The sequence below is a fragment of the Mastigoproctus giganteus genome, chromosome 8 (assembly GCF_048544385.1).
Source record: "Mastigoproctus giganteus isolate SK-2022 chromosome 8, ASM4854438v1, whole genome shotgun sequence".
Classification (NCBI taxonomy): Eukaryota; Metazoa; Arthropoda; class Arachnida; order Uropygi; family Thelyphonidae; genus Mastigoproctus; species Mastigoproctus giganteus.
Window position 1 is genome coordinate 193,840,505 of NC_143582.1, and position 121,896 is coordinate 193,962,400.

The window sequence follows — 121,896 nt, forward strand, 5'->3', positions numbered from 1 at the left end:
CATAAGTTGTTCTAAGTTTAATATTACCCAAATTTAAACCTTACGTTGGGCAGCATTAAAATGTAACTGCCAATCCCCATCATCTATTAGCCTATCCAAATCATTCTGTAGAAGTTGAGCCCGACTTGCATCGTTAAGCACCTTCTCAACTTTCTTAACCTCAGAAAAATCAACGTCATACCATTTATTCTCTAATCGATATCATTAAAGGAGATTAAAAAAAAATAATAAAGGCCCTCGCACTAAACCCTCAGGAAACCCTTCTTATAATCCCAGTCAGCTCTGAAGGATGACAGAGCCGCCCTTCATTTAAAAACATCTTCCTCGTAACCCCAGTGACCTCCAGTTTGTACAGCAATCCCTCGTGCGGAACCGTGCCATTTCTTAAGTTCAAGAGTGCAACTTAAAAATGTTTCTTCCATCCAACTGCTGTGAGACTACATCATATTGATCAAACAAAATTATGACTCAAAATGAACTTGTACAGCACATTTGACCATAAACACCGATATATATAGATAACCACCCCTTCTTTTCCCGTCCCCTATCTTTGTATATTGGGTTCAACTTGTCTGCAGTTCAAACTGCTTACCTTTCCCATTCTGTCTATAAGCGGTCTCAGTGGTGCAGATTTTGCGTGCACTCGTGTCATCCTGCAGATCACTTCTTTTGCGCTAAAGACGAAATTCCCCACGGACAGTGGACAGACAATCTGCCTAGCAATAACTTATTTTTTATTCAGTTTTGTTTGATGAAAACTTTCCTTTTAGAAGAGTTCAAAGAGAGGAATGATTATGGCTTAAGAGATCATGTTACGGCTGATAGTCATTGCTCTCCCCGAAATTTGTATTTCAAGAACAGGCTTCGGAAACCGAAAAATTATCTGGCTTTTTGTTTACAGTTCTGGCACATAATGGAAATGTTGAAATAATAGTTTCGTTAATTCATTAATCGTTATTCAAAATTATTATAATTAGCCACACATCGGTCTGCCATACTGGAATCGAGTTCCCAAATTATTTTCGGAAAAAATTCTACTCAATTGAAGAAGCAGTAATAAGTCGATCAATAATTAATGTCAACGTGTATAACTAGATGGGCCGCTGTCCACTAATGTAAACCAAGAAAATAAATGCAAACGAGAACTTTTAAAGTTTGTGAGTTAATTTCTGATGCCACTTGTACGATAATTTATCGTTATTAACGTTTGTGGTGTATGAAAAAAAAAAATTACTCAGTGACGTCACGAGTGAGCTTGTATAAATAGATAAATGACATTATTGATATTGCCGGGATCATTTATAAAAGCTAACCTTATGTACTAATTTTGAAAAAGTTCCTCAATTGATCGTAAGAATAGCTTAACGTTCCACGTCTGATGGCTTTCTAACAACGTATCCGGAGCCTGTGTGCCGGCTGCATTGTCAGAAACAACAATTTGTTATGTCCCCAGAATTGTGCCCTTATTTCATGAATATACCAATATATGAATTTGGCAGAACACGCGGCTCTTAAATTCTAAGAATTTATAATTTATATGGCGAAATTCTCCACTGTCATAAATTGTCCACTGTTTGTGTAATTCGGTAACCTGGTGTGCTGCCATCTATTGGCATAGTTCAACATTGGACAGTTTGAAGGATAAAAATTTTTCTTTCCTCAAAATAGGTAATTATTTAATACCTGAGTATAAATTTAAAAATTCTACTTAAAATCTACGTAAAATTCGTATATAAAGTCTGTTTAGTTTACTGAAATAGCTTTTTAGTAAAAACATGGAAACAGACAAAATTCTTAATTTTGTAAGTGTGTACTTAGGACCCTGGATGTATACGGAATAAAAGTCTGTTCATTCTAAAACACAAAAGGCATTTTCGTTACGGGAAAAAAAAAAAAAATAATAAATATACAAACAAATCTGTAAGAAGGTAAGAATGTGTCGGAGTATCAGTCTCGCCTCATTGTCTCTCACTTCGTGCGCATTCGATTTCCAAAATTTCTTTTAAGCCCCGTGTTTATTACGAGTATGGATTTTTCCTTAAGGCCTTTCGCTTCCATTAGTTGAATACAAGTTTGTGTTCATTGTTGTACAGCTTTAGATTCGATCTTCGTATTTGAAACAAACATAATTTATGTGTTATCGTGTAATGTTTTTTCTTTTTTTCTTTTCTTTTTTTTCTTTTTTTTCTGTTCCTTACATCTTCGATAGCTTCTGTGATGCCATTTTCTCTTCCTTAACGTTCTATTTACATGCCTTAGCGTAGTATTTATTTTCTTTCTCGACTTTGTCGTCATGCGACACTTCTTATCTTTTGGGCGAAGAAAAAAATAAGAACATATTTGATTTTGAAGAAAGATTTGTTTCTAGTAGAAACTGAGTGATTTTCCTTGCGTCGCTCCAATTCTGTTTCCCCCTCCTCTTTTTTTTATTCTTGTTGTAAAATAACTTTTTTTTTTTTTTTTTCATGGAAGGTGGAAGGTTATATAAAGTTTCCTGCAGTTTTGAAAGTTAACTTTTTTTTTTTCCTTTGGTAAGAAGACAACTGTCATTATTTGATGGGATACATTTACTTTAAGTTCCATTCTGAAAACAAGCGCTGGTCGTATAACTAAAAGTACATTCGAATTTACTGATTTCTGATAAAGGTACTTGAGTAAGACTTACCCAACGAAGCAGTTATAGAATTGGCATTCCATAAAGGAGAAAGAAAAGAAAAAGAACCTACTTGTGCTTGGATTTTCCACAGTGGCAAAGAAATCCAGTCTGACTGGATTATAGGGAGAATTTCTAAAGTATGTACATAAAAAACAGGTACGTTGTATGAATAAACAGTTTACTAGGTATATTTTTTGCTTATTCTTATTTATTATTATTTTTCATTACTCTTTAAATTCATGAAATTTTCTTTATGTATTTTTATAAGTATCTGAATGGACCTTGCGGACAATTTTAGATGCTTTTTAGTAACTGCCGATCAAATTAAAGTTAGAGCAGCTCCCTCTGTTAAGAACTGAAACCAATTAAAGCGTATGTTGCGATAAGGTCCCAATATACCGACTACAACAGCCTAATCAACAATAATAAATACAAAGTAAAACTAAATCAACTATAATGGAGAAAAACTCTATAGACGGGTTCTCAATTCAAGCTAGTTTCACCTCTTCTCATCAGCAAACAGTTGGTCGAAAAAACGTACTGCTTACGTAAACACTCAATGCCACGAATTATGTGGGTAAAAGGTATAGGTAATGAGGCAAAAGACGGACGCTAGTAAGTGACCTTGAACCGCCTCTGGGATTTCTCTCGATTAGTGAATCCAATCTCCATTGATGCCATCACATCATTTCGATAGTTAAAATCGGTATCATACTAATTGTAGCTTAACTGTTCAAGTTCAGGCTTTATTGTTACTGTAGCTTCGAAATTTAGCTTATGCAGCTCTGTTTAGCCTCTGTATTAAATACCTTTATTTATACAAGCTTGTTATCCTCCAATAGGCCTCATGAAGTTATTGAGTTGAGTATTAAAACGTTGCCTTGGTGTTAAGTACTGTACTTGTACTGCAGTGGTGCTTTAGTTTTCTTGTAACTGTTTCCATAAATTTACTTAATAATTGTACGATGTGTGATAGTTAGTTGGTTGTTTAGGGTTTTAGGCGCATCGGCAACTTAGGCCATATTGCGCCGTATATAATGTCTATAAATTGCATGTGCTGTGTGGTATTTGCTGGTTGCTGAATGAAAAACAGGAATTTCAGGGAGAAAAAAACCATGCTACCTACCCCTGAGACCAACTAACTCAGCCACGTTGTGAAAAAGGCACATAAAAATTCCTTGCATCATCGACGGGATTCTAATTCAGGTCTTTTCCATCCGGTGTGAGGAGGATGGCAATTATACCAACTGTACTACCCACAAGAACACGTGTAATACTCCAATAGAACACCATTAATTCCCCCCACATAATATCAGACTATCCATATACCGTACGTTGTAGCTGAAGCCCCACTAGATATTCAGTTGATTGCCACGTACTGGTTGGAGTGGGGGAGGGTTGGACAATATGGTGGATTGCACAGAAGCGAAATGGTCTTAGACCGCGCATAAAATTCGTTGCCTTTTTTTTCTTTTTTGTTATAAATCATGAATAGTTATTAATGCTAACGGGCCTGAAATGTAAAGTACTGTGTTCATTAACTAACTTGTATTTATTAATATTTAGTTCCCCCACCCTCTCATGGTTACTTTTTTTTGTATTGATTTTTTGATTTGTTATTTTTCTCATTTTCTCTTATTTTTTTGGCTCATCTTTGCAGTCTTATATTGTTAACATTTAGGCTTGCTAACAACTGTACGCCATATGAAATCGTAGAAGAGGTACCTTCTTCGAACAATGGGAACATATTCATAGGGAACAGGATGGGTCGTTATAGGGGACTAATTGAATTGCGTCCTAACCCTTTCTTTACTTGATAAAAACCTGAGGATGTCAGATAACATACTGGCTGGGTATATTTTATTAAAAAAACTTGTACCGAAAGGGAACCCATTAACATTTGAAGATTAAATTATCCCGCATGCCATTGGTCCACTTGGGAAAGAAATGGAGATTTTTTTTTTTTTTTTTTTGATTTGGTTGTTGTTGGCGCATCGGCTTCTGTGGCCATATTGCACCTCCCAAGGTTTTTGCAGTACTTTGATCCAAGCCCGAGGCGGGAATCGAACCCGCGACCTTTGGGTTGCCGGGAAGAAATGGAGAGGGAAGACGAATAGATCAATTATACATGCCGAATGAGGTAGAAAACTATTCACATAATTAACATTAGGGCCATTCCTGGTCTGAGAGTGATGGAGGACCAGCGAACCCAGGCAGGGAAAGCCTGCTTCAGGCCGCTAGCCATCTGGCAGTCTCCCGGACTTAGGTCTACATTGAACGAGATCGATATATGAGATGGGGTCTTTGGAGAGCTCTGGTCTCTCTCCCAAAACACACGCTACTGTCTCCAATTAACATACGATTACCTTTCTCTCATGTCTATTAACTGGGTCAGCGACCTGCTAATAGATATGAGAAAAAAATATATGAGGCAATTATTAGATATTTAATGGCTAATGAATTTTTTTTTAACTGACAAAGCCCTTTTCATTCTTCAAAAATAGCTTTCTTTTCTTCTGCCGTTCCATTTTTCCTTACAGTCCTATCTTTGCTACTCTCGTGTTTAATCATAGGCCTGAGGAGAAGCGTAGAATTTGTACCCTCAAATCAAGTCTATTCATATCAGCTTAATATCTGATACGCGGACCATCGGGACTCAAGATATAAAACTAATTTTGAGAAGGCGGCGAAGTGCTTGGAGCTTGCTCCACTTTTTCCACGAGTTTCCTGGTATAGCATGACATCCTCGGTTAGCCCAATCCCCTCGGGAACAATTATTAATCCCAAGATAATTGAACACATTACATTTGTTTTGCATGTTAGTTTTATGTGCATCTTTATAAATGGGGAAGTCTGCCCATTTTCTCTTGTTTTCGGGAGCATTCGAGTTTCTGGGGAACTTGGACACAGGATCCCTAGAAACGAGCAACCTTTTCGAGATCTCGAAATCCAGACTTTGAGAAACGGTAACTTTTCAAGAATAATTAGCCTGCCGTTTCATTTTTGTCCATATAACGAAACATTTCACTCAAAACTATATGGCTTCTCACTGCTAACTTCACACCTCTATGTCCTTTCATATGTTTTTGCATCCAGCAGGTTTTAATGGTTCCGATCTTAATGCTCACAGCAGAAAAAACTTTGTTTTCATAATAATGAGTTTCCGTGGTATTTCACAACTCTCACAAGTGGCATCAGAAAAAAGGGGCCTTAACCTTGGGAGACAAGGGATTAGCATGAGACACTTACCATTAAAACAAATAGATGACAAGTTAATCTTTTAAATACACGAAAGAATAACCTTTTGGGATATCATTTGTTTACAATTATGCCATGTTATTGTTTTTATTTCATACATTTTTTGTAATGTCTAATTATTAAACTTATACTCTCTTCGCGACTAGGTAGGTTGACCTTTTTAAAAATGTCTCGGAGCTTATGTACTGCATTGATCTATTTGGATACCTGTTTCGGGGGTATACCGAATAATAACATAGCGGATCATGGAACTTTCTGCGTATATATCACCAAAGAAGTTAAGTATCTCATGATATTTAAATTTCCATTCAGCAATCTGATCTGATACGTACGTTATCGTAATTTTTGACTCCATCAGTGCGTCCTACTGAAGTATGAAGCGAAATTGTTTTATTATTTTGTACACCTGCTTAATGAATAGTTACTGTATTGATGTATTTAAAACGATCCTTCCCCGAAAGAGTACTGTATTCTACCCAACTACACTGTCTGCACGACTTTGGGTGATATTACATGTAAAAGGTGGCAAGGATAAAAGAATCAAAGATTGTAAATCCCTGTGATCGGCTGAATTTTTCTCATTTCACTTCCCGCACGTTTTCTTCGTTTCAGTTTTCCATACGTGTATATATCTTTATTATTTCTTTGTCCTTCGAAGGGCATTCATCAAGGTAACCTAACAACAGAAGATCCCACCACAAACTACATATAGTACAGATACATATATAATAAAAAGGTTATAAAATTTATTGTTTATAGGCTGCGATCAAGTCGTCTTGTTTGCGGTATACAAACGAAGAATTAGTCACAAGTAGACCCTTTCTGTGAAAAAAAAAACAAATAAAGGTAACCTGAAAACCATAAGGCGAAATTGCCGACGATTGAAATAGTGGCTGCAGTACACTCCTCTCTCTGTCCAGACATTGTTTAGCCCTTTCTCTGAAAGCCTTGGAACACTATTTACAAGTAGCCTCTCTCTCACTAAGGAACCAATTCAGGCGAACCTATTTACGGCCTGCGATCCAGTCGTTGTCTTTTGTTTAGATCGTTTGTGTGAAACTAAAGGAAACCTGAAAAACCATAAAACGAAAATGCCGACACTTGAAATAGTCACTTTTAGTTACAATTTGCGCAGCCAGAAATATTTCCCATTTTAATTATTTTGAAAATTTCCTGTCTTTTGAATTTTAGTGATTTATATTCCGGTACTGCTGCATACTACTGGTGCTACGAGTACCACACTTTGGGAAACACTGCTTTAGTTGATGCGATTTCTTGTGTTGTGTCCATGTGACATAAATTTATTGAATTCGTGTATTATAATTACAGCGTAGTGTAAACTGATAATATGCCCTAAGGAAAATGTGACGAAAATTTCGACCTCCGATGTCTTGGAACGAATATTAAAAATAAAAATTACTATTTTTCGCCGGGGGGATTTTATTCCACCGAGGATGAAACTCATTCCCCTGGATGCAACAGTTGGGAAGCTATTGTTACAGGTGGATACCTGTAACAATAGGCATCCACCTTGTTACCTAGTGGATAAAAGGGTGGTTGAGTGGCAGAAGATACAGAGTGGTAATCAATGGACGCTGCTCTTCGTGGACTAATGTTATTAGTGGAGTCTCACAGGGTTCGGTGTTGGGCCCATTGTTGTTTTGTATTTTTATCAATGATATTGATGAAGGTGTATCAGGCTTAGTGTCGAAGTTTGCAGATGATACAAAGGTTGGCAGGGATGTTAATTAGTATTAGTATTAATAATGGTCACATGGTGCAAGGAAACCTATGCTGCTCCAGCCAAAAAAAAAAAAATAATAATAATATAATAATAAAATAATAAGAATAAAAACAAATTAATAATAATAAGAAGAAAAATTAAAAAAAATAATAATAATAATTAATAAGAGAAAAGGAAAATGGACAACCTAAGCATTTCCCTCCTCCCTTAGGTAATTATCCAGCTGATCTCTGAATTTCCCCAGACTGTCAGCCTCTACCACCCATGTAAAGAGTACTTTAAGTAAAAATCTGGCGCCTCCGTAGTCAGGTGGGAAGAAGCAGCAGTTCGTAGCACACGCTTCTTGATTAGACTGGGGTTCGAGCCCGTCACCACCAAATACGGCGGATGCGGAAAGGTTAGGGAATGACCACCGCATATCCCTGAGCAATATGGCCTTAGTTGCTAATGCTCCTAAAAACCCAATAACAAACAAACAAGTAAAGATCTTGTGGTTGTAACCTTTAGAAATAGTATTGGTTCTTAAGTTTTGCACACCAGTGTACTACTACTACTATGAGGATGAAACATTACACCTTTTCAAATTACGTAAAGCAGTCTGAACGACCTCATATTCAGTTTTGGAAATTTTAATGACAAAGCATTATGTCGATCATCAACGTTACTGCAAAGTTTGAATCATCGAAATCTTTCTGAAAAAACTAACAGACATAAAGATAATCTCGTTTTATCTAAACTTGAACTTGGATCCTTTGTGGAATGACATTCACTTGTTTAAATATGTGACAAAAACAGAAAACCAATTTAACAAAAGTCATACGTTCAATTTTGGAATCAAATATTGGATGTGCAGATTACAGATTAGTTTAGGGCTAAAGCCTCAGGTTACGTATGGAGTTAACTGACATACAAGTTAGTGCAATTTCATCATTTCTGTACGTAGCCAACTACTTAAGTAGTTATAAATTGTGAAGGTATTCACAATATGAGATATACTTAATGATGCCAATTTATAACTACTTAAGTAGTTGGCTACGTACGGAAATGATGCAATTGCACTAACTTGTACGTCATATTGGATATGTTGAGCTAAAGACATTATGTATAAAACTATGCTGTGTTCTTGTTCCAACTGCTAGTGCTGAACGTTCTTTCAGCACAACGAATCGATTGACGACAAAATTAAGATTGATGACTATAATACTTGAATGATTTTTTTGCGAATTTTAATGGGCGATTTTCATATTATTAAACTGTGATTATTGTCATTAATGTGGTTTTGGTGAACTGACTATTAGTATTTAGATGTTAAATAATAAATATTTCCTTTTTTCATATTTTGTTTTCTTATATTCTCTTATTATGACATTCATTCCCAAGGGGCTCACATCTGGTGAGTATGGGTTTGGCACACCCAGGGGTCCCGAGCTGGGTATCATCATTCTTCTCTTTCTTGGTGATTCCCTTCTACTTCTCTCTCTCTCTCTCAGGGGTAATTTTTTTTTTGGCTAGTGTAGCATAAGCCTCAGGCTTCCTTGCACCATATGGCTAATAATAATAATAATAATAATAATAATAAATATACAATTTGTTTGTAACATATATAGTTCTACATTTCCCCTCGAAATTTACAACCCCCCCCACCGGTGCAAACGCTCTAGATTCAACACTGAGCTTCCCTCATCAGTAGGGAAGTACAAGTTTAGTGAAATTCATATTGCTATAACAGAATTGCAAAGGGAAAGGAACGCAACAGCATTTAGTGGCTTGGAAAAATTTTAATTCTATTGGATTTAATATATAGAAATATATATTAAATCCTATATATAGACAATATTCTGAAATATATAGACAATATTCGCAAATACCATTATGCTTTACTTTAAGTATTTGCTTAAAGGTGTTTGGAGCGCCTCCATAGCCAGGTGGGCAGGAGCAGCAGTATATAGCACACGCTTCTTGATTAGACCTGGGTTCGAGTCCGTACCCACCAAATTCGGAGGATGCGGAAAGGTCAGGGAATGACCACCGCATATCCCCGGAGCAATATGGCCTAAGTTGCTAATGTCCCTAAAAACCAAATAACTAAAGGCGTTTGAAACTACAGAAGAAGCTGTTTGCAAAACTATCTTACCCTTTTGACTGTAAAAGAAAATACGGGGTACTTCTGTTTTGTTACGATGTTTACCGAATCTGGCCTGTAGATGGCGCTAATTGACGGACCACCCGACGTGCATACAGACACCGTTTACGAAGATATTAATAACAGTCTTCTGTTCTTCAAGAAAAAAAATATAAAAAAACACAAGAAACGACGTTATTTGAGAGAACTTATTGAAAATTAGGGCGCTTTTATGTCAATCGGTGCTTACTAAAACGGGGAACTAAAACGGGGAATAATTTATTTGGGCAGACAGTTGTAGTATCGACCTTTCATAAGCTAAAAGGCCTTTTAGCTAAGATCAAAATTTCCAGAACTTTTGGGAGAATGAGAGGGAATTTTTCTACAGTTTACTCCAGCTATGCGAAACAAGCAGTTAATTATAGGGTTTTTAATTAATGAGTTAAGATTTCAGATTTGGAATGTCAGGAAAAATAAAATATTCGGAAATACGAATTTCACAGTTCAGGATATTTGCAGGATCTCATATGCATCTACACCGATGAGCCAAAATATTATGACCAGCGAGTCGTTATGCAAATCGAAGCAACTGCAGGTGAACTACAGTGTATAGTGTGCATAGTGTGCATAGTATTAGGGTCAGGCGCCACCTGTGGTTTCCCACATCTGCGCCATATGTTCGCTGTGAAGGAATACAATACTACTGTAAATGCCAGAAAAGTGTTGTGTGTTGTATATGACATTGCGTTAGGTTCTGTTGTGTGTCCTGGCATTTGGCCGCAGGGCCCCTGGTGGGACTCCACGTTGCCCGCACACACCACTAGGAGGTAGCCAGTCTGCCCATTATTCTCTGGCTTGTCTCCGCCAGGGTCGCCAGAGCTTCCTGGACGGAGACAAAAAAAAAAAAAAAAAATGGTAGAGTCGGGGAAGTACAGCGTGTACGCAAGAAAGGAGGGTATAGCTAGAAATATGGAGGATGTAGGCGAAGGTATCCTCCAGGTTATCAATGGAGCAATAAGCGCCATCAGTTGAAAGGGGAACCCGGGAAGGACGATAAATAAGACAGCAAGGGAGCCGTGTGCAAGTTGCCACTGAAGAATGAGGTGGCCCATACGCCAGTTGATCCTATCCAGGTTAAGATCGGTTGGTCAGTTAGGTAAGGATCAGATGTTTGGGTTGTTACTATTTTGTGTTGGCAATAGGGTGCTCCGTCTTGTGAAGAGGTTTTGTGCAAACTTGGTAAACTCATAGTAGTAGTTTTCTTCTGTGATGAATAAGTGTTCATTTCCTTGAGGGTTATCTTGTATACGAGTAAACAGGATGCTGCGGAGGTCCTCATAGTGTTGACAGGTATATACTAGATGGTTCCAGTCTTCTATTTCACCACATGCACAGTAGGGGTTGTCAATGATTCCCATGGATGTTAATTTATGGTTTATTGATCCGTGTCCAGTAATGAGGTAGGTGGTATAAAGACCAGGAGAAAACCAATTTGGAGATTTACGAAATACGGCATTCACATACCGTATAAATTTCTTGGTGATTGGGCCCTTGTCGGTAGCAGTCCATCTGTCCTGCCAGGTCTGAAGTAGTAGGATGGCAATTTTTTTCTTTTCCTGCCTGATTTCATTCAGGTTATTGATCGAGTGTCCAAGGATAGTTGCTGGTATACCCCTGGATAGACAGTAGTGGAGGCCCCTTCGAATAACCTCCAGATCAAGCGGAACTACGGTGTATGCGCGGGTCGGGACACGGTTTAAAAAACACCTGATACTGAGTTCCGTTAATCAGCGTTACTCTTGTTCTTCAGATGGGAAAGGCAGCGGACTTAAGCGAGTTTCACAAAGGCCAAATTGTAATGGCCAGACTACTGGGTCAGAGCATATCCAAAAAAACCCAACCAAACTATTATTTTTAGGCCACCCGAATAATTAAATTCATCTACCGTGCTGTGTGTCATATGTCTGTTAATTGCATGTGTTCTATGGTCGATTTGTCTGTTTTGCTGGACGAAAAACCCCAGATTCTGGAGGATAAACCTTGCTATCTACGCCTGAGACCGACTAACTCAGACACGGAGTCAAAAAAGTCCATCAAAGTTTCTCGCGTCATCGACGGGATTCGAACCCGAGCCTTTTCCACCCGGTGTGGGGAGGAATGTGACGATACCACTGTGTTACCCATGCAGACAGAGCATGTCCGAACTGGCACGGCTGGTGAGATGCTCACGGTCAGCCGTGGTTGGTACCTACCGAAAGTCGTCCGAGGGGGACCCCGGAACCGCCGGCGATGTGTTGGACGACTAGGCTCATCAATGCTCGAGGTGAGCGAAGGCTCTCCCGGATGGTACGTGGCAACAGAAGGGCGACTGTGGCGCAACTTGCCGGTATTTGGAATGCTGGTGACGGGAGTAATGTGTCACAACACACAGTACGTCGAATCCTGCTGAAAATGGGGCTGCGTAGCCGCAAGCCGCTCCGACTGCCCATGCTAACCATGGTTCACCGGCGAGAGCGCCTACAATGGGCACACAAGCATTGAAACTGGACCTTGATGATTGGAAGATCGTCATCTGGTCAGATGAATCACGTTTCCTGTTGTACCATGTGGATGGGCGGGACGTGTGTGTCGTTTACCTTGGGAAGTGATGGAGCCTGGATGCACGGTGGGAAAACAACAAGCCCGTGGGGGAGGTGTCATGTTTTGGACAATGTTCTGGGTCTAGTCATCCATGTGCCGGGCACTCTGGCGTTTACCACCTATTTAAATATCACTGCTGTCCAGGTACACCCTTTCATGACAACAGTCTTCCCCTCTGGTGGTGCCATCTTTCAGCAGATAATGCGCCATGCCACACCGAACAGATTGTTCAAGACTGGTTCGCGGAACATGAGGAAGACTTCTAGGTATTGCCCTGGGCTCCAAATTCCCCAGACATCAATCCCATCCAGCATCTGTGGTTTCTGTTGGAACAGCAACTCCGATCTGCGGCATCTCAACCATGGACCCTTTTTTTTTTTTTTATGTAGATCCCAAACATGAGAGGTATTAGAACCTATAGTACTTAATGCCGTGCTTGGATTGGAAAGACGAAAGAAGATATTTGTTGACATTGGACTTGAACTTCTGTAGACTGTAATTTTCAGGAAATACGTATGAAGGAAGGTTCCAGAAAACGGCAGGTGAATGAATAAATGAGGAAGATGAAAAGTTGATTCTGTGAGTTTGAAATTGGACAGTAAATGTATGCTTATAGGTGGCGGCACTTGTTCGGACTGTTTGAAAGAGAGAGCGGGAATTCTAGAAGCCAATTCAGAAGAACAGTGCCCATGGAAATATCTGTAGAAAAAGCATGTAGCAGAAACAGTACGTCTATGAGACAGCGAGTAGAGAGACTCTCTTAGAGAAGAATCATTAATTAACCTAACTGCCCTCTTCTGAATGGAATCAAGAAGCCTGAGAAAGGTTTTGGGGGCACCACCCCAGATGTGGGAACAATATTCTATGGTAGGGCGGATTTGCGATTTGTACAGAGTGAGCAGCTGTTTGGAAGAAAAGTAACGCCGAGAGCGAAAGAGAAAACCAAGTTTTTTAGATGCAAAGGAAGCAATATTTGTAATGTGCTTGTGCCAAGAGAGATTAGAAGTCAGGCTAATCCCCAAAAGAGATATATCATTTTGCCTAGAAATCGGAGTGTCACCAAAGATAGGCATAGGAGCAGAAGAATCCTTTTTGCGAGATACAAGACAAGGCTGAGTTTTAGAAGGATTGAAATCAACTAAGTTGTTTTTGCCCCACTGGAGAATTATCTGAAGATCGGCATTTAAGGAACTGGTAGCAGATTTTCAAGTAATTGAAGCTGATTGAGCAGGGCAAGGTTTCTCAAAATCGAAATGCAATGTGCTATCATCGGCAAAACTATGGCTAGGATTTCCAGTCAATGGAAGAATTGATATACATTGATATACAAGAGGGAAAGAGTGGGGGAAAAAACTAAACCTTCGGGGACACTGGCATTAGTGGAGAAGTTAGAAGACAGAGAGCCATCTACCATCACCCTCAGTGAGCGATCTGAATGAAAACTGGATAACCAATTGCAAAAAAAAAGTTGGCAAACCATAAGATGGAAGCTTGTTTAGAAGACCTTTATGCCAAACACGATCGAAAGCCTTTGAGATGTCTAGAGCAACTACTTCTATTTCACTGAACTTTTCCATTGAATTAGTCCATAAATGGGTAACATAAGCCAGAATATCACCAGTGGATCGACACTGGCGGAATCCATACTGGCGATCGTTGATCAGATGGAAGATTTCTAGGTAGTTTAAGAGTAGGCGGTTAATTTATTTCTCCATTACTTTAGAAAGAGTAGAAGTAATTGCAATGGGACGATAATTGGATGGGAGGGATTTGTCACCCTTTTTAGGAACTGGCTGGATATGACAAATTTCCAAGCAGAAAGAAAAACACCTTTGGAATAAGAAAGTGAAAAAAGACGAGAAAGAATAGGAGTAAGTTCAGGAACACAGGTTTTGAGAACAAGTGGAGAAATACCATCAGGACCTGTAGCTTTCTTAGCATCAAGATCCGTCAAAAGGATTTTGACGGAAGACCACAGGAGGCATTGAATGGAGCGTGTTGGGAATGGTGGGAGGTGTTTTACCAGATCATTAATACATGAGTTGGAAGAAAAATGGGATGCTAGCAAGTCAGCTTTATCCTTGGCTGAAGTGACAACAGAACCATCTGGTTTGGACAGAGGTGGGAGCAGAGATGGGCAAAAGTTGCGGCCAATAGCTTTGGCAAGAGACCAGAATGCTCAACTACCATTAGAGCAAGAAGCAAGTTTTCTACTCTTAGCCTGTTCAAACTGTAGTTTGGACTGATTAATAACTGCTTTACAATTGTTGCGAGCTTTGGTGTAGGCAGAAAATGAAACTGAAGAATTAGAAACTAGCAAATTACGATATGCAACGTTCTTCTCTTGAACAGCCTTAGCATATTTATTCGAAAACCAAGGTTTAGATAAAGGACGAGATTTTAAAGTCGAGTGTGGGATAAAGGATTCCATTCCTGCAAAAATAATTTCATGGACATGATCTGAGCAACAGAAGTTTTGAAACAGTAATCCGACCAAGGAAAAGAAGAAAAGAAATCTCGCAGGTCATATCATTTTGCATTCTTGTAATGCCAAACAATACGAGGTTGGGAATAGCTATGAGATAAAAGCCTCCATTTGAGAAGAGACAATTACCAAGTTGTGATCTGAGGTGCCTAAAGGACCTCTCACTTCGACCGTGTACTTAGAAGGGTTGTTTGTGAGAAAAAGATCAAGCGTGTTGGCTGTATGATTAGGATTGCCCGGTATTCTTGTAGGTAAATGAACAATCTGTGCAAGGTCATTAGTAATTGCAAAAGTCGCAGCATCTCGCCCAGCTGGGTTAGTGTGACTAGAAAACGGAAGCCAGCTGGAGTTATGAACATTAAAATCACCAAAGAAAATTGCCTCACTGTTAGGAAAGTTGGACTTTAGAAAGTCAAGTTGCAAAGAGAGGAAGTCAAAGATCTCCAAGTGATTATTGGAGTTGGGAGAATGGTAGAGACAACAGAATGAAGTAGAGAGATTTTAAGCCAGAGAAGATCGAAAAGAGGAGATTCCAAATTACCAAGTCTTTGACAGAGAATATCAGAACGGACACATGCACAAGGCCGACCGGGCTAGCCGAGTGGGTAAAGTGCCTGCCTGGCAACCCAAAGGTCGCGGGTTCGATTCCCGCCTCGGGCTTGGATCAATGTACTGCAAAAACCTTGGGAGGTGCAATATGGCCACAGAAGCCGATGCGCCAACAACTACCAAATCAAAAAAAAAAAAAAAAAACATGCACAAGTACCACCTTTGAGGCGAAAGGAATCATACAGTGAATAATTTGGGCAACTGAGATGAGCAGTAGTTGAATCAACTGATAACTGAGATTCTGTCAGAAAAAGTACATGGGGTTTGGAAGACTGCAAGTGGAAATGGACATCGTTGAGATTAGAATTGAGACCATATATATATATATATACAGGGTGTTTCAGTTAAACGTTTCAGAACTTTTAAGAGGGGTAGGGTACATCCTGACAACTCGAAATCATATAGCAATGTGGGGTCGGAAATGCTTTCCTGAAGCGGTGTTGTACACAGAAGCACCATAAAGAAAAGAGACCGTAAGTGAGAAATCGTTTTAATAATACATGAAAAGAAGCAAAAGGTACATGGATTAAAGTAAGTGTTCGAAGTTTCTTCCACGGGCTACAATGCACGCCTCACATCTCCGACGCATGGACATCCGAACATTCTGGAATACTCCAGGCGAATTTCGAATTTCTTCGGCAGCTATTGCGATTCTTGCAACCAGCTCCTCAGCATTGTCAACAGGGGTGTCATAAACTAGCAATTTCATATGACCCCAGAAATAAAAATCAAGATATGATAGGTCGGGTGACCGAGCAGGCCAACGCACGGGACCACCACGTCCGATCCACTGTTGACCAAATGTGACATCCAGGTAGTTACGAACATCTCCGCTATAATGGGCAGGGGCCGTCGATGCAGAAATCTGTTCATCTCTCAAAAGTTGTGGCAATACTTGCTGCAGAAAGATCAAGTAGATAGGTCCAGTTAGACGACACGGTAACAGGTAAGGTCCGATGAGATGATCTCCCATAATACCGGCCCATACATTGACCGAAAATCGAATCTGTGCTGCACAACGTCGTATTGCATGCGGGTTCTCGACCGCCCAGATATGGTCGTTATGCGTGTTGAAAATTCCTTCCCTTGTGAAGGAATTTTCACGGTCATATGAAATCGCTAGTTTATGACACCCCTGTTGACAATGCTGAGGAGCTGGTTGCAAGAATCGCAGTAGCTGCCGAAGAAATTCGAAATTCGCCTGGAGTATTCCAGAATGTTCGGATGTCCATGCGTCGGAGATGTGAGGCGCGCATTGTAGCCCGTGGAAGAAACTTCGAACACTTACTTTAATCCATGTACCTTTTGCTTCTTTTCATGTATTATTAAAACGATTTCTCACTTACGGTCTCTTTTCTTTATGGTGCTTCTGTGTACAACACCGCTTCAGGAAAGCATTTCCGACCCCACATTGCTATATGATTTCGAGTTGTCAGGATGTACCCTACCCCTCTTAGAAGTTCTGAAACGTTTAACTGAAACACCCTGTATATGTGAAATGAATTAGGAAGTGTTTGCGAGGTTTAGATCTTTTTGCAGATAAGCTTACTCTATTAGTTTGACAATTTACGGTGTATTCAATAGTTAGAAAAAGGGGATGGGATATGCTGTATGAAGTAATGAAATTTTTGGATTTGGCGTACACATGGTAAGAATATACCCAGATCCTTGACATACCGTGGCCTCGACAATGCCCTCCGCATACACACTACTCAGAATCCCTCCAGTCACTATCTGGCAGAGTATAGGTAGCAAGATTATACACTAGCTGATTCGGAAGCTTCCAAGAGAGTTACCAATAGGTTTGGTCCGGTGTACTAACTAGCAGCCTGCCTGCGAACACCGTTATAGAGCTGTACCCTCGAAATGTAAGGAATATTGGATCTCGCCATGATGTTCATCATAACCTCAAAAGTCATCAATTATACTGCATTATGGAAGAGATGGGGAAGGGTTGACCAGAACTTAGCTCTGGAGACAAAACATGGGTTCCACCACTTGAAGCCTACAATAAGCAAAGTAGTGGTATTGCACCTGTAAAAAAAAAATCCCTCACAGCTGTAAGAGAAAATCTAAGATGAATCATAAACACAAGATAATAAAACAAGAAAAGTTTATACCAGAAACTCAAAAAAGCTACTTAATTGAATAAACAAATCTTAGTTAATAATTAAGTAATTCCAAATGTTACTTGTTGGTACCAGATACCACAAGACACATTTAGAAATCTTGTAGCATCCATGCCACACCGGGTATGAGCTGTTTTGGCTGCTTGTGGAGGACCAACATCATATTAGGTAGGTGGTCATGTTTTGGCTCATTGGTGTATGAGGTATTACTGCACTGGTGAGTCTTAAAACATGGTTGGGTTTTGTTTGTAAGTAACATTTGGAATCACTTAATTATTAACTAAGATTTGTTTATTCAATTAAGTAGCTTTTTTGAGTTTCCAGTATAAACTTTTCTTGTTTTATTATCTTGTATTTATGATTCATCTTAGATTTTCTGTTATAGCTGTGAGGGATTTTTTTTTTTTTTTTTTTTTTTTTATGAAAACCATTTCACCCATCCATTCGCTCCAAATGTTTGTCTAGTTCTGCCTTGAATTTATTTAAGTTGTCAACTTCCACAATGACAGATGGAAGTTTGTTCTGGCAACCAACCACCCTTTGGCTAAAGGCAAATTTCCACACATCTATTCTAATGCAGACTTGTCACGCTGTGATAAGTGTTAACTATATACACAGGGTGTCTGAGCACCTCCCAGCAATTATCTTCCAAAGGTAATGGATAACAGCCATAAGCTATGGTCAAGACATCAAAGGCAGATATTGTTGGGATATCAGAAACATGATGTCACACAGATATTAGGAATGCAGAATTTGAATTTGGGGAGTACAATGTGTACAGAAAGGATAGACAGGATAGGAAGGGAGGTGTTATGCTGCTAATTAAGAAAAACATAAAATCAAAAGAAGTGCATCCAGTTGATATAGATGAACAGTGCACTGTTGAGTCAGTTTGGTGTGACATAAGCACTGTGAAATCAAAAATAAGAGTAGGAGTGTGTTATAGGCCTAATGAGTCAGTTTGGTGTGACGTAAGCACTGCGAAAGCAAAAATAAGAGGCGTGTGTTATAGGCCTACAATGGATAAAAGGATGGTTGAGTGGGAGAAGACAGAGGGTGGTACTCAATGGGTGCTGTTTTTTGGGGACTAGTGTTATTAGTGGAGTCCCACAGGATTCGGTGTTGGGTCCACTGTTGTTTTGTATATTTATCAATGATATTGATGAAGGTATATCAGGCTTAGTGTCGAAGTATGCAGATGATACAAAGGTTGGCAAGGTTGTTAATGACAGTAATGGCAGTGTGCTACTGCAACAGGATCTAGAAAATTTGGGAAGATGTGCTGAGAAGTGGCAACTGAAGTTTAACATTGACAGCAAAGTACGGCATATGGGTTGAAGTAACCCCAGAGCAATGTACAACTCTGTGGTACTACACTTAAGGTGGTAGAAAATGAAAAAGACCTGAGAGTAATTGTGCAGTCATATATGAAGTTTTCTGAGCAATGCAGACAGGCTGCCAGGGCAGGTCATGGGGTTTTGTCAATGATATACAGGAATTTTGCTAGCAGGGAAAAGGAGGTGATTGTCTCTTTGTATAAGGCAATGGTCAGACCACACTTGGAGTACTGTGTACAGGTCTGGAGGCCTCATTTTAGGAAGGATGTAGACTTGCTTGAGCGTGTACAGAGAAGGGCAACAAGATTGGTGAGGGGAATGAAGAGATCCTCTTACCAAGAGAGGCTTAAGTTCTGCAAATTGCAACGGCTGGAGACTAGGCACCTGCGAGATGATCTGATTGAGGTGTATAAGGCCTTGAATGGGTTGAGCACGCTGAATTCTGATGGGATTCTTCCACTTGTTCAGATTACGAACCTAAGGGGGCATAAATTCAAATTGAGGAAAGATAGATGTAGAATAGATGTGCGAAAATTTTCCTTTAGCCAGCGGGTGGTTAATTGCTGGAACAAACTTCCTTCTGTCGTTGTGGAAGTTGATAATTTAAATAAATTTAAGGAGGACAAACATTTAGAGGGAATTGTTTTGTAAATTTTTTTTTTTTTTTTTTTTGGCTGATGCTGCATAAGTTCATAACACTTGCTTTCTTGCATCACTTGCCACTACTACTACTATAAGCAGAGAAACACCCAATAAGACAGTGGAGAAAAAAAAAAAAAGGACTGTCTAAAGTCTGTAAGTGGAGAATACAAAAGCTACTCAATTGTGACAAATAGGCCTGGAGTACTGGGGTCCATAGTTTAACAGATATTTATTTAAAGTATACCCAGTAAAATAAAATAAAATAAAATATTTCCAGAAGCTTTCGGAACTCGTGTCCCTTTCTCAACTGACAGAATTTTTGAATACATTACAAGCAAAGTGTGGCACGTTACTCATTCGTCATTGTTGTAGCACGGACGTGTGCTGCCTTGCGCCAGTGATCATCCATCAATAAAACGGTTGTCTCCAGGATTGGATGTATACGCATGCCTTTCTGGCGATTTAATGCCTTAGGGTTGTTCATTATGTTTAGTGACTCTAGCCATAGGCGGTGGCGAAAGTGTCGCGCGTGGTCCACTATCTCAAAGTCGCGCTTGGGGTCAAGATCGTGGTTGGTAGCCCAAAAATGTTCTGCAAGCGCGGACTGGTCAGTTTCGGCAAGCCGGATTGCTCTGTCGTGTTCCGTGAGGCGATCCTGGAGACGTCTCGATGTCTCACCTACGTAGCAACTGTTACAGGCCCTACAGGTGATACGGTACACTACATTGCTGCGTAAGACAGGTGTGACAGGGGTCTTCACACTGGAGACAAGTGAACGTAGGTTCCTACCTGGTAATTGTACACATTTTATGTTGTAACTTCTCAGGATCTTCGAGATACGTCCTGACACTCCTGGATAGTACGGAATGTAGGCGGATGATATGCCGACTTGCTTCGGAGGTCTTGGGTTGGAAGTAAGTTCTTGTGCCTGTAACAAGCATCTGTTTAGTACATGGGATGGATAACCGCATCTGGTTAAGTCCGCCTTCACACGGGAGATCTCGTTGCGTCTAATTGTGTCGGTGCTGGAATGGCTCCAGGCCCTGGAGAACAGGGTGCGGGCAGTGCTATTGAGATGGCTTGGAGCGTGGCCGGACCCGTAGTTGGTGAATTGACCGCACCACATGGGTTTGCGGTATACTGAGGTCTCTAGATGTGGGCCTACGCGATGCACTAGCACGTCCAGAAACGGGAGCGAACCGTCCACCTCTGATTCTACGGTAAACTTGATGAAATTGGATAGAGAGTTGAGGTATTCTAGTAGTACCGTTTCAGAACCACGTGGTATTATGGTAAAAATATCGTCGACATATCTACACCACGTTGTAATAGGTGTAGGTGGGTTCTGGTGTATCTGCTTCTCCAGATCTTCCATGGCGATGTTAGCTACTACGGAACTGACAGGGGCACCCATAGCAGTGCCATGTACTTGTTTGTAGAGTGAGTCTTCAAAGGTGAAGATGCTGCTAGAGAGGCATAGGTTGAGGGCGGTACAGATGTCATCAGTGGATAGTGACGTCCTAGATTGGAGGCTTAAGTCGCTCTCAAGGAGCCTTTTGGCGCAGTGCACGGCCTGTTGGACGGGAATCGAGGTGAATAAAGAAACCACGTCAAATGATGCCATGACAGAGTTATCAGGGATTGAAATGTCCTTAATGGTGTTAATGAATTCACTGCTGTTTTTAACGGTGTGAGATGTATTACCTATAAGAGGCGAGAGGAGGCTCGCGATGTGTTTGGACAGTTCATACGTTGGGGCACTGCAGCAAGACACTATAGGTCTGAGAGGAATACCCGGTTTATGGATCTTTGGTAATCCGTAGAATTGTGGTAGTTGGCAGCCAGTAGCACGCAGAAGATGGTGAGTCGCGGTCGGGATCTTCTTATCTTTAAGCCATGCGTGGACAAGTTTATTAACATTTGCTTCCAGACGTTTCAAGACTTTAACGGGAGGATCAGGTAGAGGTTCATATACGTTAGGATCGAGTAATAGGGCCAAGGCTTTCTCTCGGTAGGCTGATCGGTCCAGCACAACAGTCCGGCGCCCTTTATCCGCAGGAAGTACAACGATGGAGTTGTCTTTTCTTATAGATGACAGGGTGGCACGTTGGCGGTGGTTGAGGTTTGAGCACGTTTTTCGAGTGTTGCGGAGGACTGCGGCAGTCTTGAATCGGATCTCGTTGGCAGTTTCTTCGGGAAGGTTGGTAATACTGGCTTCTATGCCCATAGCGAGCTGTGTGATGGGAGGTTTCGATGGTATAACGGCGAATTTCATACCGTTTGATAAAACACTCAGCTGCTCGTTGGACAGTTGTTTGTTACTTAGATTCAAGACGAAAGAAGTCGTGTCGTCTGAACGAGTGTTCGTCTTTAAGGAGTTAGTTTCTATGCTCAAGTTTATGAACTTGCGCTGTTGGCGTAAACGGTAGGTATCCGAGGTCTGACTAGCCCGATGGCAGATGGTATGTATAAGGTTTGTAAATACAATAGGGGAGACCTTACCTTGTATATGTTGTAACAGTCTGGACTTGTTGTAGTCAGCGTTCCTGATTTCACGGTGGAGATGGGATATCCATAAATTTAACGTACGCAGGCTGAAGTTAAAGCAGGCACGATCCATATGAGAGTTGTGGAACGGGGCTTTGTATCGGAACCCTTTAGGTATAATTCGATTGCTTTTGCATCTGTGGGCGAAGCGTAAATGTTGCCTGTAGCGAGCTATTGAGAGGAAGCACTTTTGCAACTGTGCACAATCGTTGTAGGTATTATGGCCATAAAGTGATCGAATAGTGACAAATGGGCCTGGAGTACTGGGGTCCATAGTTTAACAGATATTTATTTAAAGTATACCCAGTAAAATAAAATAAAATAAAATATTTCCAGAAGCTTTCGGAACTCGTGTCCCTTTCTCAACTGACAGAATTTTTGAATACATTACAAGCAAAGTGTGGCACGTTACTCATTCGTCATTGTTGTAGCACGGACGTGTGCTGCCTTGTGCCAGTGATCATCCATCAATAAAACGGTTGTCTCCAGGATTGGATGTATACGCATGCCTTTCTGGCGATTTAATGCCTTAGGGTTGTTCATTATGTTTAGTGACTCTAGCCATAGGCGGTGGCGAAAGTGTCGCGCGTGGTCCACTATCTCAAAGTCGCGCTTGGGGTCAAGATCGTGGTTGGTAGCCCAAAAATGTTCTGCAAGCGCGGACTGGTCAGTTTCGGCAAGCCGGATTGCTCTGTCGTGTTCCGTGAGGCGATCCTGGAGACGTCTCGATGTCTCACCTACGTAGCAACTGTTACAGGCCCTACAGGTGATACGGTACACTACATTGCTGCGTAAGACAGGTGTGACAGGGGTCTTCACACTGGAGACAAGTGAACGTAGGTTCCTACCTGGTAATTGTACACATTTTATGTTGTAACTTCTCAGGATCTTCGAGATACGTCCTGACACTCCTGGATAGTACGGAATGTAGGCGGATGATATGCCGACTTGCTTCGGAGGTCTTGGGTTGGAAGTAAGTTCTTGTGCCTGTAACAAGCATCTGTTTAGTACATGGGATGGATAACCGCATCTGGTTAAGTCCGCCTTCACACGGGAGATCTCGTTGCGTCTAATTGTGTCGGTGCTGGAATGGCTCCAGGCCCTGGAGAACAGGGTGCGGGCAGTGCTATTGAGATGGCTTGGAGAAGCAGATACACCAGAACCCACCTACACCTATTACAACGTGGTGTAGATATGTCGACGATATTTTTACCATAATACCACGTGGTTCTGAAACGGTACTACTAGAATACCTCAACTCTCTATCCAATTTCATCAAGTTTACCGTAGAATCAGAGGTGGACGGTTCGCTCCCGATTCTGGACGTGCTAGTGCATCGCGTAGGCCCACATCTAGAGACCTCAGTATACCGCAAACCCATGTGGTGCGGTCAATTCACCAACTACGGGTCCGGCCACGCTCCAAGCCATCTCAATAGCACTGCCCGCACCCTGTTCTCCAGGGCCTGGAGCCATTCCAGCACCGACACAATTAGACGCAACGAGATCTCCCGTGTGAAGGCGGACTTAACCAGATGCGGTTATCCATCCCATGTACTAAACAGATGCTTGTTACAGGCACAAGAACTTACTTCCAACCCAAGACCTCCGAAGCAAGTCGGCATATCATCCGCCTACATTCCGTACTATCCAGGAGTGTCAGGACGTATCTCGAAGATCCTGAGAAGTTACAACATAAAATGTGTACAATTACCAGGTAGGAACCTACGTTCACTTGTCTCCAGTGTGAAGACCCCTGTCACACCTGTCTTACGCAGCAATGTAGTGTACCGTATCACCTGTAGGGCCTGTAACAGTTGCTACGTTAGGTGAGACATCGAGACGTCTCCAGGATCGCCTCACGGAACACGACAGAGCAATCCGGCTTGCCGAAACTGACCAGTCCGCGCTTGCAGAACATTTTTGGGCTACCAACCACGATCTTGACCCCAAGCGCGACTTTGAGATAGTGGACCACGCGCGACACTTTCGCCACCGCCTATGGCTAGAGTCACTAAACATAATGAACAACCCTAAGGCATTAAATCGCCAGAAAGGCATGCGTATACATCCAATCCTGGAGACAACCGTTTTATTGATGGATGATCACTGGCGCAAGGCAGCACACGTCCGTGCTACAACAATGACGAATGAGTAACGTGCCACACTTTGCTTGTAATGTATTCAAAAATTCTGTCAGTTGAGAAAGGGACACGAGTTCCGAAAGCTTCTGGAAATATTTTATTTTATTTTATTTTACTGGGTATACTTTAAATAAATATCTGTTAAACTATGGACCCCAGTACTCCAGGCCCATTTGTCACTATTCGATCACTTTATGGCCATAATACCTACAACGATTGTGCACAGTTGCAAAAGTGCTTCCTCTCAATAGCTCGCTACAGGCAACATTTACGCTTCGCCCACAGATGCAAAAGCAATCGAATTATACCTAAAGGGTTCCGATACAAAGCCCCGTTCCACAACTCTCATATGGATCGTGCCTGCTTTAACTTCAGCCTGCGCACGTTAAATTTATGGATATCCCATCTCCACCGTGAAATCAGGAACGCTGACTACAACAAGTCCAGACTGTTACAACATATACAAGGTAAGGTCTCGCCTATTGTATTTACAAACCTTATACATACCATCTGCCATCGGGCTAGTCAGACCTCGGATACCTACCGTTTACGCCAACAGCTCAAGTTCATAAACTTGAGCATAGAAACTAACTCCTTAAAGACGAACACTCGTTCAGACGACACGACTTCTTTCGTCTTGAATCTAAGTAACAAACAACTGTCCAACGAGCAGCTGAGTGTTTTATCAAACGGTATGAAATTCGCCGTTATACCATCGAAACCTCCCATCACACAGCTCGCTATGGGCATAGAAGCCAGTATTACCAACCTTCCCGAAGAAACTGCCAACGAGATCCGATTCAAGACTGCCGCAGTCCTCCGCAACACTCGAAAAACGTGCTCAAACCTCAACCACCGCCAACGTGCCGCCCTGTCATCTATAAGAAAAGACAACTCCATCGTTGTACTTCCTGCGGATAAAGGGCGCCGGACTGTTGTGCTGGACCGATCAGCCTACCGAGAGAAAGCCTTGGTCCTATTACTCGATCCTAACGTATATGAACCTCTACCTGATCCTCCCGTTAAAGTCTTGAAACGTCTGGAAGCAAATGTTAATAAACTTGTCCACGCATGGCTTAAAGATAAGAAGATCCCGACCGCGACTCACCATCTTCTGCGTGCTACTGGCTGCCAACTACCTCAATTCTACGGATTACCAAAGATCCATAAACCGGGTATTCCTCTCAGACCTATAGTGTCTTGCTGCAGTGCCCCAACGTATGAACTGTCCAAACACATCGCGAGCCTCCTCTCGCCTCTTATAGGTAATACATCTCACACCGTTAAAAACAGCAGTGAATTCATTAACACCATTAAGGACATTTCAATCCCTGATAACTCTGTCATGGCATCATTTGACGTGGTTTCTTTATTCACCTCGATTCCCGTCCAACAGGCCGTGCACTGCGCCAAAAGGCTCCTTGAGAGCGACTTAAGCCTCCAATCTAGGACGTCACTATCCACTGATGACATCTGTACCGCCCTCAACCTATGCCTCTCTAGCAGCATCTTCACCTTTGAAGACTCACTCTACAAACAAGTACATGGCACTGCTATGGGTGCCCCTGTCAGTTCCGTAGTAGCTAACATCGCCATGGAAGATCTGGAGAAGCAGATACACCAGAACCCACCTACACCTATTACAACGTGGTGTAGATATGTCGACGATATTTTTACCATAATACCACGTGGTTCTGAAACGGTACTACTAGAATACCTCAACTCTCTATCCAATTTCATCAAGTTTACCGTAGAATCAGAGGTGGACGGTTCGCTCCCGTTTCTGGACGTGCTAGTGCATCGCGTAGGCCCACATCTAGAGACCTCAGTATACCGCAAACCCATGTGGTGCGGTCAATTCACCAACTACGGGTCCAGCCACGCTCCAAGCCATCTCAATAGCACTGCCCGCACCCTGTTCTCCAGGGCCTGGAGCCACTCCAGCACCGACACAATTAGACGCAACGAGATCTCCCGTGTGAAGGCGGACTTAACCAGATGCGGTTATCCATCCCATGTACTAAACAGATGCTTGTTACAGGCACAAGAACTTACTTCCAACCCAAGACCTCCGAAGCAAGTCGGCATATCATCCGCCTACATTCCGTACTATCCAGGAGTGTCAGGACGTATCTCGAAGATCCTGAGAAGTTACAACATAAAATGTGTACAATTACCAGGTAGGAACCTACGTTCACTTGTCTCCAGTGTGAAGACCCCTGTCACACCTGTCTTACGCAGCAATGTAGTGTACCGTATCACCTGTAGGGCCTGTAACAGTTGCTACGTAGGTGAGACATCGAGACGTCTCCAGGATCGCCTCACGGAACACGACAGAGCAATCCGGCTTGCCGAAACTGACCAGTCCGCGCTTGCAGAACATTTTTGGGCTACCAACCACGATCTTGACCCCAAGCGCGACTTTGAGATAGTGGACCACGCGCGACACTTTCGCCACCGCCTATGGCTAGAGTCACTAAACATAATGAACAACCCTAAGGCATTAAATCGCCAGAAAGGCATGCGTATACATCCAATCCTGGAGACAACCGTTTTATTGATGGATGATCACTGGCGCAAGGCAGCACACGTCCGTGCTACAACAATGACGAATGAGTAACGTGCCACACTTTGCTTGTAATGTATTCAAAAATTCTGTCAGTTGAGAAAGGGACACGAGTTCCGAAAGCTTCTGGAAATATTTTATTTTATTTTATTTTACTGGGTATACTTTAAATAAATATCTGTTAAACTACTCAATTGTGTTAAGATTAAAATTATTCAGAAGCATGTATGAAGGTACATCAAAGAGTAATTTTTAACAACTAATAGATGTAGATCGTAGATATAGCTTAGCTTAATTGCTTAATATCATTAGTCAACTAATAGATCTTAATGAAAAAATATAATTGTTTTAATTATAAGAATTGTTCAACAGAATATCTTTATATCTTTCAGACATAATAATTCTTACCAATGTTTTTGTTCCATTTAAGAAGTCAGTAATTCACTTAAACATTTTAATGCATTCAGGGATATCCCTAGGGTATGTTGTACCCTGGTGCCAACTAAAATTTGGCATCCCCCTTTAAAATTTTTTTCGTACGTGTGTGTAAATTTCAGCTTTTCAGGTGAAATGCACCCCTTGCACCATTGGGACAGCTTGCCCCTGAATGCATTTGTTAACTAGAGTAATGAAACCCTGAGGATACTTCATAGTCTTAATACAAAACAACTGAAAAAAATTTTCTAAAATATTAATTTTGTTATATTTTATTTTTTTGTCTTTTATCACTTATTTTATATTACAGATTTATTATATATTACATAATTAGTAACATTACAACAGTAAAAATAAATAATAAAGGAATATATTCTGAAACTGAGGCAGAAGGAATTTAGGATCTCTATTCTAATGAATGTGTGATTCAGTAACTAATAAGATCCATAAATTACCACAAACATAAGTTCTTCCACAGACTCACTAACCTTTCTTTACTAGTTATTTTGAAAATTGTATGCATTTCTGCATTCAGTTTCTGTCTCTGGAGACACTTTATTTTCAGCCTTCAAGGCTTGGGTTTACACTATCATTAGGAGCAACGCTATTATCCACAAGTCAACCTAAATTTCTAAATCACTTTAACATAAATAACCTCACCAAAAAAAGATGAATCTGTTATTTATTCAATCCTTCTATCTGGTGAGAGACCAAAAAAGTCTCAAAGCAGCTGTCATGAATTATAAATAAAAAGCAGATTCACCCTTTTTGGTGGTTATTTTTAAGTATTAATAGCCAATTTAGTTGACTCATACAAAATGGTGTTATCTCTAATGCAAGAATAAGTCCCAACCCCCTCCTTAAAGGCCAAAAATGTGTCTGGAGGGTTTAAAGTTCAAGAGGCAGATTTTGAAAGCAAAAGTGCATTAAGATTTTGAAATTATTTCAACATCTGCATTAAATAATTTTAAAACTATACACAACCTTTATCAAACAAAATGAAATGCAAGCAAAATGTCTTTTTGTGTTATCCTTTTCTTTTTTTAGTGCAATGTATTGACAAAAAAAGAGCCTACAACAATATATAGTTGAAATGCACTGTAATGTACATGTCCACCTCATTAATGAGAATAGGGTAAGTAAGGCAGTCACCAGAAATCCTGCTGTTTGTTTATTGTAGTTCTATGGTGTATTAACAGTTTTTGCCCCAGTGTGCCGGGAACTCTACACTTTAAATAAACTGCAGCATGAAGCATCTTTAAATTTATTAAAAAAAATTTTTTTTTTATTGGTAGTAATTACATTTGTATCCTCTAAATGTTTTTATACATTTTGTATAGTTTTGTAATGTAATACACGGTTTCAAAAAAAAAAAAAAAAATTGTAAACTAAAATGAATAAGTTTACATTTATACTCTGGCTGGTTGGCTAATGCCAGAAGTGCTGGCAACTTCATTGTAATTGTTTTATTAAAGCTGATTTATCAGTGCACAAGCTAAAAATGCATTATGCATTTTTTTATGGCAGTGCATGGACTCAATCTCAGAATTTGCATCCTGAAACCTTTTTACAGTGCAATTTTAGATGATGTGCAAGTTTACATAGGAACCTATCTATTTTAGCATTAGTAGTAGCATATAAAAAAAAAATTCCCATTTTGTGTTAAGTGAGAAGAAAGTGGAAGAGAAATTGTTGAAGTTAACCATAAGGCACCTGGCATGGATGGGATCTATCCAGTTATATTAAGGGAGGCAGCAAAGGGACTAAGCAAATAGTTAGCCATAATTATGAGGTTATCCTTGGATCAGGGAAGGTCCCCACAGACTGGAGACGTGTGAATGCGTCTCCAATTTGCAAAGAGGATCAATGGGTGACAAGTAATTACAGACATGTTAGTTTAACTTCTGTTCCAGGGAAAATAATGGAGTCACTGGTTAAAGAAGCATGTAGGATCATGTAGACAAGGTCGCAATTATACTTCAGATACAGCATGGTTTTGTTAAGGGAAAATCTTATTTTGGCCAATTTGATTGGATACTACAAGGTGGTCACAAAGGAACCAGATGCAAAAAATAATTTTGGTATCACATACTTGGATTTCAAGAAAGCCTTTAATACTGCTGCACATAAAAGACTGCTATACAAATTGGAGTAGTGTGGCATTAAGGGCAAGTTGCTGCTATGGATAAAGGGATGGCTGAGTGGGAGAAGGCAGAGTGGTAATCAATGGACACTGCTCTTTGTGAACTAATGTTATTAGTGTAGTTCCCCAGGGTTCGATATTGGGCCCATTGTTCTTTTCTATATTTATCAATGATATTGATGAAGGCATATCACATTTTGTACTAACATGTGTCCTTAATATGCTGTCGCACCAAAATTTTCTCCCCCCCATTCGCTATTATCAGAAGACAGAATCAACTTATGGAAATGGATTGCTTCTCATCCTCTGTGCTCTGATCCTACCCACATCTGTTACAGCCCTCACTGATTTCCCCAGTTGAAAACTTTCTAACCATGGATTACTACTAATATTAGTAGTGGCAAATGATGCAAGAAAGCAAGCTTATAAAGCATCAGCAAAAAAAAAAAACCTTCCCCATCACCTGTCCATCCCATCCAATAATTTGTCTGTTCTTCCTGAATTTATTCAAACTATACTTCCACAGCAAGAAGTTTGTTTCAACAATCAGCCACCTGCTGACTGAAGGTAACATCACTTCACGTGCAAGAAGTTTTATACTATGATTGTAAAAAAAAATCCCAATTAAATTAATTTGATTTAATTGTGAAGTTTAATTGAATTCTAATTAAGTTGTGGGAGAGTATCATTATAGGTGCTTTGTGAAGGAAAGAAATGAAGGATTCTAAGGGAATTTACTCAATTCAATAGAAGGATCTCAGCATCTTATGTAATCATATCATTAAATGATACCAGTAATGACTCAGAGGATGCCCAATTGCATGTAGATCCCCTAAATGTGGAGGATGTATTATCAAAGTTATCATGTAAAATTCACTTGTTAGATATTTTAACTGAGATAGTACTAGGACTTTAGTTAGTGCATTTGTATTATTATTACATAGTTTAATTTTTTTGAAAAACTGAAGTTTGTACATTGGCATCATTATTGTAGCATCTCATATTGTAAAATTCTTCATAATGAGAGTTGCCCTCCTTATACTTGAAATAAGTAACACTTCCCCACTAGAGAAGACTATTGTTACTTATTTTCAGTTGAGTAGCACCAGGACTATTTTGAAGTTTTGATTTCTTAAGTAAAGAAATCAAAGATCACATTTATTTGCACATCCCAGAGTCCTAAACAAGTATGGGGAAAGACACATTGAACATCATCAGCGAGTTTATAGAAAAAGTCTATTTTCAAATAAGGAAAGGGACATCCAGTATCTAAAATGAAAATACTAATAAGGAAATACCTATTTATAATGTGTCAATTGATTAACTATTATAAAATAAAAAGATTCTTACTCTCTGTTATTCAAGGTGAATAATTTTTTTTTTCTTTTTTGTAAAAATGTGCGCTTCTTTTCCCACTTCTTTTTACTCGAGGAAGAAGCAAAGTGAAATAAAAGTGATGAAACATGTAATAACTGCACTTATTAGTAAGGAATTATAATTTCCTTAACAAGTCTTCTTGTACAAGTATTGAAGGATAAAAAAAAAAAAAAAAATAGATTGTATTGTTATTATTATATTATTTCACCTTGATGGGGGTTCCACCCCTGATGGGTACTGGTACCAAGTGCACATGGTGGCTATATCGAGTGTTACTGTTCATTGAGGAACTCTGACTATCCTACAGCTGTTCAGGATTGTGACTTTCTGGAATTCCTTGTTAGGTGTCCTCTGGGAAACCTATTGCTGCTAGGCTGTTATGTAGAGTCTTTGGCACTATACCAGTGGTTGACACAATGATCAAGATGGTTGTTACTTGTTGCATATGCCACATCTCTTTGATCTCATATATCTTAAGTCTGTGTACTTCCTGATCTTTTCCTTGCAGGTTTTCTGGAGGTTGCCAGTGTGGGACATCGCTATGTTGGTCAGATAGATAGGTAGCCCTTTTCTTCTTGTCAAAAAAGGTTGCTGTCTGGTCTGTTGAGTGGGATTGTCTTGTCCATTATTATGGCGTGGTCCCAGTACAGCTTGTGGGTTGGAGTCTCTAGTACAGCCTGGGGTTCATACTTGTAATATATGGTACACTCGTTGATCAACTGGAATTTCCTCAGTAGCTTCTGATGTATTATCCTGGCTACCTGGTCATGTGTACAAGTGTACTCATGTCTGGGTGATTACCCTGCATCCTGCCATGATGTGTTGGATTGTTTCTGAGGTGAGGTGGCATTGTTGACATGTGCCATCTGTCACTGGACTCCTTGGCAATGTATTTTCTATAGCATCATCATCATCATCATTATTATTATTATTATAATGTTTTCTTCATAATTATTTACGTTTGCTATTGCTTATATCTTCTACAATTAATCCTTTTGACTATTGCTGAATAAGGTAGGTTTTGGAGTATTACCTCTCTTGTAATATTTTCCTTGCCAATAAACTTATATTTAGATGAGAAAAGGCAGTATTGACATAGTCGATCAAATGTGTCACATTTTTAGTATTACCCTTTACTGGGAGATGGCCAATGTTGTTCTTATTTTTGATGTTGAATGTGGTGAGCAGAAATGCATAAATACTGTATTGTGCCAACCAAAACAATGAAAAAAAACTTCAAGAGTGTTCCTTAAATTTGTCTCTGGGACTAACAAAGGCATATTTTAAAAGCATATACCTCAAGATGTGTTCTCTGAATTTTGTATACTAGAAACCAAAATGTAGTGATCACAGTAAAATGTAGTATGTGTGAAAAATTTGCATGCAAGAAACATTTCAAAACAACCATCACCTCTGATGCATGTTTTTACTGATTCTGAATAAGTTTGATAAATTTTATTTTAAAAAATAAGCTATATAATATGTATTATAAAATTTTATTTTCTAAAAGTTATTGTAAATCTTATTACTGATAAAATAGTTTCAAAAGCATCTGTGCATGTAATATATATGAACTATGTTTACACTTTGTTTGGTGGGAAATTTAAAAATATATATTTCTTTTAAATATGTTATTATTATTCTTTATAATGTAAAATAAAGAATGACATTAAAAAGTGTACAATTGTGTTTACTCCAAAAAAAATTATACACCACATATCTACCTTTGTAACATTTTTTGTGCACCTGCTGATGGGTTAATTAAGATATTTTATTACGGGATAATCTTGAAATAATGAGCAGAATAAGCAATCTCTGATGTTTTCTTCTAGTCAGATACAAAGGGATTAAGAGTGTTGTTGTCAATGTTATTTACAAACATAAAATTAATTAAAGTAATAAATATATAAACACAATTAGTAAAATAAATTAAAAATCAAAGTTGTTTACTGTTTGATGAATACATTACATCGGCCGTATGTTTCATATATGAATCACAGAATGAGGAACCGAGTTCTATATGCTAATTATCAGTGATGATCTTTAATCTTTTTCACAGATAGCAGTAATCCCAGGACCGTTAACAAATTTCCCCATATAGTTGGAGTGCAATAAAAACCTATCTCTACCATCCAAAATCAGCTCTGACGCACTGCTTGGGTAAATGGCCAACACAGGAATTAATTAATTTTTAGCCATTTGCTAGATTTGTCTTTCCTAAATTCTAGAAAATATTGCAAATTTGGAGGTATAGCAGTATTATAAAAATCTAATTTTACAAGCAATAGCAGTATTTGCTATCTTCACTATTGTTTCAATGACAGAAGACTATATACATTTAGTACAGTGAAAGAAAATAAATAAAATTAAATTAATAAAAATAGTATATTTATTCCATCACAGGACTTCAGGCAAAGTTACAATATGACTAAGAATAAAAAAATAAAAACTTTTTCATTGTTACTTTTACATTATATACTTTACATTTTGACTAGGTAAAAATTTCAATATAAAAATAGTTAACAATTTTATTAGAAAAAAATATACAGTGAAATCCCTATTTAGTTTATCTATGAGAAGGGATGGCTGTTTTTTAAACTAAATTAAAATTTAATGGAGTTTAAACAAAATTACATATTCTTATATGTAGTTCCAATAAAATCATTTATTTATATAAATAATTAAAGAAACTGTTCTTATACAAACAAACATAATTAGATAATCAATAACAGAATATTTTTGTAAGTCCATGATGCTTCTTAAACCTGTCCAACCATCGGCTGAAAGATTTAAAACTATCAATCACAAAATTTCAGTGCACTGTAATAGCTTGTCACTTGTTAAATAAACCAGATTAATATAAAAGGAACATAATACACTGTTTATATTTAGCTTTGGCTGGAATACAAAAAAAATATTTGTTAAATATTGGATTTTAATGATAAAAATAGCCACTAAATTCAGGTACATTAAATCTGGATTTCACTGTATATATACGAGGGGGTATCAAAAAGTTCGTACCCTAACCTAGATAAAACATCAGTAGGAAGATGCTGTTTTTAATATAAATTGTCTACATATTCAATAACTAACATGTGAAATTTCATTCCCATAGATGATCGTACACCAGAGGTGGAGCCCAGAATCTGAGGAAGGATGGTATGGCTGACAAAGTGGAGTAGAGCAGTGATCAAGTTCCTGCATTTGCAGGCAAGAAAGCTCGGGAAATTGACAAAGAAACAAAAGCTGTGTATGGACAGAATTTTCCATCCTATGGCACTGTAAAAAAGTGGAAACAGGAGTTCCAGTGTGTCGTACAAGTGTCTTTGGCAAGCCAAGACAGAGAAGGCCATGTTATGTTATGTTATTTGGTTTTTAGGAGCATTAGCAACTAAGGCCATATTGCTCCGGGATATGCGGTGGTCATTCCCTGACCTTTCCGCATCCTCCGTATTTGGTGGTGACGGGCTCGAACCCCCGGTCTAATCAAGAAGCGTGTGCTACGCACTGCTGCTCCTTCCCACCTGGCTACGGAGGCGCCGAGAAGGCCATCAATATCCACAGGCAGTGAGACGGTTGCAAAGGTTGAGCAGCTGGTGCTGAGTGACAGACACGTGACAAGTCATTTCATTGCAAGTGCAGTGGGAATTTGTTATGGATCTGCCCACAGCATTTTATATTACCATCTGTCTAAGGTCTCTGCACAATGGGTTCCAAGATTGCTGACACCTTTGCAAGAAGCAATGCCAAATGCAATGTTCTCGCCAACTGTTGGATTTGTGTAATGCAGATGTTGAGAACTTTTTTGATTGGTTGGTGACAAATTATGAATGCTGGGTGTACCACTATAATCTGGAGACTAAAGACATGCCAAAGCAGTGGCTTTGATTCTTCTCAGGAAGTCAACAGTGAAGTGGAATCGTGGTTTCAGGCAAAAAGTGCGGACTTATATGATCAAGGCATTAGACAACTGATCCAAAGATGGGAGAAATTTGTTACTATACATGGAGAATACATAGAAAAGGATTAAGGTTCCTGCGAAGTTTCACCTTTCTAGGGCTATTATTTCTAGGTAAGGGTACAAACTTTTTGATGCCCCCTCATATATATGAATTTATACACACATATAGCACTACTGATAAAGCCCATCACCAAAACTGAAACCATTTAATCTTCTCTATACATATCATCAGCACGATAGGGTCACAAAATATCTTCTGTTAAAAAAAAAAAAAAAGAACATACTGTTATTACAGGTAATTAATATACAATTAATAGTATTTAACAACAGTAATCAGTCTAATTGAGTTATATGAGAAAATAATCTCAATTTCTCTAATTATGACTTTAAATGAGTTGTTACTTTCATGGGTTAATTCCATTAAGATATAACTACAATTAAAAAACATCGTTACTCTGCAATATTTATCTGTATAAAGAGCATCATATTCAGGACCTATAACAATCCCTTGATCACATGCATATTCCTATGAGTAGTCAGGATGTCAGGAAAGTATAAAAGGGGAGAAAATGTCACAAGTCTGTGTGTTTTTCTCCAATTGGTAATCTCTCTGGCTTTCTGACACTGATAGATCATCTGGAATCAAACTGTTTATGCATGCACGTCATGTTTGATGCAATGAGCACTTCCTTTACTGATGTTCTCTCCTTGAATAGAAGTGTAGGCTGAAGAGCAGTTTTAAATTAACATTTGCTCACCTACAGGTACCTACAGGTTTGAAGGTAGTTTTAATTTTCAAAAATTAATAAAAAATGTTTTTAATAAAGAACATGAATTTTTTTACAGAAAACATTGAAAAGAAAAGCGTTTGGAAAAGACTGACAAATTCAGGTGGCATTAAAAAAAAAATGAAAAATTTTGAATTTTTTTTGTTGATTTTTCAAATTTTCATTCACACATCAGCAGGCACAAGATAATTTGGAATTTTATGATACCTGCTGATGGGTTACAGATTATTTCTCTTATATTCATATTTGCATTTTGTAGCCTGTTAAAAAAAAAAAAAAATAATGGAAAATTAACTCAAAAAACAAAATAACAAAAAAAGAAAGAAGGGAAAAGCCCATATTTTTTATCATATAAATTTATATTCTGTCGTTGAAAACTTGCATCCAAAATGTATCTATATCCCTCCCCATGCTTATGTACATAGCTTCTTTAATTTTTCTTTCAGTAAAATCACTCCTCCCCCTACAAATTCAAAATTGTTTACATTAAAAGCATAGGAACAACTATAAGCGTGTTCTACAATCTCCAATTTCCTGGCACAGGCACTCCCTGGCTTACGTAATACTTGACTTACGGAAATTTAACTTTACGTTAGTTTTTGCTAGTCAATGAAAACTTAAAAAAATTGTGGAAACGTATTTTGCATCCCGTAGGAATAAATGGAGGTATTGTGAAAATATTGCAATGTAAACCCAATGACACATTGTTTTTTTGGTAATTCGTTCCAAGACCTTGGAAGTTGAAATTTTTGCTATATAACTAAGCTATTTATCTCTCCACATGGTCATTTTTATAATGAAAATTGCACTACACTTTCATCAGTATCATATGTTCCTCTATACTGTTTATGCTGACAATTGTAATATATCAATTGTAAAATTGATATATGTACTTTTGCATTTTATATTGCTTTTATATTGCATGTGTTTCTCCATCGATTAATAAGGATGGATTAGATTGTTACACGCCGACTTTTACAATAAGTATGTTTCCAGTTTAGTTGGTGAATGATAGAACATATTTCTGAGAAATTGACTTCTGTTTGAGACCAGTTAATCTCTTTAAAAGTAGCTTGAAATTATTGTTCAACTGTATTTACTATTATCAGTTAATATCTTGAATTCATTCCCATAATTCATAGCCCTGAAGTTTGTTTCAGTGTTTCCCTAAAGCTCTGTTTCCATTTATTTTTGCATAAGTATTAATTCTTTGTGAATCGTGCACAGAACGTTACAAAAAAAAAAAAAAAAAAAAAATTATTATTATTATTTGGGATGGGAAAAAAAAGTGGAAGGTAAGATTGTTTATGGTAAAATTTAATAAGGCACCTGTGGCTGGTAGAATCTAGCTAGAAGCAGCAAAGGCGCTAAGCAAACCTTTAGTCATGAGAGCATCCTTTGATTCATATTACCTATGGATTAGAAATGTGTGAATTGTCTCCACTATTCACAGAGGAAGTGAGAACTTAAAAGCTTGCAAGTTGATTTTAGTGCCAGATGAAATAATGGAATAATAATCATTGCTGATTTGTTAAGGGCAGTTCTTAGCATTAGCATTAGTAGAGGCACATGATGCAAGAAAGCAAGCTTATGCAGTATCAGCCAAAAAAAAAAAAAAAAAAAAAAAAAAAAAACCTCCCATTTCACCCCTCTGTTCATTCCAAATACCTGTCCAGCCCAACCTTAAATTTATTTAGGCTGCAAACTTCTGCACATTTATTCTAACATCTGTCTTTCTTCAATTTGAATTTATGCCCTCTCAAGTGATTATTCTGAGCAAGAGGAAGAATCCCAACAGCATTGAGCATGCTCAAAGCATTCAAGGCTTTATACACCTCAATCAGATTACCTCTTAGGTGCATAGTCTCCAGACACTGTAATTTGCAAAACTTAAGCCTTTCTTTGTAAGAGCAACCCTTTGTTCCATTCACTAATCTTGTTGCCCTTCTCTATACTCGTTCCAATAGCTCTATATCCTTCTTAAAATGAGGCCTCCAGACCTGTATACAGTACTCAAGGTGTGGCCTGACCATTGCCTTATACAAGGGGATAATCACCTCCTTATCCCTGCTAGAAAAATTAATGTATATCATTGACAAGACACCATGAGATACTCTTGCAGACCATCTGCACTGCTCAGAAAACTTCATATCTGCATGCACAATTACCCCCAGGTCCTTTTCGTTCTCTACCACTGTCAGGGTAGTACCACACAGTTGATACGTTACTCTGGGGTTACTGCTTCCCATATGTAGTACTTTACATTTGTCAATGTTAAACTTCATTTGCCACCTCTCAGCCCATCTGCTCAACTTTTCTAGATCCTGTTGCATGAGCATACTGTCATTAGTGTCCTTAACAACCCTGCCAACCTTCGTGTCGTCTGCAAACTTGGACATTAAGCTTGATATACCATCATCAATATCATTTATAAATAAGAAAACAACAATGAACCCAACACTGAACCCTGAGGGACTCCACACTAATAACATTAGTCCACGATGAGCAGTGACCATTGATTACCACTCTCTATCTTCTACCTTTATCCATAAAAGCAATTTGCCTCCAATGCCACACTGCTCCAGTTTGTTCAGCAGTCTTCCATGTGCAACTGGTCAAAAGCCTTTCTAAGATCCAAATATATGATATCAAAGTTATTCTCTGCATCCAGTTCCACATCATAGTATCCAATCAAATTGGTCAGGCAAGACTTTTCCTTAACTCCAGGGGCTCATATCTGGTGAGTATGGGCTTGGCACACCCAGGATCCTGAGCTGGATATTTTTTTTTGTCTGGTGCAGCATAAGCCTCAGGCTTCCTTGCACCATATAGCTAATAATAATAATAATAAAACCATGCTGTGTCTGAGCTATATCTTGTCTGATCATGATTGGTGCTATGAGGTAGTCAAATAGAAATTGGATCAAGAAAGTAATTTTGACACAAAAAATAGTTACCCGTGTAACTTTTCGAATAGTAATGAGTAACCACTGCTTTAGCACGAATAACTTCATGAATTATCACTGACAGGGATTTAACTGGTGCAGCATAAGCCTCAGGCTTCCTTTCACTATATGGATAATAATAACTGGACCTCCTTAATCTTAAAGTAGTCATTCCAATGATTGTTACACAAGTAGGGATGTGATTATTCCCTTGTATAAGGCATTGGTCAGGCCACACCTTGAGTACTGTATACAGGTCTGGAGGCCTCATTTCAAGAAGGATGTAGAGTACAGAGAAGGGCAACAAGATTAGTGAATGGAACAAAGGGTTTCTCTTACGAAGAAAGGCTTAAGTTTTGCAAATTACAGAGTCTGGAGACTAGGCATCGGCGAGGTGATCTGATAGAGGTGTATAAGGCTTTGAATGGCTTGAGCATGCTCAATGCCGATGGGATTCTTCCTCTTGCTCAGAATAATCACCTCAGAGGGCATAAATTCAAATTGAGGAAGGACGGATGTCGGATAGATGTGCGGAAATTTGCCTTTAGCCAGCGGGCAGTTGGTTTGTGGAATAGACTTCCATCACTTGTTGTTGAAGTTGATAGCCTAAACAAATTTAAGGCTCAGCTGGACAGGTATTTTGAACGAACGGAGGGGTGAAATGGGAGTAGTGGTTGTGTGTTTTTTTTTTTTTTTTTGGCTGATGCTGAATAAGCTTGCTTTCTTGCATCATATGCCTCTACTAATGCTAAAATGCTAAGTACACTGGGTTGAAAGGAGACACAGGGAAAATCAATAGCAAGCTGCCATTTATGAAACTTTCCCAGTTTTTCCCCTAATTATTTGGCTTTGCTAACTAGATAGTATTAATTAGGAAAAAAAATTGCCAAAAATTTTTTTAATTTTGGCAATTTTGGTAATAATTGGAGTAGTTATTTAAAAAAAAATTGCCTTCATTCAATTTCTTTTTTTGTGAAATTGTTTTCTAATTCTGTAGTTGGGAATTACTTAGCAAGTGTATTAGGTAACTGAGCTGCAGTATTCCCACAGGGGATCATTCAACCACCTTTTCACAAAGTTTCCATAAAAAAAAAAAAAAAACCTGCAGATTTGGGCAATCCTGCAGTTTGATGTTGGGAGTCACAGTCAGCTTGCAGGTCATCGGCGGCTCCAACCTTTAGTGAATCATATTCTGACTGAGCATGCATGACACTCTGTATCTGCTGGTCTATATACTGGCAACAGCATACTACATATTTGCAGTAATTTTTATTTATTTATTTATTTTCTCTTGTTTGTATTCTGGGAGGATAGCTGTTTCAGTGTGTTTTCAGAAATAAAAAACAATTTCCTGACTACATAAGAATTTGATTGTGAAAATGGAAGTGGATAATTAATTACAGGAACAATAATGAAAATAGGTAGTTATTATTAATTTTTAGTTAATTGTAACACCGACATTTTGTATTACCTAAAAATAATAATAATATGACTATATTTTGTGATTAATTCTAAATATTTGTATACATCGCACATTGGTCCTGAGCTGAATATCATCATTCTTCTCTTTCCTAGTGATTCTACTTCTGACTCACACACACTCTCTCTCTCTCTCTCTCTCTCTCTCTCTCTCTCTCTCTCTCTCTCTCTCTCAGGGTAACTCAGAAATTTTTTTTTGGCTGGTGCAGCATAAGCCTCAGGCTTTCTTGTACTATACGTCTAGTAGTAATAATAATAATAATAATAATAATAAAAGAATCAATTTTGAATGCCTTTGTGATATTTTTCTAAAACACATTAATGGAGGTTACTACCACAAAACAATAAAAACAATTTGCACTTTCCAGTTTATTGGAACGGGTTTAAACGGGTAGTAAACTCGATCTTATTGCATTACAATAACTGGAATTCTGTGGTTTTCACGTTACGGTAAAATGTGTTCCCCTTTAATCATAAAAAATAATAAATAAATTTTCAGAATCTTCTCTTCATTCCTATTTACTTATTACAATGGTGAAGGGAAAGCGACCAATGGAAAGTGCAAGTGGTGGGAGGGCTAGGAAATTAAACAAAATTGATTTAGAAATGAAGATTATTAAGTAGTACGAAGCAGGACAAAGTTTGTCATCTATTACACAGGAATTAGGGCTCACTGCTTCAAAATTGAATACTATTTACATGTTAAAGGATCAATGCATTTAAGGTCAAGAGTGATCACAAGCAATGTTCAGGTGCCATATCAAAGATGGAAAAGATATTAATAATATGGATGGAAAATCAGATTTAGAAGCAAGTGCCTGAGTCCAATGGCCATTCAAGCAAAAGCAAGAAGTATTTATAAAGATATTAAGGATAAGCACAGAGAACCCTAAGCCAAATTTGTGGCAAGCAACAAGTGGTTTAATAGGTTCAAGCATCACGCTGGTTTCCAAAACATTAAAGTATGCAGTGAAGTCACCAGTGTCGATTCTGCAGCTGCAGAGAAATTTTGTGATGTTTTGGAAAAAAACCCGTGTAAATCTCCACAGCCCTCAACTTCCACAGTGGCATACTTATCAGCTGGAGAGTTAATTCTGGCAATGATGCTCGATAGGTAAAACTTGCTGACTTTATACCTGTCTCCTCTCTCTTTTTGTAATTTTATAATTTTGAAATTTTTCCTGTGCATGAGATAAAAAAAAAATGAATAAATAATACTATTTACATGTTCACTGAACATTTCTTTTTTGCTTCAATCAAATTCATCACACATAGTTGCGAGTACTGCATAAGCATTTTAGGGAAATTCCGACTTACATAGAGTTCTGCGGAATGCAACCCTTATGTAAGTCGGGGAGTGGCTGTATTTCCCTCTGCTATATGCTTACAATGCTCTCCCCCCCCTCCCCGTATCAAAATTTTCCACATCACTTTTTTTAAATAGCTTATCTGCATCTCACTGGGGAAATTGTTCCTCAGAAAATTACCTATTTTGTTTATTGGTGTGAAAATCACATCTAGTCCATATTTTTTGCATATTCTCATGGTTTTCTCTCCTATTCCTTTTATGTAAGGAACTGTAGCAGCTTTTTTAAATTTGTCCCTGTTCTATATTTTATTATTATAAAATTAAATAAGTTTGCTTTCCTGAAATTTCTTTTATAGTTTGTGTATGGTTTTGTCAACCAATCCCTATGGAAACCCATTGTTAGAAAGGGAAAGAGATATTAAGTTCCTCATCTAATTTTTCCTGATCACAAATCCTTAATGCTCTACATGTTAATATCTTAATAATACTATTTTTAATATTCATCAAATGATTCAACATGAAATTAACATTCAGAGTCCATCTTTTTTCTCTGAACCTGAGTGATAATCAAATTTTGTTCTCTTTTCACCAAGACATCCAAAAATGGCAGATTCCCATCCATCCTCTTTTCTTATTTTCTTCTTCTTCTTCTTCCATTGGCGCCTCCGTAGCCAGGTGGGAAGGAGCAGCAGTGCGTAGCACACGCTTCTTGATTAGACCGGGGTTCGAGCCCGTCACCACCAAATACGGAGGATGCGGAAAGGTCAGGGAATGACCACCGCATATCCCGGAGCAATATGGCCTTAGTTGCTAATGCTCCTAAAAAAAAAAAAAAAAAAAAAAAAAAAAAAAAAAGCAAATAACAATCTTCTTCCTCCATGTCTATTGTTCATATATTCATGAAATTGTTTTAACTGTGTCTTCCCATGTTCCCATGTCAAAAAAATATCATCTACATATATCTAATCCATATCAAGGGTCTTCAAGTAACCAGAGCAATAGCTCTCTCTTCCAAGCCCTCCAAAAAGATGTCTGCCATGAGTGGTGGGAGAGGGTTCCCCTAACTTAATCCGTAATTTAATCTTAATCCCCTAACTCTCACTGGAATGTTCATGAACATTCCAAACTTGCCATGACAGTGTTGTTATTATTTAAAAGGTTTTTTTCTTTATGATGTTGATGAAATCAGTCGAATTTTTAATGTTTTTGAGTGGACTTATAACAGGAACTTAAATTTACATAAATTTTGACCTTAGCTGTATTTACTGCTAAAAGTGGGCCTAATGGGGTTCCCTTCTTTGTGAATTTTAATGTTACCAAATAATATAGCTTCATTTTTGATAAGTCTGATGAAATTGTATGTCCTTTTATTGATTGTCTCTTTGTCTAATAAGTCTTTAGTAGCCTTCCTGATTTTTTTTTTCTCTGCTAGCTGTGGGATCTTTTTTTAATATTCTGGTATACTCTTATGATTGAAGTTATTTAACTTATTAATATAATGGGCTTTACTCAATACCAGTGTTGTATTGTTTTCTACTTAAAAGAAAGCAATGCTTTCCAAAATCATAAGACAAGATTAGCACAGTGAATTTCAATAAATGGAAGTAAAACTGATTGGTGTCAGTCTACAGCCTAGACTCAACCATCAAAGAGTTTTTGTACAGCTTCTGGGACATCCTGGGAAAATAACCAAAACATTTCTTTATCCCAGCTTCTCTTTCATATAATATGGCAGCAACTAACTACTGAATGCATAACACAGATGTCTGTTATAAAAAATACTGTGATTATGATTGTTGGATGTTTGTATACAAATTAAGGTACTAATATTTTGGCCAATCCTTCCACACTCATGACAGAGATCTAAAAAAGAATTCCATATTTTGTTTTACAAACAGCGGTTTACAAGTAGATGTTGGTTTCACTTCCTACACATAGGAAGTGTGGCTTCACTTTCATATAAACATTAGAATAATATTAAAATATATAACATACACTAAGTGGCCAGTTTATTAAACCTATCCATATCATCCAAGGAAACTGACTGCTCCATCAGAGCCATTATGTGTCTACATCAAACTATATAAAGTAGGTAGGTCATGAAGGATAACGTGCCTACATGTGCAATTTGGCAAGAGAATGAATCAACCTAAGTGATTTTGAGTATAATATAATAGTTGCCACTACACATGCCAGTCAAGTATCACAAATGCTGCCACCCTGCTGGGGTGGTCACACAAAACAGTTTAAGTTAAACTAAGAATAGTCCTGCATCCAGAACACATTTAGAAAATGACAGTACAGCAGCCAAAGAGCTTGTTGATGTGAGAGGACTATAGAGAGTGAAAATAATTGTGCAATCGAACAGATGGCTACAATCAATCAAATGGCAGTGCTACCCCATCCATGAATGGATCTGATAAAAAGTGCATCAGACTGTGTCACAGATGGGGTATAGTAGTAGCAGTAACAGATAAGTTCAAAGGGCTACAATCTTGTCAGCTAAAAACACGCAGCTACAGATACAGTGGATATAGGAAAACAGATGTTGGATATTTGAGAAGTGGGAAAAAAAGGCACTTTGTATGATAAATCATGGTTCCAGCTGTCCCATGGGGAGGAAGAAAATTTCTTCCACTTTTTAAGCAAGAAAAAATGTGGTGACAGCAGCACAAGTTAATAGACCAGTTATGTCAGGTGCCAAAGCTGACAACTAGTGGTGGAAGTGCAGTGGTCTAGACCAAACCAACCAACCAAATTATGATATTAGGGTTCCCTGTAAATGATTACATCTACCCATATATTTATTTTGTGTGTAAATTGTGTGTTCTCTGGTCGATTTGCCTGTTTGCTGGACGAAAAACCCCAGTTTCTGGGGGGAAAACCTTGCTATCTATGCCCGAGACCTACTAACTCAGCCACGGAGTGAAAAAAGAGTGCAGTGGTGTAGAGTGTTTTCATGATGCACGTTAGGTTTGTTGTTTGTTTGTTTGTTTGTTTGACTGAGGATTTTTTTTTTTTGTATCAGCATCTTGGCTATAGTGTGCCATACATATGGTAAGTATTAGATAGTATGAATCAGAGCTGTAATACTCAATATGTTCTACGTTGATAATAATATTAGTAAATTAATAAGAGGAGTTTACCTCAATATAGTACGTGGAACACTTCCGTATGATACCCTCCAGAAATTAAAACGGAAAAAACGAAAAAATCGACAACTTACCGGTCCATTAAAGTAAAATATAAATAATTAAAGTAAAATATAAATAATTAAATAATCAATTTAACACAATTCAAAATCAATTCAAAACAATTAAAATTCAAATTAACGCAATTAAAAGAATAACGAAAATATTCAAAACGATCTTCCTTCCTGAAGCTGACAATGCTTTTCGACCGACTGTCGTGATCACAGGAATGAAAATCACCGAATCAGGCAAAACCTGCAACTTAAATAGTGATTATGTGTCTTCGCGCATGCGCGTAAAGGTCCACGCATCGGAGATCAAATATGGCCGCCGAACATTAACAGAATTCTCGTGTAATTTAATTTCAATGGTTTCTGCAATTAATAGTCGCGTATAATTACGTTGAACGTTAAGTATTTTGGCCTCGTTAAATAAAAAAGTATGTTTTTCGTTAATGGCATGAAAGGCTAATTCTGACGCTGCTGAACGAGAAGCACGAACTGAGGCTTCGTGTTGATTTACACGAATATTAAGAGAAAACCGCGTCGAACCCTGATAAGACGAGTCGCAATCACCGCAAGAAATGTTGTATACTAGATCATTAATTTGTGTTGCGAACGCGGAAAGAACCGAGCGATTGTTCAGTATAGTGTGTAACTTCCGTATAGGCCTAGCTATAATTTTAAATTCGGTATCTTTAAAGAATCTGTTAAGCTGTTTGTGCCACTGTTCAACGTATGGGACAGAAATAAAGTATTTTTTGATATTACTATTGTTGATTGGTGCAGTATTTTGTATCCTATCCTTAGCTTGTACCCTAATTCGATTTATTGTGTTAATGGGATAACCCCTGTTCAAGAATCTGCTAGTTAATATTTGTATTTCTGAGTCCAAAGCAGAATCGGTCGTTGAATATTTATAGGCATTTAGAAATTGATTAAAGATAATCGATCTTTTGTAGGTGAACGGGTGGTAGCTATTATAATGTAGAAGCATACCGGTGTTTGTGGGTTTTCGATAGATGCTAAATTGTATTTTGTTCGAGTCCCGGGTAAGCGTGAAATTTAGAAAGTTTAATGATTTAGTATCCGTATCTTCCCTTTCCAATGTAAATTTGAGTCTAGAATGAATATTATTAAACGAATGTAAAATGTCTTGGATAGTACTACTATCGGTAATAACTAGAACATCGTCTAAATACCTCCCATAGTATGTGATACGGGGACGAAAAGGTGTCAAATGTATCTGCTCAATCGTTGAGAGATAGATCTCTGACATTAAGCCACTCAGGCTCAAACCCATTGGTAATCCAAAAATTTGTTTGTACACCTTGTCTCGAAAGGTGATGTAGTTAGCCTCAACTAATAGTTTAATTAAGTGAAAAATTTCCTTAATAGGCAGCTTCGTATAATTAGTCGGTGTCAAGTTTTTATTTAACATATCCCAAATAATATCTAATGTGTATTCAACGTTTACATTCGTATATAATGATGTAACATCTAATGAGAATAAATTGTCATTGTCGCCGAGTCTACAGTCTTTAAGATTATTAAATAATGTATCGTAATTCTTAATCCCAAATTGTATAACCTGTCTAAAAGGTTTTATAATGTTATATACATATGTGGCTAAGGCTGAAAATGCCGAGTTCCTGTAGGAAACAATAGGTCGAATCGGAAATCCAGGCTTGTGTAATTTTACCTGACCAAAAAGTGCAGGAATATTGTATGTTCTGGACTTCAATTCCTTCAACTGAACCATAGTAATGTAGTCGTTTTTACGATATGTGGTTAACGTTTTATTGTATTGATTTACCAAATTGGTAAACAGTGTCGGGTCCACTTCACGATAAGTGGAGGTATCAGACACAACTGAATCTAACTTATTAATATAATCATGTTTATCTAGTATTACCACTGTGTCTCCTTTATCTGCCCTCTGTATAATAATGTCCTTATTTTCTCGAAGTTCTCGTAAAGCTGAACTGTCATGTGTATTCAATTTAGGAAGTCGCGTTTCTTTTATGTTATTCACTACTTGGTTAACTTGTTGAATAAATACATCTTTTTGTGGAACACTACGAAGTCCAAATTCAATATCAATTACGCATTGTTTTTTTGGCAGCTTTCGAGGTGGTAAATTATAATTTAATCCTTTGGATAAAAGTGAAATCTGGTCCTGCGATAGTGTACACGAGGAAAGATTTGTAACCTGTTGATATGTTGGTTCGTTGGATACTGGGTGAGGGGGTGTTCGTGAACTAGCCGACATATTCTGTGGTAGTGCGTTATGTGTCTGTGGGGGGGATGTCACCCAACTCGTGTGAACTTGGTCGCAAGCTCGCGACAATGTGTTAGAATTCGCATGAACGTGTCTTGAACTATTCGATAATGTTTGCAACTTATTAACGTGTCTGTTTTTTATCTCTGAGGCTTGTGCTTCCCGTCGCAAATCTATGGAGGTCTTCAATACAGACCAATCGTTCGGATGTAGATAATTTTTTAATTTATCGCGAAGCTTCCTAACCTGGGAAAGGTATTTTTGTTTATCCGAATATCGAGATTTTAAGGCAAGCTTAACAATATTACGTGATGTCGCCAGTGATAATTGTTTTATGCCTGAAATTTTTTGATTTAAATTCACCCTGGCAAACTTCGGAACGATGTTGTTTTGAAGGCAATATTTTAGGAAAGAAATATGGTAACTTTGGGCCGAGTACCTTAGTGTAGATTTAATGTAATTTTGTACCAAGCCATTCAAAAAATCTCCCATAATTGTGTGTATCGATTGTATACTACTGGAGAGACAGGAAGAGAATGGAATAGTCAATAAGAGTTTGGAAATTCTTCGTATAATTAGTCGACACCGACTAATTATACGAAGCTGCCTATTAAGGAAATTTTTCACTTAATTAAACTATTAGTTGAGGCTAACTACATCACCTTTCGAGACAAGGTGTACAAACAAATTTTTGGATTACCAATGGGTTTGAGCCTGAGTGGCTTAATGTCAGAGATCTATCTCTCAACGATTGAGCAGATACATTTGACACCTTTTCGTCCCCGTATCACATACTATGGGAGGTATTTAGACGATGTTCTAGTTATTACCGATAGTAGTACTATCCAAGACATTTTACATTCGTTTAATAATATTCATTCTAGACTCAAATTTACATTGGAAAGGGAAGATACGGATACTAAATCATTAAACTTTCTAAATTTCACGCTTACCCGGGACTCGAACAAAATACAATTTAGCATCTATCGAAAACCCACAAACACCGGTATGCTTCTACATTATAATAGCTACCACCCGTTCACCTACAAAAGATCGATTATCTTTAATCAATTTCTAAATGCCTATAAATATTCAACGACCGATTCTGCTTTGGACTCAGAAATACAAATATTAACTAGCAGATTCTTGAACAGGGGTTATCCCATTAACACAATAAATCGAATTAGGGTACAAGCTAAGGATAGGATACAAAATACTGCACCAATCAACAATAGTAATATCAAAAAATACTTTATTTCTGTCCCATACGTTGAACAGTGGCACAAACAGCTTAACAGATTCTTTAAAGATACCGAATTTAAAATTATAGCTAGGCCTATACGGAAGTTACACACTATACTGAACAATCGCTCGGTTCTTTCCGCGTTCGCAACACAAATTAATGATCTAGTATACAACATTTCTTGCGGTGATTGCGACTCGTCTTATCAGGGTTCGACGCGGTTTTCTCTTAATATTCGTGTAAATCAACACGAAGCCTCAGTTCGTGCTTCTCGTTCAGCAGCGTCAGAATTAGCCTTTCATGCCATTAACGAAAAACATACTTTTTTATTTAACGAGGCCAAAATACTTAACGTTCAACGTAATTATACGCGACTATTAATTGCAGAAACCATTGAAATTAAATTACACGAGAATTCTGTTAATGTTCGGCGGCCATATTTGATCTCCGATGCGTGGACCTTTACGCGCATGCGCGAAGACACATAATCACTATTTAAGTTGCAGGTTTTGCCTGATTCGGTGATTTTCATTCCTGTGATCACGACAGTCGGTCGAAAAGCATTGTCAGCTTCAGGAAGGAAGATCGTTTTGAATATTTTCGTTATTCTTTTAATTGCGTTAATTTGAATTTTAATTGTTTTGAATTGATTTTGAATTGTGTTAAATTGATTATTTAATTATTTATATTTTACTTTAATTATTTATATTTTACTTTAATGGACCGGTAAGTTGTCGATTTTTTCGTTTTTTCCGTTTTAATTTCTGGAGGGTATCATACGGAAGTGTTCCACGTACTATATTGAGGTAAACTCCTCTTATTAATTTACTAATATGGTAAGTATGAATGTTATTTCTTGCAGATAGGGATAATTTCATTAGGAATAATAAGTCCAACTAGGACTACAAAATTATTATTTTTTTCTAGTTAAAGGAGGTGATATATGTTAATTATCTTGAGAAAAGTAATGACGTTTGAGACATTTATTCTATTACCTAAGATTGAAGCAACTGCAAGAGAATCTTTTGTTATGTCCAGAGTTAAAAAGTTCTGGCGTTCTCTTGCATATTTTGTGCATTCAACAAGGATATGTATCACTGAAAGTGTAGTGTTACAGTGAAGACACTGAAGGGGAAGGGGGGTCTCCCCTCTTAAGAGATAACAACGAGTAATGTTAGTGTGGCCTAGTCTCAAATGAGCTAATGTTACCTCCTGCTGTTGGATTGAACTGAAGCTTGAAGGCCATCATTCAAGATTTGGTTTAATACTTCGAAGCTTATTTTTAAGCTGTTGTTGCCATGATAACTCCCACTGGTACATGCATTTTCCCTGGATTACTGGTCTATAGTCTTGATGAGGGACTTTCCACTTGTTGTTGAGTGGTAGGTTAACTGATTTGGCAGCATTGCCGTATGTCATGGGACCCAGCAGAAATGTATGTTTCTCCCAAGTTCTGATAAGGTATGCAAAGAGGTGATTATTTCTTTTGCAATTGGATGTGTGATGATTTTTAGTGCTTGAAGTGCACTTAAAGAATCTGAGAAAATTATGCTGTTTTTAATACTGGAGGATTCAATGTACTTCAGCGAAATCTGAATTGCTATTAGTTCAGTAGAGAATATACTGAACTCACATGACAATTTATAGGCTAATGTGATGTTTGGGAAAATTGCGGAAATTCCAACGTGGGTATTGTTCTTTGATCCATCAGTATGTATTGTGACAAGCTGGGAAACTGGTCCACTACTGCATGGTATAGTTGTAAGAAATTTTCTCTAGCAAAAATTTTTCTCTCATAAATTTATTCCATTTATGAAGGTATAAATCGCATGAAGGTGAAGTGATGCTCCAAGGAGCAAGGGAGAGTGGAAAGGTATTTGCGATATTGTCTAAGGTTACATTGAGTTCTAAAAGGTGCTTTATTCACATACCCAAAGGATGGTTAGCAGTAGGGCGGTTTTGGTATAACCTGCAGTGCTGGGGTGTGAAAAGTATCGGCCAGTTTGGGTGCTCTGGCATAGATCTAATTTTATATGCATAGCATAGTATAAGTTGGTGTCTTCTGATTGAGAGAGCCAGTTCATGCGCTTCGGTATATAAACTATGTATTGGAGATGTGCAGTATGCTCCCAGGGCAATGCATATTGCACTATGGTGGATAGGGTCAGACCAGCTAAGGACACTAGGTCTTGCTGAGCTATATACTGGTGATCAGCTCCCCACTTAGTTGCTGAGAGAACCTGAATGATATTTTGCTTTTGCTGATAAGATGTTCTTAGTATTTTAATATGCTCTAAAAAGGTAAGTTTATTATCTAATATGATTCCTAAGAACCGTATGGTGGAGTGAACTGCTATTGGTTGGCCATTCAGTTGTAGTTCAGGATTTTTGAGGATTTTATGTTGGCGGCAATATGGATGCACAACGTCTTTTGGGGGAAAAGTTGAAAGTCATTAATTTGTGTCCATGAACTGATCTTATTTATTGCCTCTTGTAACTGTTTCTCAATAGTATTCATGTTTTTCACATGACACGAAATGCTAAGGTCATCTACAAACAGTGCTGTATCAATAGTGTTTTGGAAGATGTTCGACAATGGAGTTAATTGCAATTTTTATAATTGCAATTAACTCCATTAACTCCATTAACGCAAGGCTTTATACTCAGTGCTACTCTTTTTATAAGAGTAGCACTGAGTATAAAGCCTTGGAGGGCTCCTTCTTCTTGCAAGAATACTTGGGATAACGAAGTTATGAATCTAACCTGAGAAGTACGTTTACAGGAAGTTTTGTATGAAAATTGGGAGATGACCCTGAAGTCCATGTTGATATAATTTGCAGAGTATTCCATACTTCCACGTGGAATCGTAAGCCTTACTGATATCAAAGCATACCATGACATGATGTTCCAATCTAAGGAATGCATTTCAGATGGAGTTCAAGTCATACTAGTATATCTAATGTTGATCTGTTTTGTTGGATATCAAATTGTGCAGCATGTATGAGATTAAAATTTTCTAGGTACCATATCAGTCGATGGTTTACTACCTTTTCAAGAATTTTGCAGAGGCAACTGGTCAAGGCAATGGGTCTACAGCAAGTGGGGTTTTTTTGGATCTCTACCTGGTTTAAGGAAGGCAAGGACTGTAGCATGATGCCATTGTTTATGGAATGTATCCTCTAGGCACAGGATATTGAACAGATCAAGGAGTGACTGCAATGATTCAGCACTTAGTTCTTGTATCATTGAATAGTGAATATTATCTGGTCCTACCATGCTGTGTCTAGATGTTGACAGAGCTCTATGCAGTTCACAGATAGTAAATGGTAGGTTATATTGTTCATTCCCTTTTGATGAAAAGTTTAATTTTTGTTTTTCTTCATTTGTTTTAAATCTTCTGTAGGTTGGGTGTAATTTTCTGTTGCTGATGTTTTGGCAAAGATTTCCCCTAAGATATTGGCAATTTTAACAGGGTCAGAAACATTCTGTTCCCTCCATTCTATTATAGGCAAAGGAATTGTCTGATATTTACCATTCATTGTTTAAAATTATTTTTCAGATTTTATGTGTAGAAGTTTCTTGATTGATGGTCAAAGTAAAGCGAATCTAAGCTGTCTTTTTATTACAGCAGCTAACATACCGTGCTCTTGCTCGCACATGTTGGGTCCCTTGATGCTGATTTCACTAGAACTAATGAAGAACATTACAGATGTGGATACAGTGGAAAAAGGTTGAATATTTCTCATTAAAACAATAAAATACACCAGATTTATTCATCAATGCAGATTATTATTATTTCTTTAATTTGACTTGTACACAACTCATTACTCTGGCATTCAATCACTTACTGGGATCGATCAATGATGGAAACTAATGTTTAATCTTACCTTTTGGAATTAATGTTAGAAAAATTAATTTAACACACACAGTTTTCCATTTCCATAAGCAATTTGTCATTTTCCAAAAAAGGTAAAAATATGAAGAATTTTAAATTCCATAACTAAAAAAAAGCACTGGGAAAATTATTTTCCTAAAATAAAATTACCAAATGGGACTTACCAGACTCTTTAATTGCCTGCTTCCACAGATCAGAAAGTTTGGCACTTTGGTTTCCTTTAAGTATCTTTTCGAACTCCATATATCTGAAGTATTCTAACCTATGACTGAAAGAAAGAAAAGAAATTATAAATATATATATTTTAAATATCAAACTGTCACGTGAATACTTAAAAATTTTCTTAAGAAGAATGAGGATTTATTGTGCTGATATGAAGAAATGGAAAAAAGAAGAACACAACAGGAATATCCAATTAACATCCCTGAACTGTAATGAGAAAGTAATATATATTGCCAATTTTGTTATTTTTGGATTAACTACATAGTATGTGAAGCCTATATTACTGTTTGTTAAACTTTTTAACATGAAATGTCAATTGAAGTGTCAGAGAAGACATCTTCATTGAAATATTAAGTGTCTATAAATTATTCACCTGATTATGAAGTTTGATTTTTATAATACATTACAATAAAATTTTATTGTAATAGGTATTATAAAATGATTTGCTTCACTTAATAAAGCAACTCAAAGAATTTCTTATCACACAACTGCACTTCAGTAAACCTCCACATGGGCACCTTTGGTAGCATGTAAAATGTAAAGGTGAAAGCTGATTTCATTCCAAGAATTTTGAAGCATCTCATGAAAATTGAGTCTCTGGCTGTTCAAATCCAATCTTTTAATTCTGCGATGCTGTTAACTTTTTTTTGCGTACCTTGCCCTTTACTTGGAAATTCATAGGTGTGATATTCAGGGAATGAGAAGGCTGTGAAATGGGACCATCGCAGCAGATCCATTGGTTAGGAAATTTTTTATTGAGAAAATTCTCACATACAAGCTCCAGTGTGGTTGTGGCCCATCTTGCTGATAGAACACATGCACGGCATATTTTTCAGCTGAGGTGCAGCATACAATTCAAACATATCTAGGTAATTTGCAGAATGCACAGTGTTTTCATGGAGGAAAAATGGCCCAATTGTCTGGCCGAAGGACAGTGTGCACTGCACATTTACCTTAGGACTATCACATTTTGTTCATAAACTGAGTAGGGATTTTCAGATTTACATATTGTGTCCGTTAACTTTACCAGGCAAATGGAATGTTGCCTCATCACCAAAAACGACATTTTCTAGAAAGTGCTGATCTTCGTCTATATGTTGAGAATGTGAAACAGTGAATTCCTCTCATTGTGGTTTATTGTGAGGATTAATTTCCTGCACAATTTGCACTTTGTAAGCATAAAGTTTCAATCTTTTGCAAACAACCCTGTGTAATGTTGATCACTGTATTTGCAATTGCAGCTTGCCTGGCAGATAGATTTTTGTAAGACTTTGGGTAAACACTTCCTGAATTTCCAAAACATTATCTATAGATAACTAGGCCCACCTGTTCCTTTCTGGTGTAGCACACTGCTAGTTTCTTGAAACTGTTTCAGCCATTGCACCATTGATTGTTCCATAGGTGGATCTTTCTGGAATTCCTCATGAAATCTCGCTTTGCAGTGAGATTTAGTATCTCACAACCACAACATGCACACTGCTTTCTCCTGCACTGTTGCAATTTTAATGCTGTACTGATGCAATGCAATGCTTGCTAGGATCAAGGCTGCCAATAACATGAGAAAAAACTCATTGATAACTATAGCAAACCATTTTAAGATACTTATTACAATAAAATTTTAATTGAGATTCATAATCAGGTGAACTATTTTTGGCACCCTGTATAAAATGAAAGAAGAAATGAATGACAGTGGTGAAAACTGAAAGACATTTATTATTTTAATTGCATGTCTATATTTTTTATTTTCAAATCTAGGCTAAAATGTTAAGAAATAGATTAAAAGGTTGATTATAAATTTAAATACTTTAATGAATAATTCATATTGATTATTGTTAACTAACACGGAGTCAAACGAAAACAAAAGTTATAAGCAAACTTAATGTGTCCGAGCAAAGGACCACATGTAGACCACAGCTACTAAGAAAACAGAAATGTGGAGCCAACATGCAATAGTGACCTCTAGGAAAATTTTTTTGAAGAATGGCAATTGCTATGTTAGACATATTAAAATAAGTGATACCATGCCTGAATATATCCAAGTATGTAATGAATTAAGTTCGGCCATGATGAAACTTAGTGATAGTATAGTGGTAAAATGGATGTGGAATATGAAAAAAAAGAACCTAAACTCAATAAAGCTTAAAATTCTTGTTTCTTTCAGATATTCTTTGTCCATCACTATATAATCAAAAAAGTAAATAAATAAATATGTTTTTGGTTTTTAGATTTTTATTTAGTTTATACGGAAGGAACTTTCAATAGCAAAAATTATGTAAAACTAAACATTTGTCAGGGTAACTAAGAGTAAGAACAGGTGCATGTAAAAAAATGCTAGGAGCATAGTAAATAAATTTGATGAAATTGAAGAGATAGAGTCAAGACATCAAATGTGAGCACTGTTGGGATATCAGATACATGGTGCCACACAGATATAAGGAATGCAGAATTTGAATATGGGGTGTGCAGCGTGTTTAGAAATAACAAACAAGATAAGAAGGGAGGAGGGGTTATGCTGTTAGTTAAGAAACACATAAAACCTTATGTGTTTACCTCAGGCAGTGTATTCAGTTCACATGGGTGGCCAGTGCAATGCTGAGTCAATTTCGTGTGAAACACTGGGAAAGCAAAAATGAGAGCAGGAGTGTGTTATAGGCGACTGATGAGTACAACTGTACGGAGAAAAAGAGTGGGCCACTAAATCAGAAAGGTCTTATAATGGGAGTTTAACTTTCCAGATACTGACTGGAATTTGCGGTTGATCACTTGTACTCTACCAAGACTTTTGTGGATTTATTGGATGACTGTTTTCTACAGAAGCATGTTCTAGAGGCAACAAGAGGGAGTAATACTCTTGACTTGATTATCAGCAGTGATTATTCATGCATTAAGAATCTGCAGATAAAGGAACCACTAGGTGGCAGTTATCATAGTGTATTGATTTAGGATTTACTTAAAGATGTAACTACCATTGGGGGTAAACAGAAGGGTTTTTGCTTTCGTAAAGGTGACTACAGTGGTCTCAGACAGTTTTTAAATTCTATACAATGGAACCAACTGATGTTACCAACAGCAAATTCTAAATGGGAAGCATTCAAGGAATTAATCATGGAAGCTACTAGGATTTTCATACCTACTAAGGAATATTGTTCAATGTTTAGGTCTAAGTGGATGTCATATGAAATAATGAGACATGTGGCAGAGAAGAAAAATGCAAGGGATGCATATAAATTATCAGGCGACACATGCCTATGGTGGTTAAAAGCTAGAATTTAATCAAGTCACAAAGGAGGTCAGGCAAGCAAAGGCAGATTATGAGAAATCTTCAGCAAAGGATGCAAAGAAAAGCAACAAAGACTTCTTTACTTATGTAAACACTAGAAGGAAAGGGATGAATCAAATTGGTCCAACTCAATATCAGTGGTTTGACTGTTGATTATCCTACTCAGGTTACTGACAAACTGAATGAATATATTGCATCTACATTCGCACATGAGGAATTATTTACTGAAGGGGATGCTGGAAGTTTATCAAACTCTAACAGGGAACTAAGTGATTTTGTAATAACTGAGAGGAAAGTAGAAGAGAAATTGTTGATGTTAAACATAAGAAAGGCACTTGGGGTGGTGGGATCTATCCAATTATATTAAGGGAGGTAGTGAAGGAATTAAGCAAACCCTTGACCATAATTATGAGAGCATCCTTGGATTCAGTGGAGGTCACCATGGAGTGGAGTTGTGAGAATGTATCCCCAATTCACAAAGGGAGATCAAAGGGTGACACGCGTAATTACAGACCTGTTAGTTTAACTTCTGTTCCAGGGAAAATAATGGGTTGGGTTGGGTTAGTTTTGATTTTATTGGCACATTAGCTTCTAAGGCTATAATGTGCCAAGACCAGGAAAATAATGGAGTCACTGGTTAAAGATGTAATGCAGAATCATCTAGACAAAACTGCAGTTATAGTTAAGAACAGAATGGATTTCTTAAGGGGAAAACTTGTCTGACCAAATTGATTGGATATCACGATGTGGTCAGAAAGGAATTGGATGCAAAAAATAAATTTTAAAGTATGGAATGATGTCCAATAGGTTCAAAAGTGTTTACAAGATAAACTTTAATGATATCACTGTATTTTATGACATCGCATAGATTCAAACAAACAGTGTACATGTGTGCGTATGTAAATTAGACTCAATCTGACAACTTGCTTACAGTTACGCCTTTTGATGATTCAACAGGATAGGTTATCATTCAAATACCTTTATACATGAAATTTATATTTTTATTTAATTAAAATGGGTTTGAATTCAGACATAATATCTGACTCATTTAAAAACTAATTAATGGGTGAAGGAAAAAAAGTTAATATGAACTTACAAATTTGGATGAACGTGATGACCAGTAGGTACTGGATAAAGGGCTTCATAAACTCTTTTATCTTCTGCTCCATGAATGGCAAATGCATTAAACAAATGCACCCTTTGTGGAAAATAGTCTGAAGGAATTTTTGCAGTTCCAAACCATTTCTCTCCCCTGATTTCTGCTTTATATTTCAGTGGAAGCATTTGCTAAGGACATCAGACAAAAGAATAATTAACTAAATCAAAGTTTTTTTGTTTTTTTTTTTTAAATGCCATAAATACAGAAGATTAATCATTTAAGAATTTTTTTGTTTACATTGAGAGAAAACTTCATTTCCATTCATCTATTTATGACAATGATCTGTACTAAGCAGCAATGCTGATAAAATAATATAGCTTTAAAAAGTAATAATGCTACTCTACATTATATTTTTCTGTCTTTCCTGTCTGGGAACAATTTAGTATTAAATAGCACAAGTGTCTGGGAAAGACAGCAAATGCCAAACTCTGTCACTGTCCTTCCAGTGACAGAGTTTGGGCTTGTGCTCTTTAGAAATGACTAGTTTAACCATGAGTCAACCTAAAGTTACTAATATTGTTTAGGATCAAATAACATCACCAGGTGCAAATCCATTATTCATTAAAAATTCAAAGTGTTGAAACACATTCCTTTGCCTTTCACAACTGCTACTCTGTCTCTCTCCTCATCATCAAACTTAGAACTTCATGATCTCTCCCAGCCCTATGATGTCATCTGATTCATGGGAGATGATCAAGTCTAGATTATTTTTCCTCTAGTACTTTCTCTAACATGCTGATATAAATAACAATCATCTAGTCAATTTAAAACTTTTGTTCCTAATGGCAAGTTTCCCTCCACTTGCTCCAATCAATTAGGTTTGAAATCACCCATAATAAGACATTCACACTTGTGCACCCATGATATTTTTATATAGAGGCTCTCATCATAGTCTTCTGATCTGTTGTTTATACATACTCTCAATTATACCTTTGCTTCCAGCTAGCTCACACCACACAGATTCTGTACTAGCATGCATGACTTCTGAATCTGGGACAGGTTTTGTTACACTTGGGCAGCTTTTAATAAGAGGTATGACCCCACCACCCTTTGCTATTCTATCTAAATATATTGCACATACCATAGTGAAAATCAGCATCACCTATTTCTGGCAGGCACCACATTTCCATTAGCCCTATTATGTCAGCATTAGTTGTTCTAATCAGGAGTTCAAATTCACTCACTTTATTGACAACACTCCTGACATTTCTTTATGGTCCAATTGTTGCTTCATTTAAATTTAAACTTTTTGCAAATTACAATACCTTTTCTCCCTTTTTAAGACTATCCAAAATTTGTATCCTTGATTTTAGAGAAATAAAGTTTCTTTTGAGCAGTGCTTTTTTTACTTTCCTTAGGCATAATTTAGGGCCAAAATTTAATTCACAGCAAAGAAATTATTTCAGTACGGTTCTTAAGAACAAAGTTTAGTAATACACACCTGGAAAAATTTATAAATGATCAAATAAAAATAACCTTAAAAGTCATGAACTGCATGCTTCGAAGTCACAATTTATGGTCTCAAACAAACACAAGTTCAATAGCACAGAATCTAACACTGGAATTTCCCAACAAAATAATATACAGGGATTTCCCAATAATTTTTTTTTGGTAACGACTAGTGAGTCAACAGCGGGGATTCACAAAAAAGAATGAAAATGTTGAAAATTACATCCGACGTAATAGCAGAGTTTCCCTGCACAAAGACTCAAAAATACCATATGTGAGGTTTGCCACAATTCTCTAACCGTGTTAGAGCAAAACCATGTTGTAAAAGTACTGAAAGTACTGTGTTATACAGGGATTGCCTGTACAATATTTACCCGAGATTATGCAGTGAATATTGTACAGGCAACCCCTGATATAACACAGTACTTCTATAACACAGTTTCGCTCTAACACAACTGATAAATTCCGGCCCTAAATTATGCCTAAGGAAAGTAAAAAAAGCACCATTCAAAAGAAACTTTATTTCTCTAAAATCAAAGATACAAATTTTGGATAGTCTTAAAAAGGGGGAAAAGGTATCGTAATTTGCAAAAAGTTTAAATTTAAATGAAGAAACAATCCGGATCATAAAGAAAAATTAACAGAAAATTATAACTGCTGTTGCGGGGGTTTGATGATGCATAAGCTGCTTTGGCTATAATGCAGAACTGCTGTTGCTGCAGGATCTTTCATTTCTGCAAACATGAGAGCTCGTCCCTGAGCACCAATAATTAAGAAAATGGAAGAAGTATTCAATATTTGGATTGCTGATAGTAGTAAAAAATGGATCCCATTAGATGCAATGTAATTAAACAAAAGGCAATAAAAATTTATAACCATTTAAAAGAAAATGGAGAATCTTCTGTTAACCTAGCGTTTGTTGCTAGTAAAGGTTGATTTGAGAGATTTAAAAACCGCTTCTCATTACATAACATAAGAATTCAAAGGGGAAAGTGCATCGGCTGATAATGAAGCTGACAAGAAGTATGCAGACGAATTTTAAAAAATTACTGAAGAACATGGATACACACCACATCAAGTTTTCAATGGCATTGAGACAGGTCTTTGGTGGGAAAAAAATGCCCAACAGAACGTTTATTTCAAAAAAGAGAAAACTGTACCAGGTTTTAAGGCATCACAAGATCATGTAATGTTACTTACGTGCAGTTGCACCAAGAGATTACATGATAAAATCTATGCTAGTTTATAGATCTTCTAATCCATGTTCAATGAAAGGTGTAAATAAAAATGCGTTACCAGTATATTGGAAAGCAAATAAAAAAGCATGGGTAATTGCTGATTTATTTAAAGAATGGTTTCTAAGTTGCTTTGTGCCAGCTGTGAAAAACTATTTAAAGCAGAAAAATCTAGATTTCAAAGTTTTATTACTATTGGATAATGTGCCAGGCCACCCAAAAGATTTAATTCATCCAAATGTTGAAGTAATGTTCCTATCACCTAATACAACTTTTTTAATTCAGCCGTTAGATCAAGGCATTATATTTACCTTTAAAATCTATTAACATCAGAAAATTGTTACAATGGATTTTGGAAAAAATTGATTCTAAATCTATCGAAGTGATGGAGGCATGGAAACACATATCAATTGTGGACTGTATCGGAATCATAGTTTTATCACTCAAAGGAGTAAAACCGTCAACATTAAATGTTGACGGTTTTACTCCTTTGGAAAAATGTATTTTACTCCTTTGGAAAAATGTATGGTCAGATGTACATTCATTCAGGAAATATGGTTGAACCGGCAGAAAACGGAATTGGTGTGAAGTAGAACTTGCTAAGTCGGTAGGAGGGGAAGGTTTTGATATGACTACTGAAGCCGTTCAAGAATTATTGGTTGAAAAAGGTGGCTGGCGAAGCAGATTTGGTGGAAATGGCATCAGACTAAGAACTTTGTATGTCCTCCATAGCCAAGTGGTCAGGAGCAGGAGTGCAGTGACACACGCTCCTTGAGAAGACGGGGGTTCAAACCCCTGACTGCTAAATACGGTCGATCTGCCAACCCGCACTGGACCAGCATGGCAGATTGTGGCATAAAGTTTTAAAATGCTAGTTTATCACCATGAATTGTTGAGGAGGCTTCCATCCTCAACAATGGGTTGATAATGGCTGCAGTTTAGCTTTTTATGCAGATCACTTTATCATTTTAAAGTAACAGTTAGAAATGAACTCTTCCTTCGGAAACATGTCTACTAACAAAAGAAAGTGTCTTTCGATTAGCAAAAAAGTCGAAATTATTCGTGAGTTAGAATGTGGTGCAAAAAATGAAGCGTGTAAAACGTTTTCTTTGTCCTCTTCAAGCATATCGACATTGTGGAAGAATAAAGATGTTTACATGTCGGCACTGGAAAAGAACATAACCAAAAAAAATAAATAAAAATTTAGAAAGTGCGAGGTTACAAACGTTGATGAAGCATTACTTCAATGGTTTACCACACAAAGAAGTGCTGGATTTTCAAAAAACGGTCTGATCTTGAAGACTCAAGCAGAAATATTTGAAAACAATTTGGATGCGGCGATTTTGTGTGTAACAACAGTTGGCTGGATCGATTTAAAAAACAACAAAACATTGTTTATATAAAAATTAGTGAAGAATCTCAACCTACAGAACCAATAATGGCAAATGAATGGATTGACTGTGTTTGGGCAGGAATCAGGAAAGATTTCAATGACAAAGATATCTACAACAGGATCTACAAAATTTGGGTAGATGGGCTGTGAAGTGGCAACTGAAGTTTAACATTGATAAATGCAAAGTACTGCAATGGGTAGAAGTAACCCCAGAGGAACGTACCAACTGTGTGGTGCTACACTTAGAGTGGTAGAAAGTGAAAAAGACCTGGGAGTGATTGTACAGTCAGATGTTAAGTTTTCTGAGCAATGCAGACAGGCTGCCAGAGCAGGTCATGGGGTATTGTCAATGAATTAGGGTTGGATTTTTATTGGCGCATTAGCATCTAAGGCTATAATGCGGCATTTTTTTGTCAATGATATACAGGAATTTTGCTATCAGGGAAAAGGAGGTGGTTGTCCCTTTGTATAAGGCAATGGTCAGGCCACACCTTGAGTACTGCGTACAGGTCTGGAGGCCTCATTTTAGGAAGGATGTAGATTTGCTTGAGCTTGTACAGAGAAGGGCAACAAGATTGGTCAGGAGAATGAAGGGGTCCTCTTACCAAGAAAGGCTTAAGTTCTGCAAATTGCAGCGGCTGGAGACTAGGCACCTGTGAGGTAATCTGATTGAGGTGTATAAGGCCTTGAATGGGTTGAACATGCTGAATTCTGATGGGATTCTTCTGCTTGCTCACATTATGAACCTGTGGGGGCATAAATTCAAACTGAGGAAAGAGTTGTAGAATAGATGTGCAGAAATTTGCCTTTAGCCAGTGGGTAGTTAATTGCTGGAACAAACTTCCATCTGTCGTTCTGGAAGCTTAAATAAAGTCAAATTGTTTTTTTTTTTTTTTTTGGTTGATGCTACATAAGCTCATACACTTGCTTTCTTGCATCACATGCCTCTATTACTATTACAACAATGCCAACAAAACAGGACTTTTTTATAATTTGACACCTGACAATACATTGAAATTCAAAGGGGAAATATGTGTTGGTGGAAAAAATCAAAGACTCGTTTGACAGTGCTCATATGTGCAAATATGACAGGAACTGATAAAAAAAAAAAAAAAAAAAAAACTTTGTTATCGGAAAATCGTTAAAACCTTGGTGTTTCAAAAACGTAAGGAAACTTCCTGTGGATTACACTGCAAACAAGAAAGCTTGGATGACTTCAGATATTTTTCGGCAATTCGCAAATGATTGGAATAAGGAGCTATTCAAAAAGAAGAAAAATATTTTATTTTTAGTTGATAACTGTCCTGCACATTCCCAGATTCAAAATTTGTCCAACGTTAAGCTGGTGTTTCTGCCTTCCAATGCGACATCAATTTTACAACCAGTGGACATAGGTGTAATCAAGAGTTTTAAAGGATTTTATAAAAGATTTCTAGTTCTACATCTGATCAGTCAAAGAGAATAGAAACTTACCGAGTCTATATTGATATTGGATGCTATAAATTTATTGAATGATGCATGGAACAACGTTACTTCGACAACCACATTGAACTGCTTCAAGAAATCGAAATTAAATTCAAATGAAATTTCAATTGTAATTGAAGAAGATGGAAACAAAGAAAACAACTTACCATTATCCAAATGGTTGCTACGCAACAATGTTGTAGGTTGCTTAATACAGATAACATCGATGAATTTGTATGAGTCAATGACAACTTATTAACTAGTGGCCTTCCTACAGAGAGGACACTGTAGATGCTGTGCTCAACAAAGACGATAATAAAGGTGATGATTGCGATGATTATATGATGACAATTGAAAGTGAATCAAAATCAGTGCCAACAATCTCAAGGTGCAATGGACACATTAGTCAATTTTTTTTTAAGGAACTGAGGCAAGTAATGATACTTTTAACATTGAGTGTTTTAAGGGGAAACTTAAGAAATAAAAGTTTAATCTTTAAAACAAACATCAATTTTAAGATTCATAAATAAAGATTAATTGAAATCGTGTTTATTATTAAATAATATTGTTTTTAATTACAGAGAAATAAATTGTGTTTAGTATTAAGTGCATGGTTTTAAAATTACAGACAAATAAATTGTGTTTAATATTAAGTGTATTGTAGTTTACACAAGCATATTAATGCAAATAATATGTAGATATATACTTATATTATATTTTTCTCTCTAATATTTCTTTTGTTTTTTTGAATCTATCTTTTTATCAAGTTATTGAGAATTTAAAAAAATAGGATGTAGATTTAACTCATCACTAATATAAAGTGTTCATTGTTTAACCCCAGGGGTTTCCCCATCTCTGCTATCACTGATATAGCGAGTAACGGTTATAATGAGGAAATTTTGCCAGTCCCTTGATGCTTGTTATAACCAAGTTTAATTGTACATGTAAATCCACCCATACAGAAAATTGTATGAATATCATTAGCAGTGGCAAATGATGCAAGAAAGCAAGCTTATATAGAATCAGCAAAAAAAAAAAAAAGAAAAAAAAAAGACACCTCCCATTTCATGTATTTAGTTCTTCCTTTAATTTATTTAAACTACCAACTTCCACAACAGCAGATGGAAAATTGTTCCAGCAATCAACGATCCACTGCCTAAAGGCAACCTTTTGCAACCATCCTTCCTCAATTTCAATTTGTGGCCCCTCATGGGTGGTCTGAGCAAGAGGAAGAATCCCATCAGCAATGAGTTTGCTCAATCCATTCAACACCTTAAAACACCTCAATTAGATCATCTTGCAGGTGCTAGTCTCCAGATGCTGTAATTAGTAGAAATGAAGCCTTTCTTGGTAAGGGCACCCCTTTGTTGTGCTCACCAATCTCGCTGTCCTCTATACTCATTCCAGCAGCTCCTCATCCTTCCTAAAATGAAGCCTCCAGTCCTGTAACCATTGCCTTATTCCTGCTAGCAAAATTCCTGTATATAATTGACAAAACTCCCATAAGCTGTCCTGGCAGCACACCTGCATTGCTCAGAAAACTTCATATCTGACTGCACAATTACCCTCAGGTCTTTTTCATTCTCTACTACCCTGAGTGGTATGTCACTTTGGAGTTACTGCTACTCATATGCAGTACTCTGCATTTGTCAATATAAAACTTTAGTTGCCACTTCCCAGCTCATCTTCCCAAGTTTTCTAAATCTAGTTGCAGTACGATACTGTCTTTAATAACCCTACCAACCTTTGTATCATCTGCAAACTTGGATATTTCTGTATTTATCAATATCATTGATAAATACAGAAAACAACAATGTGCCCAACACTGAATCCTGGGGAACTCTACTAATAACATTAATCCCAGAAGAGCAGTGTCTATTGATTACCACTCTTTTCAACTTTTTTCAACATTGCCCTGTACTTGTTAAGTAAGCCTGCAGATCTCCTACTCTTAATGTCATTAGTGCCAACATGTACAACAATCACAACTTTTGTCCTTGGCAGATATACCCTGGTCCTATTCCACCTATCCTTTTTTACAAAGTATATTTCCCATTTCCCTGACGATAGAGTCACTGACAACAACTAGCTCTTGTGGAACCAGTGCATTCTGCCTTGGGGTTTGCTGTTTTGTTGCCTATTGATCAGGTGCAAGCTCTGATGTTAATGTGGGCAGCTCAGAGCTTGATGGGCCCCTAATTTCATTTCTTCAAGGGCAACCACCCTGTTCTTCAACTATCACAAAGACCCATAACAATGCTGAGTTGGCACCTAATATCCTCGCACTCCTTACATCCAGCACACACAGAGACATCCCCCTTGGCAATATCATGTCCCAATCCTGATAGCTCAAGCCACACATCAAGCCATACATCTCATAAGGCTGTGACTCAGAAGATAACTTTCCCCTCTGTTCACCCCAGAGCCATGGCACTCCCACTAGCTTGAGCCCTTTGCTTTGCTGCTCTGAGGCATGCTTTTTGTTCAAATTCAATATAATTAAAAATACTACACTAAACAGATTTATCTAATGCAGAATCACACTATGCACCAGTTAGGCTATGAAGTTTACATTATTAATTATGTATAATTAAAATTTTCAAATGTTCTTATCAATACACCAGTTATGCAGCAATAATACTACCACGCTACCAAGTTTGCATTATACAGGGCGATTCACTACCAGTGCGACAAACTTGCAGGAGGTGTAGGGGGCACAAAGACGAATCGGAATCACATAGCATTGCAGGGTTCGAAATGCCTTCTTCATGCGGTAGAGGACGTTGAACGGGAGGTCGCGTGAACAGCGATCCCGCTGGGTCAGCATTTGCGAACCAGTTCCCGAGGCAGTAGGATGGATGAGTATTCAAACGTTGAACTGGCCAACATGCACCTCGCGTATAGAGCTGCGGACTGTAATGGGCGCCGCTCTGCGCTTGTACCAGGAATTTCCCGCACAAGGCGTGCTCCTCATCATACGATTTTCGCATGTGTGCACAGAAGGTTACGTGAGACTGGTTGTTTCACGAGAGGTACCATGAATCGAGAGCGACCGACGAGGACGCCAGACAATGAGGAGAATGTCCTATGTCTTGTAGAAGGCAATCCGAGTACGAGTACTCGAGCGATAGGCCAACGATTGGGTATTTCCCAATCCACTGTATGGAGGATACTGTCAACAAACCAAATGAGTTCATACCATCTGCAACGTGCCCAATCATTGGAGCCTGCGGATTATCCACTCCGGAGGACTTTTGCTACTTGGTTTCTTCAACAGAAACGATTTGCATATGCTGACTTCCAGCGGTATCGCTGTTCATGCGACCTCCCGTTCAACGTCCTCTACCACATGACGAAGGCATTTCTGACCCTGCAATGCTATGTGATTCCGATTCGTCTTTGTGCCCCCTACACCTCCTGCAAGTTTGTCGCACTGGTAGTGAAATACCCTGTATGCATTAGGCTATACCATTACTCTTGAAAGTTAAGTTAATTATAATATATAAAAAAATTATCCAACTAGCACCACCCTAAGTGATTTGAACTTTAGAGCTACCTATTAACCACAATTAAAAATCTGAATTCCCCTACCACTCATTCTATAACTATAGCAATGGCAGCAAGATTCAAATGATACAAAGTTTCTACATATATAAGTAGTAACCTACAAAATCTCTAGCTAAATTAAAAAATAAAATAACAAGCATGACTAGGACTATAAAGCTACTTACAGAGTATGATTTGATAAGCCAGTTACGTCAATGAAATGGCAAAATTATCAAAAAACTTATCTGCTTCTTGGAGCTGAAAATTCTTTGACTAGCGCTTGGATACTCTCATCCTGAAGATCTTAAGGTTATTGTAATAAAATCATAATAAAATTAGAATAGCTTTTCTTTAATTTTTGCTATTGATTATTAGAGTTCAGTTGGGTCAAGCTGCAGATTTCAATACCTTTATGTGACAGAGCCACACAATGAAAATATATATATGTAGTCACAACATACTGGTTTGCTAAAACACATACACAATGTAAAATTCAGTGAAAATAATAGTATATTTACCTTAATTGCATTACTCCTTCCATTAAGCAGTAATAAAAGATGTTGACCATGACTGTAAAATAAGCAAAAATGATCTGGTAAATTAATAAAAGTTCAATATTTGTTAGAATTATAGTTAGCTCAAAAGCTCATGAATGTGAGTGAGTGTGTGTATGTGTGGGTGGGTTTTCAGAATGTTGTGTGGCCTGTACAGATACAATAATAGTAGTAGTGGCATGTGATGCAAGAAAGCAAGTGTATGAGCTTATGCAGCAGCATCATCCAAAAAAAAATCACACCATTCCCTCCAAATCCCTGTCCAGTTCCTCCTTAAATTTATTTAACCTATCAACTTCCACAACGACAGATGGAAGTTTGTTCCAGCAATTAACCACCCGCTGGCTAAAGGCAAATTTCCGCACATCAATTCTACATCTGTCTTTTCTTAATTTGAATTTATGCCCCCTTAGGTTCGTAATCTGAACAAGTGGAAGGATCCCATCATTATTCAGCATGCTCAACCCATTCAAGGCCATATACACCTCAATCAAATCACCGCACCGGTGCCTAGTCTCCAGCTACTGCAATTTTCAGAACTTATGCCTCTCTTGGTAAGAGGATCCCTTCATTCCCCTCACCAATCTTGTTGCCCTTCTCTGTACACGCTCAAGCAAATCTACATCCTTCCTAAAATGAGGCCTCCAGAACTGTATTCAGTACTCAAGGCGTGGCCTGACCATTGCCTTATACAGAGGGACAATCACCTCCTTTTCCCTGCTAGCAAAATTCCTATATATCATTGACAAAACCCCATGACCTGCCCTGGCAGCCTGTCTGCATTGCTCAGAAAACTTCATATCTGACTGCACAATTACTCCCAAGTCTTTTTCATTTTCTACCACCTTAAGTGTAGTACCACACAGTTGGTATGTTTCTCTGGGATTATTTCTACCCATATGCAGTACTTTGCATTTGTCAAGGTTAAACTTCAGTTGCCACTTCTTAGCCCATCTGCCCAAATTATCTAGATCCTGTTGCAGTAGCACACTGCCATTACTGTCATTAACAACCCTGCCAACCTTTGTATCATCTGCCAACTTTGACACTAAGCCTGATATACTTTCATCAATATCATTGATAAATATACAAAACAACAGAGGATCCAACACTGAACCCTGTGGGACTCCACTAATAACATTAGTCCACGAAGAGCAGCACCCATTAATTACCACCCTCTGTCTTCTCCTCCTCAACCATCCTTTTATCCATTGTAGCAACTTACCCTTAATACCATTCTGCTCCAATCTGTACAATAGTCTTCCTTGCGCAACAGTGTCAAAAGCTTTCCTGAAATCCAAATATATGATATCAAAATTATTTTTTGCATCCAGTTCCTTTGTAACCACATCATAATATCCTATCAAATTTGTCAGACAAGACTTTCCCTTAACAAACCCATGCTGTGTCTGAATTATTGCTGCAGTCTTGTCTAGATGATCCTGCAATGCATCTTTAACCAGTGACTCCATTATTTTACCCGGAACAGAAGTTAAACTAACTGGTCTGTAATTACTCTTGTCACCTTTTGATCCCCCTTTGTGAATTGGGGATACATTTGCACATCTCCAGTCCATGTGGACCTCCCTTGAGTCCAAGGATGCTCTCATAATTATGGCTAAGGGTTTGCTTAGTTGCTTTGCTGCTTCCTTTAATATAACTGGATAGATCCCATCCACCCCAGGTGCCTTTCTTATGTTTAACTTCAACAATTTCTCCTCCACTTTGCTCTCAGTTATTACAAAATCATTAAGCACCCTGCTACAATTTGATAACCTTCTGCCCTTTTCAAACCTTAATAACTCCTCATGTGTGAATGTAGATGCAAAATACTCATTCAGTTTGTTTGCTATCTGAGTAGGATCATCAACAGTGGAACCATCGATATCAAGTTGACCAATCAGATTCATTCCCTTCCTTTTAGAGTTTATATAAGTAAAGAAATCCTTGCTGTTTTTCTTAGCATCTTTTGCCAAAGATTTCTTGTAATCTGCCTTCGCCTGCCTAACCTCCTTTGTGACCTGATTACAGACTAGCTTATATCTGCCATAGGCTTCTGAGTCGATTGATAATTTATATGCATCCCATGCATTTTTCTTCTCTGTCACGAGTCTCATTAGTTCATTTGATAACCATTTAGGCCTAAACCTTGAACAATATTTCTTAATAGGTATGAATAGGTAGATATAATATGCAATGGCACAAAATGGTGGATCTAAGTGGCTGATGCACCTAGAATCAGTCAACAATAACAACCAAACATGATATATTTTTGAAACAAATCAAGCATTTTGGAATCAACAGGTTTTTTTAAAATCAATATAATGAATGCTCCACTGAAAGTAGAATGTACGACAAGTTGCAGCTGGATGATTAACACAGTTTTAATAATAGTATTAATATTAAAACAGCAGTACAAAGGCAAAGAAACAAAACTTATGTGGCATCTGCTATAAAAAAAAATAATAAATAAATAAATAAAAATATACCCTAGTTTATATTTTATTTATTTCTTACAAATAATTAGCTAATCCCTAAGCTCTGACTCTATAAGGCTAGGCTAGGTAGTAACTTGTTCCAATACTTGATTACTCTTTGACTAGACATTTTCTTTCATCTATTCTCTAAAATAAAACTTTTCCTTAGTTTTTGTTATTGATTATTAGGGATCAGCTGGGCAAACAAGAGGACATAAATTCTATTTGAATTTATGTCATCTTGTTTGCATCATCCTAGAAAGAGAATATATGTCCCAATAATTGAGTTTTATTGATTATTTTAAGGTTTTACACACCTCAATTAGAAACCCAAGCAAATTCCAAGTTTCCAAAATTTCAACTTACAAAACTGGAACTATTCCCACAATAATATTTCATAAGAATACAAACAAACACAGCAGGATAATAAATCAGAATGTCTTATAAGGGTATTTTAACTTTCCAGATATCGACTGGAAATTGTTGGTGGGTCACCCATACAGTAGCAGAAATTTTCTGGATTCATTGGATGACTACATAAAAGAACCACTAGGTGGCAGTGTTCATAAATTACTGATGTGGGGTTTACTTAAATATATAACTAACATCAAGGGAAAAGGGAAGGAATTTTACTTTTGAAATGGTGACTGCAATAACTCAGACAGTTTTTAAATTCTTTTCAATGGGTCCAACTGATGATGTTAACAACTGCAAATTCTAAATGGGAGGCATTCAGGGAAGTAATCAGAGAGGCTACTAAGCTTTTTATACCAAGAGAATATTGTTCAAGGTTTAGACCTAAATGGATGTCAGATGAACTGATGAGACAAGAAGCAGAGAAGAAAACTGCATGGGATATGAAGGGAACTGCATGGGAACTAACCCCTTTGGTGACTAAGGCAGATTATGAGAAGGCTTTGGCTAAAAATGCAAAAAAAGCAGCAAAGAATTATTGGCGATGTTAAAATTAGAAGGAAAGGGATGAACCACATTTATCCATTAGATATGAATGGGGCATAATCCTGATAATCCTGTTCAGATTATTTTACAACTGAACAAATAATTTTCATCTACATTCAGATGATAGGATACCAGAATTATACCAAGTTATAACTGAGGACTAAATGAATTTTTAATAACAGTGAGGAAACTAAAAGAAAATAAGACACATGGAGCTGACAGAATATATCCAGTTATATTAAAAGAAGCAGCAAAAGAGGTAAGCAAACCAGTGGCCAAAATTATGAGAACATCATAAGATTTTCTACAGATTGAAGATATTGGACTGCAGGAAGTTTTATTTTAGCCGGCGAGTTATAAATTACTGGAATAAGTTGCCTTCATAGGTGGTAGAGGCCGACAGTTTGGGGAAATTCAAAGGCCATCTGGATAGTACCTTCGGGTAAGGGAAGCGCATAGGATGATAGGTTTAATTTCCTTTTCCTTTTTTTTTTATTAATTATTATTATTTATTTTTTTGTTTTTATCATTGTTTTGTTCGGATATATATATTTTTTTTTTGGCTGGTGCAGCATAAGCCATAGGCTTTCTTGCACCATGCGGCCATTACTAATACTAATACTATACAAATGTCTCTCCTATTCACAGAGGGGGAAGCGGGATCAAAGAGTGAAGCAAATAATTACACAGCTATAAGCTTTACTTTTGTTCCAGAGAAAATACTAGAGTCAAAAATTAAAGAAGTAATGAAAGATCATCTTTACAGGAATGCAGTTAAACAACAATCACAGCACAGTTTATTAAGGGGAGATCTTGTCTGATCAATATGATTAGCTACTATGATGCAGTAATAAGGAACAGGGTGCAAAAAATATGCTCTCTTGGACTGTTATTAGTCGAGTCCCTCAGGGTTGAGTGCTTGGCTCCCTTACTCTTTTCAATATTATTAATGATACTGATGAAGGCACATAAGCATAACATCAAACCTTGCAGATGATACAAAGGTTGGCAAGGTTAATAAATGACATAAGTTAAGGTACAAAACAAGACCTAGAAAAATCAGGCAGAAGAACTGAGAAGTGGCAATTGAGATTTAACATTGTTAAATGTAAGGTACTGAATATTGGTAGTAATCCCAGAATAACATACCAACTGAGTGGTACTATAGTCAAGTGGTAGTGAACAAAAAAAAAAGACCCTGGGAATAATTGTACAATCCAATAATAAGTTCTCTGAGCAGCAGTGCAGACAAGCTGCTAGAACAGCTCATGGAGTTCTGTCAATAATATACAGGAATTTTGCCAGCACGAACAAGGAAGTGATTATCCTGTTGTGTAGGGCAATGGTTTGGCTGTACTGTATATTGAGTACTGCATACATGTCTAGAAGCTTCATTTTAGGTAGATCTGTTGGAACAGGTACAAAAAAGACTGACAAGATTATATGGGGACACAAAAGGATACTCTCATCAGGGAAGACTATTTTCTACAAACTGCAACATTTGGAAATTAGGCACCTGCACAAGACCTGATTGAAGTATTTAAGGCTTTAAATGGATCAAGTAAACTACATGCTACTGGCATCTTTACTATTTCTCAGTTGACACAACTAGAAAAATTTAAATTGAAAAAGGATGTTTGCAGGATAAATATGCAAAAATTTGCTTTCAGCCAGAGAATAATTGACTGCTGGAACAAACTTCCTTCTGGTATTTGTGGAAGTGGGTCATTTGAATTAATTTAAGGAAGGATTAAACAAATTATTAGAGTGGATAGAGATATGGGTAGTGTGTTTTTTTTTTTTTTTTTTTTGGCTGAAGCTATATAAGCTCACTTCCTTGCATCATTTGCCACCATTAATACTAATAAACATGAGAAAACTTCATATTGAACTATAGTATTAAACTTCTCCCTTATCCTTTTCATCTGCAACATGTTTCACCATATTCCTTTAATTTTCATTGCACACCCTTTTAGTGTATGCCTTCACTCCTTATAAAAAAAAAAAACACCATGTGTACTCTACGCACGACAGATGTTTTATTTTATGTGAAACTTGGCTTGGATGAGGTTAAAGGGTTGGGCCTTCACAGTCATTATGTCTGCAGTTGGAAATTCTAAGAGAAGTAACGGATAACTTTCTGAAGTGCCCAATTTTACATCATTTTCATACCATAATCGATCACAGATATCACAAACAGTGTGAAATATTTTTCAGAAATTGTTGTTTAAATCCTTTATAGGAGTTACAGTCATGTTCGATATTCTTGTAAATGATTTCATGCTTAACTACTGTTGAAACTTGTGGAGGGTCTACAACAAGCGGTTGAGCTGAAATATGATTTTGTTTATTTTTGGATGATGCAATCGAAGCTGGTTGTTGCAGTATACTCTGTCTAGCTGGTTAAGAAATCAATTGAAAATCCTCAGGTAATTCATTTGAACTCAAAATTTTTGGATTGAAATCTTCAGGAAGTTCTTGAATGTAATTTTGTGATGTCGATGGTCCTTGATGCTTCTTGACGAGAGATGATGATGAGATTCTTGATGAGAAGTCGATGTAGAAGGTTGATGTTGATCAAAATCTTGAGAAGCAGATTTTATTAAACTCTGCATTATTTTTTCATCCTCTATGTTTTTGAACTTGTTCTTTTGTTGACATGGGAGGCTTCATTGGCAGTTTTGAAGTTTTTATTCTTGAATATTACTACCCACTACTTACTCTACCAAACCAATTTTAGTGACTGAGTTAGCGTCATTTAGAAAGTTACGTAATTTGTGTCATTTCTGTCTCTTAGTATGAATGATATAACATTTTATTCTCACACCCGCTACTTACTCTACTGCATCAATGTTAGTGACTGAGTTACCATCATTAGTACCATTTAGGAAGTGACGTCATTTCCATCTGAAAATTTCATTACCAATTGGTTTTGCTTCAGTCTGAAAATGTAGTAGGTGCCGCCAAAGATGTTTTCACATAAAAAAAAAAAAAAGGCACTCTCTAAATAGCAGTTTTTTATAACCAAATATTTATAACTTCAAGTAATCATTATTAGTATGAAAATGTATTACAATAGCAGCTTACTGTACACTCTTTAAAAAGCATCCTGACATTAATTTATTACTCAGTTAGCAAGTGGGTATATCAGACACATCAGAAAACATACTGCTGTACAAAGTTTACCTTTCAATTTTCTGCAAAACAAAAAAATGCTAACAGTTTTGCCACTGTTAACTGTTTAAAATTACACTCTTTGTGATGCCATATAAAGGATCCAAATACCAAAAATGTATATATTTTTTAATCAAGAAGTACTTCCTGATCATTCATGTGGTATACTTGTACAGAATTAAATATATATTTTTTAAAAATAATAAAACAAATTTTAATATTATTTTTTTAATTTTTAATTAAAAATTTTAATTAAATCTGTCATGCCAAAAGAACTTGCATGAGCAGGTACACTTGATGTATTGCATACAGCAACAATGAGAGGCTTGATTTTTTTTATAGTCATATTTATCATTTAAATACAAAGTAATGATGCGGATTAAAAGTGAAAATAATAATGAAGAAATGAAACAGAAAAAATTCATGTGGTCTTTTCCTTAATAGTTTTTTAACATTTTTTTTTTTTTTTTTTTTGGATGCAATGTTATACTAGTGTGCCTGCTTTACGGTTAAGTGATTTGGAATATCTACAATTTTTTATACTATATATATATATTTATACTATACTATATATATATATATTTTATACTATAGTATACTATATATATTTTATACTATACTATACTATATATATTTTATACAATATATATTTATATTTATACTATATTTTTTATACATTCAACTAATATCCTTCTCTAATATTGATAAGTCAATTACAATAAAGACATCAATGTTTGATCAGTTATCTAAATGCAATACAATTAAGATTAGTTATCTGTTACATTATGTTTTTTTTTTTTTTTTTTTTTTTGATTTGGTAGTTGTTGGCGCATCGGCTTCTGTGGCCATATTGCACCTCCCAAGGTTTTTGCAGTACTTTGATCCAAGCCCGAGGCAGGAATCGAACCCGCGACCTTTGGGTTGCCGGGCAGGTACTTTACCCACTAGGCTAGCCCGGTCGGCTGTTACATTATGTAAAAAGAAATTACTTCAAATCACACCTGTATAATTAAGTGACTCAATTATACAGAGTTGACCAAATAACAATAAGTAAATAAATGAATCTTAATTAACTTGAATTTAACTTCCTCAAAAAAAAAAAAAAACCCGAAGCTAATTAATTCTACAGAGGTAAAAATACTCATCAGCTATTGTATAATGAAGTCAAAATTTTTCAGAACTTTTTAAAAACTGAAGGATGTGATGCTTGCCTGCATACATCTTCGTATGAGACAACATAAATTGAAATACACTCCCCTACAAAAGTATTTAACTATCCCTGTTGTCTAGTAGATCTTTCTGGATAAACAAGTAAGTAACTTGGAGTGGTATATAAACAAGGCATACAAACCATACAAGTTAGTTTTTGGAATGGAATGTAGAATGAAGCAAACTGATTTTGAGTGGGAGTGTTACTGTGAGATTCACACTGATGACTTGTCAATTCACACAACTGCTAACAGCTTAATCATCCAAAGTCTACTATCAATGATGTTATCATAAAATGTAAGTGTGATGGTACCATCACCATCCATCATTTCACAGGAAGACAACTAAGTTCACTCCATGTAACCAGAGGGTAGTCGGAAGGGCAGTAAATGATCTTGTCAGACATCCCTGCAAAACATCAACCAGGAGATTAAGGTGTCAGCAGGGATTGACACTTTAATTTCCTGTTTGCAGGGATGTCTAACAAAGTTGTCATACCATCCTTGTTGTGGCACTCCATACAAACACTATGTATGGAGCTACACAACATCTGTTTACATGGGATAATAATGGTGCATAAGCTAAACATTACCAACTGCAGTCAGTTGGTAATGTCTCACCTTGCATGGTATAACAAAAGTTAAAATTGGCCACAGAGCAGTGTAAATTGGTTCTATACAGTGATGAATCCTAATTTAAACTCTATGGGATAAACTGGAATGCCAGTCCAAGAGATCCCACATCTGTAGTTCAATCAGTCACTGTTCTACAGGTGAAATGGAAGATTATACCCACTGCAGTCTATCATTTGTTGGTGGAAAGGCTACCCATGAGGGTAAAATGTGTCACAGTGGCCAAAGGGAAACTGACACACTATTGAAGTGAGTGGCAGTGACAACAATGTGAAATCAATGTCCCTGCCATGTGTCTGGATACCATGTAAGTAGTGTACAATGTCAATTTGTAGACACTGGGAAAGGTAAATATGCATGCTTTGTCAGAAAAGCTGATATCCTAGCATATACAGTATGAAAACAACTCACTCTCATGAAAAGTGCACAGATCTAATTTGCGTTGCTTCCACAAACTGAATGAAACTCAAACATCAATAGTTGATTACGTGTGGACCTACCTACATGTATTTTTTGAGTGTGTGCATGTTCCCACATATGCAGATATGAACATACACACAAGCACTGAAGCTGTAATGCTTGTGTGTGATTACATGGCCAGTTTCAAAGTAAAAATAGTTGCTAATTATGGACTGAATGGCTAACAAAAAAAAAAAAAAGAAAAAGATTAAAATTCAATTTTTGAATGTTCTTCATACTTCTTTTCCAAAATTAACCTGTTAACTCAACTAAATTGGTCATATATTAATAAAAGGCTTCATTTCATTGTTTTTTGTAAAGATATTGCTCTCTTTGTTCTGATAGCGTGCAACCTATTCATAAATTTTTTATTTAATGATATTTTTACATACAATACAAAAAAAAAGCATATTGCTCATAGTTCATTAAAAGTATCCTTGTTTGTATTACGATTAGGAAAATGGATATTTTCAACTTATGATAAAATAATGAGTAGTATTAACATATCATTTCATGATATGCTGTAACTACATGTAAATAAAGAAATTTCATCAGGATTCTTGACTTAGTAAGTCATCTTAATTTTAAAAAATGTATATATCATTATTTAAATTCAAAAATCTATGAATGATAAACAAAGCTACTGTATTCATCTAAAAAGAAGTATCGTTATTCATATCCTTTGCTGCCATCTTTACACACAATGTGAAATTAAAATTTCATAATTGAAAAAAAAAAAACAAAAAAAACTGATTATAAACTTTGAACACTACTTCATTCTATAACATCTAAAATAACTTGCATCACTATTGTTTTCTATACATTTTCTGCTCATTTATAACACAAAATGTTATCTACTTATTTATCAAACCAAAAATGGTTTCTTTTGTAATACCAAGTAAAACAAAAAATATTCAAATTATGGACAAATCTATGAGCTTAAAAATACTTACGGACTTAATTCCACTTCTAGATATCGTTCATCAGCCCCAAGAAAGAAAGCTTCAACCACTAAAAAAAAAAAAAGCAGAAAAACCATATAGAAAGTGAGAGTCATTAAAAAAAATGAAAATCCTGAAAAATATTTAAAAAGGATATTTTACAGTGGATAAAATAAAAATTGGTCCAAAATAAGCATATATAATGAAGTGGTAGTGGTCTCAATTTGGGATGTGACATGATCAAACACTGAAGTAGGCCTGTTAGTCTGTGTGGAACATCTCATAATAGAGTGCTGTAAATCACCATAGTTCAACACTTGGCTAGCCCTTTTGCTTCATTCCATAAATGAATGAGTTGAGATCTAGCGACTTGGTGGGCCACAGAAGAGGGGAAGGCATACAGTTTTCTTAATTTTCTTTGAACTATGCATATTTCTGACCTATGATGAATTGTCCTGCTGGAAAATGCCCATCAGTGCCAAAGAGCAGAATATTAACCCCTCCAGGAGTATGCCTGGAAAGGTTTAATGATTTTCTGTGTATTTCAACTCACTATACCCCAGAACAGTTCTGCAATCAGTGCAGTGCTCAATGTGTTACATCCTAAGACATTTTTGGGCTGTGTTAAAGCATTTAAAAATGGTTCTTATTATTGTTGAAAGATGGCAGAACACAGAATAAAATAAATTCGGCCCTGGAAAGATTGTGCAAGTCTCAAGAGGTAGAATTTTTTTCAGCCTGGTCTGTAACTGTTAACAGAAGGGACTGCTTCTATAGGGATGGGATACACTTAAATAGAAACAGTGCAAGAATATTTGCTGATGCTATCGAGGCAGTGTTAGGTCGGTCGGAAAACTGCTAGCTTGGGGGGGGGGGGGATACAAGGACTAATAGATTAACAGTAGCCACTGGCAGAGGTGAAAGTGATTCTTGCACTGCTTCTATTGGAATGAGCAGAAGCCTGGAAAACAAGATGCAGGATATATCAGAGACTGCTGGGAGTCATTGCGGTACAAGTAAACACATGGGTTGTGTTAGGGTAGCTAAGAAAAAGAACAGGTGCATGTATACTTGCGTGTACACCAATGCTAGGAGTTTGGTAAATAAATTTGATGAATTTGAGTTATTGCTCAGAACACCAAAGGCAGATATTGTTGGGATATCAGTCACACAGATATAAGGTGTCACACAGATATAAGGAATGCAGAACTGCAATTTGGGGAGTACAACATCTACAGAAAGGACAGACAGGATAGGAAGGGAGGAGGGGTTATGCTATTAGTTAAGAAACACATAAAATCCAAGGAAGTGAAGCCAGTTGACATCGCTGAACAGTGTAGTGTCGAGTCAGTTTGGTGTGACATAAGCATTGGGAGATCAAAATTGAGAGTAGGAGTGTGCTATAGGCCCAATGACTCTGATGAGTATAATAAGAAACTGTACAGGGAAATAGAGTGGGCCAGTAAATCAGAGAGTCTTATAATGGGGGATTTTAATTTCCCAGATATAGACTGGAATTTGTGGGTTGGTCATACACACTAGCAAGGCTTTTGTGGATTTATTGGATGATTGTTTTCTACATCAGCATGTTCGGGAGGCAACTAGAGGGAGTAATACTCTTGATTTGATTATCAGTAGTGATTCTTCATGCATTAAAAATCTGCAGATAGAGGAACCACTAGGTGGTAGTGATCACAGTGTGCTGAAGTGGGATTTACTCAAAGAGGTAACTACCATCAGGGGTAAAGGGAAGGGTTATTGCTTTCTTAAAGGCGATTACGATAGTCTGAGACAGTATTTAAATTCTATACAGTGGGACCAACTGATGATGTTACCAACAGCAAATTCAAAATGGAAAGCATTCAAAGAACTTATCTTGGAAGCTACTAGGCTTTATATAACAACTAAGAAATATTGTTCAAGGTTTAGGCCTAAATGGATAGAAGATTAACTAATGAGACATATGGCAGAGAAGAAAAATGCACGGGATACATATAAATTAACACGTGACACAGAAGCCTATGATAGATATAAGTTGATCTGTAACCAAGTTACAAAGGAGGTTAGGCAAGCGAAGGCAGATTACGAGAAATCTTTGGCAAGGGATGCAAAGAAAAACAGCAAAGAGTTCTTTACTTATGTAAACTCTAGAAGAAAGGGGATGAATCAGATTGGTCCACTTGATATCGATGGTTCAACTATTGATGATCCTGCTCAGGTAGCTAACAAACTAAATGAATATTTTGCATCGACATTCACACATGAGGAGTTATTCAGCGAGGGGAATGCCAGAGGTGTATTCAACTGTGGCAGTAAGCTAGATAATCTTGTAATAACTGAGAGTAAAATGGTGGAGAAATTAATTGTTGAAGATAAACACAAGAAAGGCACCTGGGGTGGATGGGATCTATCCAGTAACATTAAAGGAGGCAGCAAAGGAAGTAAACAAACCCTTAGCCATAATTATGAGAGCTTCCTTGGACTCAGGGGAGGTACCCATAGACTGGAGATCTGCAAATGTGACCCCAATTCACAAAGAAGGATCAAAGGCTGACACAAGTAATTATAGACCTGTGAGTTTAACTTCTGTTCCAGGAAAATTAATGGAGGCACTGGTTAAAGAAGCACTGCACGATCATCTACACAAGACTTCAGTTATAGCTCGGACACAGCATGGTTTTGTTAAGGGGAAGTCTTGCCTGACCAATTTTATTGGATACTATGATGCAGTCACAAAAGAACTGGATGCAGGGAATAACTTTGATATTATATACTTGGATCTTAGAAAGGCTTTTGATACTGTTGCAAATGAAAGACTGCTGCACAAATTGGAGCAGTGTGGCATTGGAGGCAAATTTCTGCTATGGATAAAAGGGTGGTTGAGGGGGAGAAGACAGAGAGTGGTAATCAATGGACACTGCTCATTGTGGACTAATGTTATTAGTGGAGTCCCTCAGGGTTCAGTGTTGGGTCCATTATTGTTTTCTGTATTTATAAATAATATTGATGATGGTATATCAAGCTTAATGTCCAAGTTTGCAGATGATACAAAGGTTGGCAGGGTTGTTAAGGACACTACTGACGCTATGCTGCTGCAACAGGATTTAGAAAGGTTGAGCAGATGGGCTGAGAGGTGGCAAATGAAGTTTAACATTGACAAATGTAAAGTACTACATATGGGAAACAGCAACCCCAGAGCAACGTATCAACTCTGTGGTACTACACTGACAGTGGTAGAGAATGAAAAGGACCTGGGGGTAATTGTGCAGGCAGATATGAAGTTCTCTGAGCAGTGCAGACAGGCTGCAAGAGTAGCTCGTGGTGTCTTATCAATGATATACAGGAATTTTTCTAGCAGGGATAAGGAGGTGATTATTCCCTTGTATAAGGCAATGGTCAGGCCACACCTTGAGTACTCTATACAGGTCTGGAGGCCTCATTTCAAGAAGGATGTAGAGCTGCTGGAATGAGTACAGAGAAGAGCAACAAGATTAGTGAATGGAACAAAGGGTTGCTCTTACGAACAAAGGCTTAAGTTTTGCAAATTACAGTGTCTGGAGACTAGGCACCGGCGAGGTGATCTGATAGAGGTCTATAAAGCCTTGAATGGTTTGAGCATGCTCAATGCTGACAGGATTCTGCCTCTTGCTCAGAATAATCACCTGAGAGGGCATAAATTCAAATTGAGGAAAGACAGATGTAGGATAGATGTGCGGAAATTTGCCTTCAGCCAGCGGGTAGTTGGTGGAACAGACTTCCATCCCTTGTTGTGGAAGTTGATAGCCTAAATAAATTTAAGGCTCAGCTGGACAGGTATTTCGAACGAACAGAGGGGTGAAGTGGAAGTTTTTTTTTTTTTTTTTCTTTTTGGCTGATGCTGCATAAGCTTGCTTTCTTGCATCATATGCCTCTACTAATGCTAATGCTAAATATATCACATTGCATGAGTCCTGTTTTTTCACTCATTATTACACATGCACAAAATTTGAAAATTATGTTTAAATAAAAATACACACACACATTGAATTTTAAGCCAACAAAGAGTTTAATAGACACTCCAGACCTAAAAAGTCAGTTTTCTTAAACCAACAGTCACTTGCCATATTATAAGTTCCAGAGATTCCCAACAAAACATCCTCTGACTATGTTTTGTCAGAGGATGCTGCCAGTCTAGGTTAGATCCACAGGTTCGTGTTAAGAAGACCACAGACTCATGTTATCTCTCAAATACATACTCTAAGGGCAAACTACACCATAAGTTACTATTTGCAAAGTATGCAATACATAATTGTTTTCCGTTCAAGTGATGTGAATAAAAAACGCTTGAACGGGAAACAAGTGATGTGAATAAACAACACTTGAACGGGAAACAAGTGATGTGAATAAACAACAATTAGCATGTATAATAGTTTAGCAGTATACTATACTGAAAATTTACTACAAATTTTAAATAAACATACTTTCGTACCTTCATAATTCCATAATTTTGGAAATGGTTCTCCAGGCATCCCATCTGGTGCACCAGGCTCATTGAAAAAAGGTGCTGTTACTTCCATTATAACATGCTTACTTCCCTCTTCTGGTTTCAAAACAATTTTTACAGGTTCATGGTCTATTGGTCGACTATCCCATGTTTTGGTAATTAAAAACTCCATGCTAAAATAAAAAAAAACTTATTTTTTAAGAGATTTTAATTATAATTTTTTTATGTTTAATATAAATATTTATATATCAAGTGAGCTACTGCAGATAAAATACCCAAAACAGTTATTTTCGAATTATGAAATCACTATATTAATAAAACTGAAGTTTCATATAATTAATACAAGAAATTTGATAATGCTTTGGCTTTTTTGGGGGTGGGGGATAAGAAAATTTTTATGAGTTTGTGAAGTGGAAAAATATGATTTTAAGGCATAATTTGCCAATTAACAATTTCAAATGTCAAGTTAAATTAACAAATCCTGACCTTTTTATTACAATTATACAATTTTTGAAAATAAACAGATAAATAAGAATAATTATGAATATTTTGAAATAAAAATAAATAATAAAATTTTGAAATAAGAATAAATATGAAAATTTATTAAACTTTCAAATAGTAGTAGCCTTTTTTACTTATTTAAATATAAAGTACATTTGCTGGTCAGCTGAAGCAAAATGCTAGATAATACAATAAAAAAATGTATTTTCTCTTATTTCTTTACCACATTTAAAAGGTCTGATTGTAAAATTAGTGTTGGGTTGGAGAGCCGTGCTTGGTCACTTCTATTATAAGCATATTTCCTTATTCTTTCATTATCATAAAAAAATCTTCCATCAGTTCAAGTAACTGTTGAGTTGGTAATGTGGTTACCAGAGATGTCAAATTAGAAGCTGTAAGGTGGAACTCAGAAGCATTAAAAGTTGATATTTTGAAATTCTGGAGAACCACAGATAACTATTAATTCATTTTTATAATTCATTTCATGAAAACAACAATACAGCAATACCTCAAATAGTGCAGCTTCAATCAGTACGGGATTGGGATTCACTATAGTGCGGTTTATAATCTGCGACTGCAATTAATTATCAATTAATTTCATTCTTAGTCTACCTCACATTACTGTTTGTATTTATTATTTTTCTAACTAATCATGCATAATTATTTCTAATATAAAAAATCCTTATGATACTCACATATAATTTTTCCCACTGAAACTATTCCCCGTTCAGTGCTGATTCAGTCAGTGAGGTAGCACAAGCAAAACTGCAGTGAATAGAGGTGAAATACCATTTCACCTCTATTCACTGCAGTTTTGCTTGTGCTGTGCAGCTAGCTAATAATAAATATGCATCTGAAAAAAAATTGTTTGTAGACAGTAAATTTTATTATAAATATAATTAAAAAAAACTTACATTTTTACACGATTAAATTTTTTTCTATTTCGGGCAGGAGGACATTGATCTCCCTTGCCAGACGTGTCGTGGGCCCCAATGCACCACATTGGTATAGCTACGCCACTGGAAAAAAACCTTCCCATTTCACCCATCCATTCGCTCCAAAAGTTTGAGTGTTCTTCCTTGAATTTATTTAAGCTATCAACCTCCGCAAAACCCGAAGGAAGTTTGTTCCAGCAATCAACCACACACTGGCTAAAGGAAAATTTCTGCACATTTATTCTACAACTGTTCTCTCCTCAATTTGAATTTACACTCCCTCAGGTGCGTAATCTGAGCAAGAGGAAGGATCCCATCAGCATTGAGCTTGCTCAAACCATTCATGGCCTTATACACCTCAATCAGATCATCTTGCAGGTGCCTAGTCTCCAGATGCTAAAACTTGCAGAACTTAAGCTGTTCTTGGTAAGGGCAACTCTTTGTTCCTTTCAACAATCTCGTTGCCCTTCTCTCTATTCATTCCAGCAGTTCTACATCCTTCCTAAAATGAGACCTCCAGACCTATATGCAGTACTCAAGGTGTGGCCTGACCATTGCCTTATACAAGAGGATAATAACCTCCTAATCCCTGTTATCAAAACTCATGTATATCACTGACAAAACCCCTTGAGTTGTTCCAGCAGCCTGTCTGCACTGCTCAGAAAACTTCATATCTCACTGCACAATTACCCTTAGGTCTTTCATTCTCCACTACCCTGAGTGTAGTAGCGCACAGATGGTAGGTTACTCTGGGGTTACTGCTATCCATATGCAGTACTTTGCATTCATCATTGTTAAACTTCATGTTGTTAGCTCTCAACCCATCTGTCCAGCTTTTCTAGATCCTGTTACAGTAGCATACTGTCATTAACAATCCTGCCAACCTTTGTATTGTGTGTAAACTTGGACATTAAACCTGATATACCATCATCAATATCATTGATAAATATAGAAAACAAGAATGGGCCCAACACCAAACCCTGGTGGACTCCACTAATAACATTAGTCCATGAAGAGCAGTGTCCATTGATTACCACTCTCTGTCTTGTCCCACACAGCCATCCCTTTATCCATAGCAGCAACTTGACCTTAATGTCATACTGCTCCAATTTGTGCAGAAATCTTCCACATGCAAAGTGTCAAAAGCTTTCCTGAAATCCAAGTATATGATATAAAAATTATTTTTTGCATCCAGTTCCTTTGTGACCACATCGTAGTATCCAATCAATTTGGTCAGACAAGACTTCCCCTTAACAAACCCCTGCTGTATATGATCTGTAACTGCAGTCTTGTCTAGATGATCCTGCAATGCTCCTTTAACCAGAGACTCCATTATTTTCCCCAAAACAGAAATTAAACTAACAGGTCTGTAATTACTCATGCCACCTTTCAATCCCTCTTTGTTAACTGGGGGAAACATTTGCACATCTCCAGTCTGTGCGGACCTCCCCCCTGAGTCCAAGGATGCTCTCATAATTATGGCTAAGGGTTTGCTTACTTCTTTTGCTGCCCCTTATGTTTAACCTCAACAATTTCTCCTCCACTTTGCTCTCAGTTATTACAAACTCATTTAGCTCCCTGTTAGAGTTTAAAAAACTTCTGGCCTCCAACTCCGCACAGAATTCCTCCTGTGTGAATGAAGATGCAAAATACTCATTCAGTTTGTCAGCTACTTGAGCCAGATCATCAACAGTCATTTGCTGTTCTATATTTTCTAGTATTTTAATAAAACATTATTCTGTAGTTTGATTTTTGCATATCAATTTTTCTCAGTTGGTATTCATTGAATATTTCACGAAAACAACTTGCATTTATTGGACTGCTTCATGTGTTTCAAATATCTGTATTATAACAGACAGTTAAATGAAAATTTAACTGAAAATTTAATACACCTAAAAAAATGCAGATGTTCTCTAAATTTGACAAATGTCCTTGTATTGATGTTAAGATTTATATTTCATAAGAATCATCCAACATGGAATAAAAAATTTAAAAAAAGCTCTTCCCTTTTTTCAAACATTATTTACTTGTCAAGATGAGCAACTCCATTGTATAACACACACAAAAATAATCGTAAGATTAAAAGTTATCTATAAACCTGGTTCAATTTGAAGGCCTTGATTAATATATGTTGTTAATCTGTTCAAATGTGGAAAATAAAAAATGACACTAAAAAAGCATGCAGATTTTGTATTATGTCTATACAAGTAGATTCTCATGGGGTGTGATTTTCTTGCTCTGTGAGCTGAAAAATCCAGAATAAATCATGGGGATACTGTACTCTATCTGCCTAAGATCAGCAGAACTGCAGTAATTAATGCAATAATTTGTTAATGCATCTCTGTAATTTTCACATTTGTTATCTATTTGATTTCCATTCCAGAAATACCTAGCCCTTGCTTGTTGCTGGTGCATACAGCAGGATTACCATTTTATTCTCTTCAAACCTGGGGTAAAAATAGTTTCAACATAAAGCATATGGAATGTAATAAAATGCAAATATTAAGAATTCATCTAAGTTCAATATCTATTAGTTTTTACAGTAGTTGCTTTTATATATATATATACACACACACACTTTGTGAACCACCCAATTCTTTCATAATTTCTTATATGGAAACAGTGGTTCACTTGGGGGGGGGGTTGTCAAACTTCAATTGCTCCCAAATGAACTTAATCAAAAAAAAAAAAAAAAAAATGCTAATTTTCTCAGAGCAGCTCTGATCCTCAGCCCACTCCATAGAAAAATCCTGGGTGTGTGCCAGCAAAGAAATGCTTCATGTATTTTTTTTGTAAATAAGATTCGGTAGTACAGGTCTGACTGACTATAACAGAATCTTTTTCTTCAAGCAATTTTCTTGAAAAAGAATTCTGCAATAATTTGATATATCATGTTTTTAACTTTACATTTTTGCATATTTCTTTAAATAAAAAGATTATGAATAATTATTTCACTGCTTCAAAATCACAAAAAAGATTAAAAATTTAATGAAGTCAAAAGGTTACACGTTTTTGTGTGTTCACTTTCACCATAACCATCAGTGGTAATCTGTAATATGGAGATATGTTTATCAAACTACTACTGCTAATGAGCTAGTAAAAAATGTTCTAGTAGTTCTACAGTAGTCATGGAGATATAACCATGTTCCATCTCTGTAATTGAATAGAATTATTGTCAACAATTTAAGGATAATGTTAATTAAATAAATAATAAATATATTTTCCCAAGTGTCAACAAAGCAGCAACTGGTTTGCTTGTCCCGAATGCTAATCATTGTGGTAAAATGTTCTTGTATTGAGATTTGTGGGTATGAAGACATTTTAAAACTAAAAGTCTACACGACAGGATATAAGACAAAAAGAAAACTGACATATGGACAAGAAAAAAAAGGAGAATAAAGGAAAAAGGGGGAAAAAAAGCAAAAGTTTCATAAACTGTACTTCAGTTTGAAGTACAGTTTATGAAACTTTTGCTTTGCTGAATAAAATAGATTATTCATTCACGGGTAAATTGGGTGGTGGGGAGGGACTAAATGGTATTTAATTAACCAACTGTTATATTAAATAATGTTCTTGTTAGTACCCTAGCATGATCATTCCTCAGAGGACTCTACAACTTGGGTACAACAATGAGCACAATCATTAACTGTATTTAACAGTCACATGAGCTTGAACCACGATCCACTCAGAAGTCATGCCCTGTACCCTTGTGCTTGACCACTCAACTATATGAGAGCAAGAAAAGAAAAATAAAATATGATTTTAATTTTAAAAAATTAATTCAAATATCTACATTATACTACATACATATGGGAATGGGAGAGGCCACCCTGCAGTCTGCTAACTTAGAAAACATAAGCATTGTTTTGGCCCCTCTGCTGATTCTAAATATACTTTGCCATTTGTGCTTCACTAATCAAAAGGAGCTGTCCCAACTTCATTATAACTACTCTACCACAGATAATAAACCAAAGCAAGAATTATGTTAATGATGGGCTTGCATTTTTTGTAACAGAATTTCGGCTCAATCTTACAGTGTATCTCAATGTTAGCACATGTTACCACTGGGACATTACCATCTATATCTCTCCCTCCCTGTGCTAAAATTGAAAAGTCGGCAACAAAACACATGCGCACACACAGCCAGCATTAGGCAGGGGTAACTACACTGGGCTTCACAAAAATTTAAACTTTGTATGAGGTCAGATTTACCAAGGTGTAAAAGCACAGCTGCTCAAGAACTCAGGATTATGCATCCCCAGATTACCAAAATCCAGTATTATCTCATTCATCTGTTGATACACAAACATCATATGACGTGAGAGGTCCCTTATTTAATCTCTGACTACTAGCATGGCATGTAACAGACAAAGTAATGAGCCGACCGGGCTAGCCGAGTGGGTAAAGTACCTGCCCGGCAACCCAAAGGTCGCGGGTTCGATTCCCGCCTCGGGCTTGGATCAAAGTACTGCAAAAACCTTGGGAGGTGCAATATGGCCACAGAAGCCGATGCGCCAATAACTACCAAATCAAAAAAAAAAAAAAAATCAACAAAGTAATGTCTAATTTAAATTTTTCTGTTATTTTTTAAAAGTTGTACCTCTTGTTTCCTTTAATATCCTCTAACTGGTTATACAGTATTTTGTTTTCATTTCAATATACTATGAATTACAAGCCATTCATTTTTTGTGTTTAACAGATGCCAGGCAATATTTCTGCTAGACAACTCCTAATTCCACAAGGCATCTGTGAAACTCCAACAACAGGTGCCTAACCTTGCCACAGGGCTTTAGTTTGCCAACTAAACGCCAGCAGCTGAAAAAAATAAAAAAATGTTGCTTCTGCTAGACGTCACGCAAGCACTGTGTTTCAATCCGGGGGGATAAGTGACCCTCTATGAAAATTCTAAAATATACGGTAAAAACTTTCTTCGTTGTTATCATTATTAGCTTCGTTTATTTTCGTTAATATTTTTAATCGAGTTTAGCAAATCATAATTAACAGATAACAGTTTGCAATTGGGTAAAAAAACTAAATATTACTTTTTATAATGAAAACAAAGAGGGGTATCCCATAGACCCACTAAAGGCGGCAGTGACAGATTAAAAATAATTGCCTCACGAGCTATCTTGCTGACCTCTGTACACGTATATACGTACTCGTATCAATGATGTATACGTTTAATACATACGTATCAATACGTGTTTAATACACACGTATTCGTATCAATGAAAGTATAAATAAAATTATAATCAAACTGTGTATTGCCTATCTTTTTCTTTCTTTTGAATTACGCCTACGACAGAAAAATATTTCACATTTAAATATATACAGAGAACGTCCGATTCAATAAATTACAAAACATATACCTTCAAATCAATCATCACATCTGTGATAAGTATCATCAAGTACAGTACATGTGTTCAAAGTAGCTACACCAGTTTTTTCGCCCTCTTTCAGCGAAACTTAAGAATTTGCGTATACATAAACGTATTATTTATTTTTATTTTATTTTATTTTTTGGCGTCTAATATAACTATTTCTCGGATTCAGTGATGAAAATTATTGCAGTCTAGACATTACTATAATAGGGTTTCACTATATAAATATCAATACCAATTAAAAACTACCCTTGCGGTAGTACAGTGATTACCAATGCTAATTTCCATGCATGTGGAAAAGGAGGCTCTGGTTCAAATCCCGTTTCGAAAGGAGATTTTATTGGCTTTGATCACAACGTGGCCGAGTTAGTCGGTCTTTAGAGGGAGATACGTTTTTCTATTCTCCAAAAAAACCCGGATTTTAAGTACGGAAAAAGGAGCAAACCGACCGAAGGGTTCACGCAGCTATATTTTTCATTCATTCATTTATTAATTACACACAATATAGTCTCAACATTATGTACATACAAGTATATACATGATTTATATACAAGATATATTTACATATAATTATATGCTCTGACAAACATTAAACTCTCGTGTGTGTGTGTGCAAGTGTGTTCTTATTCAGGGTAGCTCCCAGGCATAAGCCCAAATCTACCTAGAGAACTTGGGAATATATAATCTTTACAAAGCAGTCCTTAAAAAGTATGTTAAATTACCTGAGTCTGATTTTACTGTAGCGCTATTCGCACTTGAAATCCCGCACCCACTGGAGGTAGTGCAATACCAGTGAGTGCCAGCAATCCCGCGCCCTGGGTTGCCCATACCAGGGAGCCAGCAGGGAAAAAAAAATTAATAATAATAAAATATATATATATAATAAAACAACAATAATATTCAATAGTCTGGATGGCACAACTATAAACTTCAAAAATCACAGTTCAACTGAATATTTCCTCAGCTGCTGTTTCACATGCACTGGAACCTCCAAAACCAATAACGGTACTATCCAGCAATCTCCAACTGTACGCCATGGATAATAGACCCTTTAGACCACCAGACCCGACGCAATGAATCTGATCCAGCACGGCAGAATATACTCACGCAGCTATAGTCACAATATACTGGTACACATAGTTTTAATTGCCTTGGCACTTAACACAAAATTGCACTCGCACTCGCAAGCACACGCGCGCTCGCCAGTACATTCAGAATCTAAAAAGAAGCAGATTAATCACTTGTTTGATGAAATGTCTATAAATAACAATTACCTGGCTAATTTCATCAGACCCGGGGAGAACTGAAGATGGTTGTCTTGCCACATGGGCTCACTTAGAGCATGCCATGTGCACTCAATGGTAAGGAAACCCAAAAATACTGTTTGAACCTGTATCAAGGATATTCCTCCATAATTCCATCCCTTTTCAAAAGATATAACTGTGGAATGGAATCACTTTTCACTATAGCTAGGCTATAAGCTTCCTTCTACTGAAGGAAGTATCAAGACCCAGATGCTGTGCATCCACGAATTCCTTCCCCTTCCTCCCTTTTGCACAGCTTTGTCCTAGGGGCTTCAAGGATTTTTGATGAGTTTGCTGTTGCATAAAGTTAAACAGGTCAGAAAATCTGCGTTATTAAGTAATCATCTGTTATATGTGTACCAATTTCTTGAGCTGAATATCTTCCTAGCATTTCAGTGGTAATAAATGCTCGTGACGTGGATAAGTCCTTGAGGACGTGGATAGCATCGCTGCTCGCGCATGCTGTTTTCAAAAGGACATTTCAATTCCTACTGCTGGAAAAAGAGCACTTCTATGTGCGTTTGTCCCATGGTGAATCCAGTGCTGTTTCTTCCTCTCTTTTGAACGCGAATTTTTCATCTTGCAAGAACCAAAAACAGGCCACAGTACATATACAATTTACAGACTTAACATACTGACATTTCATATTTTGTATTTATGCATAAATGCAAAATAACCGGGAATAAAAATATAAATCTATTAAGGGAGAAAAAATGTTACTTATCCACTTTATATTAATGCAGTACTCAAATTGTTCAGTTCCTGATGATAATTTTAATTTTTGAATTACTTCAAAGCATGTGTTGGATAAACTTTTAACTAAAACATAAATTCAATATTAATTTTGATTCCAAATATTACGTTTTTTTGTAAATATTTACAAATAAACCACAATATTAACGAAACATACAAGAAGAGATAAACAATAATTTTTCACCATTAAATTTAATAACAAAATGCCTTCTTACTAGTATTGTAACAAGCAAGGGAGGTCGATTCGCAAATCTCGAAAGGACCTAGAATTTATCTTTTCGCTACTTCATAATTTAATTGGTTGTTGTTGTAATAGGGTTTTAGGAGCATCGACAACTAAAGCCATATTGCTCTGTGTTTATAGTCTGTAAATTAGGTGTTCTGAGGTCGATTTTCTGTTTACTGCACGAAAAACCCGAGTTTCCGGGAGAAAAAACCCTCACCTGAGATTGCCTAATTCAGCCACGTTATGAAAAAGGCCTATAAAAATTCCTCACATCATCGACGGACTCGAACTCAGGTCTTTTCCACCCGGTGTGAGGAAGATAGCGATCCTACCAACTGTGCTACCCGCAAGAGCAATTTCATTAGGAGACTGAATTATAATTTAAGTGAAATTATAATTCAATTAGGTGTTATCTACACTGAGTTTCTGCGCGGTAGCACAGTGGTATCGTCACCGTCCTTCCCACATCGAGTGGAAAAGGCCTGGGTTCGAATCCCGTTGATAATGCGAGGAACTTTTCTGGACTTTTTTTCACTCTGTGGCTGAGTTAGTTGGTCTCAGGTGTAGATAGCAAGGTTTTTTCCCCAGAAACTAAGGTTTTTTGTTCAGCAAAACAGGGAAATCGACCATAGAACACACAGAATTTACAGACATAACACACAATGCACACACAGAAGATGAATTTAATTACTCGGGTGGCCAAAAATAATAGTTGGGATTTTTTTTCTACATTGAGTACTCACTATTAGCGACACCGATCTAATTTCGATTAGTTCTCCCTTTCCTCCCAAAACAGCCTGGATTTGCCATGGTATAGGCTACCCAAGGATGCTGGCCGATGTTGCCTCAATTGCTTCTCACAATTGTAGCAGATTGGATGGTGATACAAAGACCTTAGTCACTGGAACTCAATTGGATTGGGACCAGGTGACTGAGCAGGTCACAGTAGGCTCATTTAACTTTCATGTTCCTAGAACCAGTTATATACTGACTGCATCCTTTCTGTCAGGTGAAAAGTACTGTCAGCCTCGGCTCGTGTGATTGAAGTATTCACAGGATTGTGAATACTGATGAAGGGATAGAGGGCGTGATGTCTAAATTTGCAGATGATGTTAAAATTGGTAGAGTAGTTAATGATCACTGGCAAGCTGAGCTTCTTCAGAGAGACCTAGATAGACTTCAAGAATGGTCAGAAAAATGGCAGCTGTGCTTTAATCCAACAAAGTGTAAGGTATTACACCTGGGAAACAGTAATCCCAAAATAACTTATTCACTTGGTGGAGTTCAACTAAACCCAGTACTGGAGGAAAGGGACTTGGGTGTTACGATACGGTCAGACATGAAATTCTCTGAGCATTGTAAACAGGTTGCAAGGAAGGCCCATGGTGTCCTATCGATGATCTATCGTACTTTTGCAAGTAGAGATAGGGACGTGATAATCCCATTATATAAGGCTTATGTTAGACCACACTTGGAATACTGTGTTCAAGTATGGAGACCGCACCTAAAGAAAGACATCGAGCTTCTTGAAAGGGTGCAAAGAAGGGTAACTCGCCTGGTGAGATCGGCAAAAGGGCGTCCTTATGAAGAAAGACTTCGAATATGTGGGTTGCAGAGTTTGGAAACTAGACACCTTAGAGGAGATTTGATTGAGGTGTTTAAGGCTCTGAGAGGCATCAGTAAAATGAATGAGGACAAAATTTTCAAGATTATAAATGATGCTAGAACTAGGGGACGTAAATTCAAGTTACGGGGGGAAATGTTTAGATTGGACTGCAGGAAGTTTTATTTTAGCCAGCGAGTTATAAATTATTGGAATAAGTTGCCTTCATGGGTGGTAGAGGCCGACAGTTTGGGGAAATTCAAAGGTCATCTGGATAGTACTTTCGGGTAAGGGAAGCGCATAGGATGATAGGTTTAATTTCCTTTTTATTTATATTTTATTTTATTTTTTTATTTATTTATTAATTATTATTATTTAGTTATTTATTTTATTTATTTATTTTTTTTTTTGTTTTTATCATTGTTTTGTTCGGATTTTTTTTTTTTTTTTTTTTTTGGCTGGTGCAGCATAAGCCATAGGCTTTCTTGCACCATGCGGCCGTTACTAATACTAATACTAATACTGCAATCCTGTGATTGAAGTATTCACAGGATTGTGAATACTGCAATCCTGTGATTGAAGTATTCACAGGATTGCTCGAATTTTTATTAAACGCAAGAAACTGCATAAACGTAGCATTCACATGTATAGTAATTGCAACACAAGATCAAAAATTATTTCATCCTGCTCACCCATATCGCAAGGCATGGGACTCAAATTCAAACCCTTCAATTTAAATTTCAACATCTTTTTTAACCTGGTGGCCACATATAATGCCAGCATCTGGTATAAATATATTGACAGAAAACCCAGGGCCATTTAGATGCAATGCACGCAACTGTAAGAACCAAATTTTTACACTTATCCTAAGGAATGTTATGTTATAAATATTATAACATAACAAGAAAAAAAAAATATATATTAAATAATATTATGTACATAGGATGATTTTCAGCTTAGATTGCGATCGCTCTGTACCGTACAGTTAATTAGGGGAGGATTAGCGTAACAACGGGGGGGTTAGCTGGACAAGGCACAAAAATACAATGGGAGCACCGTAAGGCCAGTTCAAGTCGCTATAAACAGAAAGTGGGCAGCTCTTTGGAAGAAAAGAACAAGGGAACCGACTCCCCCTTGTGGAGAGGAAGAATTTTAAAGACTAAGAGGGTGGAGGGAACCCTGGATGCGGCATACACCTGTGGTAATGGCTAGCCGCTAGATAAGGTAGCTAACAAACAGGTAGCTAACAAACTAAATGAATATTTTGCATCGACATTCACACATGAGGAGTTATTCAGCAAGGGGAATGCCAGAGGTGTATTCAACTCTAGCAGTAAGCTACAGAATCTTGAAATAACTGGGAGTAAAGTGGAGGAGAAACTGTTGAAGATAAACACAAGAAAGGCACCTGGGGTGGATGGGATCTATCCAGTTATATTAAAGGAGGCAGCAAAGGAAGTAAGCAAACCCTTAGCCATAATTATGAGAGCTTCCTTGGACTCAGGGGAGGTACCCATAGACTGGAAATGTGCAAATGTGACCCCAATTCACAAAGAAGGATCAAAGGCTGACACAAGTAATTATAGACCTGTGAGCTTAACTTCTGTTCCAGGAAAATTAATGGAGGCACTGGTTAAAGAAGCACTGCAGGATCATTTAGACTAGACTTCAGTTATAGCTCAGACACAGCATGGTTTTGTTAAAGGGAAGTCTTGCCTGACCAACTTGATTGGATACTATGATGCAGTCACAAAAGAACTGGATGCAGGGAATAACTTTGATATTATATACTTGGATCTTAGAAAGGCTTTTGATACTGTTGCACATGGAAGACTCCTACACAAATTGGAGCAGTGTGACATTGGAGACAAATTGCTGCTATGGATAAAGGGGTGGTTGAGGGGGAGAAGACAGAGAGTGGTAATCAATGGACACTGCTCATCGTGGACTAATGTTATTAGTGGAGTCCCTCAGGGCTCAGTGTTGGGTCCATTATTGTTTTCTGTATTTATAAATAATATTGATGATGGTATATCAAGCTTAATGTCCAAGTTTGCAGACGATACAAAGGTAGGCAGGGTTGTCAAGGACACTACTGACACTATGCTGCTGCAACAGGATCTGGAAAGGTTGAGCAGATGGGCTGAGAGGTGGCAAATGAAGTTTAACATTGACAAATGTAAAGTACTACACATGGGAAACAGCAACCCCAGAGCAACGTATCAACTCTGTGGTACTACACTGACAGTGGTAGAGAATGAAAGGGACTTGGGGGTGGTTGTGCAGGCAGATATGAAGTTCCCTGAGCAGTGCAGACGGGCTGCAAGAGTAGCTCATGGTGTATTGTCAATGATATACAGGAATTTTTCCAGCAGGGATAAGGAGGTGATTATTCCCTTGTATAAGGCATTGGTCAGGCCACACCTTGAGTACTGTATACAGGTCTGGAGGCCTCATTTCAAGAAGGATGTAGAGCTGCTGGAACGAGTACAGAGAAGGGCAACAAGATTAGTGAATGGAACAAAGGGGTGCTCTTACGAAGAAAGGCTTAAGTTTTGCAAATTACAGTGTCTGGAGACTAGGCACCAGCGAGGTGATCTGATAGAGGTGTATAAAGCCTTGAATGGTGTAAGCATGCTCAATGCTGATGGGATTCTTCCTCTAGCTCAGAAAAATCACCTGAGAGGGCATAAATTCAAATTGAGGAAAGACAGATGTAGGATAGACGTGCGGAAATTTGCCTTTAGCCAGCGGGTGGTTGGTTGGTGGAACAGACTTCCATCCCTTGTAGTGGAGGTTGATAGCCTAAATAAGTTTAAGGCTCAGCTGGACAGGTATTTTGAACGAAGAGAGGGGTGAAGTGGAAGTGGGTTTTTTTTTTTTTTTTTGGCTGATGCTGCATAAGCTTGCTTTCTTGCATCAAATGCCTCTACTAATGCTAATGCTAATGCTAATAAAACTAACCGACTCCTTGAGCACTTACTGATTTCAAGGAGCGGTAGAGAAAAAACAGAGTGGACTAATAGCGGTAAGTGAATAGGAATGATCACAAGGAGATATCTAGAAATTTCTAGACTTCCGGAAGTTTATCGAAGCTTCTAGAAATTTCGAGAACTCGGATGTTTCCCCAGGAAAGGGAAGGGCCAAGAAAACGGAGGAAGTGGGAGAGGGCAAATGAGAATATAGAGATGATGAAGAACGAACTGCGATTGGATCAGAATAGAAGGAGTGGCTGAAACAAAAGAAGATGAAACAGGAGGAAGGACAGTTCCAGTTTTTGAGAGTTTGGGAGTTTTTGGAAGTTGGAGAGTTCCTGTGGGTGGGCCTGAGTGATGTGCGGCTGGAAAGAAATCACGAGAAGTGCCGGGAGAATCGCTGGAGAGTAGCGGACAGAGAAATGAGATTTTGGCAGACAGTGACAGTTCCAGTTTTTGACAGTTTGGGCAGTTTTGGAAGTTTTGAGAGTTCCTGTGTGTGGGCCTGAGTGATGTGCGGCCGGAAGGAAATCCCGAGAAGTGCCGGGAGAATCGCTGGTAGTGGAAATTGAAACAGTTTGTCGCAAAGACAATAGGCAAGTTCTGGGAGAGGTCAGTCGCAACGCAGAAATAGGAAGGAGATGCCCAATGAAAGATAGAAACACATATGCTGGAGCTGAGTGATAAGGATCGAAAAGTCTCAGTATAGAAAGATAAGAAAGAGTTATAAAGTCTGGCTTCTCGATAGAGCAGTAAGGAGAGTCCTGATAATTTTATTATGCACCCCAGTATCGTCGAGCTGATCAGACGCCCAAAGCGGGCCAGAGCAACCCGTTTATGGAGAAAAGAGTGAGTTCCTGAACGAAGGAGAATTCCTGTAGATGAGCAGCAGTTCCTTAGCCGATGACTAATTCCAGTAGGAGTCTGATGATGCCCTATATTGATGATGATGGTCGCCCCTGAGCTGAGAAAAAGGTTGTATAAAGAGTGATCCCCTAAGTTGTTATGTAAGTACGAGATAATAATTTTAAGATAGATTTGAGGGGAAGGACTTTAGGAAATGTCTTTATTTAGTTGATAGTAGATTTGGTAGTGTTTAGCATAAAAGGAAGGAAAACGTTAATAAGATATAGATATATGTACTTCATCTCAAGGATAAGTTAAAGCAAGGAAGATTTAGATACATGTCCTCGAGACTGGTATGTTTTAAGTTGAGACGTAAAAGTGTTCTATGTACATGTAAATTATTTTGGAAGGGATAATTAAAGAAAGATTATAGCGGGGATTTATAAATCTAGGAAAATACACATAAAGGTGTTATGCTCACTGCTGTAATCCCTGTTGGGAAGTTTAAATTGTTAGAAGACAAGAGAATGTTGTGAGATGTAAACTAAACCAGAAAGAGAAAAGGCAGAAAGACATGAAGAGACATGATATATGAGTTGTGATTATCTTTACATTTTAGCACACATATAATGCTAGTAATTAACATAATCCCCAAATGATGATGTATGATATATTCTTTTACTGTATATACTGTGAATAAACAATATTGTATATGTTTATCAAATGTAGTATGAGTCATTCTGAATACTCAGCCAGTCCAGAGGAGACATACACGAACTTCTATTCCCCCAGAATCTGTGATCTTCTGTGCAGTATACAAGTCAGGTGGGAGGGGGTAAGTTAGGGGGAAAATAAACGGGGAAATACAAAGTTAAGAGAGGTGGGTCTGAAAGTATAAAGAGATTTATTAATAACAGAAATTAAAACATAATTAACAGAAATTATAATTAATAATAAGAAAGGAATACATAAAATATAATAAAAATCTAACTCTTTACCCCACCCCCCACACACAACTACGTCTGACTACCATGTGAGCACGTCGTACAGTATCAATAAGCATTTGGCAGTTATCACAGGGTACTGATTTGCTGGCGAGTATGGGCTTGACACACCCAGGGCCCTGAGCTGAATATCATCATAAGGGTAACTATATTTTAAATTTGGTAGGACAAATAAAGATTTATTTAATGCTAATGGGCTTAAAGTTCTAGCAGGGAACCTGCCTCTAGAGGTGGAGGTCATTTACAGAGCATCCTCATATCATCTCAGGAAAAAATAAAAACCTTGAGCACCTAGGAATCTAAATCGAGTTGAAAACAGACACTAAGCTTAACAAGGCGAGAATTTAAAATGAACTGCGAAACGTATGGCAAACTTGGTAAACCAACTGCACCAAAGGGATGGCCAATAAATGCTTTACACCGCTTGGCAGGTGGGTTCACTGCTTTCACGTAGACGGTAATTCGATGTCAGTATGGATAAACTAAACGTTATGAGTAAAACGAATTTGAAAGAGGGACGATAGTGGGTGCCCGGCGCATGGGTCACTCTATCTCGGAGGTAGTACAGAAATTGCACTATCCCCGTTCGACAGTATCAACAGTGTATCTAACTAGCTACTGCTTTATGGACTAACTATTATTTTAAGGCCACCAGAATAATTAAATTCATCTGCCGTGCATTGTGTATTATGTCTGTAAATTTCGTGTGCTCTCTGGTCGATTTGCCTGTTTTGCTGGACGAAAAACCCGAGTTGCCGAGGGAAAAAACCTTGCTATCTATGCCTGAGACCGACTAACTCAGCCATGGAGTTTCAACAGTGTATCGGGAATACGCCATTTCCGGAATAAAATCTCATCGCGGACGGCACTGTGGTTGGAGAAAGGTGATGGATGAACGTGGCCGTTGACGGTTGTCTCGCATTGTTTCAGACAAACGGAGAGCGACAGTGGCATAAATCACAGCCGACTTCAACGAGGGAGTTGCCAGAAACGTCTCCACCAAGACTATCAGGTGATCATTAGCCGCAACAGATTATGGGATCTGCCGACTACCAGAGTTCAATTGCTCACAACACGACACGGGACTCTACGCCTCAACTGGGCGAAAGAACATCGGCACTGCACCTCGGATGGTTGGAGACGGGCCTCCTGGTCCGATGAGTCCTCTTTCCAGTTATTTCTAGCCGTTGGAAGCGTGCGTATTTGGCGGAAACTGCACGAAGCAATGCACCTGACATGTTAACAAGGAACTGTTCATGCAGGTGGACGGTCGGTAATGGTCTGAGGCGTTTCAATTGGCTCACGTTGGGACCTGTGGTACGTCTAGACGCATCTCTGAACGGACCAGGTTATATGTCCATCCTTGCAGACCATCTGCATCCTTTCATTGTTATCGTGCACCCAAAGGGCAATAGAGTCTTTCAGCAGGACAAAGCGCCTCCCCACAGAGCCGTGGTGACTAGAACATGGTTTGAAGAGCATTCCGCAGATTTTACCACCATGGAATGGCCTCTCCGTTCACCGGACATGAACCCTGTGGAGCATATTTGGGATGCTGTGATAAGTCTGTTTGAGCTTTGGCTCCTCCACCCAGGAATGCGACGGAATTATGAACGGTGGTGCAGCAAGCATGGATGGAAATACCTGTGGAACGCTTTCATAAACTAGTGGACTCAATGCCTTGCCGTGTGACTGCCCTTGTCCGGGCTAAATGTAGGTCTACCCTTTACTAGGTAAGTATCCCATGATTTCTGTCCACTCAGTGTACAATGTATAAGCTTTGCTTTCTTGCGTCATGTTGCCAACACTCAGAAGGGTAACTATTATTATCATTTAATTATTAAAAATAATTAAATGATAATAATATTAATTAATATTCTTGAAACATAAAAATAATTGCTATTAAATTATCCACGATATGGTACTTTTATTAAAAAAAACGGCTTTTATAATAATTGATTTAGAATTTATTTTTAAAATACCGTAGTATTTAATTAAATTATTAAATAAACATTAATTTATTTTAAAATTCTAAGTCGAACCATTCAGCACCTACGATGAATCGTATGGCCCAGTACCTCTGGCTGACGCCATTCTCACCATACCCCATTTTCGCCTCTGCCAATACTGTACTGCCCTCGTGGTACTGCCTTCCCACCAGTGGAAAAAGACCTGAGTTCGAGTCCCATCGATGATGGGAGGAATTTATATGGGACTTTTTCACAACGTGGCTGAGTTAGTCGGTCTCAGGGGAGGGTAGCATGGTTTTTCTCCCGGAAACTCAGATTTTTCGTTCTGCAAAAAAGAAAATCGACATCAGAATGCACCCAGTTTACAGACAATATATACGGCCAGAGCAATATTGCCTTAGTCGCTGATGCTCCTAAAATCAGATTACTACTGCCAATACTAACTCGTAGTAAAGCGAAATTCGTTCTACAGTGAGCATTGAGACAATTGCATTTTAGTTGGTGGTTTAACCATTTATGATTTTAAACGGGGGCAGAATATATCATTAGCTATTTTATTTCGAAGTTTTAATGTACACATGCTTGTTATTTCTATGAATCTTGCAATTTCCATATTCGTCACACTTTAAAATATACCAGAGCTTGAATGAATACGTTAACAAAAGGTCGACTAGCCAATGTTCTAAATTTGTACCTCATTTGCTTTCTTAGAATTTCATAACAGTATTTATTAAGATTAACATACCTTTGAAGCCCTTCGATCAATGAACAACATATCAGGAGAAACGCTCCAAACATTAGTGATCTATAAAAATAAATAAACTGTTTATTATGATATAGTATAAATTATTTTTAACACATAATAAAAATACAAAGTACAGTGGTGAACAAAAAAACTGCATCACTTATGAATTTTCCAAATGATGTTTTACACTGCATTATGGGTTGCAGAAATGTTCGAAATGCATTTGTTAGATAGGATATATATCTCTGTGAATGAAATCCAATAAAAAGACCACCTGCTATACCTAATTGCCATAAATATCTTCCCAAAGAGTATAATGCGTAATTAATGGAAATATGAGAAATCATGCAAATGGCAATCATGACAACCAACCATACATTTTATTGCATTTACATGTACAAACTAAAATGACAAGTTAACCTAATAGTATTATGTACTGTAAATCAGCAAAATAAATCAATGTTTTGTTGTTCCTCCTCGAGCTGCAATTACAGCCTTGCAAAAATCTGGCATAGAGTTAATCATCTTCTGGATATACGGTTGCCCAATTTCGTGGTACCACACCCTTACAATGCAGCTGTTTCTTACTTGTTGGCTTCTTCTGAGCAATTTTAGACGACATTATGTACCAGCAATTTTCAATAGGGTTCAAATGTGGACTGTTGCCGGCTGGGCCAGTCCAACACTGTAATGTCAGAATTTCTGAGGTATGACTGCACCTTAAAGGAGAAAAACGAGGGAAAACATTGGTGTAAATATGTTTTAAGCCTTGTGAGACAAGAAGACAACCTCATAATTAAATCTAATTATAAAATAGCATAAAACTCACCAATTTTGCTGACAACAAAGGTGCTGAGTCTTGTTTAAAAATGCAGTTTTGGACGTCTGTGGTGATCCGTAATAACGGGTTTCAGACACTCCTCCAAGATAAGTGTAAGTTTCTGCATTCACCGTTCCATTAATAAACGTAATTCGCCCCAGCCCTTTGCTTGTTATGCATCCCCAGATCATCTGACCGGCGGGTAACTTTACAGACGGTGTTATGCAGTCAGGAAGGTATGCCTCCGATTTTCATCTTCTGCCATATCGCTTCCCATCCGAGCCATGCAGGTTGAATTTGATTTGTCAGAAAAGATGACGGTGTCCCATTGCTCTTTTATTATGAAACATGCGTTTTAGCCCATGCATTCGCTTCTTCCTCATTTGTTGGGTCAACAAAGGCTTCTTCTTGGGCTGATAGGCATGCAGACGACATTCCGAAAGCCGTCTTAGGATAGTTGGTGCATTTGTTTCAACACCAGAGGCCATCTCAAAGTCCAGTTTTATTATTATTATTATTATTATTATTATTATTAGCCATGTGGTGCAAGGAAGTCTGAGGCTTATGCTGCACCAGCCAAAAAAAATTTCTGAGTTACCCTGTGTGTGTGTGTGTGTGTGTGTGTGTGTGTGTGTGTGTGTGTGTGTGTGTGTGTGTGTGTGTGTGTGTGTGTGTGTGTGTGTGTGTGTGTGTGTGTGTGTGTGTGTGAGAGAGAGAGAGAGAGAGAGAGAGAGAGAGAGAGAGAGAGAGAGAGAGAGAGAGAGAGAGAGAAGTAGAAGGAAATCACCAAGAAAGAGAAGAATGATGATATCCAGCTGAGGACCCTGGGTGTGCCAAGCCCATACTCACCAGATGTGAGCCCCTCACTTTCATACGATATTAGAATCATATAGTATGCAGAAAGATAGGACCAGATCAGCATTTAATGAGATCTTCCTTGATGATAATTTTAGCTCTCATATTTTATTATTATTATTTTTTTTTTTTTCATTGCAATGATTGATGAAATCATCAGCCCCAGCCTATCCTTGGCTGGGGCTGATGATTATGATTAATTCAACCCCACTAACTCTAAATAAGTCTTACAGAGTTACGCAGAGGATATTTCTTTAACATTTCGTTTCATCAAGAATATATTTAATCAATTAACATTTACAGAAGCATATTTTCTTCTTATCTGCATTTTTGGATAAATAATTGCAGTTCCACTGTTGTGTTCGGAACTAGTGAAACGGACACTCGTCACGTTGCATATTAAAGCGAATAGTTAATGAAATACAGCTTATTAATGAATTTTTGACCTATATGTAAAGAACTGTGGTTACAATCCTCTCACGGGAAGGGAGAATTCTATGAGCTCTTTTCATGGCCGAGTTAATCAGTCTCAAGAGAGTGTATCCCGGTATTTCATTCTGCAAAAGGGATAAACTAATCATAAAATGTAAATATTTTTGCCGACACAATACACCAACATCTCATAGCCTTATTAGGTTATTTGGCTCTAAATAAACGACAACAACCTCTGAAGCCACGGCTACAACAAACCAGAGTGCTCATTTTAATTTGGTAAAAGAAATGAGGCAAAAGAAATAAATTTCTGGAACACAATTTTCGGGACGGTTTCAGGACGTTCTAATACAGTGCTTCCCACAGTGCAGTACGCATACCCCCAGTACACAAGAGGGCTTAAAAGGGTTAACGACAGAATTGTTTTTTATTTACTTTATCATCGTTTTTTTTTTTTAGCTGCAAAAAAAAATTCAATAAAATTACAGTAAGTTCCGCTCATACGAGTTACTGGTTAAGACTAAGCTGGCAAAGGGGGTATGCCGGTAAGACTAAGCTCTCTAAAGGGGGTACGCGATTATTGTAAGTTTGAGAAACACTGTTTTAATACAAAAGAAGTTTCGGTTATGTATAAAATAAGCTTACCGGTAGAGTTCCATCGTGACACTGGGAAGTGCAATTACCTGAAACAGACGTAGGCTTCAGCCCAATGATTTTAAAATATTATATGCGAATAGAGTAGTATAACCGCGATTTTCTTTTATCAAGTTGTCCTAGGTTGTCCTGTGATAACTCAATGTTACCTCTAGGTCACGGTGATTAAGAGGTAACATTTGCTTCAGTTCTCTCAAGTTTTGCTCTAGGATATCTTTTATTATCGAATAAGCATTCAAGCTACAAAAAATAACTTGTCTTTTGCTCAACTCTATTGATAACGGCATTCGTGATGAAAACACTTCTGTGTTAAAAAAAAGAGAAAATGTATACACAATATTCAGATAATCTTGCTAATTTAATTTTTAAAACACGTGTTTGTATGTCACTGGCGCCATCTGTCAGCCGGAACAGACGTATGTATGTAAGAGCAGAACAGCATACGTTTAGCAACCGATAACTATTTAAGGATTAATTTGCAAATTACACAAAAAATGTTGCGATATGTTAGGAATGGGTAATCGCACGAATGCTGCTAACAAGTTTTTTTTTTTTTTTTTTAAATAAATAAAATGACAATTTGGGAAATTTCGTAAGTCATACGGGAAGAAAGATATCAAAGGTGTTTAATGCAATTTTTACAGGGTTTGGTTTGGTTTTTAGGAGCATTAGCAACTAAGGCCATATTGCTCGGGGATATGCGGTGGTCTTTCCCTGACCTTTCCGCATCCTCCGTATTTGGTGGTGACGGGCTCGAACCCCGGTCTAATCAAGAAGCGTGTGCTACGCACTGCTGCTCCTTCCCACCTGGCTACGGAGGCGCCCATTTAATGCAATTTTTACAGGGGGGAGGGGCGGGGGAGCTCACAAAAGTTAAAAAAATTGCCAACGTAATTTATGATCGATGCGTTATAACGAGTCTTTTAATAAAAACGAAGTTTTTAACTTGTGAGAATACATAGTTACTATCTTAGACATGATAAAAATATATTTTATAATTAATATTACAAAATTATAAAGTTTATAAAGGTCTATATATCTTGAAAACAAACAGGGGTTTTGGTGAATCCACTGAACTCTCGATTTAGCGGATCTCAATTTAACGAAAATAATGGTCAACAACCATACAACGCGCCTATTCGTCCGTGCGGGATCCAGTGATGTAAATGTCTCAACTATGAGGGATATTTAACATCAGTTAAAATATTTTCATTATCAATAAAGCAAAATTCAACTTACAGATAATGAGGTGGCTGGCTTTGTTTTCATTTATCAATATACTATCAAATAACCAGATAGAAAAACAGAATGAAGTATGAAGTATTTTCGTTCTCTCTTATGACCATTGAAGTAACTTGTTCAAATACTGTCATGTTTATAGTTCCTGCTGTCAGGAGTGGACTGGCCAGGGGCGTTGTGGCGCAAAATCTCGTTCCTTTATGTCTGTATATCGCTAGAGTTCTGGCGGGGTTTGGGCTGCTTTTTAATATCTTTTAATAGAGTCGTACACAAACTGTATGCCAGTGCGTGATGGGATAATTTAAAAACGTGGGATGGAGACCAGTTACTTTGTGCAAGATAGCATCAATGTGAAAATATCATAAAGACATCATTTGGGTAACTCCTTGAGGTTTAGGGCAATATGAAGCTTTGACGCAGGACAAGTCACGCCGAAGTAACGACGTGGTTGAATAGGACTTGAAGCATTGTAAGCAAACTTTTAAATCAGTACTAAAATATGCAAACTGTTTCCTAAATAGCTGTCTGGGAACATTCTCTTATGAATTCCGTACAAGGCGACTGTTATCTGGCCCTAACAAGCTTCATCATAGTGAATTCAAAGCAAGGTAATTTGCTTCAGAGCTTGCTTATATATAAGCATATTATCTATAGAAGGCTTCGTGAGATATTCTTTATACACGACGACCAGATGCCTGGGTTCCCTTAACCGGTATACACAGAAATACAGATTTGAATTGATGCCAACAGCAATTTGACTGGCCTCAGAAACAATGGGTCGTCTACAGTAAACATGTATAATATCTTAATGTAGGGCAGCTAATGAACCCTATTTAAACTCGGCCAAAGGGCCACGGAAGCAATGGGCCATGATTCTCTTCACAGGCTAGTCAAGATATAGATCGCACCTTCATCCAGAAGTACAAGGAACTAGATCCCCCCCCCCCTAATAACACGGAAGGCCACACTTTCTGAAGGTAGAGGTCTAATGATGTGGACTAGAATCACGGTAAATGGCCATACAGATCTCTACTTGTTTTAGAGAGGAACGCTCACTCAACGTAGGATATCGAGTTGAGATCTTTGGTCCTTATGCTCGTTCCCTTTTGCAGGAAGAATTGGCCCAGACTTTCTTTTGATGGACAATAATACAGTGGAGGACAAAAAAACTGCTTCACTTGTGAATTTTGCGAATAACGTGTTTTGCGCTGCATTGTGGGTTGCAGAAATGTTCGAAATGCATTTGTTAGATGAGATATATATCTCTGTGAATGAAATCCAATAAGAAAGACTCCACCTGATATCCCTAATTGCCATAAATATCTTCCCAAATGGTAAAATGCGTAATTAATGGAAATATGAAAAATCATGCAAATGGCAATCATGACAACCAAACATACATTTTATTGCATTTACGTGTACAAACTGAAATGACAAGCTAACCTAATAGTATTATGTACTGTAAACCAGCAAAATAAGTCCTCAACATTTTGTTGTTCCTCCTCGAGCTGCAATTACAGCCTTGCAAAGATCTGGCATAGAGTTAATCAAATTCTGGATATACAGTTGCCCAATTTCGTGGTACCACACACTTACAATGCAGCTGATTCTTACTTGTTGGCTTCTTCTGAGCAATTTTAGACAACATTATGTACCAGAAATTTTCAATAGGGTTCAAATGTGGACTGTTGCCGGCTGGGCCAGTCCAACACTAATGCCAACATTTCTGAGGTATGACTGCACTTTAAGGGAGAAAAACGAGGGAAAACATTGGTGTAAGTATGTCTTAAGCCTTGTGAGACAAGAAGACAAACTCATAATTAAATATAAATAGCATAAACTTACCAATTTTGCTGTGTGGCAAGGTGCTGAGTCCTGTTGAAAAATGCAGTTTTGGACGTCTGTGTGGTAATCCTTAACAACGGGTTTCAGGCACTCCTCCAAGATAGCAGTGTAGGTTTCTGCATTCACCGTTTCGTTAATAAACTTAATTCGCCTCACCCCTTGCTTGTTAAGCATTCCCAGACCATCAGACCCGCGGGGGACTTTAACAGTCGGTGTTATGCAGTCAGGATGTTGCCTCCGATTTTTGTCTTCTGCCATATCGCTTCCCATCCGAGCCATGCAGGTTGAATTTCGATTTGTCAGAGAAGATGACGGGGTCCATTGCTCTTTTGTCCATGAAACACACGTGTTAGCTCAAGCACGTCGCTTCTTTCTCATTTGTTGGGTCAACAAATGATAAAAAAAAACCGCACGAAATCCTCGCCCATGATCGTATAACTTAGCGAGCCGCGCTGTGACAAAAGCATATAAACATTTCTCCTCCAGTGATGGGATTTGAATCCAAGCCTTTTCCACACGGCGTGGAAGGAAGGCGATCGTAATCACTGCAGTACCCATGAAGACATCGCGTTCGTAAGCCTAGTTGGCAGCACCATACAACGCCGTTTGGATGAGTCTGGGTTCGATTCCCGTCAATAATTGGAGGAATTTCTAAAGTCCTCTTCAATCGAGGCTATAGTTAACTCATTGGGGCCGTACTAAAATTTGTTTAAAGTTATGTTTGCGTGAATTATCGACGTGGAAATTTTGGCTGCACATTAACTCATTTGCATAACTGTGTAATTCCATGCTTAAAGTTGTCCAATCTTTGTACATTATTAACACGCATTAAACCGAACGTCCTACTGACGTTTTGCAGTAATCTAATAATAGGTTGCTAATTTATTTAGTTTTTGCGTTTGTTTCTTAACTTTTGAGCATCGATGTATATTACTCGTCAGTTTCTGAACTCTTTCGGGCTGAGAGAGCGAGATCTGCAACTCATCTTACCCTTGGGGACGGGACTACACAGATGGTTTTATACGCGTACATTCACCCTGCCTATATAATATTGTAATGTCAGTGGTTTACCATTGGTTACCATTGAGATAATAGGACAGGAATCTGGTAGTTGTATTTCAAACCCAAGTAAATTCATCGTTCGAGGACAACACAACGATAACCATCTCAATGATTGCTGTCCACGCCACGATATTCTAAATTTCGAATATGTCACTTTCACCAGCATTACACGTACGGTCCACATCTGGCCTCTTCTGTTCTCTTCTGCACACATTTGAAGCTACGCTGAAGGTCAAATCTCGACACGACGCGGATGATCTGCTCTATTTACAAAGTTTTCACCTTGAGCCCTAAAAGAAACACTGAATGATGAATACTTAACATAAATGTTTACCGAAATCACATGAAACTATAAATAGTGCAGATTAATCAAAGGATAAAAAAAAAAAAGGCTATTTCGATCGTAATTACAAATAGCATCTCATTAGCTGCTTGTTCGAAGAATAAAAATACATCGTTTATCAGGATTTTTATATCACTTGTTAACTGCTCTCGAATGAAGTCAGCTTGTATCTAAAAACATCAATAATTGATGAAGTAGTTAGTATTCATCCATTAACTTTGTTTCAGTAATGAATTCACGGCGTGACACGCTTCCGTGTTAAATTACCCGAGTTAACCCTTCAAATTTAGTTTTGCGCATAGCACGATTACTATAGAAACACACATTCAACAAAACACCCCATGATGAATAACTTATTACATGATAAATAGTCCGCCCACTTCTTTAGCGTGTGCATGATTATCAAAATAAAGTTGTTTTCATCAGCACTTTTCGTACAAAATGCGAAGAAAATAGAAGATAAAATCGTCTTCTTCTTCTTCCCAAGCTGTTGTAGCCCTTATATAAAAAATTTCGATCTTGTTTTTTATCCAGAATAAAGAACAAACCTGACAGCGTGTTGTTATGAATAATAGCTTTGCTTTTAACACAGTGACTGAAATTAGCATTCCAAAGAAGAGATGCTAGACTCATATGAATTAATTCCCTTTCAGTAACTGTAACGCATGGTTTGTACAGGGTCCTCAGGAATGGGTTCAACCATTTAAGAATCAAAGCAACTAAGGCTATGAGGCGTCGGCATATTGCGCGTGTTCTTCGTTCGGTTTGGTGTTTACTGGAAGAAAACCGCGAATTTCCAGGGAAAAAATACCTGCAGCCTTTGGAATCAAATTCAGGCTTTCTTTATCCAGAATGGGAGGATACTGATTGTAACCACAGTAGTACATGCAAGGGACTTGTTAAGGCTGCCAAACAATGGCTTACGTCATCTCCAGACTTTTCCGCTATGGATATTAGCAGTATAAACGACCGAAGCAGGTGTGGCATAACATTGTTGGTGGCAACAAGATTAGCAGTTAACGTGAAGACTATTTTAGAATGCCCTCACCTGGATTTCTTCAGACCAAATTCAGTGAGGAGCACGGGAAGATATTTCACAGTGACATATTGTCAATGGAGAAGAGATACCAAGGTGGAGAAGCTGCTATGATGGACGACTATTTTTGATTCTTGTTTCGTCATGATCACAATGAACACAAAAGACAGAAACATTAAATATGTATTTTTAAAGAAATTTTTTTAATTAACCAGAGGAGGATTCCTACGGTTTTTTTTTTTTTTTTTTTTGGTTTTTTTCACAGTACTTGTAGCAAAGATTTGTTACAAAAGTTAATACAGCATTGGTGGCACCTCACTTGTAGCAAAGATGATGGCGAGACGCCTAACAGGTACCCATTTTCCTTTCAATTTCTGCAAAACGTTTTGGGATTTTTTTTTTTTGTGTGTAACTTTTTCAGTTTTCATAAAAAAATAAAGAAAACAACGCATGTTGTATTGTTGCACTTTTTATTTAAAAAAAACTTAAAAATTATATTAATTCTGCTGAAAATTGCAAAAAAAAAAAAAAAAAAATCGGATATAAAAGAGAAACATCTCTCTCTTTGTTTCTTCCATATTTCCACTTCAAAAGACCATCAGGTGCGCGAAATTTCAATCTTCGCATATATTTTTGCCTATTATGTATATAAATATTATTAAAATATAATAATAAACTTATATATATATATATATATATATATATTCGATGCTATTAGTTACTTCTGTTTTCTGGTTTATTTCAAAATTTACTTCAAATCTGGCGAAATTTTAAATTTACCTATGTTGCTTCCAACAGAGTAGCGGCCATCTTGGGAGGACATTGAGTTTCCTCTTCTCGTCTTAACTATGTGAAACCAATCACAAATCTTTCAAAAAAACTAAGGTCAGACTGTAAATATTTATTGGACGAGTGAAAGAAGAAAAATAACCTGAAACTATAAAGAAACAGCGTCGGAGCTTGTCCTGTAAACCCTAGTGGTAGCACAGTTGGTAGGATCGCAATCTTTCCCGCACCAGGTGGAAAAGACCTGACTCCGAATCCAGTGAAGAACGCGAGGAATTTTTATGGGTATTTTTCACGTGGCTGAGTTAGTCGGTCTTAGGAGAGGGTAGCGTGGTTTTTTCTACTGGAAACTCTCGGATTTTTCGTCATAAACACAAAATCAACCACAGAACACACGCATATCGTCTAAATTGCTCATGCGCCCAAATACAACAACAACAACCCCACATCGGGAGGAAAAAGGCCCGTGTTTAAATGCCGTCAATAACGTGAGGAACTGTTATAGGCTTTTCTTTAATTAAAACTGCCACCACTGCCAGGTTTTATTAATAAACCTGATATAGTATTATTGCTTTGCTTTCATTTCGGGCAAAACAGGCAAAATCTAAGCTAATATTTAGAATCAGCAAATTCATAAAGAAGTATGAAGAAATAAACAGAACCTTTTAAATATTTTGGTTTCAGAATGGAAATGCCTGATGAATCGACTTGACAAGTGAGTGGTTTGTGGGGAAGTTTGGATTATCTCTCAAATAACTCTTGCTATGGGTTTCTCTTGACTGTAAATTGCGTGTTTTTCTAAGGTTTGTTTGTATGTCCCTTTTTAAATATTCCGTAAAAATATTTTGACAAAATATTTAAAAATGAAAGGTGTTTTAATCAGAAGAGTTGCTACTTTCATTTCGTTGTTTTTGTGGAGAATTCAAACCCAGGTCCTGGCTGTTAGCACAATGATTACAGTCACCATCCTTCCATACCATGTGGAAAAATGGCCTAGTTTCGAATCCCGTCTAGAAGAAGGAACTTTTATAAACTTTTTTTTCAAGATGTGATGGAGTTAATTTCGAAGGGGGGTTAAATGGTTTCATTTCCTGGAAATTAGAATTTTTCGGCAAGCAAACCGACCAAAGAATACATGCTGTTACAGACGCGGGAATTCCTATAAATCCAGAGAGCTCCGGGCCACTTCCAGCTATTGAGGCCCCTAGCCACAATAAAAGAAAAAAAAAAAATAATAAATAAATAAAAAAAAACGTGAAAACAAAATAGGGTCAAAAATATAATTTGAATGTATTTTTTATTTAACAAATTATTTAAAAATTTTCTGTGCAAATATACTAATGATTAAATAAAAATCGATTAGAATTATTTGAGACCACTTTTGAGCCATGAGGCCCAGGACTAATAGATCTCATTCTCCCATCGATAGGCCTTATACAAACAATATACTGAAGCCTCATAGCCTTGATTGCTTTGTGCTTAACACACTCAAGCCACTAATCATAAATCTCAGGATTTAGTCAAAGGACTCATCCATTATTTTTGCAGTTCCTATTAATAAGGATGAACTCCAGAAATCATAGTGAAATAAGAACAACAAATTGGTAATATGAATTGAACTTTTCGTATTCAAAGCAAGTGCTCCTTATTTAATTTGGAATAACAATGAATACTAAGAGCAGATTCTGTGGAGAGTGAAGGTTACCTACGTTATGACAGCTGTATTGTAAAAAATAGTACATATTAATAAAATTTAATTAACACTACATTGTAAAACTCGTACAATTAAATTTTACTGTGCTTGAAATTTCAGGAATGGTGAAAAGAATGTTTCAAGCGCCTATACAAAAATCTCCATGGTTACGGACCTGACTTCGAGTAGCATACTAATCATCTATATTATTTAAATTTTAACTAGCCATGTGCCAACAAAGTGCTTTCTTATCCAAGGAAAAATTTCTTACAAAGAAAATTCGTAAGCAATTTTTTCGTCGAATACTGTATTAACCAGTTTTAGACTGTGATTGTGAAGTTTGAAGTTTTCCCCTCACAAACAGACAACCCTGTAGAAGTGTTATATCTGCTTTGCTGGAGCTATACATGCCGTCTGGCGTAGTACTTGAGCCTCTAGGCCGTCTGGAAATAAACTGCTAGAAAGAAAACAATAAGAATTTCATAAAGTTGGATCTTTCTTTCCATGACTAGCAGAATTAAATATGTGCATCAAAATTGGAACTTCTTTCCGTCTATTTCTGCGTATTTTCAATTCTAAACTGAAAATTGTAAAATAATCTTCAAACAGTAGAGAAAGGGTAGGGTGGCACTGGATACCGTGAGCAAGGAAACAGAAATTTAATATGTGCTTCGCAGCTAGGGAGTCAATCGTCTACGAGAATCAATTTTGCTCTCCTCTGATAGAAAATACTGGGAACTTGCCTCTTCTGTCTCATTTTGTAAAGAATAAAAATTAAGTTGCGACATTGCATTCTCATGATAGAATAGTTAGGGAAAAACGAGGAAGGCATGAATAATAATAAAACTCGGTTAAGCCCTTCTAAGGGACCATTATGATTGCTCTTTTCAATCATGAAATATCTTTTTTAGAAATAAATATGTAAAATTTTATTATAGTTAAAGTAATCTTTAACCCGAATCTAAGCATTACGTTTACAGAATGCATAAAAGTTTAATATATACAAATGTCAAAAAATAGCGCATAAGCAAAACGTGAAATGACTATTTGTAACAAAATAAACGCAGCGCTCTATGAGGAAAATACATAAATTGCGTTGTGGAAAATTCATAAATACATAAATATACAATGTCCATCAAACAAACATTATGATCCCCCCCCCAGTAGTGGATATGTTCTCTTCTTGCTGCCAGTGCCGCCGCCACACGGCTAGGCATGAACTCTATAAGGCCTCTGAATGTTGAACCATGGTCAGGAGGTATGTTACAGCATGTAACCAGAACCGCATCCCATAGATCTGGGACAGTCCATGGTGGAGGATCCACCCGCCGGATCTGTCCGTCCACGTAATTTCAGAGATGTTCTATGGGATTCATACTCGGCGAATTCAGTTGCCAAGGTTGCACCTGGAAGCCACTTTCGTCGACGAACCACTTTCGAACAATACCGGCAACGTGGAAGGTAGTAATTATCCTGTGAGAACACATCGTGACATCCCGGAAGACAATCACCATGAAGGGGGGGGGGGGGGGGGGGTTGCGCCTGATCAGCACGATGGACGTGTCGTTTTTAGCATTCACAGTGCAGTCTAGGGGAAATCAGGGCTCCAAGGGATTCCCAGGAAAACATCCCTCATACCAAAACACTGCTGCCACCTGTCTGTTTCTGTTGGACCAGGACATCGGAGTGACTTTTTGCCCCAGTTTGTCGCCGTATCCTCCATCTACTGTCCACAGGGCATAACAGGAAACGTGATTCATCGAAAGTGACAACTTTTTTTTTCAGTCATCAATGATACAATGACGCCGTTCAGATGCGAACTGTAGGAAATGGTGGTGGAAATAGCTGTAGGAATTAGAGATGGTGGTGGTAACGTGGATACCTTGACCAGGTATATAGCTCCTCCGTATACGCTTTTAGAGTAGGCTTATACGGAGGAACGTCCTTTGGATCGAGGTCTTGGAAATACCGCTGGTCATCCCCTGGTTAAAGTCTATGGTTATCTGTTCCACCGTTTTCCGTCTATCGGTTCGCACAAGGCGGGACAGCGTACGTTCATCACTAGCATCAAAGATGCGTGGTCACCCGCTATTGGCCCAGTGATTGCTGTGCTGTCAGCTACCCGTCCACTCTTGGAACATCTTAACTACAGCACTCCGCGAACAGCACACAGGATTCTCAGTTTCCGTAATACTGCCGCCCTTCAACCGGTACTAGACAACCATCCCTTTTTCAAAAGTCCATCAGATCACGTATCGATCCGTCAGATCACGTGTCCATGTCGATCAAGTACTTCATATGAACCGCAAGCCACGAACCTGCAGTATTGCTGGTTCTCGCTGCGACATGTGTGCCACCAATCTGGGAGGAACGGCAGATTGCTAAAACATTGGGGTGGTTATAATGTTTTGACAGGACAGTGTATTTCAAAATTAAACGCCCATGACTATAGAAATGACGTTAAGAATATTGCTGGAAATTTTTCCAAACAACGTAACCTCATAGAATAGTACTCTATATTCCATTCACAATCGTCTTCCACCAAGCATCCTTTTTATGTAGTGAGCATGTGCAATTTTTATTGCACCCTTTAAAATCACAACAGGATCGAAAAGAGTTTTTATTAAATGATAGCCATACGGTGGTAATACCGCATTAAAAATCAATAAGTTTAATATAGTTTGTTCCATCCTTGCCTATTTTATAAAAGAACGAGTGAAATTCCTTTTAATTAAAAATGTTCTAGGATAGGGATGAAACTTTATACAGTAATACCCCGACTTACGCTACCCCGACTTACGCTACCCCGACTTACGCGAACTCGGAGTTACGCGGTTCTTGATTTTTTTCGTTTGGCATCGCTGCCGCCCACTATCTTCAAGGTCGTTTTTCATATGTTATCGATATACGGTGCGACGGCGGAGAATGAGAGCGAAAGATGAACAAAATTCAACTTTGCTGCTTTTATGTTTTTTATATCAGTGAAGGGGAAACACATTTCACCATAATAACGTAAAAACCAACACAATTCCAGCTATCGGTATAATCGCAAATGCAATTAGATCGAGTTTACTACCAGTTTATAACAGATTTCACTAGCAGAAACGCAACTGGATTTTTATTGTTTTATGGTAGTAACCCCTAGAAATGTGAGGTGTTAATAGTGTATCTCTGCCTTTATGGTGTTGTTTATTCAGTTGCTACATGCGCGCAGCTTTGTTTATGCCTATCAAGCGTGCCTCCTCGTTTTGGAATTGCGCTTTATTCCCTAAAAATGAGTAAAATACTTAATTAAAAGGTGTGAAAAGGAAGCGTCCTGGTGAAGACACTGCAGATTCAGAGAGAAAAAGAAAAGCAATTATCGATAAACAGAGGCGGACTGGGTCAAAAATTCTTACCCGGGAAAATTTATAGTGGCGTCATACTATGGTTTATGGCCAAAATCACACCGGCCCACCGGGGTTTCCCCGGTAAGGCTTATGGCAGTCCGCTTCTGTCGATAGAGAAAAAATATGAAATTGTGAAACGCTTTGAGCGAAATGAAAGACCATGTGATATTGCACGTGCTACAGGCCTAAATGAAGCAACGGCGAAAAGCGCATGACAATTGCAAACTTGACAGGTTGAAAATTGAAAAGGGCTCAATTGTAAAGGGCTTAAAAATTTTAGAAAACATAGACTCCAACGAAGGACGCGTTATAGCTACAAAGCAAGGAATAAAAAAATTATTAGCTTCCTACGAAGAAATTCTGCGTGAAAAAAAGAACGCGCTGTGTCGTCAGACGAATTTGTTAGATTTTATGAAGCCATCGACATCGAAATAACTTTTTTACGTAAGTCATTTGTTTTTTTTAATACATATTTTGTATTAATATGTATAAAGAACTGCAATTTTATTAATATTTTTCTTCTAAACTAGTGTTTTTGTTAGTCCTTGGTCCCAATTAAGCAAAATTTATATGTATTTATATGCAAAGTTGTACCCCGACTTACGCGAATTCGACTTACGCGATTTTCGTCGGACCCACCTATCGCGTAACTTCGGGGTATTACTGTACGCTCTTTTCTTTGAATTGGAATGGCAATAATAAACATTTTAATACTTTACAAGATTTTATTCAGTTAACACGATTTTTTAAGAGAAAAGTATAAATTACCGTAAATTAATTATATTTTATTGAATTATATTCCACGAGGATCTGCGCGTAGTTAGAGGATAGTTTAATCATTAGACTGGAAATTTCTCACTCAAGATCCCTCCCCGAAGAAAAAAAAAAAATGTTAAAATGATTTTAACTCTCGACCACTAACAATTTATAAGAATTATAAAATGAAAAACATTTTTATTTTTGTTGTGAGGCTTGGGGGGTTGATGTATGAAGACATTTTATTCATCAGGTCGTGCATTTTGCTGAATAAGCAGTGCAACTGACAGAAGAGGACACACACTTAGCTTTCTTGCTGATGTACACTAAAGATGTTACAGGGAAAAAAAATCGCTTAAAGCATGCTGATTAGAGTCACGATTATTTCCACTTACTAAATACACCACGGTCAGTACTTGAAGTTTCTATCCAGTTTTGCTCTCTAATGAATTGGTCCACAGCACTGTTTTATCTTAGAAGAACTAAGCCTCTGACATATTGGCTTTTTCTTTGACTGCCACTTTGGCAGATAGTGACGAAGTAGCATAGCGATATCTAGTGGAAAGATAAGACGACATCTTGTAGTCTCTTCACATTCTGTCGCGAAAACCTCTTAAAGAGAATGCATGATTTTAGGTGAGTGATCTAATCTACACTCTTTTCTTTATGATTGAGAAGCACTCTGAGTTATCTAACGTCCAATTTCTGTTATGTGATTTTTTATGCTTCAGCTTCCAACATCTCGTCTCGATTTTGTCTCTCTCTCTCTCTCTCTCTCTCTCTCTCTCTCTCTCTCTCTCTCTCTCTCTCACACCTCACACACACACACACACACATATTGAATATAAAACAGCTATTTCTATTATGATCTATTCAAAATTACGAAATGTAGTAGGCCTTCCTAATCTTCTAATGTGTTTTGTGGCCAGCAGGATTTAAACCGTCTAGAAAAATGTCTTACTGCTTACAGCAAAATGAAGTTCGTCTTTACACCGCGTTGCCTTAGTACTGTACTACTTTTAATAAAATGGCATCGCTAAAAGGTTAAAGAACCTTTTCTCTGATGAGGAATCAGTAAACCTCGAAACAGGCTATTATAGCTGCCGCTTTTCAACAAACGGCACATTAAATTTTTTTGACAATGTCATATGTTTAAAATCGGTGCAATACTAAGGCAACTCAATATTTCCCCACGAGTTGCTTTGCTACTAAACTCCTCTAAATACAGAACACGGCACCAATGGAGAAATATATTGCTTTTATTTAAAAAGTATGCCACTATCCAGACCTGGATTTCGATACTGATTGGAGTCTCATTGGTGGCCAGTTACATCTCGTCACTGAGTTGCTCAGATATTCATTATGCCTACCCGCCCACTGATGAGACTACAATCATAGTCGAAACCGGGATCTCAGTAGACTAGTCAACCAAGAGCTAAATTTAGTTTTTGAGCTGTGAGGTCGAGTTTGACCACATCAACTTCATATGAGTCGAAACCCGGGCCTGGGTAGTGGAATACATTATAAATCAGAAGCAATATACACTGCCCTACCATTAATATCCAGACATCCCTCCATTGATGGGGAAACAGGTCCTATGCATGCAACACGTCACAGACCCTGCTATAAATATGCACACTGGGCTTCGAAAAGATAATTGTAAACGTGGGCATGCAAGATGACACATTCAACAAAATTACCTCAACAGTTCAACAGAATTGATCACCTCAACCAATGCTAGACGCCGATTAACATGGTGTAAGGAGCGCGAATCCTGGACTGTAGAGCAGTGGGAAACAGTCTTATGGACAGACGAGTCGAGGTTCACACTCTACTAGTCTGATGGTCGTTCCTGGTGTGGCGAATGCCAGGGAACAGTTCCTTCCTGATCGTATCCTCCCAACAATGAAGTTTGGTAGAGGCAGTGTCATGGTATGGGGGTGCTTTTCATGGTTTGGCTCGGGCCCATTAATCGTTATCGACAAAACCATGAATGCTGTGCAATACCAGGACATCCTGGACAATTATGTACTTCCAACATTAGGGAAATACTTCGGGGAAGACCCATACCATACTACTCGGGTCGTAACAGAGTTGTTTGAGGACACGGGTGTGGAAGAGTTGGACTGGCTAGCCGAGAGGGGTAATCTGAACCCTATCGAGCATCTTTGGGATGTATTTAATCGTCGGGTACGTGCACGTCGAGATCGCCCAAAGAACAAGACCGAATTGGTGGCTGCATTAAAGGCCGAGTGGAGGAACATATCACCTGACATTTATAGAAAGTTGATTGAGAGTATGCCGCGAGGATTGAAGGCCGTCATAAAAGGTTTCAGCACAAAATATTAAATGACACAATAAAAGCTCTTTTTTTGTCTAAAGGCAGGTGTCCGGATATTAATGGTAGGGCAGTGTATTTCCTTGGGGGCGCTTCCCAAGGAAACTCTTGCGAAGCGCCCCCACAATACAAGATCGATGCACGAATTAGTAAACCCAGTTTGCTAATAGCTGTATGCAGAAGGAGGCTATTCCCGACATGTACAATGACTTTATAGCTCTCATAGCTTGACGGTTTTGCCTAACTCTAGACTTAACTAACTCTACATACTTGCTAATTAAAAATAAGATATTTCATTAACACGCTTTCCGGTTCGAAAAATTTACCATTTTTCCAGTCCTGCAGAGCCCAAAATTCCACGATCCTAATAAAGTGGCCAGGCAGTGTAGTACTCAATTCATTTAATAGTCGCATATATTAATTTTGCTACAACGTTGCAAAAAAGATGTTATTGTCGTTATCCAGATAAGGAATGGATGTGACTTGTGCTTAATGGAACTAATACAAATAAGCGATAACATCACAAAATATAAGTTGGGTAGTTAGACTTTAATGGGAAAGAGAAAACAGAAGCGCAAGAGGAGTATCGTTTTTCTTCGAGCTATTTGATGGTGTGGATGGAAAAATCACAATTCTTATAAATATGCATTACATTCTGGTGCTGTCTTTGAGTTTGTGGCCATTCCCTTTAGATATTACAGTTATTTATTTAGTAACTGTAATGAAGTAAATCCCATTACGGACTTCCGCATTACTTTCGACTGCTATCTGCCCTAATCACCTGTCTATAATTTAATCAAAAATTGTTGTTGTACCAACAGTTTAATTCCTTTCCAAAATGCTTCTTATCAAATTCAGGAAGTAATAATAAGTTAAGAGGTTTAAGTAACTTCATAGCAATGGGGATAATTGCTGAAGGAAGATGATTAATGATCTACGAAGTATGGAACTAAGCTTTGTAAAAGTCTGGAGATAGGAATTTTTCATTAATACGCTTTTCGTGTTAAATACTTTCTTCATTAATGAAAGCAAAATCTTAAAATACTTCTTAAATATATGGGCTTAAAATAGTCTATTTATTGCCTAAAGTTGTTTTTTTAAAAAAGTACAGTATATATTGTTTATCACCAAAGCAATAAAAAAATACTGTTCTTATTCACAAGTGAAACTGAAATATCCATTTTCCAGTGTGTGTGTCGTTACAGGTAGCACCTCTAGCGGCCAATTTTGGAACGAAGAGCTAATACAGTTTCTGCAATTTGTTTTAATCTGAATTATTATCCACAATTATTGTTCTTACAAACAATTACTGTATATTGTAAAATTAATAAACAAATATCCGTTTATTGGCAAATTAGAATAGATATAAAGTTACAAAGCAATAATTATCTACTAAATCTGGTCGATAAGGGCGAGACCAGAAGGGTTTACATGGGCAAGTGTACAGAATATCATAATTGAATTAGACAAGACATTCTGTACTGATTGAAGTAAGTTGACCGTTGGTTATTTTACTTATATTACTTATATTGAAAAGTAATATAAGTAATTATTATCTTTCATTGAAAAATAAGTAATATCAAGTACTGTATTTGTGTATTCAGTTTGGTACCCAATGAACACCATACTGCAAGATGGACAAGACGAAATCCTTCTCATCTACATAATCCCATGAGGTAAATATATCCTTCCAAACTTCAAAATCTATTACTTTAGATATTCTAGCCATACTGCCAAGGTCAAGGGTTCACTCCTAATTCACAGAGTCAGGGGAATACATGTGGTCAACCGACAAAACAATATCATTAGGATTATTCTCTTTCTCCCTGTAATTAGTCCTATTTTTATACTGAAAATCAAGATCGAATAAACAATAAAATCTGTGCAATCAATGGAACTGTACCGGAAGTACACAAAATGTACTTCCTGTCTCAAGACACACGGAAGCGAATATCTTTCCTCAGATCTTAAGAAGCTCCAACTCCGGAGAGCGGGGTTGGAAATCATGACGTTTCCGGCAATCATGGCGTAGGAATGAAAAAGATTTTGAGCTTCGAAGAACAACTAATGAAGTCTCTGACAACTATACGCTAATTTCCGATACATCGGGGACTAGTACCCAATTTGAAGTTTACTCAAACTTGCTAATGTACAGATCACAAGAATTAGATCAGGATTTCAAGCTTAATTCATTATGAGCCCGACAAAGGTTTTTCTGATCAAATTTTTCAAGAAACTATAATTCTAATCCATGACACGCATCAATTTCATAACCATCCCGGATATGGTGCATTTCAGGAAGACCTTATTAAAACAATCTATAAGTCAACAAACTTGCTAACAACAGTGATCTTTAGAATAGTTAATTATGCACTGTCGGAACACTGTTTGCCTTTCATCTCATTCCTGCCAAATATTGAGGCAACCCTTAATGAGAAGTTGTTCCCATCCTACAGTCCTCGCTGAGTTACTATTGGAAAACAAGAGGCTACGAGAACAAAATTAAAGCATACAGTAAAGCTAGGATGTGTTGTGAAGAAACTTTGACGATTGAGGCGATTTATTTGTGATGTTGCAAGCACAACCAGCAGATCCTCTCTTTTGTGGAGCAAAATTTGCTCTCTCCAAGATATTTCCTCCTTGGACGACTTTCAATCTTCTTCATGTGGGATAGAACACCGATCCTTCCAAAACGAATATAACCGTCAAATGAAAGAAAATCTGTCATGTGACAGCAATCATACGAGTTTGAGAAACCATCAAGTCGATTCTGCAATAAGTTGGTTACGATGGAATGTAAGAAATCGCCCTCAGAACAAGAAGCCGAATTTTTCACATGTGCTGGTAACCCAACCCACTAAAAATACAATGTTGGAATCATCATGCGTAGCCACCATTGACTACATAACCAGCTAGAGCATAGGACTTCTGAAGAAACCAATGGAGGAAACATCTCCCAATTGTTCACACGTGAGAATACTTGAGGAGGTGTACCAAATTACAGCAATTCAAACCAAAGGCAAGATATTGCTTCAAGGCTTAGCCAAACAACTAAGGCAACTTAAAACTCTTTTCGTGAATGAGCATAAATTCGCAGTCGATGTAAGAGCACTTAAAACTAAGCACCTTACATATGCATCTTTTTTAATCATGTGCTCCCATGAATCTTTAAAAACAATACTTGATCCCAAGCCATATGGTACACTGGTCAAACTACAAAGACAAACGTCTACAGGAACCTACCAGAATCCAACCAGACGAACCAAATTCATAGCAATTAATTACCATTAATGGTTTTTCTTTTTTCTTGATAACAATGATCACTTGCTTCGCTAGTAATAAAGCTGAAAAATTCAAAAACGCATTTCTGTACACACTCCTTAGCATCGTTAGCAATCTTGCCACTTTTTGGACTTGCATTTTTCATAATACGAGCAACATTTGCAATGGGCAGAAATCGATCCTGTTCTCTCAGAGGTTCACTGTCTTTCCCATCACCATCCATGCTATCTCCTGATATTCCCAAAGTTTCTTCGTCATCATCTGCATGCACAATGTACTGACCCCCACCAGCCAAGAATGATTCTCCCAAGGCTCCATTGCCACTGTCTCCATTGTCCATTCTTTAAACTGAGAACGAAGAACTCTTGGTTGGTCCCTATAATTAGCCGACCCTTACTCTACTTCCTTCAAAACGTAGTAAGCTTATCAATTAAATAATGCCAACCACCTCATCATTTCTCGGATAAAACAGTAAAGAATATTTGTGCGACGAAAGGATTCTGTGCGTTCTTTTGACGTGATCTAGGATCTGTGATAATGTCATTTATATGAGGAACAGCAACTCTTTTTGTCAGTAATTTCGACAAAATGTCGAAATCTGTCTTCAGAAAAACCCGAGTTTTCTCCCGGAAACTCGGGTTTTTCATCCAGCAAAAAACAGAAAATCGACCTCAGAACACACGCAATTTATAGACAATATACACGGATCAACATGGCCTTAGTTGCAGATGTTCCTAAAACCCAACAACAAACCAACCAGTACTGGGATGGTCCAGCGGACTAAGAAAATCTGCATAGCCTTCAAAGAGCATCTGGCTGTCCGAATACCTTTTGGATAATGGTAAATGTCGCAAAAACATAAAAAATCTAATTTCCACCAAAATATTGAAAGTAGAGAAAAACTGATGACACTGCTGGATTCAGCACACAAAATACAAATAGGAGAGAATTACGTAAACAAAGTTCTTCAAATGAATAAATGAACGAATTTATTATATTTATGTAAGAGTTTATTTCTTACACATAAATATTATAAATGTATAAAATTTTTGAGTGAATCCGGGGGTGGGAAGCGAAAAAACATCGAAAAACTTATAGAGATAATTAAAATTTAGGATCTGATATACGGATAATTGAAATTCTACTGAATTAACAGCTGAACCAGTAGTATAATAGATAAAAAAAATTAAAAAAAAGTTTGTTTCAAATGTGTTTTTATTAATTCGGGAATACGTGATCAAAAACAGATGAAGGCGTACTTTAATTCTTGGTCTGCTCAACTTGTATGAATATATTTTCAACTTGGTGACAGAGAATTACTAACTAAATATTTGCGATTTTCGCTTAAATATATTTGTTAGTATTAAATTCGTTTTTATTATTTATTTTTATTATGTATTTATTTATTTTTATTATTTATAGTATTTATTTGTTGGTATTCAATTTGAGGATGACTGACATGTTTATCAATTTCTCGAATACATTCATACCACTATAATGAAGTCACTATAAGAATCCCAAAACACGAAATTCATAAAAATAAACCATATTTAACATAATTGTATATATAAAAATAAATTCAAATTAAGAATATTTCCAAAGCCGAGGCTTTCTTCATTAGAGGTCCTTTTATTATGGTCTGATTTTTTTTTTTTTTTTAATGAACAGGATTTATTTATTGTGATTCTAAATTAATTTTATATTACATTCATAATTCATCCCAACATATAATCAATATCTAATGACATTTTATTTTATTTTTCTGTTTTTTTTTAAAGCATAAATTCATAATTCTAGTGAATTTTGAATTTATGCTCTCAAATTATGAATATGATAAATTCATAATTCTAAAGAATTTATCAACTTATAAGTTGCATTTTAAACGAATGCAAAATAACCAAGCCAGACTTATAGAATTTTTGGAGTTTACATTACTTTATATATATATATATATATATCATTCGAACATACCTTACAGGCTTCCGGGGAAATCTCTTTGGCATAGGAAAAATTTCGGCTTTATCGCTTTTCAGGAACACGCTGCAGTTTCTCCTATCTAGACAGTCATTTACGTAGAAATTTTTCAGTACGATATCAAAGCTGCCATAAGTTTTTCTGTTTTCTGATGTAACAGAAAGAGCAGAAGACGCATACTATTTGCCGGGGTGTATATTGATCTTTCCATTAAACAGCAATGAGCTTGTTTAATATTGATGTACTGTTAGTAGTAAGAAGAAAAAAAACTTACTTTGGCAAGAAATTGCAATTTCCCATGAAATATTTCAAGCTATCAAAACTTACTAAATAGTTTAGTAACTATGTTCGCTTGAATTTCCTTCTAGGAAGAACTAGCCTCTTCCACTTTCTGTAACTTGGCTAGTGACAGTTGCACATGCGCAAAAAATATCGCATATCATCAGACGATTTCATAATAAAATGCCATACATTTCAAGGTGGTTATTTAATAAAATATTCACGCCCTCTTTATTAAAAACTGAATTTAACGAAAATATTATTATAATTAATATTTTAAATTGAATTACTCTATTTATTAAACAATCT

At 37.4% G+C, this 121,896-nt stretch overlaps 1 protein-coding gene and 1 pseudogene across 3 annotated transcripts; one reads left to right on the forward strand and one right to left on the reverse strand.

The window, feature by feature from the left end:
• The first annotated feature begins 5,243 nt into the window (after positions 1-5,243).
• On the forward strand, positions 5,244-5,420 carry LOC150082128 (U2 spliceosomal RNA; annotated as a pseudogene).
• A 28,396-nt stretch (positions 5,421-33,816) lies between these two features.
• On the reverse strand, positions 33,817-121,340 carry LOC150082129 (UPF0462 protein C4orf33 homolog). 3 transcript variants are annotated; one of them, XM_090379999.1, is made up of 7 exons: positions 121,306-121,340; positions 80,547-80,734; positions 76,091-76,148; positions 66,191-66,242; positions 56,523-56,713; positions 52,089-52,192; positions 33,817-35,050 (listed from the first exon to the last, which is right to left on the reverse strand). In XM_090379999.1, the coding sequence occupies exons 1-7, from the start codon at positions 121,335-121,337 to the stop codon at positions 35,037-35,039; spliced, it is 639 nt and encodes a 212-aa protein (XP_090236125.1). In that variant the 5' UTR covers positions 121,338-121,340; the 3' UTR covers positions 33,817-35,036. The 3 variants fall into 3 exon arrangements, with proteins under 3 accessions (XP_090236125.1, XP_090236124.1, XP_090236126.1); XM_090379998.1 differs by lacking the exon at positions 121,306-121,340 and adding an exon at positions 98,805-98,859; XM_090380000.1 differs by lacking the exon at positions 121,306-121,340 and adding an exon at positions 85,581-85,619.
• Positions 121,341-121,896: the final 556 nt, after the last annotated feature.

Excerpts from the sequence above, each read along its gene's own strand:
- LOC150082129 (XM_090379998.1), bottom strand. The coding sequence starts at position 98,857 with ATGTTTGGAGCGTTTCTCCTGATATGTTGTTCATTGATCGAAGGGCTT. Across the intron at positions 80,735-98,804 it reads TTGATCGAAGGGCTTCAAAG|CATGGAGTTTTTAATTACCA; the intron begins GTATGTTAATCT and ends TTTTTATTTTAG. Across the intron at positions 66,243-76,090 it reads CTAGAAGTGGAATTAAGTCC|TCATGGTCAACATCTTTTAT; the intron begins GTAAGTATTTTT and ends CTTATTTTACAG.